The 109525-nt window shown below is 49.5% G+C and overlaps 6 protein-coding genes and 1 long non-coding RNA gene across 15 annotated transcripts; 4 read left to right on the forward strand and 3 right to left on the reverse strand.

Annotated features, from left to right (window-relative positions):
* Positions 1-8232: 8232 nt before the first annotated feature.
* On the reverse strand, positions 8233-8597 carry LOC129471986 (large ribosomal subunit protein uL18-like). Its single transcript, XM_055261217.2, has one exon. It carries the CDS (start codon positions 8535-8537, stop codon positions 8244-8246), a length of 294 nt encoding a protein of 97 aa, XP_055117192.1. The 5' UTR covers positions 8538-8597; the 3' UTR covers positions 8233-8243.
* Positions 8598-9187: 590 nt separating this feature from the next.
* Positions 9188-20404, forward strand: KDF1 (keratinocyte differentiation factor 1). 3 transcript variants are annotated; one of them, XM_063631510.1, is made up of 5 exons: positions 9196-9293; positions 16078-16179; positions 17559-18629; positions 19215-19289; positions 19819-20404. In XM_063631510.1, the coding sequence occupies exons 3-5, from the start codon at positions 17591-17593 to the stop codon at positions 19899-19901; spliced, it is 1197 nt and encodes a 398-aa protein (XP_063487580.1). In that variant the 5' UTR covers positions 9196-9293; positions 16078-16179; positions 17559-17590; the 3' UTR covers positions 19902-20404. The 3 variants fall into 3 exon arrangements, with proteins under 3 accessions (XP_055117172.1, XP_063487580.1, XP_063487579.1); XM_055261197.2 differs by lacking the exon at positions 16078-16179 and having other exon boundaries at positions 9188-9293; XM_063631509.1 differs by lacking the exon at positions 16078-16179 and having other exon boundaries at positions 9196-9352.
* Positions 20405-23546: 3142 nt separating this feature from the next.
* Positions 23547-72844, reverse strand: NUDC (nuclear distribution C, dynein complex regulator). Of its 5 annotated transcripts, none has more exons than XM_055261209.2 (10): positions 72265-72844; positions 61119-61225; positions 47007-47084; positions 28578-28781; positions 28420-28485; positions 27511-27630; positions 27222-27416; positions 24474-24557; positions 24261-24379; positions 23547-23814 (listed from the first exon to the last, which is right to left on the reverse strand). In XM_055261209.2, the coding sequence occupies exons 3-10, from the start codon at positions 47016-47018 to the stop codon at positions 23763-23765; spliced, it is 852 nt and encodes a 283-aa protein (XP_055117184.1). In that variant the 5' UTR covers positions 47019-47084; positions 61119-61225; positions 72265-72844; the 3' UTR covers positions 23547-23762. The 5 variants fall into 5 exon arrangements, with proteins under 5 accessions (XP_055117184.1, XP_063487590.1, XP_063487591.1 ...); XM_063631520.1 differs by having other exon boundaries at positions 72624-72814; XM_063631521.1 differs by lacking the exon at positions 72265-72844 and adding an exon at positions 64482-64632.
* On the forward strand, positions 57772-60865 carry NR0B2 (nuclear receptor subfamily 0 group B member 2). Its single transcript, XM_055261213.2, has 2 exons — positions 57772-58340; positions 60268-60865. Exons 1-2 carry the CDS (start codon positions 57809-57811, stop codon positions 60507-60509), a joined length of 774 nt encoding a protein of 257 aa, XP_055117188.1. The 5' UTR covers positions 57772-57808; the 3' UTR covers positions 60510-60865.
* An 11-nt stretch (positions 72845-72855) lies between the features above and the next one.
* On the forward strand, positions 72856-82710 carry GPATCH3 (G-patch domain containing 3). Its single transcript, XM_055261187.2, has 7 exons — positions 72856-73353; positions 75640-76064; positions 78950-79124; positions 79923-79982; positions 80575-80696; positions 80828-80955; positions 81973-82710. Exons 1-7 carry the CDS (start codon positions 72903-72905, stop codon positions 82187-82189), a joined length of 1578 nt encoding a protein of 525 aa, XP_055117162.1. The 5' UTR covers positions 72856-72902; the 3' UTR covers positions 82190-82710.
* On the forward strand, positions 82246-105306 carry GPN2 (GPN-loop GTPase 2). Of its 2 annotated transcripts, none has more exons than XM_055261211.2 (5): positions 82246-83517; positions 84080-84236; positions 87382-87542; positions 89204-89334; positions 93764-94132. In XM_055261211.2, the coding sequence occupies exons 1-5, from the start codon at positions 83107-83109 to the stop codon at positions 93834-93836; spliced, it is 933 nt and encodes a 310-aa protein (XP_055117186.1). In that variant the 5' UTR covers positions 82246-83106; the 3' UTR covers positions 93837-94132. The 2 variants fall into 2 exon arrangements, with proteins under 2 accessions (XP_055117186.1, XP_055117185.1); XM_055261210.2 differs by lacking the exon at positions 93764-94132 and adding an exon at positions 105127-105306 and having other exon boundaries at positions 82717-83517; positions 89204-89369.
* LOC134735614 (uncharacterized) lies at positions 84753-107031 on the reverse strand. Of its 2 annotated transcripts, none has more exons than XR_010118888.1 (4): positions 106423-107031; positions 104964-105400; positions 98652-98818; positions 84753-84901 (listed from the first exon to the last, which is right to left on the reverse strand). It is a non-coding gene; the product is annotated as an uncharacterized lncRNA (long non-coding RNA). The 2 variants fall into 2 exon arrangements; XR_010118887.1 differs by having other exon boundaries at positions 84764-84901; positions 98310-98818.
* Between the last annotated feature and the right edge of the window lie 2494 nt (positions 107032-109525).

Consider the following 109525-nt stretch of genomic DNA (forward strand, 5'->3'; position numbering starts at 1 on the left):
GGTGCGATCTCGGCTCACCGCAACCTCCACCTCCCAGGTTCAAGCGATTCTCCTGCCTCAGCCTCCCGAGTAGCTGGGATTACAGGCATGAGCCACCATGCCCAGCTAATTTTGTATTTGTAGTAGAGATGGGGTTTCTCCATGTTGGTTAGGCTGGTCTCAAACTCGTGACCTCAGGTGATCCGCCCACCTCGGCCTCCCAAAGTGCTAGGATTATAGGCATGAGCCACCGCGCCCGGCCTCCAAGGGCCCAGTGTCTGGGGGGCCCAGAGGAGCCACTGCAAAGAGCTCAAGCTCTGAACCAGAATGAACTTGGGCTCAGCTCTAGCCTCTGCCACTTACTAGCTTGTGGGCAAGTGGTTGAAATCTCTGAGCCTCTGTTTTCTTAGCTGTGAAACGGGAGTTTGAGATCCATTCACTGAGTTATTGTGAGGGTTTTTTTTTTGGCTCGGGGGACAGGTTTTGCTTTGTCACCCAGGCTGGAGTGCAATGGCATGATCACTGCTCACTGCAACCTTGACGTCCCAGGCTCAAGTGATCCTCCTGCCTCAGCCTCCTGAGTACCTGGGACCACGGGCATGCATCACCATGGTCCCAGCTAATTTTTTTTTTTGGCAGAGACAAGGTCTTGCTGTTTCCCAGCCTGGTCTGAACTCCTGAGTTCAAGTGATCCTCCTGTCTTGGCCACCCAAAGTGCTGGGATTGCAGGTGTGAGCCACCCTGCTGGCCTTATTATGGGGATTAAATGGATTAAGGCACATAATAAACCTAACACGTTATAGGCAGTCATGGTCAATACCAGTAATTTACTCGGCTTATTCTCAGAGGCAGTGGTCTTGCCTCTGAGAGTCCCAGCCCCAGAATGGCGGGGCAGGGAGCCAGAGGGTGGGGTGTGGAGGTGAGGAAAGGGGTTAATATAAAATAGCTAACATCTGTTTAGTACTTACCATGTGCTGGTCTCCGTTGTAATCACCACATGAAGCTATCACCCACACTTTACAGATGGGGTGTCTGAGGCACAGAGGAGTTCGATAACTTGGCCAAAGGAACACACAGCAGGTACGTGTATGAGCTGGGCCACGAGTTCAGATCCTGTGGCTCCAGAACTCACACTCTAAACCACTGTGTTATCTTACCTCATGTTAAACCCACTTTTGGGGCCGGGCGCGGTGGCTCACGCTTGTAATCCCAGCACTTTGGGAGGTCGAGGTGGGCGGATCACGAGGTCAGCAGATCGAGACCACGGTGAAACCCTGTCTCTACTAAAAATGCAAAAAAAAAAAATTAGCCGTGTGTGGTGGCGGGCACCTGTAGTCTCAGCTACTCGGAGAGGCTGAGGCAGGAGAATGGCGGGAACCCGGGAGGCGGAGCTTGCAGTGAGCCGAGATTGTGCCACTGCACTCCAGCCTGGGAGACAGAGCAAGACTCTGTCTCAAAAAAAAACAAAAAAAAAAAACCATTTTTGGATGAGAAATGCTGAGGTCCAGGCCAGGCGTGGTGGCTCACACCTATAATCCCAGCACTTTAGGAGGCCGAGGTGGGCGGATCACCTGAGGTCAGGAATTTGAGACCAGCCCGGTCACATGGTGAAACCCCGTCTCTACTAAAAATACAAAAATTAGATGCACGTGGTGGCCTGTGCCTGTAATCCCAGCTACTCCAGAGGCTGAGGCAGGAGAATCGCTTGAACCCAGGAGGCAGAGGTTGCAGTGAGCCAAGATCGCACCATTGCACTCCAGCCTGGGCAACAGAGCGAGACTCCGTTTCAAAAAAAAAAAAAAAAGGAAATGCTGAGGTCCAAAGAGGCTAAGTTCACACCGCAGCTGAGCATCTAGTTTTCCAAGTCAGAACCTGTGACCCTGAAGTTCTGGCAATTTCCACTGTTGTGTGCTGTCCCCTAGTGCCCTTATGGGAGAAGCACACCAGAGGCAAGCAGCAGATACCCAGGGAAGGAAGGGAAGCAGGCCCACTGAAGCTGGCTCCACACACCACTGCCCACATTCCCCTGACCCACGGCTCCTCCGCAGCCCCAGCGCCGTACGTGTTGCAGCTCCTAAACAGCACTCCGAAATGGCATCCATGGATACAATGGTGATATGTCTGGGCTATCTTACAGATCCTCAAATTCAACAGGTCTAACACTACGTTTGCATTCTCACACCCCAGACTTGTCCTCCCCAGTCATCTCCATCCAGTAACACAGCCAGAAGCCCAGCCCTCATCCTTGATACCTCCCTCCCCCCACCAAGCTGTCACCACCAGCCCAGGAGCCTAAATGGTGGCTGAGGAGGGTGATCAGAAAAGTAAAAATTGAACAGAGTGGGGCAACCATGGGGAAAGCAGGGGATTGGGACAATGGACCCAGGTCAAGGCCAAAAGGAAAAACTGAGCTCAAGAGGCTGATGACAGAGGCAGTTGTCCACTCTACTTAGAAAGAAACCCAGGCACGCTGGGTGCGGTGGCTCACGCCTGTAATCCCAGCACTTTGGGAGGCCGAGGCGGGCGGATCACGAGGTCAGGAGATCGAGACCATCCTGGCTAACACGATGAAACCCCGTTTCTACTAAAAATACAAAAAATTAGCCAAGCGTGGCAACACACGCCTGTAGTCCCAGCTACTAGGGAGGCTGAGGTAGGAGAATCACTTGAACTTGGGAGGCAGAGGTTGCAGTGAGCCAAGATCACGCCACTCCACTCTAGCCTGGGAGACAGAGCGAGACTCCGTCTCAAAAAAAGAGAAACCCAGACACAGCTGTAAGGGCTTGGAGGAGGGCACAGTAAGGAACACTGTATAGGGAGTGAGAAAGACGGGGTTCCCACCCAGCTTTACTACTCATTAGAAGCGTGGCCTTGAGCAAATGGTCTAACCTTGATGGCCTCAGTTTCCCCACTTGTAAAAATGAATATGACGATGCTGACCTCATAGGGCTGTAATAAGGATCAAATAAAAAATGTGTTTGTTTTGTAAAGTGTAAAGGAAAGTGCACAGGAGAGGCAGGTTGTGACCTGGAAAACTCACCCCAGTAGACCTCTCTCTCCTTTGCAGGCTGAATGATGGACCTGTAAGGTACTCTGTTTTGCTTCAAAGAGTGTCATTTTTTGTGTGTGTTTGTTTGTTTTGTAGGGAGGGGGTTTGTTTTGTTATTTTTTGTTTATTTATTTTTATTTACTTATTTATTTTGAGACAGATTTTCGCTCTTGTCGTCCAGGTTGGAGTGCAGTGGCGCAATCTCAGCCCACTGCAACCTCCGCCACCTGGGTTCAAGCGATTCTCCTGCCTCAGCCTCCCAAGTAGCTGGGATTACAGGCATGAGCCACCACGCCTGGCTAATTTTTTTGTATTTTTACCAGAGACAGGGTTTCACCATGTCAGTCAGGCTGGTCTTGAACTCCCGGCCTCAGGTGATCCACCCACCTTGGCCTCCCAAAGTGTTGGGATTACAGGGTGAGCCACTGCGCCTGGCTTGTTTTGTTATTTATTTATTTTAAAAAATTTATTTATTTACTTAAATTGACTAATAAAAATTTATTTACTTAAATTGATTAACAAAATTATTACTATTTTATTATTGTTTGGTTTTTAATTGTGGGAAAATACTTCTACATAAAATCTGCCATTTAAACTATTTTAAAGTATAAATTCAGTGGCATTAATTACATTCACAGTGTTGTGCAACCATCACAACTATCTATTTCCAAAACTTTTTTTTTTATCACTCCAAACAGAGACTCTGTACCCATTAAGCAGTAACTCCCAATTCCCCTTTCTCTCCAGCCCCTGATAACGGCTAACCTTTCTGTCTCTATTAATTTGACTATTCTAGATATTTCATGTAAGTGAGAATCATACAATATTTGTCATTTGTGTCTGGCTTATTTCACTTAGCATAATGTCTTCAAGGTTCATCCCTGTTGTTGCATGTGTCAGAACTTCATTGTTTTCATGACTGAATAATATTCCCTTGTAAGTATATATCACATTTTGTTTATCCATTCATCTGTTGGGTTGTTTCTACCTTTTGGCTATTGTGAATAATGCTGCAATGAACACTGGCATACAAGTATCTGTTTTAAGCCCTGTTTTGATTATTTTGTGTATGTATCTAGAGTTTCATTGATTTTTTTTGGTTTTATTTTTTGAGACAGAGTTTTGCTCTTGTCACCTAGGCTGGAGTGCAATGGCGTGTTCTCGGCTCATTGCAACCTCCACCTGCCAGGTTCAAGCATTTCTCCTGCCTCAGCCTACTGAGTAGCTGTGATTACAGGCGCCTGCCACCACGCCCGGCTAATTTTTGTATTTTTATTATTATTATTATTTTTTTTTTTTTTTTTTGAGACGGAGTCTCGCTCTGTCACCCAGGCTGGAGTGCAGTGGCACAATCTCGGCTCACTGCAAGCTCCGCCTCCCAGGTTCACGCCATTCTCCTGCCTCAGCCTCTCTGAGTAGCTGGGACTACAGGTGCCCACCACCACGCCCAGCTAATTTTTTTGTGTTTTTAGTAGAGACAGGGTTTCACTGTAGTCTTGATCTCCTGACCTCGTGATCCACCCACCTTGGCCTCCCAAAGTGCTGCTAATTTTTGTATGTTTAGTAGAGACAGGGTTTCACCATGTTGGCCGGGCTGGTCTCGAACTCCTGATCTCAGGTGATCTGCCAGCCTCGGCCTTCCAAAGTGCTAGGATTACAGGCGCCCACTACGACGCCTGGCTAATTTTGTATTTTCAGTAGAGACGGGGTTTCACCATGTTGGCCAGGCTGGTCTCAAACTTCTGATCTCAAGTGATCCACCTGCCTTGGCCTCCCAAATTGCTGGGATTACAGGCATGAGCCGCTGTGCCTGGCCCAAGAGTGTCATTGACTTTTGACAGAGTTTTTGAATATGCACTGTGTCAATGGGAAGGACCCTTGGCAACAGGGCCCAGTATCTTCGAGTGAAGGAGGGAGACGAGCAGAGAAAGGGGAGGTTTCAGTGTGGCTATAATTAGAATAACAGCTACCTTGTGCCTATTGCAAAACTCTTCACAAGACACTCACCAGAAAGCGTAGCCAGAGGTTCAGAGATCATATTTATTCATTTCCTTCCTTTCTTTCTTCCTTCCTTCCTTTCTTCCTTCCTTCCTTCCTTCCTTCCTTCCTTCCTTCCTTCCTTCCTTCCTTCCTTTTCTTCCTTTATTCTTTCTAGGCAAGGAAAGTAGCTCTGAGCTGCTTCAGTCATCATATTCTTATTAATCTACAGCATTTTAGGTACCACAGAATTAGAATTTTGTAGAGCAGTTCTGCACTTCTACAACTAAAGTTCTGGAAAAAGCAAAACTATGGAAACAGAAGAAAGATCAGTGGTTGTTAAGGGCTGGAGTCAAGGGGAGGAACTGACCACAGAGGGGTTCAGGGGAATTTCTGGGGGGTGATGGAACTGATCTATATCTTGATTGCTGTGGCGGTTGTGCCACTGTATGCATTTTTCAAAACTCACAGAACTGTACACTAAAAAGGGTGAATTTTACTATAGGTAAATTATATCTTAATTAAAAAAAGAATGAATAAATAAATGGTGAGAAAACTAAATAATACTTAATACTCCCAGCTACTCGGGAGGCTGAGGTGGAAGGATTCCTTGAACCCAGGAGGCGGAGGCTACTATGAGCCAAGATCACATCGCCGCACTTCAGCCTGGGTGACAAAGTGAGACCCTGTCTCAAACAACAGCAACAACAACAACAACAACAAAAACTAAATAAGAACCTAGGCTGGGCGCAGTGGCTCACGCCTGTAATCCCAGCACTTTGGGAGGTCGACATGGGTGGATCATTGAGGTCAAGAGATTGAGACCATCCTGGCCAACATGGTGAAACCCTGTCTCTACTAAAAATACAAAAATTAGCTGGGCATGGTGGTGCACACCTGCAGTCCCAGCTACTTGGGAGGCTGAGGCAGAACTGCTTGAACCCGGGAGGCAGAGGTTGCAGTGAGCCGAGATCATGCCACTGCACTCCAGCCTGGTGATAAAGCGAGACTCCATCTCAAAAAAATAAAATAAAATAAAATAAAATAAGACCCTAGACTCTCATGTGTTTGCATATCTTGAGAACTTTGCAAGTGACACTAACTCTAATTATTTAGCATTAGAGCATAAACTTCTATTTTTTCAATCATTCATTATAAAATGAAAGCCCCTGAATCCATTATTCAACACAAAAACCAGAACCTTGCTAAAAATTAGTCTACCTATGGGATTCTCTCCCACAGGTAGATTTAATAGGAGGATCCCTGCATCCTCCCCCAGGAAATTTTGTGTGTGTGTGTGTGTGTGTGCACGTGCGTGTGTGTTCCAGGCTGGAGGGCAGGGCAGTGGTGTTAATATGGCTCACTGCAGCCTTGACCTCCTGGGCTCAAGCAATCCTCCTGCCACAGCCTCCCAAGTAGCTGGGACCACAGATGGATGCCCAGCCTTTTTTTTTTTTTTTTTTTTCTGTAGAGACAGGTCTTTCTATGTTGCCCAGGCTGGTCTTGAAGTCCTGGGCTCAACCAAACCTCCCAAATCCTTGGCTTCCCAAAGTGCTGGGATTATAGGCATGAGCCACCATGCCTAGCCCCCCAGGTATTCATTATTCTGAACTTTGTGTTTCTCATTCCCTTGCTCTTTTCTTTCTTTTCTTTTTTAAGATAGGGTCTTGCTATGTTGCCCAGGCTGCTCTCGAACTCCTTGGCTCAAGAGATTCTCTTGCCTCAGCCTCCCAAATAGCTGGGATTACAGGCCCAGGCCATTGCACCCAACCCCTTGCTCTTTTCTTAGTCTTTTTTCACATAAAAATTAGGCTGAAGCACTTGAATTTGCCATTACTTTTAGATCAAAATGGGTCAAATAACAGTAAATTCATATGGTTCAACCAAATATGCTTAGATGTAGTAGTTCTAGTTATTTTTGAATCATATATAAAGGATGTCATTCCATATGTAGTCTTCTGAGATTTGCCTTTTTTCAATTCAATATTATATTACCATGATCCAGCCATGTTGCTATTTTTCATTCATTTTCTACTGCTCTATAATTAATTCCTTTGCATGAATATCCCACATTTCTCTCTCCTGTCAGTAGCATTTCCGTGTTTTCGGTTTGGGGCTACCACAAACAATGTTTTAACTAACATTCTTGTATACATTCTCTCCTGGTGCATTGTACAAGAGCTTATTGTGGCTGTACCATAGGAATGGACTTGCTAGGTTTAGAGTACACAGATGTTCAACTGCACAAGATGTGACTGTGAAGTGAGGATGTGACTCATTCTCTCAGCTCCAAATAAGAATACAATGTGCACTTTCCTCAGGAGGGAATGTGGACAAGACGTGGTGGGAGGCGCTGGGGTGGAGGGTCTCTCGTGGAAATTGAACACCTATGCCTAATGCATCCCAGTGATATCTTCCTGTTGCATCCATGATCTCTTTTAATCCTCCCAGTTGAAGAGAGGTACTACTGTCTCCAGAGATTAGGTTTAGAGAAGGAAAGTGCCTTGCCAAAAGTCAGTTTGTGCCAACTGCCTGAGCAAACAATGTCCCCTCTCTAAGCTTCAGTTTCCTCTTACTGTAAAATGGATATAATACCTGACCCACTTCACAGATTAACGGCTTGGGCATGCATGGCTCCTGGAGATGCTCCCTAAAAGTCACTTGTTTGTTTATTTACTTGAGACAGAGTCTCGCTCTGTCGCCCAGGCTGGAGTGCAATGGCGTGATCTCGGCTCACTGCAACCTCTGCCTCCCGGGTTCAAGCCATTCTCCTGCCTCAGGCTCCCAAGTAGCTGGGATTACAGGCACCCGCCACCACGCCCGGCTAATTTTTTGTATTTTTAGTAGAGACTGGGTTTCACTATGTTGGCCAAGTTGGTCTTGAACTCCTGACCTCAGGTGATCTGCCTGCCTCGGCCTCCCAAAGTGCTGGGATTACAGGCATGAGCCACCACGCCCGGCCAAGTCACTTGTTTATTAATGCTATTGTTAAGTTATTGAGTTGCTATTAATATTAAGGGGAACAGCAACCCAGGATAGTCTGAGCCTTGCCTTCTTGACATTCAGTGGTGTTGCCTCTTGCAGAGACCTTTTTTGGATGTAGTGACCATGGCCCATTTTGGCCACCACTTCTGATCCTGGATGTATCTTTTTCTTTTTCTTTTTTTTTTTTTTTTTTTGCTGTTCATAAGTTTATTGTCGTCTATATCTGAAAAATCATCATAGAAAATTGTTTGGTTTAGCTCTCAGCAGCCCGCTCCTGAGCGCTGAGGAAGCTTGCCTTCTTTTGAGCTACCCGATCCTTCTTCTGAGCAAGGGACTTTTTGGGACGGTTCCACCTCTGCTTTTTAACTTCTTTCTTGGGCTTCCTTTCATAGACCGGATTCTCTCGTATAGCAGCATGAGCTTTCTTACACATTTCTTCCACGTCTGGAGTTACGCTGTTCTTTATGTATTGAGAGAACTGTTTCTTGTAAGCATCTTCATCTTCTTCCATTAAGTAGCGCATGTAATCTGCAACATTCTGGCCCATGATGTGCTTCCAGTGTACTTCTGCATTAAATTCCTTGCTTTCAGAATCCTAACCAGGGAATCGTTTTATCTTTCAGAGCTGCATATCCTAGCCCCCTCCTCTACTCTACTCCGGGCCCCAGAGCTGAGGTTCCTGTCTTTACCTGCAGATTTCTCTGAACAAAAGAAAAGGTAAACTGATCAGCGGCCCAGGCTCCCAGTTCTGCCTCAGGGCAAAGGGAGAAATTGGGGCCCGGGGCCTCATTCAGTGGAAAATATTTGTTGAGCACCTAGTATTTGCCAGGACCTGTGCTGAGCACCAGGAACACAGGGCAACAAGACCAAACCCTGTAAAGGTAGGAGGCTAAAGGAGGAGACAGAAGACAAGAAAACGACAGTGTGCGGAGTACAGGGACTGTTCTAACCAACAGAAAAACAGACTTAGGGTCAGGGAAAGCTTCCCAGAAGAGAGCTTCCCTTTGAGTTGGAGCTTTATGGCCGGGCAGGAGCTCCCCAGGTGCTCAGAGACTGACAGGACCACCAGCCTGTTGAACAGAAGAAGAGACTGAGCCCCAGCGCCTCTCGACCCCTCCCCGCCACACCTCACCTACCCGGACTAGGCCGAAACGGCCGAGCACCCGAGCGGGGACGCGCAGCTCCACAGATCCCAGAGGCGGGGCCTCGGTCCAGGTGCGCGGCGGCGCTTCGCGGAGGCAGGAAGTGTGTCCCTAGCGGCGGCCCGTGCAGCGCTCCCGCGAGACGCTCACCTGCGCCCCAGGTGAGTGGCGAGGGGGCGGGGGAGGGGCTGAGCCGGAGGCGGCCCACCTGGCGGGACAGGTAAGCCCCGCGCGGGCCCAAGGGGGCGCAAACCAAGGCGGCGCCGGTGTCGGGAGCCCCCCGAGGCTGAGCCCGGACAGGAGAGGGTCCTGGGCCCTGTTCCTCGGGGGCCACCCTCCTACTTCCGGGGTGCGCGGGCCGGGCTGGGGAGCGGCCTGAGCGGGCGCCCGGGCTGGGCGCGCAGAATGGGGTGAGGGGCCGCGTTCGCCCTCAGGGCTGCACTGGCTGGGTGTGGGGGCCGCACTCACCGGGGGACAGCGTCGGGATGGGACAAACGGTGGTGCTCACCCCGAGGAACAGCGTCGGGACGGGAGGAAGGCTGGGTCCGCCCGCGGGGTAGGGCCCTTGCAGCTGAAGAGGGTAGTGCTCGCCCCAAGGGCAGAGTTGGTGTAGGGGCTGTGGTAGCCCGGGGGACAGTGCCAGGGTCTGGTTCTTCCTTGTCCCCAGGACTAGGTGCCCGCGGATATGGGACTCTCGGGCTGCACTTCTGGGGCAGGGGGCCGAGGGTGCACTGAGCCGACGGCTGTTTCTCGAGCAGGACTGGGGTGGTCCTCCCCGGCCGGGTGTCCGAGGCTTGGCACTGAGCTAGGGGCAGAGGCTGGTGTGGCCGGGTCTGTCCTGGGGCCCATGGGAGGAGGGGACGGTACATAGACCCTTGAGTGTGTGTGTGTGTTCGCGGGACTAAGGGGAAAGAGGGAAGCATCAACGAGAAATCCAGGGAGAGCGGGCCGGGACCGTCTGACCCCCGGGAAGATCCTTGCGGTGCCTTAGATCGCCCAGTGACCTAGCCCCTCCCATGTGCAAGGCCACTGCGGGAAGCCCCCTGCACTCAATATTTCATTTAAATCTCACGGGACTGGCGGGGCATGAAGATACTAGTCTCTCCTTATTTAAAGATGAGGAAAGTGAGGTTAAGAATCTTGCCTCAAGCCACAATAGGGACAGGGAGCCTCCCCTCACTAAACCAAGTGACCAGGTTCCTAGGATTGGGCAGGGTGGTGGTGGGGCGGTGGCAGCAGCAGGGTCGGGGAGATACAGCCTGGAAGAAACTGCCTGAGTTTGACTTCAGGAGGGTTCAATGGCTGGAGGGAAGTGGGGAACTGAGGCAGGCATTGTCCTTATCCCAGGTCTTCTCTTCTCATCCCACCACCGCTGGAGATGTGTGGCACACACAAAGTACGCAGGCTCCAGAGCCTGGCGGGCCACAGTGCAAATCCTCCCCCAGCCCTCTCTTGCTAGGTGCCTCTGGGCCAGTCATTTCACCTTTCTGAGCTTCAGATTCCTGATCTGTGAAATGGAGATATACTCCTTATTTACAGAGCAATTGTGAGAGTCAAATAAGGTGAAAGTCCTCTGGCCCATTCACTGCTGTTTTCTCAGCATTTAGCACAACGCTGGGCACCTCGTTGGTGCTCAATAAATACCTGTTGGATTAATTTAATCAATAATAGCGAGTCCTAAAGCTTTGGAGGTTGGGGAGAAGACAATAGCCATTCCATCCTCAGGAGCCCCACGTACTTCCGAGCTCAGCATGGTTAACTGTAGATTTGTTCACTCTCCTGAAGGCTTGAGCCTGGAAGACAGGGCTCTCTCTGGGCACACGCTGTTCCATGGAGCTGGCAGCTTTGACTGCCTCTTTTCTCCCAAGTAATAGACGGGATGGGGTAGTGGATAAGAGTCTGGGGCCAGGCCAGTTGTGTACAGATAGATGTATGGCTTTGGACAACTTATTTAACCTGTCTGTGCTTTAGTTTAATAATACAGGTAATAATATTACAAAGAGGGTTGTGAAAATTAATTGGTTATTATGTCTGAAGTACTTAGAACAGTGTAAGCCATCAATAATCAACTCTCATGGAGTGTAAACTCCTGAGGTTGAGGGATTTTGTCTGTTTTATCACTTATCCATAGAATTTAGAACAGCTGGGCCGGGCGCAGTGGCTCACGCCTATAATCCCAGTACTTTGGGAGGCCGAGGCAGATGGATCACGAGGTCAGGAGATCAGACCGTCCTGACTAACACGGTGAAACCCCGTCTCTACTAAAAATACAAAAAATTAGCCAGGCGTGGTGGCGGGCACCTGTAGTCCCAGCCACTCAGGAGGCTGAGGCAGGAGAATTGCTTGCGCCCAGGAGGCAGAGGTTGCAGTGAGCCAAGACCGCGCCACTCCACTCCACTCCAGCCTGGGCAACAGAGCGAGACTCCATCTCAAAAAAAAAAAAAAGAACTTAGAACAGCTGGCCAGGCGCGGTGGCTTATGCCTGTAATCTCAGCACTTTGGGAGGCTGAGGCAGGTGGATCACTTGAGGTCAGGAGTTCGAGACCAGCCTGGCCAACATGGTGAAACCCCATCTCTATTAAAAATACAAAAAAAATACCTGGGTATGGTGGCATGCACCTGTAATTCCAGCTACTCGGGAGGCTGAGGCATGAGAATTGCCTCCACCTGGGAGGCAGAGGTTGCAGTGAGCCAAGATCGTGCCATGCACTCCAGCGTTGGTGACAGAGTAAGACTGTCTCAAAAAATAATAATAATAATAATAATAAATCCAGCATGTGGCACACAGTGGGCCCTCAGTAAATATCTGTTAATTGCGTGAATGTGTGAATCCATACCCCACATTTCTCAAACTAAAACAAAAATTTTTAACCACTTGCCTCGGATTGCAAGGGAATTTAAAATCACCTGTTATAATTTTAGTTGGGATACCTTTGCAGATGGGGTTTCACTGCCCCCTCACCTCCTATCCCCCATCCATACTCTGGTCAACCTAGAGCCTAAGTCTTTTTTTCTTTGTACCCAATGGTCCTGGTTCTACCCTGAGGCAACCGGAAATCTGTCAGTCCCCTGAGGCACCTAGTGTACCAAACCCTGTTCCAGACCCTGAGGCAGAAAAAAATTACACACAGTCCCTGCACTTCAGGGTCATGGTCCTTGGGGACATAGACTTATCCTCAAACAATCAGTAGAAGGCTGACCCAGCTGACAGCCCAGCAGAAGGCCATGGGGAGAGGGCCTCCCAGCTGACTAGTGGTTCCAGAGGGTCCCTGGAGAAGGAGTGCTGAGTAGGGCCAGGAGAGTAGGTTGAAGAGTTGTAGGAACGGTATCCTAGGCCAGGCACAGAGGCTCATGCCTGTAATCCCAGCACTTTGGGAGGCCAGGGCAGGAGATCACTTGACGCCAGGAGTTCAAGACCAGCCTGAGCAACATAGCAAGATCCCATCTCTACCAAAAAACAAAACAAAACAAAAAACTAGTGGGGCAGGGTGGTATGCATCTATAGTCCTATCTACTCAAGTGGCTGAGGCAGGAGGATCACTTGAGCCCAGTTGTTTGAGGCTTCATTGAGCTATGGTTGCACCACTGCACTCCAATCTGGGTGACAGAGGGAGACCTTATCTCTAAAATTAAATAAAATAAATAAAAGAACTCTATCCTTCACATCCCCATTCACCATGGGTAACATTCCCTCTTTCCCTTTCTCTATACACACATAACTTCTGTTCTTTTGTGTTTGAACCATTTGAGATTAGGTTGCAGATAATACCTGCCCCTTTATCCCCAAGTGCTTCAGTGTATGTTTCCTAAGAATAGAACATTATCTTATATAACCACAGTAATCAAATTCAGAAAATGTAACATTGATATAATACTATCAAATAACATATTTCACCAGTTATTCACATTATCCAATTTCCAATTTTTTCCTCCCAATCCAGGATCCTTTCTAGGATCACACTGCATTTAGTTGTCATGTTTCTCAACTTGGGCTTGTATTTTATTTCCTCATTATTACATTCAGGTTATGTATTTTTGACAAGAATACTTCGTGAGTTGTATCCTCCTTAGTACATAGTATCAGGAGGAACTTGATGTCAGTTCATCCTGTTATGGTGATATTATCTTTGATCATTTGATTAAAGTGGTGTCTGCCGTGTTCCTCTAAACATTTTAAAGTTTTTACTTGCTATAGCAAGTAAGAGGGAATGGAGGTGGCCAGGATGGGGACTGTGAGAGTATTTGGGTGAGAGATAATGATGGCCCTCTTTAGGGAGGTGGCATTAATTTTCCCAAGTGCCAAATCTGGGGTTAGATTAGGGCCAGAACTGGAACTAAAACACAGATATCCCGATGCCCAGTTCCACGTTCCTCATATACCCCCAGTTTAAGACCCCAGTGCCATTAATTCAGGAATAAAAGGATAAGGGATCAGTGTCTCAGAAAATCCAAGCTAAGGATAGTTACTGCCTGGCAAACCCCTACATGAGATCAAGGACCTTCCCAAATACACTACTGCATAATCTTCCTTGACTCTCTCAGGCAGAGTTATTTACTCCCATGATGCTTCATATATCCTACATGCTCCATCTTACAAACTTTGTTTGTTTGTTTGAGATGGAGTCTCACTCTGTTGCATAGGCTGGAGTGCAGTGGTGCGATCTGGGCTCACTGCAACCTCCGCCTCCCAAGTTCAAGCGATTCTCCTGCCTCAGCCTCCTGAGTAGCTGGGATTACAGGCACGCTTCACCACACCCAGCTAATTTGTATTTTTAGTAGAGACAGGGTTTCACCATGTTGGTCAGGCTGGTCTCGAAATCCTGACCTCGTGATCCACCCGCCTCAGCCTCCCAAAGTGCTGGGATTACCGGCATGAGCCACTGTGCCCAGCCCTCATCTTACAAACTTTTAAGCATCTGTTTTCCCTACAAAACCATATGTGAATCATCAAGAGCGGGATCTGTAGTTCATTCACCTTTGGTTCTTCGGTACCCAGCACAGGGTCAGCCTCAGTGTTTATGAAGTAGAGGAAGTCTTAGCTCTGAGCTTCCTAGCAACCAGGTCAGAATGGGAAAGAAGACATATTTTGTGGCTCAGCTTTTTTATCTAATCAAAAGACACCAACAGTGCTTGGTGTTAAATGTTGCTAGCAGGGCAAATGTGAGTAAGACTGAAATATTGACAGGGGACCTCTTAAATTCCCATATCTGATTTGAAGGACCAAGGGAGGGAAAAAGGTGTTAATGATCAGGTTCCATAGCAAGTCTTATGGAAAGGCATTTGTTGAGCAACCACAGAGGCTCTCAACAAGAGAAACTTACCAACAGCAGGGAGAAGCTGGGGGAGACCACATTACAGAAAGTGAGATCCAGGAGATCTTTCTGTAAAATAGCTATAAGAGTTACCATATTAGGCTGGGTGCGGTGGCTCATGCCTGTAATCCCAGCAGTTTGGGAGGTTGAGGTGGGCAGATCACCTGAGGTCAGGAGTTCGAGATCAGCCTGGCCAACATGGCAAAACCCCATCTCTACTAAAAATGCAAAAATTAGCTGGGCGTGGTGGCGTACACCTGTAATCCCAGCTACTCCGAGGCTGAGGCAGGAGAATCACTTGAACCTAGGAGGCAGAGGTTGCAGTGAGCCAAGAATGTGCCATTGCACTCCAGCCTGGGTGACAGAACGAGACTCTATCTCAAAAAAAAAAAAAAGGTACCTTATTAATCTTTTTTTTTTTTTTTTGAGACAGAGTCTTGCCACTCTGTCACCCAGGCTGGAGTGCAATGGCGCCATCTCGGCTCACTGCAACTTCTGCCTCCTGAGTTCAAGCAATTCTCCTGCCTCAGCCTCCTCAGTAACTGGGATTACACGTGTCCACCACCATACCTAGCTAATTTTTGTGTTTTTAGTAGAGATGGGATTTCACCATGTTGGCCATGCTGGTCTAGAACTCCTGACCTCAAATCATCCGCCCACCTAGGTCTCCCAAAGTGCTGGGATTACAGGCATGAGCCACTGCGCCTGGCCTAACCTTTTTTTAAAGAAACCACATTTGGCTGGGTGCGGTGGCTCACGCCTGTAATCTCAGCACTTTGGGAGGCTGAGGCAGGCAGATCGCCTGAGGGCGAGAGTTCAGGACCAGCCTGACCATGGAGAAACCCCGTCTCTATTAGCCAGGCGTGGTGGTGCTTACTTGTAATCCCAGCCACTTGGGAGGCTGAGGCAGGAGAATCGCTTGAACCCGGGAGGCGGAGGTTGCAGTGAGCCGAGATTGTGACATTGCACTCCAGCCTGGGCAACGAGCAAAACTCTGTCTCAAAAAAAAAAAAAAAAAAAAACAAAAAGCAAAAAGCAGAGACCACATTTAAGGGCCGGGTGTGGTGGCTCACAACTGTAATCCCAGCACTTTGGGAGGCTGAAGTGGGTAGATCACCTGAGGTCAGGAGTTTGAGACCAGCCTGGCCAACATGGCGAAATCCTGTCTCTACTAAAAATACAAAAATTAGCTGGGCATGGTGGCACGTGCCTGTAATCCCAGCTACTTGGGAGGCTGAGGCAAGAGAATCGCTTGAACCCAGGAGGCAGAGGTTGCAGTGAGCCGAGATGGTACCACTGCACTCCAGCCTCAGTGACAGTGAGACTCCGTTTCAAAAAAAAAATAAAAAACAAAACATATTTAAGCATCATTCCCATATTTAAGCATCATTCCTGTGGCATTAAATACATTCACATTGTTGTACAACTATTGCCACCATCCATCTCCAGACCTTTTTCATCTTCCCCAGCTGAAACTCCCTACTCATTCAACACTAACTCCCCAGTCCCCTCTGCCCCCAGCACCAGGCAACTACCATTCTACTTTGTGTCTCTATGAATTTGACTATTCTAGAGATGTCATATGAGTGGAATCTTACAATATTTGTCTTTATTTTTTTTTTTTTTGAGACAGGGTCTGGCTTTGTTGCCGAGGCTGGAGTGCAATGGCATGATCTCAGCTCACTGCAACCTCCACCTCCGAGGCTCAAGTGGTCCTCCCACCTCAGTCCCCCAGGTAACTAGGACTACAGGTGTGCACCACCACACCTGGCTAATTTTTGTATTTTCAGTAGGGATGGGCTTTCACCATGTTGGCCAGGCTGGTCTTGAACTCCTGTGCTCAAGTGATCCACCCATCTTGGCCTCCCAAATTGCTGGGATTACAGGCATGAGCCACCGCACCCGGGCTATCTGTCCTTTTGTGTCTGGCTTATTTCACTTAGCATAAGTTCTTTAAGGTTCATCCATGTTGCAGCATGTATAAGAATTTCCTTTCCTTTGTAAGGCTGAATAATATTCCATTGTATATATATACCACATTTTGTTTAGTCATTCATCCATTGGTAGACACTGGGATTGTTTCCACCTTTTGGCTATTGTGAATAATGCTGCTGTGAACATTGTCTAAACATCTGAGTCCCTGCTCTCAATTAGATTGGGTATGTACCCAGAAGTGGAATTGCTGGGTCATGTGGTAATTCGATGTTTAATTTTTGGAGGAACCACCATACTGTTTTCTATAGCAGCTGCACCATTTTACATTCCCACCAGAAATGCACAAGAGTTCCAGTTTTCCCACATTATTGCCAACACTCATTATTTTCTGGGGGAAGGGAGATTATTTTTAAACACAGATTGAGAGATTGAGTATCCCTAATCCAAAAATCCAAAACACTCCAAAATCTGAAAGTTGAGCACCAGCATGATACTTAAAGGAAATGCTCATTGGAGCATTTCAGATTTTTGAATGAGGAATGCTTAACAGGTAAGTATAATGTATACAATCCAGAATCCAAAACATTTCTGGACCCAAGCATTTCAGATAAGATGTTCAACCTTTTTTTCTTTTCTTTTTTCTTTTTTTTTTCTGAGACACAGTCTTGCCCTGTTGCCCAGGCTGGAGTGCAATGGCGTGATCTCGGCTCGCTGCAACCTCTGCCACCCGCGTTCAAGCGATTCTCCTGCCTCAGCCTCCCAAGTAGCTGGGATTACAGGCGCCCACTACTACACCTGGCTAACTTTTTTTTGTATTTTTAGTAGAGACGGAGTTTCACTATGTTAGTCAGGTTGGTCTTGAGCTCCTGACCTCAGGTGATCTGCCTGCCTCGGCCTCCCAAAGTGCTGGGATTACAGGCGTGAGCCACTGCGCCCCACCAGTGTTCAACCTTTCATAGCCATCCCAATAGGTCTAAGTCACAGGGAATTTTGAAATCTGGGTTAGACCACAGAGACTTTGTGGACGGAGGGCCACGAGAGATGAGGGTTTTTGAGCATACTTGGGTCCGTCCACATCCCAGGCCTCTCAGAAACTAGAAGTGTGAAGCTGCTCAAGTCAGCCCAGGAGTTTGTTCCTCACCTCTGATCCTGACTCCTTCCTGGCCTCTCCCCCCGCAGGTGCCTGGCTGCTGCAAACCATGCAATGAGCCATGCCCCGCCCTGGACACCCCCGCCCAGCATCTGGGCCTCCACGCTTGGGACCCTGGGAGCGGCCAACAGAGCTATGTCTGGAGACATATGATAAACCACCTCAGCCCCCACCAAGCCGCCGCACCCGTAGACCAGACCCCAAGGACCCTGGCCACCATGGGCCAGAGAGCATTACCTTCATCTCTGGCTCTGCTGAGGCGGCCCCTGAGTCCCCGACTTGCTGCCTGCTCTGGCGACCCTGGGTATGGGAGTGGTGCCGGGCTGCCTTCTGCTTCCGCCGCTGCCGGGATTGCCTCCAGCGCTGTGGAGCCTGTGTGCGGGGATGCAGCCCCTGCCTGTCTACCGAGGACTCCACTGAGGGGGCTGCCGAAGCCAACTGGGCCAAGGAGCACAATGGAGTGCCCCCCAGCCCTGATCGTGCACCCCCCAGCCGGCGGGATGGCCAGCGGCTCAAGTCAACCATGGGCAGCAGCTTCAGCTACCCCGACGTTAAGCTCAAAGGCATCCCTGTGTATCCCTACCCGAGGGCCACCTCCCCAGCCCCTGATGCGGACTCCTGCTGCAAGGAGCCGCTGGCTGATCCCCCACCCATGCGACACAGCCTGCCCAGCACCCTTGCCAGTAGTCCTCGTGGCTCCGAGGAGTACTACTCTTTCCATGAGTCGGACCTGGACCTGCCCGAGATGGGCAGTGGCTCCATGTCGAGCCGAGAGATTGATGTGCTCATCTTCAAGAAGCTGACAGAGCTGTTCAGCGTACACCAGATCGATGAGCTGGCCAAGTGCACATCAGACACTGTGTTCCTGGAGAAGACCAGTAAGATCTCCGACCTTATCAGCAGCATCACGCAGGACTACCACCTGGATGAGCAGGATGCTGAGGGCCGCCTGGTACGCGGCATCATTCGCATTAGTACCCGAAAAAGCCGTGCTCGCCCACAGACCTCAGAGGGTCGTTCAACTCGGGCTGCTGCCCCGACCGCTGCTGCCCCTGACAGTGGCCATGAGACCATGGTGGGCTCAGGTCTCAGCCAGGATGGTAGGTGGGGGCCCCATGGAGCTGAGGGGCAGAGTAGGGGAGGCTCTGGCCAGGGGAGGGTTGGAATGGGGTCTTTAGCCACTGTGGGTCTACCCCTCAGCCAGTCCCTGCCCTTCCTCCTCCTTTCTGTCAACTCTTGCATCCCCTCTCCCCAGCTCCCACTCTGGCCCTTCCCGGTGAGGTCCGAGCAAGGCTGAGAGGAGCATGCAGACCCTGGGAAAGCTCTCTGGCCATCGCTGCTGTTCCCAGAAAGGACAACGTTCCCTCTGCATTCAACAAATTTACCCAAAAGGCTCCTCTCCCCTGCTGTCTCCTGCCAGAGTAGCTTCTAGGCCTGGTCTGGTTAACGGGACCTAGGGACCCACATGAACGTGGGCCTCTGACCTGTTCTGGGCTAACCAAAACTCCCACTCATCCATCACTCTGCTCATGCACACGTTGTCTATGTGTCTGTCTTCAAGCATTATTTTTCTAGCCCTGCCCAGGAATGAGTGGCTCCTCCCTCATCGGGCTGGGAACAGGAGTAGGAAATAGGGTTGAAAGAAGGTGCTAATGACCACTGCCTGCCTCACCTTCCCTCCCTAGAGCTGACAGTGCAGATCTCCCAGGAGACGACTGCAGATGCCATCGCCCGGAAGCTGAGGCCTTATGGAGCTCCAGGTGTGGTCTTGACCTAACGAGGGGTGTGGAGGGTGGGGGACTACCCTAGGGGCCCCTCACCTGCTCCTCTCCCAGCTTTCTCTTGGGGTGATGAGGATGACATCAAAAAGGGACGGGGACCTAAGCAGCCACAGACCCGTCTCCATCTAGCAAGCTGGCTTAAAGTGGGTGCAAGTGCCCAGAACAGGCAAGCTGAAAGTGATCAGACCCCAACCTTCAAGCCCAGATGACTAGGAAAGTAGTGGGTGGTGGCCATCCAGCATGGTGCTGGAAAGACACCCGTGTGCTTCTGTTGTGGTCTTCTTGCCCTTGACAACAACCCCCTGGGAGTGGGGTCATTATCCTTTTACAGAAAGGGAGGCTAGGGCTCAGAGAGGTCAATAAACTGAGTGGGTCATCCAGCCAGGATCAGACTGACCCAGGCTCAAGTCCCACTCTGCTCCTTCTCAGCAGGCTTCTCCCTGGTCGTGGGATCTGGATGAGCTCCTTCCCCTGAGCCTGTTTCCTCCTCTCCTCTCCTTCCCACCAGGGTACCCAGCCAGCCATGACTCATCCTTCCAGGGCACCGACACAGACTCGTCGGGGGCACCCTTGCTCCAGGTGTACTGCTAACCCCTGCCAGGCCCAGCTGCCACACCCTTTCTGGGAGAAGCACAGCCTACAGAATGAAGAGGGGGACCAGGAACCCCTGTGGGAGAGGCTGGGCCTTAGACCTGAAGCAGTGCCCACTCTGGCTCCTCCTGCCTTGGCTGACTGGGTTCCTGGACCATGTGCATTTCACTGGGCCATGGGGTCTACATCTCCTTGCATCCCCAGCTGGTCCGATCCCTGCCTGGGCCTCTTCCTTCCTGCTCACGGTCTTCAGGTGGCCTGATCATGGAAAGTAAGGACTTAGGAATTACCTTCTGGGAGTGAACCCTGACTCCATCCCCCTATTGCCACCCTAACCAATCATGCAAACTTCTCCCTCCCTGGAGTAATTCAACAGTTAAAAGAAGCTTATCTTAAATGTATTGGGGGGTGGGCAGGGCCCACTCTATGTTATGTTAAGCAGTTGGTTCTGGTTCTTGGCTGATATTCTGTATGTTAACATGACCATAGTTTGTAAGGACAAAGGTAATTGCTATCTGCCTGCTTATCTTGGCTGTCCTTTCCCATCTGCCTCACTTAACTGCTGCCCAGAGCAGGAGACAGGATATAGGTGTCCAGCCTGGCTTAGTGCCCTGCAGTTGAAGTAGGAAGGATAAAATGGGAGTAATCCTGCCCCCATTTCAGGTTCACTGTGAGTTCCAGGAGATAAAGAAGCAAGCACAGAGTCTGCGCCTGAGAAAGGTTGGATAAATAGTTTCTGACAGTTTGAGAGGTTCTTCTAGGGAGGCCTGTCTGAACTGCCTCTGCTCTCCCAGTCCACTGCCTGCAGGCTGGCCTGCTTCTGCCCAGCCCACAGTTTCCCCAAAGCCCTGATCATTTGTTGGCCCTACCCAGCCTTGGACCTGCTGCTCCCCTTCCCCTCTCTGTGGTAGTAACAGAGCACTGTGGTTTTCTTTCTTTTTTTTGAGATGGAGTTTTTGCTCTTGTTGCCCAGGCTGCTGGAGTGCAATGGCGCAATCTTGGCTCACCGCAACTTCCGCCTCTCGGGTTCAAGCGATTCTCCTAACTTAGCCTCCCGAGCAGCTGGGATTACAGGCATGCGCCACCACGCACAGCTAATTTTGTATTCTTTAGTAGAGACACGGTTTCTCCATATTGGTCAGGCTGGTCTTGAACTCCTGACCTCAGGTGATCCACCCGCCTCAGCCTCCCAAAGTGCTGGGATTACAGGTGTGAGCCACCGCGCCTGTCCAGCACTGTGGTTTTCACCAGTATCTTCTTGGCCTCTCCAATAACCTCGGAGAAAGGACATTATTCTTTCACAGAGAGGAAACCTGGGGCTTACAGTGAGGTCAAGGCACTTAGTGGGACACGCAGTTACTAACTGTGGCTCTGGCCTTGCTGGGGCAGATGCAGAATCCCTTCATTAGGTAGCAGAGCCCAGATGAGTTAGAAGGATCCACTTGGCTGCTCCTCACACACAGGCTTATCTACTGGTCCTCTTTCAGCAGAGAGGCCGGGGCAGGCCCACCAGCCCATTCTTAATTAACAAACAAGCTAGAAAGTGTTGAGGATCCCCCCACTCCAGCTCCCATTTGACCTGCCGTGCCCACCGCCCTTTTTATTGCTCCAAAAGGCACCCTTTGGAAAGTAACTACTAGACAAATTGTACTTGTTTGTCCAGTTTCCTAAGGGAAACAGGATGATCTCTCAGGGCTACGAACATGGGGTTCAGTTCTAACTCCAGGCTCTGCTGTCGCATCCAGGTCAAGGCCTCCGAAAGATTAAAATGACCACGGGGCAGAACAGGAGTACAGAGTGTGAGAGTGACACCACAAACCCTCCACTCTAGCCTCAGCCCTACAGCACCATTTTCCAAACCTAGCCTTTTAAACCACTATTTGCATTCCCAGAAAAAAAAAAGGTTTAGCAAGTTTGGAAAACAGACAAAGCTATGTACCGCATAGCCTCTCTGAAATCTTTAACAAGCTATTCTGAATTTTTTTTTCTCAAGACAGTCGCGCTATATTGCCCAGGCTGGAGTGCAGTGGTACAATCTTAGCTCGCCACAACCTCAGTCTCCCAGGTTCAAGTGATTCGCCTGCCTCAGCCTCCCAAGTAGCTGTGATTACAGGCAAGTGCCACCACACCCAGCTAACTTTTTCTTTTTTTTGGAGACGGAGTCTCGCTCTGTTGCACAGGCTGGAGTGCAGTGGCGTGATCTTGGCTCACTGCAAGCTCCACCTCCCGGGCTTGCGCCATTCTCCTGCCTCAGCCTCCCAAGTAGCTGGGACTATAGGCGCCCGCCACCATGCCCAGTTAATTTTTTGTATTTTTAGTAGAGACGGGGTTTCACCGTGTTAGCCAGGATGGTCCGATCTCCTGACCTCATGATCTACCCACCTTGGCCTCCCAAAGTGCTGGGATTACAGGCGTGGGCCACCACACCTGGCCAACACCCAGCTAACTTTTTATATTTTTGGCAGAGATGGGGTTTCTCCATGTTGGCCAGGCTGGTTTCGAACTCCTGACGTCAAGTGATCTGCCCGCCTCGGCCTCCCAAAGTGCTGGGATTACAGGCGTGAGCTACTGTGCCCAGCTATTCTCCAATTCTAAAAAAGACATCTATATTCCAGAAATTTAGGAGCCAAAGGACTAAGCACTCACAGCAAGTCAACCTGGACATTCTTGCTATAATCTCTGTGGCCCAAGCATTCTGACCTCCACCCTCTAGCCAAAGTGGGGCAGGGGTCAGCTCTGTGGGCTGGATCTGAGCAAAGGGGAGCACCTCTTTAGCCCTGGGAGCTGGCTTTGAGAAGGCCTAGTATCTGCGGAGGTCCAGGTCAGAGATACAAACAATGGGTCCTCACTGGACTTTACTCTGTCCTCCTGGTAAGGTCCCTGTACCACACACACCAGATCTGAGGCCTGGGCTGTCCTGGTACCCCTCCCCTGAGCCAGGCAGTGTCACTTTGGCCCTTGCTGCTCTTCTGCCTTGGGACACAATGGTTTCTAGTTTGAAGAATACTTGATTCATGGCTAGAGGGCAGACCCGCTGCAGTGGGAAGTAGAAGTCAGATCAACAAGTCCAGCGGTCTTAAAACTCTGCTAGGTCATGCGCCCCTTTGAGAATCTGACATGTGTTCTGGTCTCTGTAGCCAGAAAAACTCAACCTTTGCTCAGAAACATACATAGACTAAAAGCCTTGTTTTATTTATTTTTTTGAGATGGAGTCTCTGTCACCCAGGCTGGAGTGCGGTGGTGCAATCTCGGCTCACTGCAACCGCCGCCTCCCGGGTTCAAGCGATTCTCCTGCCTCAGCCTCCCGAGTAGCTGGGATTACAGGTGTGCACCATCACACCCGGCTAATTTTTGTATTTTTAGTAGAGACTGGGTTTCTCCATGTTGGCCAAGCTGGTCTCAAACTCCTGATGTCAGGTGATCTGCCCCTCTCAGCCTCCCAAAGTGCTGGGATTACAGGCATGAACCACCACACCCGGCCAAGCCTTGTTTAAGTAATGAGAAACTGAGGCCCAGAGAGGGGCAAGGATTTGCCCTAGGTCACATGGCAGAATCCGGGCTAGAAGCCAAACTCCCAGTTCCCAGCAGCAGCCGTAAGACGCCCGTGCCCCAGAGAAAGGCCAGAGGCAAGAGAGGACACAGAAGGAGCTGGGCAAATCGTTTTAATGTGTAACAGTAGGCCAATTGGGGAGGACAAGGTCCCAAGCCCCAGCCTTTCTTCTGATGCCCTGGGACCTGTGTGCCTGGGCCAGTCCCATGCCTGCCCCAAGCCCTGAGGCCCACAAGTCCCAGAGAAGAGTGGGAAAGAAAGGTGGGTGGTTGCAGCTCAGCCCCAAGAGTTCAGGGAGGAAAAAACAGGGGCTAGTTGAATTTAGCCTTGGAAAAATCCATCTCTGGATGCTGATCCATAAACCTGGAGAAAGGGAAGCAAGAAGATGAAACAGCTCATCCTTCTCTTCTAAAGCTGTCCCTTCTCCCAGCACCCCCGTGTCAAGTCTAATCTCTTTAGACCTCAGCAACACCAAGCCAGGCTGGGCAGGAGCAGAGCCCAGGGTATCTGAGACCCATTTGAGTCCAGAGGCTGGAGGCTGAGGCACCAACACTGGCACTGTTTTCCTGTAGGTGGCAATGACCGCCTGTTACCCCTTCCCTCCTATCATGTGCCATGAGCCGGCCTTGCCCTCAAGATGACCTCAGCAAGTGACAAGAGTAGGCAAGCCAAAGCCATAAAGCCATAAACATGGCTGGAAAGGGGGCAGGGCAGCTCCTGAGGCAGCTCAGTGATCCACTCACTGCTGTCACCGAAATCTAAGCCCCCAGGCAGCCACTGTCCCCCAACCCTGTCTCTGAATTGCTCACTTCTTCAGAATCTCCTGTTTCTTCTGTTCATCTGAAGTTGGCAGCCCCATGGACTTCTGTCTCTGGTCATACATCATCTTTTCCACCATGCTGCGAGTCTCACTGTCCAGGTCTGACAGCTGAGGGCAGGCAGTGACAGGAATTGGTGAAGCTCTGGAAACACCGAGGCCCCTCACCTTCCTGCTGAAGCTCCCCCAGCCAGCCAGGGCTCACCTTGGAATTCTCAGGGTTAATCTTCTTGGTGTTGATCTCAGGGTCACTGGACACCAAGCGGCTCCACCACTCCATCTTATTGATCTGTGAAGAGAACAACCAGAGGGTGGGAGGTGGCCTGCTCTGTGCACCAGGAATCACCCCTTAACCCTTTCACAACCAAACTCTCTCCTATCCACATCCTGCACCTGAGACCCTTGCAGGCCTATACTGGGTCCAGAGGTACAAGACTCTGCCCTTCCTGCAGCTAGGGGAGACACAGAGGCAAAGAGTTACAAATCAGTGTGATAAGGGAAAGAAGAAAGCAGAAAGGGAGATATTCATCCAGGGTGGAGGGAGAGAAGTTTGAAAGTGACACTCGGGCTAAGCCTTAAGACACAAAGCAGTATTACAGATTTAAAATGGGAAGAAAGGCCGGGCGCGGTGGCTCACGCTTGTAATCCCAGCACTTTGGGAGGCCGAGGCGGGTGGATCACAAGGTCAGGAGATCGAGACCACGGTGAAACCCCGTCTCTACTAAAAATACAAAAAATTAGCCGGGCGTGGTGGCGGGCACCTGTAGTCCCAGCTACTCGGAGAGGCTGAGGCAGGAGAATGGCGTGAACCTGGGAGGCGGAGCTTGCAGTGAGCCTGGGCAACAGAGCGAGACTCCGTCTCAAAAATAAAAAATAAAATAAGATAAAATAATAAGATTAAAATAAAATAAAATAGATAAAATGGGAAGAAAATATATATATATATATATATATATTTTTTTTTTTTTTGCGGTAGAGTCTTGCTCTTCTTGTCCAGGCTAGAGTGCTGTAGCACCATCTCGGCTCACTGCAACCTCTGCCTCCCGGGTTCAAGCAATTCTCTGGCCTCAGCCTCCCGAGTAACTGGGATTATAGGCATGCACCACCACACCCAGCTAACTTTTGTATTTTTAGTAGAGATGGGGCTTCACCATATTGGTCCAGGCTGGTCTCAAACTCCTGACCTCAGGTGATCTGCCTGCCTCAGTCTCCCAAAGTGTTGGGATTACAGGCGTGAGCCACCGTGTGCAGTGGTGCAGTCTCAGCTCACTGCAACCTCCTCCTCCTGGGTTCAAGTGATTCTCCTGCCTCAGACTCCCAAGTAGCTGGGATTATAGGTGCCCACCGTCATGCCCAGCTAATTTTTTTGTGTTTTTAATAGAGATGGGGTTTGCCATCTTGGCCAGGCTGGTCTCAAACTCCTGACCTCGTGATCTGCCCACCTCAGCCTCCCAAAGCGCTAGGATTATAGGCATGAGCTACCATGCCCAGCCAGAAAAAGTTTTTAAGCAGGGAAGTGCCAGGCGCAATGGCTCCTACCTGTAATCCCAACACTTTGGGAAGCCAACGCAGGAAGATCCCTTGAGCCCAGGAGTTTCAGACCAGCCTGAGCAACATGAGACCCTGTCTTTACAAAAAACATTTAAAAATTAGCCAGGTAGGGTGGCGCTCACAGTTACTCAGGAAGCTGAGGTGGGAGGGTCATTTGAGCCCGGAAGGTCAAGGCTGCAGTAAGCCGTGATTGCACCACTACATTCCAGCCTGGGTGAGAACAAGACCCTGTCTCAAAAAATAAAAAATAAATTTAAAAGGCAGGGAAAGGGCCGGGCATGGTGGCTCACACCTGTAATCCCAGCACTTTGGGAGGCTGAGGTGGGTGGATCACAAGGTCAGGAGATCGAGACCATCCTGGTTAACACGGTGAACCCTGTCTCTACTAAAAAATACCAAAAAAAAAAAAAAAAAAAAAAAAAAAAATACAGGCATGGTGGCGGGCGCCTGTAGTCCCAGCTACTCTGGAGGCTGAAGCAGGAGAATGGCGTGAACCCAGCAGGCAGAGCTTGCAGTGAGCCGAGATCACGCCACTGCACTCCAGCCTGGGCGACAAAGCAAGTGCAGAGGCATGGAGGGGTGAGTGAGGGCAGCCAGTGCCAGTCGGGCAAGTTGAGACAGGGTCTTATGTGCCCTGGGAAGTTCTCCTCAGACCCTTGGCCTTTTTCACACCACCTTTTTTTACTGATCTCTGTGTCCCACCTCTCTGTAAAGGCAGTGAGGTTGAGAATGAAGGCTTCCTGAGGGCACAGATTTTCCTGTTTTGTTCACTATTCTCTTTCCAGCACTTAGAACAAGAGCAGTACCAGGCACAGAGTAGGTGTTCAAGTATTTGATGAATTGAATGCATGTACAAACCTAGTGAAAAAGAAGTGGCTTTAGAACCTAAGACTTCCAATTCTGACTCCACCCCTTCCCAGAGGTAGGAGCTTGGGTAAATCAACGAGCTCTTCTCCTGACTCAAGCCTGTAATCTCAGCACTCTGGGAGGCCGAGGTGTTGAAGATGACTTGAGGCCAGGAGTTCAAGACCAGCCTGGGAAATATAGTGAGACCCGCCCCCCCCATCTCTACAAAAAAAATTAATAACAAAAAGTAGCCGAGCGTGGTGGTGTACACCTGTAGTCTTAGCTACTCAAGAGGATGAGGTGAGAGAATTGCTTGGGCCCAAGAGTTCAAGGCTGCAGTGAGCTAAGAAGGTGTTACTGCACTCCAGCCTGGGCAACAGAGTGAGACCTTGTCTTTAAGAAAATAAAATAGGGACAGATCTACTTTAAAGAGTGTTGTCATGGGGATTAAGATAATCCCACAATGCCCCCAGCATGGCTCCTGAGTAAAATAAGCACACATCCTCCCTTCTCCTTCCATCAACACCCCAGGCTAGAAGGGCTGGGCCTCACATACCTTCTCCAGATGCACAGTCACCACCTTGCCGTCCTCAATGAGCCACGAGCTCTCCTCCACCTTCACTTCGTTGTAGAGCTCCCCATCGATGATCGCTGGCTGCCCCTTGAGCCCTACCCGGAGGTGCCGCCGCTGGATGTCCACCACCACGTCCTTCCCTTTCAGCCGGAAGTTCACACGGAAAGGGACCGCCAGCTGCATAGGGCAGAGGCAGTCAGAAGAGGCCACTAAGTGCTGCTGGTACCCCAGGCTGGCTCCCTAAGCTTCACCTCTGGCCCCTGACACTCACGTCCAGCTCCGACAGGGTCTGGGTCCAGCGGTAATTGGGCAGGTCTGCCCCGTTGCCTAGGTTGGGCTTCAGTTTTCCTTTGTCCTTCTCATCTTCTTCCTCCTCATCTTCCTCAGTCTCCTGCTTACAATCAGGGACACTCAGCTACTTACTTGACAGACAAGACACAGACTGAACCCTCACTGGGCACACAGCCACAAAAGAAAACAGACCTGGTCCCTGCCCACTCCACAGAGGGGCAGACCCCCAAGCCTTGGTCCACTGGGAACCAGGTAAAACTTGGTTCTGATCTCAGTCTAAGAGGAGCTCAGACTATTACACCATGTAACAAAGGATATGGCTGGGCCCACAGAAGCCAGCCAACCTCAGATGGGACCTGTGATAGGCACTGCCCTCTCTGGCTATTGGGTTTTCTTGCCATAAATGGGTTAAGGCCAGTCGGTTTTTATTTTATTTTTTTGGGCCGGAGTCTTTCTCTGTCGCCCAGGGTGGAGTGCGGTGGCGCGATCTCGGCTCATGGCAACCTCCGCCTCCCGGGTTCAAGCAATTCTCTGCCTCAGCCTCCCGAGTAGCTGGGATTACGGGCGCCCGCCACCATGCCTGGCTAATTTTTGTATTTTTAGTAGAGATAGGGTTTCACCATCCTGACCTCATGATTTACCCACCTCGGCCTCCCAAAGTGCTGGGATTACAGGTGTGAGCCACCGCGCCTGGCAGGTTTTTATTTTTTTAACCTGGATCCTTTGGTTCAATGTCTCTGAGTGTGATCTTAAAGTATGGGGAAGATTCCCAAAGCCAGGAGGGGAGGGGATAGGATAAGGAAGGGTATTTCAGAGAAAGCAGTAGGCAGGAGATTTCCTGTAAGTTCCAAGCTCCTGGCTCATCCCAAGTCCCTGCAGTCCATCTCACCTGCTTCCCTGGGGAGTCAGGGCTGCCATTCTTGAGCTGGGCCTCATGATTCTCTGCATCCTTTTTCTGGGGCAAAGAGCACAGCAGTTGGCAACAGGACCCCACTGCTCAGTGCCAGTGGGGATCTGAGGGGTGGAGAAGGGAAGCCCACCCTTCACCTGGTCAATCTCCAGCTGCAGCCTCTCTGCCTCTTCATCAGTTAGCTCCTTGATCTGGGGCCCTGAAGTCTCTGACTTGGCTTCCTTGGCCAGTCTGGCCGCCCGCTCCGCCTTCTCCTGCCGCTCGGCCTCCTGCCGGGCTCTCTTCTCCCGCCGGGTCTTCTGTGCCAGCTGATTGTGGTGGCTGAAAGTCTGTGTGATAAGCTGGAGAGGGAAGAAAGGCCATGAGGCATCAGAGCAGGGGACAGTGTCCCATAGCCTGGAGTCCAGCCCCACTCTCTACCTGCTGGGTGCAAGGGCAAAGCACTGCACCCAGAAACTCGGTTTCCTCATCTGCAAAATGAGGAAAATACATCTATCTCATAGGGTTGTAATGACAATACCTGCAAAGCACCTGTCTCAATAAACTGGCTGTTTTAAAAAGTGATGCTTGGCTGGGTGCGGTGGCTCACACCTGTAATCTCCCAGCACTTTGGGAGGCTGAGGAGGGCGGATCACGAGTTCAAGACCATCCTGGCCTAGCTGGGCGAGGTGGCTCAAGCCTGTAATCCCAGCACTTCGGGAGGCTGAGGCGGGCGGATCACGAGGTCAGGAGATCGAGACCATCCTGGCTAACACGGTGAAACCCCGTCTCTACTAAAAACACAAAAAATTAGCCGGGCGTGTTGGCGGGCGCCTGTATTCCCAGCTACTCGGGAGGCTGAGGCAGGAGAATGGCATGAACCCAGGAGGTGGAGGTTGCAGTGAGGCGAGATTGCGCCACTGCACTCCAGCCTGGGGGACAGAGAAAGACTCCGTCTCAAAAAAAAAAAAAAAAAAGACCATCCTGGCCAACATGGTGAAACCCTGTCTCTACCAAAAACACACACACAAAAAAAAGCTGGGCGTGGTGGCGGGGGCCTGTAATCAGCTACTCGAGAAGCTGAGGTGGGAGAATCGCTTGAACCTGGGAGGTTGCAGTGAGCAGAGATCGTGCACTCCAGCCTGGTGACAGAGCAAGACTCCATCTCAAAAATAATAATAATAATAATAATAATAATAATAATAATAATAATAATAATAAATAAAGGAAGTGGAGACTAGTCTGGCCAACATGGTGAAACCCCGTCTCTACTAACAATACAAAAAAATTAGCCAGGCGCGGTGGCGTGCACCTGTAATCCCAGCTACCCAGGAGGCTGAGGCAGGGGAATTGCTTGAACCAGGGAGGTGGAGGTTGCAGTGAGCTGAGTGAGATCAGGCCACTGCACTCCAGCATGGGCGACAAAGCGAGACTGTCTCAAGAAAAAAAAACAAAACAAAAAAAGTGGCGCTGTTAAAAGTAAAAACTCAAGCCTCAGTCCCTCACAGGCCTTTCCTGAGTTCTCAGACCCACACTGACCTGCTCCTCTGACTAATCACTCTTACTCTTAGTGCATCCTGTCTCCAAGACCACAGTCCAGCTATGCAAGACTTGACACCACACCCAAAAAGGCCACGTTAGCAGAAAGCCAGGGAGCTTTCTTTCTTTTTTTTTTTGAGATGGAGTTTCACTCTTGTTGCCCAGGCTGGAGTGCAGTGGCGTGATCTTGGCTCACTGCAACCTCCGTCTCCCGGGTTCAAGTGATTCTCCTGCCTTAGCTTCCCGAGTAGCTGGGATTATAGGCATGTGCCACCGCGCCTGGCTAATTTTGTACTTTTAGTAGGGATGGGGTTTCTCCATGTTGGTCAGGCTGGTCTCCAACTCTCGACCTCCGGTGATCCGCCTGCCTCAGCTTCCCAAAGTGCTGGGATTATAGGTGTGAGCCACCGCGCCAGGTCAAAGCCAGGGAGCTTTCTTTTTTTTTTTTTTTTCTTTTTTTTTATTAATTTTTTTGCATACAAAAACAATAAACATTTTCTAAAAATACATACAAACAAAAAGATGCATATCAAACATATTAGGAAGGTTGCACATGGGAAGTCGGGGAATAGAAATGGGGGGTGGGAGTTAAAATAAATGAGAGAGGGACTTTATATGGATCAGTGATAATAACTCAATCCTCTATTTGACAAAGAAGAGGGAGAAGGAAGAGGAAGAAAAAGAAAGTGGGATAAAGGATCAGAAAGGGAGGAAAATAGAAAAAATTAGAGTATGACTCCAGGGTAGACCTGTTTTGTTGTCACTGAGTTGGTTGGTTGGTTTGTCTGTTGTATTCTTCATGTTTCGCCAAGTTGGCCAGACTGGTCTCGAACTCCTAGCCCGAAGTGATCAACCCGCCTCACCCCCCAGAGTGCCGGGACCACAGGCGTGAGCCACCACGTCCAGCCCCCACATTGCTTCTGGCCTCCGTGGTAGACCTCCCAGACGGAGCGGCCAGGCAGAGGAGCTCCTCACTTCTACCCAGACACGGGGCGGCCGGGCAGAGGAGCTCCTCACTTCCCAGACGGGGCGGCCAGGCAGAGACGCTCCTCACTTCTTCCCAGACGATAGGTGGCCAGGCAGAGGCGCTCCTCACTTCCCAGACGATGGGTGGCCGGGCAGAGACGCTCCTCACTTCCCAGATGATGGGTGGCCGGGCAGAGGCGCTCCTCACCTCCCAGACGATGGGTGGCCGGGCAGAGGCACTCCTCACTTCCCAGATGGGGCGGCCGGGCAGAGGCGCTCCTCACCTCCCAGACGATGGGTGGCCGGGCAGAGGCGCTCCTCACCTCCCAGACGATGGGTGGCCGGGCAGAGGCGCTCCTCACCTCCCAGACGATGGGTGGCCGGGCAGAGGCGCTCCTCACCTCCCAGACGAGGCGGCCGGGCAGAGGTGCTCCTCACTTCCTCCCGGACGGGGTGGCCGGGCAGAGGCGCTCCTCACCTCCCAGACGATGGGAGGCCGGGCAGAGGCGCTCCTCACTTCTTCCCGGACGGGGCGCCCGGGCAGAGGCGCTCCTCATTTCTTCCCGGACGGGGCGGCCGGGCAGAGGCGCTCCTCACTTCCCAGACGGGGCGGCCGGGCAGAGGCGCTCCTCACTTCTTCCCGGACGGGGCGGCCGGGCAGAGGCGCTCCTCACTTCTTCCCGGACGGGGTGGCCGGGCAGAGGCGCTCCTCACCTCCCAGACGATGGGAGGCCGGGCAGAGGCGCTCCTCACTTCTTCCCGGACGGGGCGCCCGGGCAGAGGCGCTCCTCACTTCTTCCCAGACGGGGCGGCCGGGCAGAGGCGCTCCTCACTTCTTCCCGGACGGGGTGGCCGGGCAGAGGCGCTCCTCACCTCCCAGACGATGGGAGGCCGGGCAGAGGCGCTCCTCACTTCTTCCCGGACGGGGCGCCCGGGCAGAGGCGCTCCTCACTTCTTCCCAGACGGGGCGGCCGGGCAGAGGCGCTCCTCACTTCTTCCCGGACGGGGTGGCCGGGCAGAGGCGCTCCTCACCTCGCCAGGGAGCTTTCTTGAAGGAAGAGCCTGTTCACCCTCTCTCCAGCCAGCAAACTATCAACTTCAAATCCTTTTTCTCCACTACACCTTCCCAGGAGGTTTCCACTCTAGGATGTGCTAGCCAGCCTCCCTGCTACCCAAGGGCAACCCTCCACCCATACTATTGCCACCTGTCATTATTTGACTCCTGGCCTTAGACAAGTGAACAACTTTGACTCTTTCTTTCTTTTTTTTTTTTTTCTTAATTATATTTTAGGTTTTAGGGTACATGTGCACAATGTGCAGGTTTGTTACATATGTATCCATGTGCCATGTTGATTTCCTGCACCCATTAACTCATCATTTAGCATTAGGTATATCTCCTAATGCTGTCCCTCCCCCCTCCCCCAACTTTGACTCTTTCTAAGCCTCAGTTTCCTTATCCATCATGAGGATTGAGTATGACAGCACAAATCAAGAGCCTAGTGAGGTCCACATCACAGGGTTCCCCTGACCTGGAGCATCAGCATCACCTGGAACCTCTTAGAAACGCTAAATCTTAAGCCCCACTCCAGATCTACTGGATCAGAAATTCTGGGGTATGGCCAGGCAATTCGTATTTTTAACAAGCCCTCCTGGCCAATTTCCATGCATACTTCAAAGTCACACCTAGATTTGAGTTCCTGGTCTACTCTTACCTGTGTGACCCTGAGGTCATGAATCTGTGCCTCTATCTCGTTATTATTATTTTTGAGGCAGGGTCTCACTCATCCAGGCTGGAATGCATTCCACCTCCCTGGGCTAAGGTGATCCTCCCACTTCAGCCTCCCCAGCGGCTGGGACTATAGGTACATGCCACCATGCCTGGCTAATTTTTGTATTTTTTGTAGAGGCAAGGTTTTGCCATGTTGCCCAGGCTGGTCTCAAACTCCTGGGTCAAGTGATCCACCTGCCTCATCTTCCCAAAGTGCTGGGATTACAAGTGTGAGCCATTATGCCTGGTCTATGTTATTATTTCTAAAAGCAGTCTTGGCCAGGTGTGGTGGCTCATGCCTGTAATCCCAGCACTTTGGGAGGCCGAGGCAGGCAGATCACCTGAGGTCAGGAGTTCTTGACCACCCTGGCCAACATGGTAAAACTCTGTCTCTACTAAAAATCCAAAAACGAGCCCGGTGTGGTGGCACACGCCAGTAGTCCCAGCTACCTGGGAGGTTGAGGTGGGAGAATCACTTGAACCCGGGAGGCAGAGGTTGCAGTGAGCAGAGATCCGCCACCAGCCTGGGCAACAGAGCGAGACCCTGTCTGAAAATAAATAAAAGCAGTCTTGGCATGTGTTGTTCTTTGCCTAGAACGTCTCATCCCCATTCTCAGGTCACCTGGCAAACCAATTCATCCTCCATGACCAGTCAAGTGTCAAAGTTTCACCTCTGGCCAGGAACATACCCTTAGGACACTCAACTCAATGCCAACCCATACACAGTGTGCATGTGCACACACGCACATACCCCTAGAGGCCTTGCAGGGCACTCGCCATGTGATCAGTGGTCAATAAACCCTCTTTCAAGCATCTCTAAGGCAGAACTGCAGGGAAAGCTCTGCAGGGGCTCAAGGTCACAGAAGTCACCCACGGGCCCCCAGACCTGGGGTTCTGCTAAATGCCCTGTGGATTCTCACCCATTTGACGCCAAATTCTCCTGCTATGCCCAAACCCCCTGTCCCATGCCACACCACAGTAGCTCCACACTCTACAAGGTTAAAGAACACCAAATGTACCCCCTAAGCCACGAATTAAACTGGTAGGGGAGGCCATTCTGCTGTCAGTAAAACAATAGGTCATAATTACGCCAGCAGAGGCTGTTCCATCACAGGGCCTTGGTCCCAAGTCCCTAATCAGAGAGACCTTGAACTAAAGGCATTTGCCAACCAGTGGCCAAAGGGAGGTGGGAGCAGGGCCCTCCCCTCTCCCAGCTCCACTGAATCATGTCACATCCCATTTGTACTGTTCCTTCCTAGCTCCTGGAGGTTAAGCAAGGGCAGGGCTAAACCACCGGGCAGAGTCAAGGCCAATCACAGCAGCCTCTGACCCATCCTCCCATCAGCTTGACCTAGGTCCAGCCTCAGACAGATAACCCCAGGGGTGTGGAAGCCTACCCAGAGGCTGTCATAGACTCAAGCTTCAGTCACTGGACACATCTTTGGGAACCACAGCCAACCAGGGTGGGGAGGGCTGGGCCTGCTCTAAATCCAGGCCTGTTGCTCTCCCCCAGAAGAGGCCCAGGACAGTACAGGAATGTGCCACCATGCCAGCCTTCTCAAATACTTTTCAGAAGGCAAAAGAATTTTATGAAATAGCTATTATTCAAATGCTAATCCAGGTCAGGCATGGGGGCTCCCATCTGTAATCCCAGCACTTTGGGAAGCAGAGGCAGACAGATCACTTGAGCCCAGGAGTTTGAAACTAGCCTGGGCAACATAGGAAGACCCTGTCTCTATAAAAAATACAAAAATTAGCTGAGTGTAATGGTACGTGCCTGTAGTTCCAGCTACTCGAGAGACTGAGGTAGGGGAATTACTTGAGCCTGGGAGGTCAAGACTCCAGTGAGCCATGATCACATCACTGCACTCCAGCCTGGGTGACAGAGCAAGACTCTGTCTCAAAAAAATAAACAAATAAATATAAATAAAAATAAATAAATAAAATGCTAGCACACTGGGGAACTACATCTGTGCAAATAAATTTAAGTTTACCAGGTACAGTGGCTCATACCGGTAATCCCAGCACTTTGGAAAGGCCGAGGCAGGCAGATCGCTTGAGCTCAGGAGTTTAAGACCAGCCTGGGCAACATGGTAAGACCCCGTCTATACCGAAAATACGAAAATATTAGCCGGACACGGTGGCATATGCCTGCAGTCCCAGCTACTCGGGAGGCTAAGATGGAAGGACTGCTTGAGCCTGGGGGCCGGAGGTTGCTGTGAACTGAAGGTTACAGTGAGCCGAGATTGCGCCGATGCACTACAACCTGCGTGAGAGTGAGAACCTGTCTCAAAACAAAAACCCCCTAAACAATGGGGTTTGGGGCCGGGCGCGGTGGCTCACGCTTGTAATCCCAGCACTTTGGGAGGCCGAGGCGGGCGGATCACGAGGTCAGGAGATCGAGACCACGGTGAAACCCCATCTCTACTAAAAATACAAAAAAATTAGCCGGGCGTGGTGGCGGGCGCCTGTAGTCCCAGCTACTCGGAGAGGCTGAGGCAGGAGAATGGCGTGAACCCAGGAGGTGGAGCTTGCAGTGAGCCGAGATTGCGCCACTGCACTCCAGCCTGGGCGACAGAGCGAGACTCCATCTCAAAAAAAAAAAAAACAATGGGGTTTGGAGTTTCTAGGGTGGTGAACACATCAAGGTGACGGGAGGGTGGCACACCCAGAGAGGGTATGGAGGCTCCAGGCCGCACCCCCATACCTAGCCCTACACAGCTATTTGGCTGTTCCTGAGTTATGTCTTTTACAATAAACCAGTAACAGTAAATAAAGCACTTTCCTGAGTTCTGAATCATTCTAGCAAATTATGAAACCTGAAAAGGTGGTCATGGCAAACCCCAGTTTACAGCTGGTTGGTCAGAAGTAGATGAGGCAACTTGGAACTTGTGACTGGTGTGTCAAGTGGGTGCCGTCATGGGACTGAGTCTTTAACCTGTGGAGTCTGCAGTAATTCTGGGTAGTTACGGTCAGAATTCAATTGAATTGTAGGATACCCAGTTGGTGTCCAGAGAACTGGAGAACTGGTCGTCGAGTGGTGGAAAAACCCCACACATTTGGTGTCAGAACGGCTGTGAGTAAAAACCATTCTTAGGATGCAATACGCAAAATCCAGATTGTGGGAAACTTTGCCAGGACAAACAACCATTTATTCAAAAAACAAATTGCAAGGAAAAAAGAGGTCTCTTGTGTTTTATTTTTTAAATCTTAAATTTTTTTTTTGTAGGCCAGGCAGGGTGACTCACACCTGCAATCCCAAAGCTTCGGGAGGCCAAGGCGGGTGGATCACCTGAGGTCAGGATTTAGACCACTGGAGTTCAAGACCAGCCTGGCCAACATGGTGAAACCCTGCCTCTACTAAAATTACAAAAATTAGGCCGGGCTCGGTGGCTCACGCCTGTAATCCCAGCACTTTGGAAGGCCGAGGCAGGCGGATCACCTGAGGTTAGGAGTTCAAAACCAGCCTGACCAACATGGAGAAACCCCGTCTCTACTAAAAATACAAAAATTAGCCAAGCGTGGTGGTGCATGCCTATAATCCCAGCTACCTGGGAAGCTGAGGCAGGAGAATCGCTTGAACCCAGGAGGCAGAGGTTGTGGCGAGCCGAGATCAGGCCATTGTACTCCAGCCTGGGCAACAACAGCGACACTCCGTCTCAAAAAAAAAAGAAAAACAAAAAAACCAAAAAAAAATTAGCCGGGCATGGTGGTGGATGCCTGTAATGCCAGCTACTTGGGAGGCTGAGTAAGGAGAACTGCTTGAACTCAGGAGGCGGAGGCTGCAGTGAGCCAAGATCATGCCACTGTAATCCCAGCTACTTGGGAGGCTGAGGCAGGAGAACTGCCTGAACTCAGGAGGCGGAGGCTGCAGTGAGCCAAGATCATGCCACTGTACTACCGCCTCAGCACCAGAGACTCCAAGTTAAAAAAAAAACAAACATTTTTTTTGGTAGAGATGGAGTCTCACTGTATTACCCAGGCTGGTCTTCAACTCCTGGGCTCAAGTGATCCTACCACCTCAGCCTCCCAAAGTGCTGTGATTACAGGCCTGAGCCACTGTGCCTGATCCTTAATTTTTTGTTTTTGTCTTTGTTTGAGGTCTCTTAGTCTACAGGTTTCTATCACCCAGTATAATGTGTGAACCTTATTTGAATTAGGAATCAATCGTAATCAAATAACCCAATAAAAAAGACAAATGTCGCCAGGCGCAGTGGCTCACGCCTGTAATCCCAGCACTTTGGGAGGCCGAGGCGGGCGGATCACAAGGTCAGGAGATCGAGACCATCCTGGCTAACACGGTGAAACCCCGTCTCTACTAAAAATACAAAAAATTAGCCGGGCGAGGTGGCAGGCGCCTGTAGTCCCAGCTACAAGGGAGGCTGAGGCAGGAGAATGGCGTGAACCCCGGGGGGCGGAGCCTGCAGTGAGCCGAGATCGCGCCACTGCACTCCAGCCTGGGTGAAAGAGCGAGACTCCGTCTCAAAAAAAAAAAAAAAAAGACAAATGTCTTGACTAGATGATATATGATATCATCTAGTTCTGTGTCCCCACCCAAATCTCATCTTGAATTGAATCCCATAATCCCCACGTCATGGGAAGGACCTGGTGGGGGGTAATTTGAATCATGGGGGTGGCTACCCCCATGCTGCTTTCTTGATAGTGAGTTATCATGAGAGCTGATGATTTTACAAGGGGCTTTTCTTCCCCCTTTGCCTGGCACTTCTCCTTCCTGCCACCTTGTGAAGGTGGTGCCTGCTTCCCCTTCACCTTCCATCCTGACTGTAAGTTTCCCAAGGCTTCCTCAGCCATGCAGAACTATGAGTCAATTAAACCTCTTTCCTGGCCAGGTGTGGTGCTCACGCCTGTAATCCCAACACTTTGGGAGGCCAAGGCGGGGTGGAACACCGAAGTCAGGAGTTCGAGACGAGCTTGGCCAACATAGTGAAACCCTGTCTCTACTAAAAATACAAAAATTAGCCAGGCGTGGTGGCAGGCACCTGTAATCCCAGCTACTTGGGAGGCTGAGGCAGGAGAATCGCTTGAACCCAGGAGGCACAGATTGCAGTGAGCTGAGATCGCCCCACTACACTCCAGCCTGGGTGACAGCGCAAGACTGTCTCAAAAGAAAAAAAACCAAAAAACAAAAACAAAAAAACCTCTGTCCTGGCCGGGCGCAGTGGCTCATGCCTGTAATCCCAGCACTTTGGGAGGCCGAGGCGAGTGGATCACGAGGCCAGGAGATCAAGACCATCCTGGCTAACACGGTGAAACCCCGTCTTTACTTAAAACACAAAAAATTAGCCGAGCATGGTGGGGAGCACCTGTAGTCCCAGCTACTTGAGGCTGAGGCAGGAGAATGGCGTGAACCCAGGAGGCGGAGCTTGTAGTGAGCCCAGATCGCGCCACTGCACTCCAGCCTGGGCGACAGAGTGAGACTCCATCTCAAAAAAAAAAAAAAAAACCTCTGTCCTTTATAAATTACCCAATCTTGGGTATTTCTTCACAGAAGCATGAGAACAAAGTAATACCTTGTCACAGATGAGCTTTGGACTTGGACTTATGGGTTAACGCAGAAATGAATTAAGACTTTGTGGGGCTGTTGGAAGCGCATGATTATGTTTTGAAATGTGAGGACATGAGATTTGGGGGGGATGGGGACCAGGGACAGAATGATACCGTTTGGCTCTGTTTCTCCACCCAAATATCACCTTGAATTGTAATTCCCACATGTCAAAGGCAGTACCAGGTGGAGGTAATTGAATCACTGGGGTGGTTTCCCCCATGCTGTTCTCATGATACGAGTGAGTTCTCACAAGATCTATGGTTTTATCAGCACCTGGCATTTCCTCTGCTGGCACTCATTCTCTCTCCTGCCAATCTGTGAAGAAATGCCTTCTTCCATGGTTTTAAGTTCCCTGAGGCCTCCCCAGTCATGCACAACTCTGAGTCAATTAAATCTCTTTTCTTTTTTGCGACAGAGTCTTGCTCTCTCAACAGTCTGGAGTGCCATGGCGCAATCTCGACTCACTGCAACCTCTGCCTCCCGGGTTTAAGCGATTCTCTTGCCTCAGTCTCCTAAGTAGCTGGGAATACAGGCACACGCCACCACATCCAGCTAATTTTTGTATTTTTAGTAGAGCTGGGGTTTCACCATGTTGGCCAGGATGTTCTTGATCTCCTGACCTCATGATCCGCCCACCTTGGCCACCCAAAGTGCTGGGATTACAGGCGTGAGCCACCGTGCCCAGCCGTAAACCTCTTTTCTTTATAAATTACCCAGTCTAGGGTATTTCTTCATAGCAGCATGAGAACAGACTAATACAGAACCCTCATGTACTATTAGTGGTAGTGTCAAATGGTGCATCTGCTATGGAAAAGATCATGGCATTTCCTCAAAAAACTAAAAACTGGCTGGGTGCAGTGGCTCACACCTGTAATCCCAGCACTTTGGGAGGTTGAGGCAGGAGGATCATGTGGTCAGGAGTTCAAGACAGTTCTGACTGACATGGTGAAACCTCATCTCTACTAAAAATACAATAATTAGCCGGGCATGGTTGTGCACACCTGTAATCCCAGCTACTCAGGAGGCTGAGGCAGGAGAATTGCTTGAACCGGGGAGGCAGAGGTTGCAGTGAGCCGAGGTCACACCACTATACTCCAGCCTGGGCAACAGAGCGAGACTCTGTCTCAAAAAAAAAAAGAAAAAGAAAAATTAGCTGGGCATGATGGCACTGGAGTCCAAGCTACTTAAGAGGCTGAAGTGGGAGGATCACCTGAGCCTTGGGGAGGTCAAGGTAAGTAGTGATCATGCCACTGCACTCCAGTGGGTGACACAGTGAGACTCTGTCTCAGAAAAAATAAATAAATAAAATAAAAATTAAAAATTAAAAAAAAATTAAGAAAAGAAAAAGGGCCAAGCGTGGTGGCTCACACCTATAATCTCAACATTTTGGGAGGCCAACATGGGCGGATCACAAGGTCAAGAGTTGGAGACCAGCCTGGCCAATGTTAGTGAAACCCTGTCTCTACTAAAAATACAAAAATTAGCCAGGCATGGTGGTGGGCACCTGTAGTCCCAGCTACTTGGGAGGCTGAGGCAGGAGAAATCTTTTTTTTTGAGACGGAGTCTCGTTCTGTCGCCAGGCTGGAGTGCAGCGGCGATCTTGGCTCACTGCAACCTCCGACTCCTGGGTTTAAGCGATTCTCCTCCCTCAGCCTCCCGAGTAGCTGGGATTATAGGCGCGTGCCACCACGCCCGGTTAATTTTTGTACTTTTAGTAGAGACAGGGTTTCACCGCGTTGGCCAGGATAGTCTCAATCTCCTAACCTCGTGATCTGCCCATCTCGGCCTCCCAAAGTGCTGGGATTACAGGCGCGAGCCACTGCACCCGACGGGCACGAGAAATCTCTTGAACCCAGGAGGCACAGGTTGCAATGAGCCGAGATGGTGCCACTGCACTCTAACCTGGGCGAAAAAGCGAGACTCTAACTCAAAAAAAAAAAAAAAAAAAAAACACAAAAAAACAGGCCAGGCGTAGTGGTTCATGCCTGTAATCCCAGCACTTTGGGAGGCTGAGGCAGGCAGATCAACTGAGGTCAGGAGTTGGAGATCAGCCTGGCCAACATGGTAAAACCCCATCTCTACTAAAAATACAAAAATTAGCCAGGCGTGGTGGCACACACCTGTAATCCCAGCTACTCGGGAGGCTGAAGTGGGAGAACTGCTGGAACCTGGGAGGCAGAGTTTGCAGTGAGCCGAGATGGCGCCACTGCACTCCAGGCTGGGCAACAGAGCGAGACTCCATCTCAAACAAACAAACATACAAACAAAAAAACCAAAACAAAGGTTAAGAGGGTAAATTTTATGATGTGCTTTTTACCACACTGTTTTTTTCTGAGACAGAGTCTTGCTCTGTGGCCCAGGCTGGAGTGTAATGGCATGATCTCGGCTCACTGCAACCTCTGTCTCCAAGGTTCAAGCAATTCTCCCACCTCAGCTTCTCGAGTAGCTGGGATTACAGACCCCCGCCACCATGCCCAGCTAATTTTTGTATTTTTAGTAGAGATGAGGTTTCACCATTTGGCCAGGCTGGTCTCAAACTCTTGAGCTCAGGTGATCTGCCCACCTCGGCCTTTCAAAGTGCTGGGATTACAGGTGTGAGCCACCGTGCCCAGCTCACTTTTTTTTTTTTTTTGAGACAGGGTCTAGCTCTGCTGCCCAGGATGGATTACAGTGCTGTTTATCATGGTTCACTGCAGCCTCAAACTCCTGGGCTCCAGAGATCCTCCCACCTTGGTCTGCACAGTAGCTGGGACTACAGGCTTGTGCCACCACTTTTGGCTATGATTTTCTATTTTTTGTACAGATACGCTCTATGTTGGACCAGACTAGTCTTGAACACCTGGCCTCAAGTGATCCCCCCACCTCAGCCCATATTTTTTTAAAAAACAAAAGAGCTGGGTACAATGGTGGCCTCAAAGGTGGGTAGGTCGCTTGAGATCAGAAATTCGAGACCTGCTTGGGCAAGATGGTGAAACCCCCACTCTACAAAAAATACAAAAATTAGCTGGGTGTGGTGGGGCACGCCTATACTCCCAGCTACTCAGGAGGCTGAGGTGAGAGGATCACCTGAGCCTAGTGGTCATGGCTGCAGTCAATCATGATCGCACTACTGGACACCATCCAAGCTGGGCAGCAGAGCGAGACCCCGTCTCAAAACAAAACAAAACAAAACACAATAGTAAGAGAGCATTGAGGGAAATCAGAACCCTGACTGGATGTGGATCTCTGGTAATATTTAAAGAATTAGTAAGCTTTTTTGGAGAAGGTAATACCATTAGTTATTACTTTTTGTTGTTGTTGTTTTTGAGACAGAGTTTCACTCTTGTTGCCCAGGGTAGAGTGCAGTGGTGCGATCTCGACTCACTGCAACCTCCGCCTCCTGGGTTCAAGTGATTCTCCTGCCTCAGCCTCCTGAGTAGCTGGGATTACAGGCGCCTACCAACGCCCCCAGCTAATTTTTAGTAGGGACAGGGTTTCACCATATTGGCCAGGCTGGTCTCTAACTCCTGACCTCAGGTGATCCACCCGCCTCAGCTTCCCAAAGTGCTGGGATTACAGGCATGAGCCACTGTGCCCAGCCCTACAGTTATGTTGTTAAACAGTAACTTTTCTTTTAGATAGTCACATCATATTTACTCACCAAAAAATATGCCTTCAATTATATGTAAGTGGAATGCAACAGGGCAGTCCCACCGTACCCACGAAGATTCATTCCAGGACCACTCCCCAACACTAATTTCCGAGCATGCTCAAGTCCCTTATATAAAATGACATTTTATTTGCATATAACCCACATGCATCCTCCTGTATAATCTCAATCATCTCTAGATTACCTAATATCTAATACAATGTAAGTGCTATGGATGTAAGTAATTAGATTGTATTTTTTTAATTTGTTTTTTGTTTTGTTCAGATGGGGTCTTGCTATGTTGCCCAGGCTGATCTCAAATTCCTGGGCTCAAGCCATCCTCCCATCTCAGCCACCCAAGTAGCTGGGATTACAGGTGTGCGTCACCACGTCGGGCTTAATTCATATTATTTTTTATTATTGTACTGTCATTTAAAAAAATTTTTTTTCCAAATATTTTCCATCAGTGGTTGGTTAAGCTCATGGATGCAGAGCCCACGGATACAAAGGATCAACTGTATTTGTCCTTCTGTGACCAGCTTATTTCATATAACATGATGTCCTCCAAGGTACATACATTTAGCAATGGACAGGATTTCTTTCCCTTTTAAGGCAGAATAACATCCCAGAGTATGTCTATACCACATTCTGTTTATCCATTCACCTGCTGATGGAGCCTCTGGTTCCTTACACCTTTTGGCTATTATGAATAAGGCTGCTATGAACATGGGTGTGCAAATAAATCCTCCTTCTAATTCTTTTGGGTATACACCCACAAGCATGACTGCTGGAACATACGATAGTTCTTTTCTTTAATTTTTTGAGAAACCGCCATAACGTTTTCCACAGCAGATGCACCATTTGACATTCCCACCAACAGTGTACATGGGTTCCAGTTTCTCCCTATCTTTGTCAACGCTTGTTATTTTGTTTTTTCTTTTAACAGATGCCATCCTAACAGATGTGAAATAGTATCTCATTGTGGGTTTTGTTTTGGAAACAAAGTCCTGCTCTGTCACCCAGACTGGAGTGTAGTGACACAATCACGGCTCACTGCAGCCTCAACCTCCCAGGCTCAAGCAATCCTCCTACCTCAGCCTCCTGAGTGATTGGGACTAGAAGTGTGTGCCACAAGTCCTGGCTAATTTTTATTTATGAGTTCCTAAATATGAAATTCACAATTAAATGTTATTTTTCCTCTGCACTGCAGATTTTCTCATAATCTAGTGTTCTTCAATTGACTTAAATGTCTTTTACCATTTACAAATTTTCAGCATCTGAAAAGGGAAACAGCTATCTCTTCTTTTATAGCTTCCAGTTTTCTAATGTTGAAAAGTCTCCCCCACATAAGACTATAGTTTCCTAGCTTTCCTTACAGGATTTTTCTTATCTGTATTTTTATAGAGTATGACAGATGGCAAGTTTTTTTTTTTTAACCAAAAAAAATCCATGTAGCAGCATGACTTATTAAATCATGCTTTGCCTAATGAACTGAATTACCACAGTAGACACATTAAATCCTCATAAATGCTAGACTTTATTTCAGGATTCTCTATTCTGCTTCACTGGTCCATTTTTCTCTTCTTCTATCAATACCATATTGATTAGATCACTATGGCTGTATTCAAGTCTACAATTCGTAGCCCCAAAAGCTATAAAAACTAAAAGTGCTTTTGTATTTTTTTGTAAGTTTGCGGCATGAGGTATTTACAGCCTTCATTTCTTCCACTTGGTATGTATATTGATATATATTTCTCTGCAGAAATATTAATGTGTTTTGTTGCAGGATGCAGCTCCTGGCCTGGGATTAGATTATTGTATGTAATGCACATTATATGCACTGTATTGCCTTCCTGAAATCCAAATAATTTTAAAGACCAAAACACATGTGGCCCCAAGGGATTCTGAAGTGGATTGTGGTCTTTTGCCTTTTTTTAAGTCCTCGTAACATCCTTGTAAGGTAAGGACTACTCCCTCTTACAGTTAAGAAAATTAGGAGCTGGGCGCGGTGGCTCATGTCTGTAATCCCAGCACTTTGAGGGGCCGAGGCGGACAGATCACGAGCTCAGGAGTTCAAGACCAACCTGACCAACATGGTGAAATGCCAGCTCTACTAAAAATACGAAAATTAGCCAGGTATGGTAGTGGGTGCCTATAATCCCAGCTACTCAGGAGGCTGAGGCAGGAGAATCGCTTGAACCTGGGAGGCGGGGATTGCAGTGAGCTGAGATCGCTCCACTGCCCTCCTGCCTAGGTCATAGAGCAAGACTCCCCGTCTCAAAAAAAAAAAAAAAAAAAGAAAAAGAAAAATTAGGTAGTCCCAGTACTTTGGGAGGCTAAGGCGGCTGAATCGCGCCACTGTGCTCCAGCTGGGACAACAGAGCAAGACCCTGCCCCCCCCGCCCCACACACACACAAAGGGTTCATCTCTCTCCCTTCTTACAGCTATTCATCCTTCATATCTGAAGCATCACTTCCTCACAAAGTCTTCTCTGAGCCCCCAACCTAGGTTAGTTTTATGTTTCCAGGGCTTCTGCCCCAACACCCACTACTTTTTCACTGCTTGTTTTTTTTTTGTTTTTGGCTACACTTTGAGATCCATGAACACAAAGAACAAATCTGTATTCACCTCTGCAATCCCAAAGGGTTTGATATAGCACCTAACGTAATCCAAAGTGTTAAGTGTTCAACAAACATTCATTGAAAAAAGTAGGCCGGGTGCAGTGGCTCACGCCTGTAATCCCAGCACTTTGGGAGGCCGAGGCTGTGGGATCACCTGAGGTCAGGAGTTTGAGAACAGCCTAACCAACATGGTAAAACCCATCTCTACTGAAAATACAAAGTTAGCCAGGCATGGTGGTGCACGCCTGTAATCCTGCCTACTTGGGAGGCTGAGGCAGGAGAATCACTTAAAACCTGGGAGGCAGAAGTTGCAGTGGGCTGAGATCGCGCCATTGCACTCCAGCCTGGGCAACAGGCATGAAACTCCGTGTCAAAAAAAAAAAAAGGAAAAAAAATAAACGACTAGTCCCAAAAGCTATAAAAACTAAAAGTGCTTTTGTATTTTTTTGTAAGTTTGCGACATGAGGTTTTACAGATAGTCTGGCCCACAGAAAAGCCAGAGGTGTTAGTGACAATACAGAAAGGATATCTGAGCTAGAGGGGGTCTACTTTCTCCCATTTTACAGATGGAAAGATGGAAAGAACCACAGCATTGCTGGGAACTCGACTAGGTGACATAGCTAGACCAAGAACCTGGGACTCCTACTCTTAGGTAATGTGTCTATGACAGAGTGGCCTCAGACCTTCAGGACACATTAAAGAGTTTACCAACTTGTTAGAATCCTGAAGCCACAGAAAACAGTTTGCAAAGAACGTCTCCTTCTTATTATGTCTCTTATTTATGTCTATTATAAAGATAATGGTGCTGGGCATGGTGGCTCACGCCTGTAATCCCAGCTACTCAGGAGGCTGAGCACAATAATTGCTTGAACCCAAGAGGCAGACATTGCAGTGAGCCAAGATCGCACCATTGCACTCCAGCCTGGATGACAAGAGCAGGACTCCGTCTCAAAAAAAAAAAAAAAAAAAAAAAAAAAGGCTGGGTGCGGTGGCTCACACCTGTAATCCCAGCACTTTGGGGGGCCGAGGTGGGCGGATCACCTGAGGTCGGGAGTTCAAGACCAGCCTGGCCAACATGATGAAACCCCATCTCTACTAAAAATACAAATATTATCCAGGCGTGGTGGTGCATGCCTGTAATCCCAGCTACTTGGGAGGCTGAGGCAGGAGAATTGCTTGAACTCGGAAGGCGGAGGTTGTGGTGAGCCGAGATCATGCCATTGCACTGCAGCCTGGGCAAGAGTGAAACTCTGTCTCAAAAAAAAAAAATCCTCATGATATAACAATTTTCAAAAGTATAATTACAACCTTAAGGAATCAGAAAGAAGTTCAAGGTCTCAGAATCAATACTACAAAACAGAAATCCTTAAACTCTGAGTCACAGCATCTGGGAAGACATACCTGAGTATTTCTAAATTTATTTCTAAGCATCAGTTTCTAATATTTGTCCAGTCTCATCTCCTAGGTAATTAGTTAAAACCTCCTCAGGCCAGGTGCAGTGGCTCACACCTGTACTCCCAGCGCTTTAGAAAGCCGAGGTGGGTGGATCACTTGAGGTCAGGGGTTCAAGACCAGCCTGGCCAACATGGTGAAACCTCATCTCTACTAAAAATACAAAAATTAGCCGGGCATGGTGGCACCTGCCTGTAATCCCAGCTACTTGGGAGGCTGAGGCACAAGAGTCACTTAAACCCAGGAGGCAGAGGTTGCAGTGAGCCGAGATTATGCCACTGCACTCCAGCCTGCGTGACAGAATGAGACTCCATTTCAAAAAATAAAATAAAATAAAATAAATAAAAGTAAAAATAAAACCTCCTGGCTGGGCACGGTGGCTTATACCTGTAATCCCAGCACTTTGGGAAGCTGAGGCAGGTGGATCATGAGGTCAAGCATTCGAGACCAGCCTGGCCAATATGGTGAAACCTAGTCTCTATCAAAATACAAAAATTAGCCAGGTGTGGTGGCGGACGCCTGCAATCCCACCTACTCGGGAGGCTGAGGCAGGAGAATTGCTTGAACCCAGGAGGCGAAAGTTACAGTGAGCCGACATTGCACCACTGCGCTCCAGCCTGGGTGACAGAGCAAGACTCTGTCCCAGAAAATAAATAAATAAATAAAACCTCCTCATTGGAAAGGAACTGAGAGGCACTGTGTCGGGGCAGAAGACAGGTTTACAACAGACTGGTTTCAACTCTGGTTCTCCCACAGCTCAGCTCAAGACTTTGGATAAGGTGCAAAACTCTCTTAAGCCAGTTTCCTCAGTGGGGATAGTTAACAGCTGCCCCTCTTGTAGAACTGCAAAAATCATGGGAAATAAGGAAGATAGAGCGCTGAGCAAGGAGTGCAGCTTGAAGAAATGACAGCTTCCTTCCCTTCCCCAATTCCTCACCTTTGGCATTTCGCTTCTGCTGAGTTACTGTTATGCCAAAGGAAGGACAGGTGAGCTTTTCTTCTGAAGAGACAGAGCCGCCCAAAGGACAGTGGTTTCCAACACTTACCTTCTCTGCCATCCCTTCTTCTCCTCCAATGAAAAAGTCTGTTTTGCGTCGAAGGAAGCTGAAGAAGGTGTTCACAAGCTGAAAGAGGGGGAGAAGATTAAAGGTGTAGAGCTGCATTTGCGAGCCCTTCAACTGCACACAAGTCAACTTCTTTTGTCTAGGAGGGAACTTGGGACTTGACTATTTTTCCTCTGAGCCTCCCAACTGAGGAGACATCTCCCCAGCAGGTTCTCTTAGTCACTTCCACCATGAAGCAGATTTCTCATATCCTGTGTGTGCGTGTGCGCCTTTCACTTTCCTTGTGATGCTAGAAGAAGCCTAAGCGTATGGAACACTCCTCTGCATCCAGGGCATGAAAAGCCTGGGCCCAGCTTTCCTCTCCAGAAGTAAAAATCCCATCAAGACACTGACTCACACCTATAATCCCAGTACTTCAGGAGGCTCAGGTGGGCGGATCACTTGAGGTCAGGAGTTCAAGACCAGCCTGGCCAACATGGTGAAACCCCGTCTCTACTAAAAACATAAAAATTAGCCAGATTACAGGTGGTGGGCACCTGTAATCCCAGCTACTTGGGAGGCTGAGGCAGGAGAATCGCTTGAACCCGGGAAGCAGAGGTTGCAGTGAGCCAAGATCGTGCCACCACACTCCAGCCTGGGTGACAGAGTGAGACTCTGTCTAAACAAAAAAAAGACACTGGCTAAGTTACTGGGTCAAAGCAAGAAGGAGGAGAGCAAATGAAGCCACTTCAAAGGGTGATAAGATGGATTAACTCTGGCTGGACTACAAGTGTAGCCAACGGTTTGAGCATCAGATGGACATATATTACCTTTTGACTTTGCAGAAGTTTCTTAACTCTGTACAACAGGAATAAGATGCAGTACCTATTTCTAGGGACCTGATGAGGATCATGAGGTCATGGAGGTGAGGCCTTTAGCAATGTATGGCACAGAGCAAGAGACCCACTGGCAGAGGGTAAACACCTTACAAATAGGAACCATGAACCATGGCTTAGTCTGTCTGCCACCTGCAATGCTGGGCACCAGACATGGCTAAAGGTACATGCTCAGTAAAATTCTTGCTGAATGAAACAATCTAGTGGTGACCTAAGGTCAGCACACACCAGCCCTTTATTTGCCCAAGGATGGGTCTAAATCTGATTAAATCTGATGCTAGAACGTATCTCAATGGTTTTCATTCTTGCTTCTAGACACTTTTTCAATTTGCTCAAAAATGAACTCGCTCCCAAATCTAGTTTTGTGTCAACAGTTTAGAGGAATGGAGACAGGAAGGCTTTTCACACTTGCAAATGAGAAACACTCTCCCTACCACAAAGGGCTTAGAAGTCCTTGGTCACCAGACACCTAGGTTATATAGGAATAGAAAGTCCAATGGAAACCTACCTCCAGTAAGACATAATCAGCCATGGACTCTGGGAAGCACACTGACCTGTCTAAGTGAGGACCGTGTTGCCTGATCTAGGCAAATCCCTGCCACTTCTCTGGCTCTGAGAATGAGAGTTCTGATCCTGACAGACTTTTCTACCTCCAACTTTGTGTTTGTTCCAAAAAAACCAACTCCAGGATCTGTAACAGTTGGCCCTTATTGTTGAGTGTGGGACACACATCAATTACACGACAAATACTTGTTGAATGAAGAGGCCTTATTACTGAGAACTTACGGTTCTTCACTACTCTCCGGAAACCGGTATTCGCAGCTGTCTCACAGACAGGGAAACTCAGGCTTGGAGAGATGTAAAGGTTTCAAGTTGGTAGGTGGTGGAAACTAATCGTGAACACAGGCCTCCTATTCCCCCATTCAAGGCCTAACAAGACCACGTGCTAACATAACCCCGCGCCCCTAACACACACATTCCACGGCTCGCCGCAAGCCTTGGTGGATCCAAATCACGATATTTGGGACGGTTCTTACTAAGGGATGCTCCTCGGAAGCCGCCATCAAAATGGAAACGGAGGTGGGGGCATATGTGAAACTAAAGGGGGATCCAAAGCTCAGGACGCGATAATTTGCTACTACTGAGGGGCGCCGGGGGCCCGGGACTGATGCGAACCGGGTGAGACCCGCTGGCAGGTGGCCAGGCCGGAAGCTGGGCGCGGTGAGAATGTGGGGGCATCCCAGAAGCCCGCGAGCCGCTGGGGTGGGTCTCAGCCCTCGAAGGCAGAGAAAAGCGGAAGGAGCGTGGCCAGGGCCGCCGGATGGGCCGACGCCGCGCGGGCCGTTACCTCCTGCACGCCGCCCTCGTGCTGCTGAGCCATGGCCAGCAACATGCCGTCGAATCGCTCCTCCTCCTGCTCTCCGCCCATCGCGCCGGCTCCGATCCACGTCCCGAGCTCTGCACTCTACTCCCGCGCTCTCTACGCTCCTTCGGGTCGCGCCGGGCCCAACGACTCTAGTCGTCCGCCTTCCGCAGCGGAGCCGGAAACACGCACGCGCGCGGCCGCCCAGGCCCGCCTCCTCCTCCTCTCTTCCCGCCTTCCTCCCGGTTTGCGGCCATTGACCGTGCGGCAAGCAATCCACTTCGCCGACCATTGGTCGACATTCTGAGCCAATCAACAAGCGCGTCCAGGAAGCGGTGGGCGGAACCATGGGCCCGAGAGTTTGGCATGAGTTGCTATGGTCACCCGATGCCGTGGAGACTTCTAGAAAGCCCTGGACTCAAATCTGGCAGGGTTGGAAGTTAAAAATGGACAAATTTTGCTCCTCTCCCTTGCTAGTGACCCCCCAGCTTGCAGAACAGTGAAGCTGAGAGTAGCCTTACTCATCTCTTCCAATCCTAGAAGGGACTTACACAGGATAGCCTCCTCCTCATCGACCTCATTACGTACTTGACTAGGGCCAGCTTCATGGGAGTACAAATTGCAGTCGCACAGCACCCAGGCTTAGAAAGGCTCCACGCTTGATTTCATGCTCTTCTGTTGTAGTCTTGAAATTCTTAATAATTTTGGAATAAGGAGCCCCACATTTTCATTTTGCACTGGGCCCAGGAATTTACGACAGGTGCTGAAATTGACCTTCACTTCTGTTAATGCGGGGACAGGACCCAGCCATCCAAGCTAATCCTTCCACTTGTGCAATGAATCTCATCATCTTAGCCTTTTCAGGAACTCTAACCCTGTTAATTATCCCTTTTTTAGCTTCTGCATCACAAATATCTTCTTCCCTTCAATTTACAAACACGCTTTAATGTCATTTTGTTTCTTTTAGAGATGGGGTTCTCGCATTGTCACCCAAGCTGGAGTGCAGTGGCGCCATCATGGCTTACAGCAGCCTTGAACTCCTGGACTCAAGCCATCCTCCCCCACTTCAGCCTCCAGAGTAGCTGGGACTACAGGCTCACACCACCACGCACTGATTTTCTTTTTTTTTTTTTTTTGGTAGAGGTGGAGGATGGAGTCTGTGTTGCCCAGGCTAAGTCTCAAACTCCTGGTCTCAAGCACTCCTCCTGCCTCAGCCTCTCAAAGTTCTGCGATTACAGGTGTAAGCCACCATGCCCAGCCCTGTTTTTTATATTATTATTCCATGACCCCACTTTCTTCTGCTGCTACCTCTCCAATTTTCAGCTCTCATTTGCAGCAAACTTGTTTGCTTGTTTTTCTACTCCCTCACCTTCCATCTCTCTACAGTTTATTCTAGTCTATCTTCTTTTTTTTTTTTTTTTAGACGAAGTCTAGATCTGTCGCCCAGGCTGGAGTGCAGTGACTCGATCTCAGCTCACTGCAACCTCTGCCTCCCAGGTTCAAGTGATTCTCAGCCTCCCAAGTACCTGGGATTACAGGCAACACCACGCCTAACTAATTTTTTTTTTGTATTTTTAGTAGAGGGGTTTTCACCATGTTGGCCAGGCTGGTTTCAAACTCCTGACCTCAAGTGATCCACCTGCCTCGGCCTCGCAACGCGCTAGGATTACAGGCATGGGCCACTGCACCCGGCCTATTCTAGTCTATTCTTTAAAGGCTCTGATATGGTTACAGTGCTACATATTGCCAAAGCCAATGAACCACTATTATCTTAACTTCTCAGGTGCATTTGACACAGTTGACGCCTTCTTCTTTCCTTTTTTCCTTTAGGTTTCTCTTGTGGTTGGAATTGCGTGTTCCCCACTTTAGACTAGAGACTTCTCCCTTTAGATTAGAGATTCTGCGGCCGGGCGCGGTGGCTCACGCCTGTAATCCCAGCACTTTGGGAGGCTGAGGCGGGCGGATCACGAGGTCAGGAGATCGAGACCATCCTGGCTAACACAGTGAAACCCCATCTCTACTAAAAATACAAAAAATTAGCCAGGCGAGGTGGCGGGCGCCTGTAGTCCCAGCTACTCTGGAAGCTGAGGCAGGAGAATGGCGTGAACCCCGGGGGGCGGAGCCTGCAGTGAGCCGAGATCGCGCCACTGCACTCCAGCCTGGGCGACAGCGAGACTGTCTCAAAAAAAAAAGATTAGAGATTCCTGGAGTTGATCTGTGTCTTCTCCCTCAGACTGAGGGCTCTTGTGGGCAGGGCCTTGCACTTGCACGGGCCCATCCTAGGCACTGGGAGCAACCCCAGCAATGTCTTCATAGCGTCAAATACATATATATATATTTTTCTTTTAACTTGCAAAAGCAAAATTCTAAAATTGCAATTGGTTAAGATTATTATTTCTTCCCACTCTATCCCACTTTCCCTTGAATCAGGTGATATCAGAGATGCCACGAGGATTTGGTGATCCAGCTAAGGCAAAGTTGAGTTGGAAATACATTTAGTTTGGATTGATTTGGTGGGATAGAGTTGGGTGGCTGGCAGTCAGTTTTGTGTATAGTTAAGTCATTGTGAGCTGTCCTGGTGTGTGGAAAGGGCTTCCAGGAATATTCCTACCATTCGCTGTACCTCATGACCCTTGCTGTACAGGATCAGAGGTCTTATCCCAATATAAATGATTCCCAAGACACCTGGAAGTATGTCAGCAGTGAAAGAGAAACAAGTTTATGTGCAGAACAAGAAGCAAATCCAGGCCGGCTGCGGTGGCTCATGCCTGTAATCCCAACACTTAGCAAAACATAGCAACACAGCAAAACCCTTCTCTACAAAACAATTTAAAAATTAGCGGAGTTAAACGATGAGTTGATAGGTGCGGCACACTAACATGGCACATGTGTACATATGTAACAAACCTGCATATTGTGCACATGTACCCTAGAACTTAAAGTATAAAAAAAAAAATTAGCGGGGCATGGCAGCGGGAGCCTGTAATCCCAGCTACTCAGGAGGCTGAGGTGGGAGAATCACTTGAGCCTGGGAGGTCAAGGCTGCAGTGAGCTGTGATCACGCCACTGCACTCCAGCCTGGGTGACAAAGCCAGACCCTGTCTCAAACAAACAAACACACACAAAAAAAAGTAGCTGGATGTGGTATTTCATGCCTGTAATCCCAGCACTTTAGGAGGCCGAGGCAAGTGGATCACTTGAGGCCCAGAGTTCAAGAGCAGCCCGGCCAACATGGTGAAACCCCGTCTCTACTAAAAATACAAAGATTAGTTGGGCGTGGTGGTGTGCACCTGTAATGCCAGCTACACGAGAGGCTGAGGTAGAAGAATTATTTAGGCCGGGTGCAGTGGCTCACGCCTGTAATCTTATCACATTGGGAGGCTGAGGCAGGTGGATCACCTGAGGTCGGGAGTTCGAGACCAGCCTGCCTAACATGGTGAAACCCCATCTCTACTAAAAATACAGAAACTTAGCCAGGCATAGTGGTGGGAACCTGTAATCCCAGCTACTTGGGAGGCCGAGGCAGGAGCATCTCTTGAATCTGGGAGGTGGAGGTTGTAGCGAGCCGAGATTGTGCCATTGCATGCCAGCCTGGGCAAAAAGAGCAAAACTCCATCTCGAAAAAAAAAAAAGCTGGGTACGGTGGCTCATGCCTGTAATCTCAGCACTTTGGGAGGCCGAGGCGGGCAGATCATGAGGTCAGGAGTTTGAGACCAGCCTGGCCAAAATGGTGAAACCCCCATCTCTACTAAAAAATACAAAAAATCAGCTAGGCGTGGTGGCAGGCGCCTGTAGTCCCAGCTACTCAGGAGGCTGAGGCAGGAGAATTGCTTGAACCCGGGAGGCGGAGGTTGCAGTGAGCCGAGATTGGGCCTCTGGACTCCAGCCTGGGTGACAGTGAGACTCCATCTCAAAAAAAAAAAAAAAAGAATCACTTGAACCCTGAGGCAGAGGTTGCAGTGAGTCAAGATCACTCCACTGCACTCCAGCCTGGGGGACAGAGCATGACCCTGTCTCAAAAAAAAAAAAAAAAAAGGCCGGGCGCAGTGGCTCACACTTGTAATCCCAGCACTTTGGGAGGCCGAGGCGGGCGGATCACGAGGTCAGGAGATCGAGACCACGGTGAAACCCCGTCTCTACTAAAAATACAAAAAAAAAAAAATTAGCCGGGCGTGGTGGCGGGCGCCTGTAGTCCCAGCTACTCGGAGAGGCTGAGGCAGGAGAATGGCGTGAACCCGGGAGGCGGAGCTTGCAGTGAGCCGAGATTGCGCCACTGCACTCCAGCCTGGGCGACAGAGACTCCGTCTCAAAAAAAAAAAAAAAAAAAAAAAAATATATATATATATATATATATAAATCAAGAATAATGGACACCAGATTTCTCAGTGTGAAAGACAGGAAGTATAAATATACAAGGGGCAAAAACTAGAATGAACTCCATGATATGAGCTTGGAATTGGAGATGGTAGTCTGAATTCATGTTGTTTAGTATGTATAATTATAGAAATAAATATAATTGTAAATGTGTGTGTGTGTGTGTGCGTGTGTGTGTGTGCATGTGTGTACACATTCATTAGCTCTAGGAAGGACTGGGAGTAGTGACCCTCATAACAGTGAACAGTTCTGGTTTCTTCTTCTTCTTTTTTTTTTTTTTTTTTTTTTGAGACGCAGTCTCACCCTTGTCGCCTGGGCTGGAGTGCAGTGGTGGGATCTTGGCTCACTGCAACTTCCGCTTCCCGGGTTCGGGAGATTCTCCTTCCTCAGCCTCCCGAGTAGCTGGGATTACAGGTATACACCACCATGTCTGGCTAATTTTTGTATTTTTAGTAGAGATGGTTTTGCCATGTTGGCCAGGCCGGTCTCAAATTCCTGGCCTCAAGTGATCCGGCCGCCTCAGCTTCCCAAAGTGCTGGGATTGCAGGCATGAGCCACCATGCCCAGATGGTTTCTTTTATTTATTTTTATTTATTATTAGTATTTTTAGAAAGAGTCTCACTGTGTCTCACCCAGTCTAGGCTGCAGTGGCATGATCTCGGCTCACTGAAACCTCTGCCTCCTGGGTTCAAGCGATTCTCCTACCTCAGCCTCCCGAAAAGCTGGGACTACAGGCGTGCACCACCATACCTGGCTGATTTTTGTATTTTTAGTAGAGACGGAGTTTTGCCATGTTGGCCAGGCTGGTCTCGAACTCCTGACCTCAGGTGATCCATCCGCCTCGGCCTCCCAAAGTGCTGGGATTACAGGTGTGAACCCCCACATCCAGCCCTATTATTGTTATTATTATTATTTTGAGACAAGGTCTCACTCTGTTGCCCAGTCTGGAGTGCAGTGGCACGATCTTGGCTCACTGCAACCTCTGCCTCCCGGGTTCAAGCTATCCTCCTGCTTCAGCCTCTCTAGTAGCTGGGACTACAGGTGCATGCCACCACGCCTGACCCATTTTTGTATTTTTAGAAGAGACAGGATTTCACCATGTTGGCCAGGCTGGTCACGAACTCCTGACTTCACGTGATCTGCCTGCCATGGTCTCCCAAAGCGCTGGGGATTACAGGCGTGAGCCACTGCGCCTGGCCCAATTTTTATTTATTTATCTATTTTTAGTCAGGGTCTCACTCTGTTGCCCAGGCTAGAGTGCAGGGGCATGATCACAGCTCACTGCAGCCTTGCCCTCCTGGATTCAAGTGATCCTCCCACCTTAGTATTTCGAGTAGCTGGAACTATAGGTGTGCACTACCTACCTGGCTAATTTTTGTATTTTTTTGTAGAGATGGGATTTCACCATGTTTCCCAAGCTGGTCTTGAGCTCCTGGGCTCAAGCAGCTCACCCACTGTAGCCCCCAAAGTGTTTAGATTACAGGTGTGAGCCACCGTGCCCGGCCATTTCTTGGTTTTTTAGTATTATTCTAGTGCCTACTTCATGCTTTCTAAATATTATTTTCCACTAAAAGATTGAATCAGAGCTCTTTGGAGTATTGGTTGATTCCAGGGGCTGGAAAAGTTGGTATCTTGCTATACCAGAAAGCAAGTGTTCCAGCAATTACGGAAGCAGGCCAAAATGACACGGACACCAGCTTGAAAGGGTTCCCACTGACCACATTGATCAAATAAATATAAATATTCAGGGTTTGGGGGGAGGTTTTATGTGTGGGGGGGGTTGTTTTGTTTTGTTTTGTTTTTTTTAGACAGAGTCTTGCTCTGTCTAGAGCAAGGCAGGAGGGCAGTAACACAGTCATAACTCACTGCAGCCTTGAAGTCCTGGGCTCAAACCATCCTCTTGCCTCAGCCTCTCAAGTAGTTGGGACTACAGATATGCCCCACCACACTGGCTAATTTTTTTTTTGGTAGAGATGAGGTCTCACTATGTTGACCAGGCTGATCTTGAACTCCTGAAGCCTCAAGTGATCCTCCCACCTCAACTTCCCAAAGTGCTGTGATTACAGGCGTGAGCCACCATACCTGGGTGTGTATTCTCTTCTTAAAGAGGGTCCTCTAAATCGTAACCTTCAGGCCCCATAAAACCAATATCCACCTCCAGACATTCTTGTCACCATTTTAAAAATGAGGAAACTGAGGCACAGAAAGAGAAAGTGATTTGCCCAAGGTCACTCAGCTAAGTGAAGAAGCAGGATTTGAACCCAGCCAGTCTGACTCCAGAGTCTGCTTCAAGGGGACACTGTGAGGATTCAGTGAGATTTAAAGACACGAAGGGAACTTTATAAATTTAAGGATTAAGATTAATAATCAAATGAAAGAGGTGTGCCTGTTTGTCCACTGGTGCTCAGCTCCACAGAGGAAAGGGGCAGAAAAATCCTCCTCCCGTATGCCAGAAACCACTTGGAACTTAACAACCAGGACCTCATTTTGCCCCCATGGCAGCCCTACAGGCAGGCATTATTGTCCCAGTGAGGCTCATTGAGGTTCGAGGATCAACCCAAGTCACACAACCGAAAAGTGATGGATTCTGGAGCAGATACCAGGGCTGGTGATGCCAGAGCCTCTCTCTCCCCATCCAGGGCACCAGGCTGCCCAACAGCATGCAGCAGAAGGCTTGCCACGCTGGACTGGCCAAGGTCCAGGAACATGACACAACCAAGGGCCTCTCCACCTTCTCTCATCCCCTGTGCTCCACCATCTGAGAAAGATGCCCGGGACAGAGGAGCCACGTGGCAGCAGAGCAACATTTCTGCCCAGATCACAAGTGGGCAACGTCTGCAAAGTAGGCAGCAGCAAGGTGGGGGCAGCTAGCCACAAGCTCTGAGAATCTCAGGCTCTGGCTGCACAATTGGGCCAGTGGGTCCAAGGAAACAAACAAGGACTTTGGAGTCAGGCAAGATCTGGGCTTTGTCTTCCTGGTGGGATGACCTTGGGCAAGTCACTTTAACTTTTTTAGTCTCATAAAGTAAGAATCTAGCCTTAGGAGGAGGCTGCCAATATTAGAGTGGGAAGTGCCTGACACATAATAGGTGCTTAGAGAATGGCAACCATATGTATATGTATATGTACATATACATATTTTTTGAGACCGGGTCTTGCTCTGTTGCCCAGGCTGGAGAGCAGTGGCATGATCTCAGCTCACTGTAACTTCTGCCTCCCAGTTTCGAGTGATTCTTTTGCCTCAGCCTCTAGAGTAGCTGGGACTACAGGCACACGCCACCATGCCCAGCTAATTTTTGTATTTTTAGTAGAGGTGGGATTTAGCTATGTTGGCCAGGCTGGTCTTGAACTCCTGACCTCAAATGATCCCCCTTCCTCAGCCTCCCAAAGTGCCAGGATTACAGGCATGAGCCACCGTGCCCGGCCGGCAACTATCTTTTATTATAATTCTGTGAGTTCTTCTCAGCAGACCTGGCCTTTCAGGAGTGGTAGGAATCAGGCTGGGGATAAGGATTCTGAAGGACCTTATTCCTGCAGGGGGCCCAGAACTGGAATCAGAGGAAGGAGGCCTCCTAGACTGGACAGCGGGCAAAGTCCTCCCAGCCCCCCAGGGTCCTGGCTCCCTTCCCTGTAGCCTGCTCCTGGCTGACAGCAGAAGCAGGGCCCCAAGGTTAGGCAAACAAGCTAGTGATAAGGCACTTCCAGGTCGGACCTTGCATTCAAGGCCCACCCAGCTCCGGGGCTAGCTTCCTGGCTTAGCAAAAGCCCTAGTCTTCTGTGCACACAAGAGCGGGCACCAATGGGGACACCTGCTGATTGTGCACCTGGGGCCTTGGTGCCCTGGTACAGCCTGAGTTAATGACCTTGTTTATCCACTTGAGTCATCCGATAAGGGGCAGCTGAGTGAGCGGCAGGTGGCCCTGTGCCCTGCACCGGCCACTTCATTGACTGAGGTGATATCAGCGCCACGTGGGGTTCCCAATGCCCCCTCCCCCACCACTTCCCCACCATTCCTGCCAGGGGCAATGTCTGTGTTTTTTTCAATGAACATGACTTCTGGAGTCAAGGTTGTTGGGCCATTCCCTCCCCCTTCCACTCACTGGGAATATAAACAGCACCCACAGCACAGAACAGACGGCCAGAGAGCTGGAAGTAAGAGCAGAGCCCTAACCATGAGCACCAGCCAACCAGGGGCCTGCCCATGCCAGGGAGCTGCAAGCCACCCCGCCATTCTCTACACACTTCTGAGCTCCAGCCTCAGGGCTGTCCCCCGACCCCGTAGCCGCTGCCTATGTAGGCAGCACCGGCCCGTCCAGCTATGTGCACCTCATCGCACCTGCCGGGAGGCCTTGGATGTTCTGGCCAAGACAGTGGCCTTCCTCAGGAACCTGCCATCCTTCTGGCAGCTGCCTCCCCAGGACCAGCGGCGGCTGCTGCAGGGTTGCTGGGGCCCCCTCTTCCTGCTTGGGTTGGCCCAAGATGCTGTGACCTTTGAGGTGGCTGAGGCCCCGGTGCCCAGCATACTCAAGAAGATTCTGCTGGAGGAGCCCAGCAGCAGTGGAGGCAGTGGCCAGCTGCCGGACAGACCCCAGCCCTCCCTAGCTGCGGTGCAGTGGCTTCAATGCTGTCTGGAGTCCTTCTGGGGCCTGGAGCTTAGCCCCAAGGAATATGCCTGCCTGAAAGGGACCATCCTCTTCAACCCCGGTGAGCTCCCAGACACTCCTGGGTGGGGGGCAAGGCTGAAGCAGGGGCCAGCCAGGGAAGGTAGCTTCTAAGGGTTTGATATCTGTCTCATTGGGTCCTCATTTTCTTTTTATTTTTCTTTTTTTTTTTTTTTGAGACGGAGTCTTGCTCTGTCGCCCAGGCTGGAGTGCAGTGGCGTGATCTTGGCTCACTGCAAGCCCCGCCTCCCAGGTTCATGCCATTCTCCTGCCTCAGCCTCCGGAGTAGCTGGGACTACAGGCGCCTGCCACCGTGCCCGGCTAATTTTTTGTATTTTTAGTAGAGACAGGGTTTCACTGTGGTCTCGATCTCCTGACCTTGTGATCCACCCGCCTCGGCCTCCCAAAGTGCTGGGATTACAGGCGTGAGCCACCGCGCCCGGCCTTCTTTTTATTTTTCTGAGACAGAGTCTCACTCTGTCACCCAGTCCGGAGTGCAGTGGTGCAATCTTAGCTCACTGCAACCTCTGCCTCTTGGGTTCAAGCAATTTTCTCTGCCTCAGCCTCCTGAGTAGCTGGGATTACAGGTGCCCACCACCACTCCCGGCTAATTTTTGTACTTTTTAGTAGAGACGGGGTTTTGCCATGTTGGTCAAGCTGGTCTTGAACTCCTGACCCCTCAGGTGATCCACCCACCTTGGCCTCCCAAAGTGCTGGGATTACAGGCGTGAGCCACCGTGCTTGGCCGGTTCCTCATTTTCATCAAATAGCCATCTCACAAAGAGGCACAGAGAAGCTAAGTGACTAGCTAAAGGTAACACAGCCAGGTAGGGACAGACCAGGATGGCAACTCAGGTCTATTCACTCCAGAGACTGGCCCTTGCCACTCTGCCTGAGAAATTTGCTCTGACCTTTGCAGAAGGCTGTGGGGAGGTGGGGTGGGCAGACACAGCTGTGTCTCAGTCACGTCTTCAAAGGAAGGCTGCATGGTGAAGCTCTAGAGCTAAAACTCCTCTGTGGGTTCAGAAAGATCATATAGAAGAGATGACTGAAAGGGGTGTAGGGAGGACAGGAAAGGAGTCTTTATGGAATTCGGCCAGGAGAGCGGCAGATGGAGACAGTGCTGTTTGTAATCTGGAGAGCATCTGAGATGAGAGTTCCCCGGGAGTCCCTTGTGGCACGCATAAATCGTAGTAATTAATTGTAATAGTAGTAGCCAATACTCATATCACACTTACATATGTTAGGCCCTATTCTAAGGGTTTTACATATACTAGTTCATTTAAATCTCATAAAAGCCTGGGAGACAGGTCCTATTAATAGTATTATCCCCGTTTTACAGATAAAGAAACTGAAGCCCAGAGATTAAGTGACTTGCCCAAGGTCACCCAGCTAATAAGTGACAGTGCTGGGATTCATACCCAGGAAGCCTAATTCTTTTTTTTTTTTTTTTTTTTTTTGAGACGGAGTCTGGCTCTGTCGCCCAGGCTGGAGTGCAGTGGAGCAATCTCGGCTCACTGCAAGCTCCGCCTCCCGGGTTCACGCCATTCTCCTGCCTCAGCCTCTCCGAGTAGCTGGGACTACAGGCGCCCGCCAACACGCCCGGCTAATTTTTTGTATTTTTTTAGTAGAGACGGGGTTTCACCGTGTCAGCCAGGATGGTCTCGATCTCCTGACCTCGTGATCCGCCCGCCTCGGCCTCCCAAAGTGCTGGGATTACAGGCTTGAGCCACCGCGCCCGGCTGGAAGCCTAATTCTTAACCATTACTCCACACTGCCTCTTCATAAATGGATGGATGAATACATTGAAAATTGATAAATAAATTACCTCCTCCGTAGTAGTGGGACCTCAAAGGCCAAGCAAAGGAGGCAGAGGGATGTCTCTGATGACCCAGATCTTGGGCCAGTCTCATCCTTTGGTGGCTGGGAGTAGGGTGCTCACCAGCCCTCTTCTTCCCCTCTGCCCACAGATGTGCCAGGCCTCCAAGCCGCCTCCCACATTGGGCACCTGCAGCAGGAGGCTCACTGGGCGCTGTGTGAAGTCCTGGAACCCTGGTGCCCAGCAGCCCAAGGCCGCCTGGCCCGTGTCCTCCTCACGGCCTCCACCCTCAAGTCCATTCCAACCAGCCTGCTTGGGGACCTCTTCTTTCGCCCTATCATTGGAGATGTTGACATCGCTGGCCTTCTTGGGGACATGCTTTTGCTCAGGTGACCTGTTCCAGCCCAGGCAGAGATCAGGTGGGAAGAGGCTGGCAGTGCTGATTCAGCCTGGCAATCCCCAGAGGTGACCCAATGCTCCTGGAGGGGGCAAGGCTGTATAGACAGCACTTGGCTCCTTAGGAACAGCCCTTCACTCAGCCACACCCCACACTGGACTTCCTTGGTTTGGACACAGTGCTCCAGCTGCCTGGCAGGCTTTTGGTGGTCCCCACAGCCTCTGGGCCAAGACTCCTGTCCCTTCTTGGGATGGGAATGAAAGCTTAGGCTGCTCATTGGACCAGAAGTCCTACCGACTTTATACAGAACTGAATTAAGTTATTGATTTTTGTAATAAAAGGTATGAAACACTTGGAGCCTGATACTGTCATTTGTGCATATGGAAGGGACTGTCTCACCTCCAGGGCCCACCCTGCTCCTATCAGAGGTAGCCCAAGGGAAAAAATCCACAGGGTTGCTGGAGCTAATTTTCCAGGGAACAGTATCAGTTCACAATCCCATCACCTCATTGTCTTTATCCTCAGGGGAAGGAGGTTGCTCTCCCATTCCCAAACCCTTCACTAACCGCTCCCCTGGCTGCTACCCACTTCAGGAGCCCTCTTACCACAGTGAAAGCCAATCACAGCCAATCAGGAAGCAGCCCACTCCCGAATTGAAACAGACAAGGTCACTGCCATTTCTGCCGTTTGAGATCATTCACTTCCCCCATTCCTGCAGATGACAAAAGAGAGTGGTCCATTATTTTCCCAAAGGGAAGGGACAAGGGTACCCAGGGCTGGCCTGGCAACTGCTTGAAGGCCAAGGCAGACCAAGGTTTAGCTGGACCACCAGGATTTGACTACATCAGTTGTTTAAGTCTGAAACCCTTCCATGACGCTGGGTTCACAGCCACCGCCCTGAGGCCGCCCCAGTTTCCTTCCCTGCCCCTCTGCCCCAGCCCCTCTCCTGGGATTCTCCTCCCAGACATTCCCACTTTCTAGCAACTAAAGAGGCAACTCTTGGCATAGCCATGGCCTCCCTGACTGCTCCATTCAGAATATGACTTGTGTCTATTCTGATTGGTCGATATCTGTGCCTCACTGTTTGTTAAATATTTTGACTCAGTCGCCATGGGTCAGGGTGAGTGACCTGAAGGTTGGGCAGGAAGGAGTGATAACAACACACATGCCTATAGGATTTTCCGGCCTCCCCCTTTCACCCGCAGTAAGTCCTGCCCTGACCAGTTCCCACCCCCTTCACCATAACAGTTTGGATTCTTCTCACAGAGGCGAAGTTAATGATTGCTCAACAAGAGGCCATTCACTTGGGGATAACAGTCTAGGCATCATCATTCAGGCCTTTCTCTAAGACCCCCAGGTTAGGACTATAGCTGATTGGCCTCGTACCCATTATGGTGACCCAGTGCCCGCAGCAAGGGGAACCCTGTCCCTTACCCAGCCTCTCACTCACAAGTCAGACACCAGACAGAGACAAAAACACAGCTGAGATCTCACACAAATACAAACAACACAACTTGGACACCCCCCCAACACACACATACTAAGATGTACAACTCAGGCACACCTACACGGACCCATAAAACAGACTCTCCAACCACCCACTTATAGCCCAGAAAAGCACTGCCCAGATACAGTCACTCAGCAATGTACTGCAGACCCCCACACAGTCACACAGCAGAAGCACGCACACTTGCACCTGAGGGTGGGGCACACAGTGTGGAGACACCCCCATGCCAGAGTGTGTTCATCTTCCCTGCGTCATAGTAAAGGGAAAAGCGGCCCCTAAGTAGGCAGACCTGTGTCTGTGCATCTTCAGGATCCTCTTGGAGTCTGTGAGCCCAGGCCAAACTGCTCGACTTGGCATTTGGGACCCCAACTAACCATTCAGCCTCTTTCCCCATGGTGACTTCAATGTCCATCCTCCTCTCAGCTCAACAACTGTCCCCACCGGGACCTAATCAAACCCCCAATAAAGGCATCCTTCAGGGCCCAGAACAAGCCCTGTATCCCCCCACCTCCCACCAGATGTCCCAAACTCAGACCTCAGGCCCCCAGGTCTCTCTCTGATCTGCCCTCCCCATCCCTCTGGCACATACCACCCCGTGTAACCTTGTAGACGCATGAAACCACTCTTTCAAGAGCAGAAGCCCTGTTTCCCACATAGGACCCAAATCCAGAAGATTCAGGGATTTAGGGTCATTCTACATCTTTTATGCCCTACCAGTTTCTGCCTCTATTAGTTAATTGCCACATCTCTCTGAATCCTCAAGCTGGGTCTTCCCACCTCTTACCCTTCCCCTTCTCCGGCCCTGAACAACCATTAGGAAGCATTCCTCTCCATGCTCCACCCTAGGCTTTTTCCCTCAACTTATTTAATTTTTTCCATCATCCACACAGCTTCCCTTATTAACTCTACCTTGCCAGGCACCACTGATGGCTCATGCCTGTAATTCCAGCACTTTGGGAGGCTGAGGTGATAGGATTGCTTGAGCCCAAGAGTTCAAGATCAGCCTGGGCAACGTAGTGAGACTTCTGTCTCTACAAAAAATTATAAAATTAGCTAGGGGCCGGGCGCGGTGGCTCACACCTGTAATCCCAGCACTTTTGGAGGCCAAGCCAGGCGGATCACCTGAGGTTAGGAGTTCAAGACCAGCCTGGCCAACATGGTGAAACCCTGTCTCTACTAAAAATGCAAAAATTAGCCGGGCATGGCAGCACTCGCCTGTAATCCCAGCTACTTGGGAGGCTGAGACAGGAGAATCGGTTGAACCCAGGAGGCGGAGGTTGCAGTGAGCCAAGATCGTACCACTGCACTCCAGCCTGGGCGAGAGTGAGACTCTGTCTCAAAAAAATTTAAAAAATAAGGTCGGGCGGATCACGAGGTCGGAGTTCAAGACCAGCCTGGCCAAGATGGTGAAACCCCGTTTCTACTAAAACTACAAAAATTAGCCAGGTGCGGTGGCTCCCAGCTACTCGGGAGGCTGAGGCAGGAAAATTGCTTGAACCCAGGTGGCAGAAGTTGCAGTGAATCGAGATTGCACCACTGCACTCCAGGCTGGGCAACAAAGTGAGACTCCATCTCAAAAAAATAAATAACTAAAAGTAAAATAAAATAAAATAAAGTAAGCTAGGTATGGTGGCTCATGCCTGTAGTCCCAGCCACTCGAGAGGCTGAAATGGGAGGATCACCTGAGCTGGGAGTTGGAGGCTGCAGTGAGCATGGTAGCATGACTGCACTCCAGCCTGGATGACAGAGCAAGACCCTGTCTCAAAACAAATAAAAAAACAACAAGAAGTCGCTACCTTGATCCTTTTCAAATGTCTTCCCTACCAATCCACATGGTTGGGGAGCTACACTTCTGTTTCTCGTCTGCACTTCTTGAGTCATTCCCCGTGCCCTACTTCCTTGCCTTGAGCAAGGAACATAAAGACAAATATGGCAAAACTAAGGAGAGAATTATGGCACAATGTGGTAAGAGGAATCGTGCTTTCTCCATGAGACTGTAGGCTTTCCAAAAGTGGGGAAGTATGTCTCCATGATCAGCATCCTGGATTGGGATCTGTGTCTCATTGCCAGTGAGGGAAGAGGAGGAAACAGGCTCAGATGGTGTATGTAACTTAAGGTCTGGGCTGATCACCGTCTGTGCTGAGACTTTTTTTTTTTAGATAGAGTTTCGCTCTTGTTGCCCAGGCTGGAGTGCAATGGCGCGATCTCGGCTCACTGCAACCTCCTCCCGAGTTCAAGCGATTCCCCTCTGCCTCAGCCTCCCGAGTAGCTGGGGTTACAGGCGCCCACCACCATGCCTGGCTAATTTTTGTATTTTTAGTAGAGACAGGGTTTCACCATGTTGGCCAGGATAGTCTCAAACTCCTGACCTCAGGTGATCCACCCACCTTGGCCCCCCAAAGTGCTGGGATTACAGGCGTGAGCCACCGCACCTGGCCTGTGCTGAGACTTGTACTCAAACCTGTGTAGTTCTGGAGGGTTCTTGTCAGCAGCACAAGCTGGAGTGAGTCATTGCCAGGATCAAGCGGTCTGGAACCAGCTCAGCCACTGTTGACTGACCATCTACCTCTCAGCCACGATTCCTGTCCTCAGGCCCAGCCAGGGATGACTCACTGGAAAGCAGGAGAGTGGCTGTGGCTCTGGGTCAGCCTAGAGTACCATTTTATTGCCGTCATTATCTCTATCTTCATTAGCCAAATCCTTGACTGCCTATTAAGTAGTCAGACAGCTGATGCATGCTGTGCCCCGCACTAACCCCACCCTGTCCTTGGGGCATTCAAATATCCTAGAACCCATGATGCTAGCAAAAAGCCAACACCCACTATCCAGCCATTAACTCATTCTATCACTCAATATCTCTCAACCTCCACTTGTACCAACCCCTGTGCTAGATGCTGGGTAGGGGGCACAGAATAAATAAGATACATTTCTTACTCTCATGAAACATCTTGTTTGTGGCAGAGGAAGACACATAAGTAATTGTAATGCAGAGTGATCTGAGCTGTGATAGGGGTACATACAACAGGCAACAGGAGAGATTAAATCTGCCTGAAGGTGGGAAAAATGCTTCACCCAAGTGGTGACTGGTTTGAGCTAAAGAGAAGGAAAAGGGTTTTGCTAGGCAACCCAAGGGATGGGCATTCCAAACAGATATATGCAAAGGCACAGAGATGTCAGAGAGCAAGAGGTGCTTAGTTAACTGCAAGTGATGTGTGGGGCCCAGGGTAGCAGGAAATGGGCCTGGAGAGATGACAGGGACCACCTCACAGAACAAGACAGCAGAGAAAAGAAATCTCAGTGAAACTGATGGAGGCGACAATGCTAAGATCTCAGGGGAGTCAGAGTTAACAAAGGAGACCTCCTCTTCCTGGCAGGGTATGGCCAGAAAACCCCAGGCTGTAGCTGCTCACTGTCGGTAGCTACTAAACTATAACCACATAACATTTATTGAGAACTGTGCTCTAAACACATTTCCTGGATTATGGTATTTCATTCTCACAACTCTGTGCTGGAAGTAGTATCATTATCTCCAACCGCTTTATCTTTCTTTTTGAGACACAGTCTCACTCTGTTGCCCAGGGTGGAGTTCTGTGGTGCGATCTCGGCTCACTGCAACCTCCTGGGTTCAAGCAGTTCTCATGCCTCAGCCTCCCGAGTAGCTGGGATTACAGGCATGCGCCACCACACCCAGCTAATGCTTTTTGTATTTTTTTTTTTTTATTGAGACAGAGTCTCACTCTGTTGCCCAGGGTGGAGTTCAGTGGAGCAATCTCAGCTCACCGCAACCTCCACCTCCCAGATTCAAATGATTCTCCTGTCTAACCTCCCAAGTAGCTGGGATTACAGGCATGCGCCACCACGCCCTGCTAATTGTGTATTTTTAATAGAGACGGGGTTTCTACATTTGGTCAGGCTGGTCTCAAGCTCCCAACCTCAGGTGATCCGCCCATCTCGCCCTCCCAAAGTGCTGGGATTACAGGCGTGAGCCACTGTGCCAGGCCTTTTATGTATTTTTTAGTAAAGACAGGGTTTCACCATGTTAGCCAGGCTGGTCTCAAAGTCCTGACCTCAGGTGATCCACATGCCTCCGCCTCCCAAAGTGTTGAGATAAGAGGCATGAGCCACTACGCCCAGCCTCCATCCATTTCACAGACAAAGAAACTCAAGAAGTGAAGGACATGCCAATGTGCCAAACTGGTATCTTGATCATTTTGCGTTGAAAATCTTGGAGAAATTGTAGTTTCAGAAAGGGCAAGCTGACCTGCCTCTTCCTGCATGCAGCAAGCCATCAAGATTCCTCTGTGAGGGATACCCTCCCTATACCAGGGCAAAAAATTACCCCTGATTACCAGAGACTGGGAACTCAGGGCTGCAACGGATCTGAATAAATATACTTTTCAAAGTAACCCTTATCTTCCACTAGTTTTACACTAAATATCTCATCACTCACCTAGAAATTTACTGCCCCTAGCCGGATGTCGCTTGTCCTGTGACTTCTCAAATTTATTGTTGTCTAAAAAGTATAAAAGCATCTTGTGGCCGGGCTCACACCTGTAATCCCAGCACTTTGGGAGGCTGAGGCGGGAGGATCACCTGAGGTCCGGAGTTTGAGACCAGCCTGGCCAGCATAGTGAAACCCTGTCTCTACAAAAAATACAAAAATTAGCCAGGCTTGTTGGCAGGTTCCTGTAATCCCAGCTACTCAGAAAGCTGAGGCAGGAGAACCGCCTGAACCCAGGAGGTGGAGGTTGCAGTGAGCCGAGATCGCGACATTGCACTCCAGCCTAGGCAACAGAGTGAGACTCCGTCTCAAAAAAAAAAAAAAGAAGCATCTTGTTTTGACCACTTTTTCAGACTTCACTCTCTTGTGAAGATCCCCACGTACATGTAAAACTAATAAAATATTATATAATGTTAAAATATTACATAATAATAGGCCAGGCTCATGGCCGGGCGCGGTGGCTCACGCCTGTAATCCCAGCACTTTGGGAGGCCGAGGAGGGCGGATCACGAGGTCAGGAGATCGAGACCATCCTGGCTAACACGGTGAAACCCCGTCTCTATTAAAAATACAAAAAATTAGCTGGGCGTGGTGGTGGGCACCTGTAGTCCCAGCTACTCGGGACGCTGAGGCAGGAGAATGGCGTGAACCTGGGAGGCGGAGCTTGCAGTGAGCCGAGATTGCACCACTGCACTCCAGGCTGGGCGACAGAGCAAGACTCCGTCTCAAAAAAAAAAAAAAAAATAAAATAATAATAATAATAATAATAGGCCAGGCTCAGTCGCTCACGTCTGTAATCCCAGCACTTTGGGAGGCCGAGGTAGGCGGATCATCTAAGGGTCAAGAGTTCGAGATCAGCCTGGCCAACATGGTGAAACCCCATCTCTACTAAAAATACAAAAATTAGCCGGGTGTGGTGGCGCATGCCTGTAATCCCAGCTACTCAGGAGACCGATGCAGGAGAATCACTCGAACCCAGGAGGCGGAGGTTGCAGTGAGCCAAGATCTGCCTAGGTGACAGAGCAAGACTCTGTCTCAGAAAAAAAAATTATATAATAATAATGTATGATTTTCTCCTGTTAATTTACCATGTGTGAATTTAGTTTCTATATCCAGCAGAAGAATTCCCATAAGAGCTAAGGGGGGTTGGAAGTGATCTCTCACTCTCCTGCAGAAGTACAGAGAGGTTAAGTAAAGTGCTCGAGGTTACACAGTTAATAAGTGACAGAATCAGGATTTGAGCTTAGATGATCTGTCTTCAGGGCCCATGCTCTTAAACACTATACTTGTGTCTTTAAAAGTCAGGGGTGAGCCAGGTGCAGTGTTTCAAGTCTGTTATCCCAGCTACTGGGGAGGCTGAGGCAGGGGGATGGCTTGAGGCCAGCAGTTCAAGGCTGCAGTGAGCTATGATTGTGCCAATGGACTCTAGCCTAGGTGACAGACTGAGACACTATCTCTAAAACATATGTGTGTAATAATGAGGTGGGTGGATCACTTGAGGCCAGGAGTTCAAGATCAGCCTGGTCAACATGATGAAACCCCGTCTCTACTAAAAATACAAAAATTAGCTGGGCGTGGTGCTTGCCTGTAGTCCCAGCTACTTAAGATAGGAGGCTGAGGCAGGAGAATGGCCTGAACCCAGCAGGCAGAGGTTGCAGTGAGCCGAGATTGCATCACTGCATGCACTCCAGCCTGGGTGACCAAAAAAAAAAAAGTATGTAATAAAATAAAAAATAAATAAAATCCAGATATGATGTGGGTTTAAACCTAGATATAATGGTCCTATCTACAATTTCTCACTCATTAGAAAATTTTTTTATTTTTAATTTTAATTTTATTTTTTATTTCTTTTTTCTTTTTTTTTTTTTTTTTTTTTTGAGACGGAGTCTCGCTCTGTCACCCAGGCTGGAGTGCAGTGGCACAATCTCGGCTCACTGCAAGCTCCGCCTCCCGGGTTCAAGCCATTCTCCTGCCTCAGCCTCCCGAGTACCTGGGACTACAGGCGCCCACCACCACACCCGGCTAATTTTTTGTATTTTAAGTAGAGACGGGGTTTCACTGTGTTAGCCAGGATGGTCTCGATCTCCTGACCTCGTGATCCGCCTGCCTCAGCCTCCCAAAGTGCTGGGATTACAGGCGTGAGCCACCGCGCCCGGCCTTTTTATTTATTTTTTCATTATTTATTTATTTTTTTTTTTTGAGACAGAGTCTTGCTTTGTCACCCAGGCTGGAGTGCAGTGGCGTGATCTCGGCTCACTGCAAGCTTCGCCTCCTGGGTTCATGCCATTCTCCTGCCTCAGCCTCCCAAGTAGCTGGGACTACAGGTGCCCACCACCATAGCCAGATAATTTTTTTGTATTTTTAGTAGAGATGGGGTTTCCCCGTGTTAGCCAGGATGGTCTCGATCTCCTGACTTTGTGATCTGCCCACCTCGGCCTCCCAAAGTGCTGGGATTACAGGCGTGAGCCACCGTGCCCGGCTTATTTTTTATTTTTATTATTTTTTGTAGAGACAGGGTCTCACTATGTTGCCCAGGCTGGTCTCCAACTCCTGGCCTCAAGCGATCCTTCTGCCTCGGCCTCTCAAAGCAATGGGATTATAAGCGTGAGCCACCATGCCTGGCCATGTTTTTCAATTTTTAAAATTCATCATATAGCTGTATATTTGCTATCACAAGGTAACTATTGCTTTCTGAAATGAGTTATTTTCACTTCTAATATTTTTACATTTTAAATATTGAGTAAAACAAAATAATATTCATAGATATGTGTAAAGTATAAAGAATAACGGAATGAACTCTATTATTGTTTCACAGGTCATTATTACCTAATGGTAATAATGAAGTCCCTTTCTAAATCTATCATTTCCCTCCAAAGGTAACAACTACCCTGGATTTTATGTTAATCATTTATTTGCTTTTCTTTCTGATTTTAAAGCATATTTATTTATATAGCCCTCAGAATATTTTTTAGTCTGCATTTTTGGAACTTTGCATAAATAAAACAATTCTGTGTTTTCTGACTAGGTTTGCCTGAGATTATTAGTACAAAAAGCCAGCTTTTTGCACTTAAAAAGACTGTAGCTATGAATATTTATATATACTGTGAAATAAAAAACAAATCCAGACTTGGTAAGGAGAGATTTTACTATAATTTTTTTTTTTTTGAGACGGAGTCTCGCTCTGTCGCCCGGGCTGGAGTGCAGTGGCGCAATCTCGGCTCACTGCAAGCTCCGCCTCCCGGGTTCACGCCATTCTCCTGCCTCAGCCTCCGAGTAGCTGGGACTACAGGCGCCCGCCACCGCGCCCGGCTAATTTTTTGTATTTTTTAGTAGAGACGGGGTTTCACCGCGGTCTCGATCTCCTGACCTCGTGATCCACCCGCCTCGGCCTCCCAAAGTGCTGGGATTACAAGCGTGAGCCACCGCGCCCGGCCTTTTTTTTTTTTGAGACAGAGTCTCCCTCTGTTGCCCAGGATGGAGTGTGCAGTGGTGTGATCTCAGCTCACTGCAACCTCCGCCTCCTGGGTTCAAGCGATTCTCGTGCCTCAGCTTCCCTGAGGAGCTGGGATTACAGGCGCATACCACCACGCGTGGCTAATTTTTGTATTTTTAGTAGAGACGGGGTTTTACTCTGTTGGCCAGGCTGGTCTCCAACTCGGGACCTCAAGTGATCCGCCCACCTCAGCCTCCCAAAGTGCTGGGATTACAGGCATTAGCCACTGCACCCAGCCATTATAATTTTTTGTTTGTTTGTTTTTTTGAGACAGATTCTCATTTTGCTGCCCAGATGGGAGTGCAAGGCACAATCATGGTTCACTGTAACCTTGCTCTCTTGGGCTCAAATGATCCTCCCACCTCAACCTCCCGACGTGCTAAGATTACAGGTGTGAGTTACCACACCCTGCCAGGAGAGATTTTATTTGAAAGGATTATTGCAAGGGAAGAAAGGAACTATTGCAATAGGGGGAGGAAGAATATTGCAGCAGGGAGGACCCTCTGACCATAATATCTGCAAGTGACTCAAGGGTGAGGCAAAAAGGGTTCTTCTCTCATAGAGAGGAGTAAACAGGGCAGAACTGGGTGGGAGGAAGTGGGATGATCAGGAGTGGCATGATGGGACAGTAGATCAGATAATGCTTTACCCTGAAGCCAGCCTATTCTCAAGAGAGGCTGTTAAGGAGGAGATGTGCACTGGCTCAAGCTGAGGGTAAGCCAAAGTTCAGGAAGTTGAGGGAAGGAGAGAAGTTTTAACCAAAGTTTGCTCCAGCTGATCAGTGGGGACAAGAAGTTCCTCAAAGCTTTCATGAGGAGATTTGGAATTTGGAGTCTGTGTCTGGTTTTGTCATTGGTGAACCAGAGGGGCATACACCAGTCTTATCTAACTCACTTGCGGAAGGATGTTTTTTTGCAGTATGCCGTGTTCCAGAACACAAAACGGTGGGAAGGCGCCGGGCGCGGTGGCTCACGCCTGTAATCCCAGCACTTTGGGAGGCCGAGGCGGGCGGATCACGAGGTCAGGAGATCGAGACCATCCTGGCTAACACGGTGAAACCCCGTCTCTACTAAAAATACAAAAAATTGGCCGGGCGAGGTGGCAGGCGCCTGTAGTCCCAGCTACCCGGGAGGCTGAGGCAGGAGAATGGCGTGAACCCCGGGGGGCGGAGCCTGCAGTGAGCCGAGATCGCGCCACTGCACTCCAGCCTGGGTGAAAGAGCGAGACTCCGTCTCAAAAAAAAAAAAAAAAAAAAAACGGTGGGAAGGCATTTCTTAAGCTTTAGTTTTCCAGGATCACAGGGCTTGGGTAAAAGTCAACATTATCAATAAGTCTTCTGATAAACATGTGCAGTCATTTTTTTTGTTGTTGTTTAGACAAGGGTCTTGCCAACTTGGCCAGGCTGGTCTCAAACTCCTAAGATCAAGGGATCCTCCTACACCAGCTTGCCAAAGTGTTGGGATTACAGGCGTGAGCCACTGCGCTCGGCCCTTTATTTTTTGTTTTTGTTTGAGGTCTCTCAATCTACAGGTTCCTCCTATCACCCAGTATAATGTGTAAACTTTGTCTGAATTATGAATCAATGAATCAATAGTAATCAAATAACCAATTAAAAAACGGACAAAGAGGGCCGGGCGCGGTGGCTTACATCTGTAATCCCAGCACTTTGGAAGGCCAAGGCGGGTGGATCACCTGAGGTGAGGAGTTCGAGACCAGGCTGACCAATATGGTGAAACCCCGTCTCTACTAAAAATACAAAAATTAGCCAGGCGTGGTGGCATGCACCTGTAGTCCCAGCTACTCGGGAGGCTGAGACAGGAGAATTGCTTGAACCCGGGAGGCGGAGGTTGCAGTGAGCCAAGATCCCACCATTGCACTCCAGCCTGGATGACAGAGCGAGACTCCATCTCAAAAAAAAAAAAAAAAAAAAAAGACAAAAAGGCGGGGCACCGTGGCTCACGCCTGTAATCCTAACACTTTGGGAGGCTGAGGCCAGTGGATCACTTGAGCCCTGGAGTTCAATACCAGCCTGGGCAATGTAGTGAGACCCCATCTCTACAAATAGTTTAAAAAATTAGCAAGGCATAGTGGGTTGCATCTGTGGTCCCGGCACTCCAGCCTGGGCGACAGAGCGCGACCCCAACTCAAAAATAAACAAAATATTACCTACAAGTGCTGAGTCAAATGACGTGTAGCTTTGCTTTTACTAGATAACGCCGATTGTTTTCCAAAGTGGTTGTATCAACTTACATTTCCACCAGCAGTGTATGAGAGCTCCAGTTCCACCATGTTGCCATCGACTCGAAGGTTTTAAAGTTTGCCAACGTAGTGGATGCAAAGTGGGTCTCGCTGCATTTCCTTTATTATTGAGTTGCGTATCTTTTCTTTAACGTAAGCCTCTAGCAACTCATAGCACTTTCATTGTAAATTGGACCTGCGTGTTTCCTCTTTTGTGAAGCATCTGCGGCCCATTTTTCTACTGGGTTATCTTTTTCTTACCGATTTGTGGGAGTTCGTCAACACATTTTGGAAAAATAAATGGAAGAACGACTAACGGTTCAGAACTGAGGAAGGCTGAGATTAGGTGTGCAAGATCCACAACTAAATACCTCAAAAATGACCCCTCCCGCAGGCTTCTTATTTGGTCCTCATGAGAGCTTTATGAAAAAACTCTATGACCCCATTTTCCAGGTGAGTTTTTCCATCATCGCCGGCTTCCCTCTGTGGAAAAGGAACACAGAAGACTTCGGATCTTCCAGTTCCAGGTTCCACAACCCCAACCCCAACGTACTAGTTAGAATTTTCACAATCTCGTAACGCAGGCGCTGGAGCGTCGCTCGCGGTGTTCTCGCGAGACTTGGTTCCAGACGATCATGTGATAATCCAAGATGGCGGTGCCCGGCGGGGCGGAGGAGGAGGCAACAGTTTACCTGGTAGTGAGCGGTATCCCCTCCGTGTTGCGCTCGGCCCACTTACGGAGCTACTTTAGCCAGTTCCGAGAAGAGCGCGGCGGTGGCTTCCTCTGTTTCCACTACCGGCATCGGCCTGAGCGGGCCCCTGGGCAGGCCGCTCCTGACTCTGCCCTAACTCCTGCCGTCCCAGCCGCTGAGGGCCAGCTTCTCTCTCAGACTTCGGCCACCGATGTCCGGCCTCTCTCCACTCGATACTCTACTCCGATCCAGACCGGCACCTGCTGCTGCGTCATCTCGGTAAGGGGGTTGGCTCAAGCTCAGAGGCTTCTTCGTATGTACTCGGGCCGCCGGTGGCTGGATTCTCACGGGACTTGGCTACCGGGTCGCTGTCTCATCCGCAGACTTCGGCTACCTACGGAGGCATCAGGTAAGAGTGAGAAAGTTAACAGACTGGGCCTACGGGCCTGGAACAGAGGCACCTTTTCAGAGGAGTGGTGAGGACAAGTCAGGCCTCTGGTCAGGACTCTGTGAGTTTAGGTTATATTCTAGACAGAGCTTCAGGCTCAACTTGCAGGGAGTTAGTTCAATACATGGAGAAAAATAAACCGGAGAGGCTTATTCGGAAGATCCTTCATTTTGTTAGGTCCCTTTTGAGACCCTTTCTGTATCCAAGGGATTGATTTTGCAGTAACACAGAAGGAAGAAAGGAAATCCAGTCTCTAACCCTCTTACTGTCTTTCTCTCTTGCTGTCTCTGTGCTTCCTTGCTTCCTACCCAGTCCTTTCAGTCAGATAGAAATGAAGAGACAATCTTTTCTCTGGACAGCTCCCACTTTCATGGGAAATCAGTTTGATGGGGAAACAGGACAGTGCAGAGCCCTCTAGTTCACACATTCAACAAATGCTTATATTGCTAGACCTAGTATGACTAACTGGGTATGCAGAGAACAGTTGGACATAGTGTGTGCTCAGAATCCACAAAGGAAGACATTTGGAAAAAGGTAATTGCCACAGAGATGTCATTCTAATTGTTAGCATTCGCTGAGCACTCTGTATTTAGTAGACACTGTTCTAAGCCTTTTGTTTTCTTACCCCTCACAACAGTCCTACGAGATAGGAACTATTGTTTCTCCCATTTCATAGGTGAAGAAACTGAGGGAAGCCGAAGTTATGTGACTTGCCTGAGGTTACAGAGTTAGCGTCAGAGCTACAACAAACCTAGGCATCTGTTCCAGAGCCTATACTGTTTATCACCAAGTGCTGTGAGATGACAGAGAAGGGAGAAACTAACTTCCTAGACGGATCATGAAATGTGGCTTTCCATCTGGGTCTTGAAAAATAAATAGGAGTTAATAGGAGAGAATGGTGTTTCTGGGTTTCAGGGTAAATGGCATTTGCAAAGACACATGCCGTGAAAAACTTTCAGGGCATGTTAAATTGTTCATTGTGGGCCGGGTTGCAGTGGCTGCCTGTAATCCCAGCACTTTGGGAGGCACAGGTGGGCGGATCTCTTGAGCTCAGGAGTTCAATATCAGCCTGGGCAACATGGTGAAACCCCGTCTCTACCAAAAATACAAATTAGCCGGTTGTGGTGGCGCGTGCCTGTAGTCCCACCTGCTTGCGAGGTTGAGGTGGGGAGATCACTTGAGCGCAGGAGGTGGAGGTTGCAATGAGTCAAGATCGCGCCACTGTACTCCAGCCTGGGTGACAGAACGAGACCCCATCTCAAACAAAAAAAAAAAAAAAGAAGAAGAAGAAGAAGAAAAAGAAATTAGGAGAAAAATTGTTTGGTGTGGCTGGAACACATGGTATGAAGACATGCAAGAGGTGGGAATTGGTGACAGTTGAGAATCAAAAGGTCATCAGGTGGGTGGATATCACTTGAGGCCAGGACCAGCCTGGACAACGTGGTGGCGTAACCCTGTCTGTATTAGAAATACAAAAATTAGCCAGGCATGGTGGCACATGCCTGTAATCCCAGCTACTCGGGAAGCTGAAGTATGAGAATCACTTGAACCCGGGAGGCGGAGGTTGCAGTGAGCTGAGATCGCATCACTGCATACGCCAGTCTGGGTGACAGAGTGAGAATCTCTCTCAAAAAAAAAAAAAAGAAAGAAAAAAAAGTTCATTAAGAGCCAGAGCCGGAAGAAATTTGTATGCCCAGCCAAGGTGATGAGAAATGACATGAAACTACTAGGTAGTTCTGTAGTTCCACTTGGGGAGAGATGAAAAGACCTGGAGAAGTTTGAGAGGGAGGAACAGCATGAGGCTAATGGATTTATTTTATTATTTATTTATTTTTGAGACAGGGTACTCTGTTGCCCGAGATGGAGTGCAGTGATGCAATCTTGGCTCACTACAGCCTCACCTCCCAGGCTCAAGCAATCCTCCTGCCTCAGCCTCCCAAGGAGCTGGGATCACAGGGTGCACCCCCACTCCCAGCTAATTTTTTTATGTTTTGTAGAGATAAGGGTCTCACCATTTTGCCCAGGCTGGTCTTGAACTCCTGAGCTCAAGCAATCCTCCCGCCTCAGCCTCCCAAAGTGCTGGGATCACAAGCGTGAGCCACTGTGTCGGACTAGATTTATTTATTTTTATTTTGCCTAAGTCTGTTTACTAGGGAAAGGCTAACAGATTTAAACATTGGCCAATTTCTGGCTCAAGTGTTGCTGGAGGCTTCTGGGTTTCAAGATCTATTCTCCCTCCTTCCCAAGGTCTGGGCTCCTTTCCCTTCAAGACCCGGAAGGAACTGCAGAGTCGGAAGGCTGAGAATGAAGCCTTCACCCTGGCTGACCTGAAGCAACTGCCGGAGCTGAACCCACCAGTGCTGATGCCCAATGGGAATGTGGGGACTCCCCTGCGGGTCTTTTTGGAGTTGATCCGGGCCTGCCGCCTACCCCCTCGGATCATCACCCAGCTGCAGCTCCAGTTCCCCAAGACAGGTTCCTCCCGGCGCTACGGCAATGTGCCTTTTGAGTATGAGGACTCAGAGACTGTGGAGCAGGAAGAGCTTGTGTATACAGCAGAGGGTGAGGAAATACCCCAAGGAACCTACCTGGCAGATATACCAGCCAGCCCCTGTGGAGAGCCTGAGGAAGAAGTGGGGAAGGAAGAGGAAGAAGAGTCTCACTCAGATGACGTGAGTACAGTGTGCTACCCTGTCCTTGCTGGCAGCTGAAAGAGGCCGAAGGCATTAATAATACCACTCTTCAATTGTCTATTACAAGGGTTCTTAACCTGGGGTCCTCAGGAGGGTTCCAAGGAGTCCAAGAAGGAATGTAAAACTACATTTGCATGTGTGTTTCTGTATTTCTCTAGGGAGATGGTCCAGAGCTTTTACCAGAAGATTCATAAGTGGGTCTTATTTTTCATTCCCTTGGAAGGGATATATAAGGATGGTTCCTTTTTTTTTTTGAGACGGAGTCTTGCTCTGTCGTCCAGGCTGGAGTGCAGTGGCGCAATCTCGGCTCACTGCAAGCTCCGCCTCCCGGGGTTCACGCCATTCTCTTGCCTTAGCCTCCTGAGTAGCTGGGACTACAGGCGGCCACCACCATGCCCGGCTAATTTTTTGTATTTTTAGTAGAGACGGGGTCTCACTGTGTTAGCCAGGATGGTCTCAATTTCCTGACCTCGTGATCTGCCTGCCTCAGCCTCCCAAAGTGCTGGGATTATAGGCGTGAGCCACTGCGCCCGGCCAGGATGGCTCCTCTTTATTCATTTTTTTCTTTTTTTTTTTGAGACAGAGTCTCACTGTGTCACCCAGGCTGGAGTGAAGTGGTGCGATCTCGGCTCACTGCAACCTCCACCTCCTGGGTTTAAGTGATTCTCTTGCCTCAGCCTCCCGAGTAAGCTGGGACTACAGGCATGTGCCACCACGCCCGGCTAATTTTTTTTGTGTGTGTGTATTTTTAGTAGAGACAGGGTTTCACCATGTTAACCAGGATAGTCTCGATCTCCTGACCTCGTGACCCGCCTGCCTCGGCCTGCCAAAGTGCTGGGATTACAGGCATGACCCACTGCGCCAGGCCTATTTTTTCTTTTTTAAAAATTATTTCCAGCTGGGCACAGAATCGCTTGAACCCGGGAGGCGGAGGTTGCAGTGAGCTGAGAAAAAAAAAAAAATTTCCACGTGAAAGACCAGATAAGGAGAATTCATTTTCATAGATGAAAATGTGCTGACCAAGACATGTGCAGTGACTTGTCTAAGATCATCTCAGGAAATAGAGGTAGAGCTGGGATGTGAACCCAGTTCTTGCTTCTTCTCTAACCTGTGCGTGCTGTCATAATGTGGCTGAGCAGTCATCTCTATTTTCTGACCCAGAGTCAGCAGTAGCCTCCACTCTCAACTTCATTAGTGACGTAGACATTTCTTTGGTTCTTTTCTCCAAACTTGGTTGCACATCCATAAAATCAAGTAAGGTGTGATTTGTTGGGAAAACTTTTTAAAAAATGTGTACTCCAGGTAAAAAGTAATTGACCCATGTTTCAAAGCTTCCAGCCAGCTGGGAGCGGTGGCTCACACCTGTAATCCCAGCACTTTGGGAGGCCAAGATGGGTGGATCATTTGAGGTCAGGAGTTCAAGACCAGCCTGGCCAACATGGTGAAACCCCGCCTTTACTAAAAATACAAAAAGTAGCCAGGCGTGGGGCCTGTAGTCCTAGCTACTGGGAGGCTGAGGCAGGAGAATCGCTTGAATCCAGAGGTGGAGGTTGCAGTGAGCTGAGATCGCACCACTGCACTCCAGCCTGGGCGATAGAGGGAGAGACTCTGTCTCAAAAAAAAAAAAAAGCTCCCAGCCAAGATTGCTAAGACATCTGGACCACATCCTTAGTGTGGTACCATCCTGACTTCCCCTCCCCTCCCCTCTTCTCTCCCCTTCCTTCCTTCCTTTCCTTTTTTTTTTTTTTAAGCAGTATCTGATTCTATTGCCCTGGCTGGAATGCAATAGTGCAATCTCAGTTCACTGCAACCTCCAACTCCCTGGGCTCAAGCCATCCTCTCACCTCAGCTTCGCCAGTAGCTAAGACTACACTCACACACCACCACACTTGGCCAATTTTTAAATTTTTTGTAGAGATAGGGTTTTGACTTGTTGCCTAGACTGGTCTCGAACCTCAGAGCTCAAGGGATCCTCCCACCTTGGCCTCCCAAAGTGCTGGGATAACAGGCATGAGCCACTGCGTCTGGCCCCATCCTGACTTTTCTTCAGCACTTGAAGGCCTGCAGGGTTTCAAGCTAGGAGTCATTCTATCATTCCCCAAGTCCCGTCAAGCCAAGGGCTAGTGTAGGATTCCGAAGGCATTCTAAGACCCATTTCCTGCCCTCAAAGAGCCTAAGATCTCCCTGAAGAGCAAGAACCAGCATCTGGAGATGCTACACCTGGATGTGGCCACCCGGGTTCGCATTGCTGGCTCTGCTGCTCCCTCAGTGTACTCTTTTGGACAAATAACTTTTTACTCCCCTGAACCTAGGTTTTGTCATCTGTAGAATTGGAATAATGGTACTTATCTCACAGGGTTGTTGCAATGATTAAAGGAGCTAAGCTATGGGAAGGGCCTGACACACCAGAGACAATAAGTGTTCTTTTCCATTCTTTCTTTGTGATATCACATAAAAAGGCCTAACCAGTGTGTATTGATTAGCATTGAGAGTTCAGAGACTGGTGCGAGAGCTGTGGGCCTAATTGTGGGGGGCTTCATGTAGGCTGTATGACTTGAGGGATGAGGAGGATTTAATCAAGTGGAGAAGAGACGGGCGTGGGAGAGGAAAGTGGGTATTTCAGGCAGGGAATGACATGGCCAAACGTGCAGAGGTGAGTTAGGCTTGTGGGGACAGGAGCAAACTGTTGAGAATTATCAGGGGCTGGAGACGTGTTGGTCAGGGGCCAAATATGTGCTGCTTCTTGGAGAAATCCGAAGGGATGGGGCTGAGGGTAGCCACACATGCCTCCTGTGCCCTGAGCTTCCCTTCCTCTGGGCATGAGGTCAGGAAGCTCAGGCAAATCACCTCTCCCTGCCTTTTAGGACGATGACCGGGGTGAGGAATGGGAACGGCATGAAGCGCTGCATGAGGATGTGACCAGGCAGGAGCGGACCGCTGAGCAGCTCTTTGAGGAGGAGACTGAGCTCAAGTGGGAGAAGGGTGGCTCTGGCCTGGTGTTTTACACTGATGCCCAGTTCTGGCAGGAGGAAGAAGGAGGTAATGCTGGTACCCAGGCAAAGGCAGGGGTGACCCCTGCTGCATTCTCTTGCGGTTCCCTGTTTCACACAGTAGATTCCCTAGTGGTGAGCCCAAACAAAAGGCTAGGGAACAGGCTGACCTTTCTTGTATACGAGAGTCCAATCATCCTTTTTAAGAGTGGGGATCAGTGAGATGGAGAGAAAATGCCCCCCCCCCCACCCCCTGCAAATTCTGAATAACCCTCCCAGAGGAAGGATCTTAAAATACAAACAAGCTGGGTGCAGTGGCTCATGCCTGTAGTCCAAACTACTCAAGAGACTGAGGCAGGAGGATCACTTGAGCCCAGGAGTTCAAGGTTGCAGTGAACTATGATCCCACCACTTCCCTCCAGCCTGGGGGACAGAGTGAGACCTTCTCTAAAACAAACAAATGCCCTGCTGGGTGCGGTGGCTCATGCCTGTAATCCCAGCACTTTGGGAGGCTGAGGCGGGCAGATCACGAGGTCAAGAGATCGAGACTGTCCTGGCCAACATGGTGAAACCTCGTCTCTACGAAAAATACAAAAATTAGCCAGGTATGGTGGTGCACACCTGTAGTCCCAGCTACTTGGGAGGCTGAGGCAGGAGAATCACTTGAACCCGGGAGGCAGAGGTTGGAGTGAGCCAAAGTCACGCCACTGCACTCCAGCCTGGGGACAGAACGAGACTCTGTCTCAAAAAACAAAAAAACAAAAATGCCAAAAAAACCCTAGGTTTAACTCTTAATAGAACTGAGAGTCCTTAATGCACTCTGTTGGATCCTTTTCTATCCCTACAGATTTTGATGAACAGACAGCCGATGACTGGGATGTGGACATGAGTGTGTACTATGACAGAGGTACTGGGCAAGCAGTGGCAATACTGGGAGGTGAAACAGGTGCCCTGGCCTTGCAGTGACACTTTACCAGAGCTAGCAAAGGCTGAGACGGGACTGTTCCCTTGGGGTAGCCCACTGAGAGGGTTCCTCTTAAAACATCTTTGGTTGTGTACATTAAGTGCTAGTTTTGGACAGAGCCTTCCTCCTTTCTTGGAGGAGGAGGGGGGATAGATAGCCCACAGGGGCTCTGGTCTGATGGTCAGGCCCTGGTAGGGTGGGCTGGTCGGGAGCTCAGGCTCTAGTAAGGGTTTAGATTTTAGAAGAGGAAATGACCTGGGTGGGAGAAATAGCCAAGTGGGGGAGGGGAGAAGACCTGGGTTCTAATCCTCTCTCTCTCATTTATTGGCTCTGTTACTTTTCTGCACCACAATCTTCAAATCTGTATGATTGAGGAGAGCCATGGTTCCTACTTTTGGGGAGCTCCCAGTCTAAAGAGAGAGATACAGAACACTATTAAAATGAATAAGTCAGTCTTATGAGGGGGTCCTAGAAACCTGATTCTTCCCCCTTCTTTGAGAGGGACACTTCCATAAACTGAGCTCTGTTTCCTCAGATGGTGGAGACAAGGATGCCCGAGACTCTGTCCAAATGCGTCTGGAACAGAGACTCCGAGATGGGCAGGAAGATGGCTCTGTGATCGAACGCCAGGTGGGCACATTTGAGCGCCACACCAAGGTGAGTGAGCACGGTGCCCACCCCATGGACCCCTCTCTTTTCCTTCTCTACTTTAATTCCTTCTCCCATCCCCATTCTCCCTGCTCCCAGCAGGAGCCCCATTTCTTGAGTCTTGTCCCTTCACTCTGCAGGGCATTGGGCGGAAGGTGATGGAGCGGCAGGGCTGGGCTGAGGGCCAGGGCCTGGGCAGCAGGTGCTCAGGGGTGCCTGAGGCCCTGGATGGTGATGGCCAACACCCCAGATGCAAGCGTGGATTGGGGTAAGTGTGACTGAGGGACTTCCCTGGGGACCCAAGCCTTTCAGCTATGCCCTGGTTTCCCTCTTCCCACTGGTTTTGTCATGGCTGCTGGGTACTCGTGCGGGATGAAATTCAAAACAGTTAAGAGGAAAAAGTGGATCTGGGCCAGGCACGGTGGCTCAAGCCTGTAATCCTAGTACTTTGGGAGGCCGAAGTGGTAGGATTCCTTGAGCCCAGTTTGAAACCAGCCTGGGCAACATATGAGACTGTCTCTGTTAGAATAATAAAAAGTTCGGGTGTGGTAGCTCACGCCTGTAATCCCAACACTTTGGGAGGCCCAGGTGGGCAGATCATTTGAGGTCAGGAGTTGGAGACCAGCCTGGCCAACATGGTGAAACCCTCGTCTCTACTAAAAATACAAAAATTAGCTGGGCGCGGTGGCTCACGCCTGTAATCCCAGCACTTTGGGAGGCTGAGGCGGGTGGATCACGAGGTCAGGAGTTTGAGACCAGCCTGATCAAGATGGTGAAACCCTGTGTCTACTAAAAATACAAAAAATTACCTGGGCACGGTAGTGGGTGCCTGTAATCCCAGCTACTCAGGAGGCTGAGGCAGGAGAATCGCTTGAACCCAGGAGGTGGAGGTTGCAGTGAGCCACGATCATGCCATTACAGTCCAGCCTGGGTGACATAGTGAGACCCTATCTCAAAAATAAATAAATAAGTAAATCTGACTTTTTTTTTTTTAAAGACTAAGCCCTAAGGCTTAACAAGATCATTCATACCCTTTGTTGGAGGAGTTTGGACTTGATGGTTACTATTAGGAAGTCTGTAGTTGACAGAATGAAAATTTTATATGAGGCCCCTTCTTGCTGGCTCTGTCAATTGATAGATAAGAGGGCTGGAGAGCAAAGACCCAGCTTTAAAGCCTCTGTCTTTGGACAAACCAGATATGTAGTAACTACTTCCCCGTCCTCTCCCAACCCCTTTAACTGGAGTTTGAGAGCAGCCTTCTCACTGAGAGCCCGTTTTTGTCCAGGTACCATGGAGAGAAGCTACAGCCATTTGGGCAACTGAAGAGGCCCCGTAGAAATGGCTTGGGGCTCATCTCCACCATCTATGATGAGCCTCTACCCCAGGACCAGACGGAGTCACTGCTCCGCCGCCAGCCACCCACCAGCATGAAGTTTCGGACAGACATGGCCTTTGTGAGGGGTTCCAGTTGTGCTTCAGACAGCCCCTCATTGCCTGATTGACCGGGTTGGGGGCTTCCTTTCATTGCTACATGATGAGAACCCTCTGCCCCGGCCTCATCTACCACTGAAGCAGAAAGGAGTCTGGGAGCAGCAGCCTTGGTGGCTGGTTCAGGATGCTTTGCTCCGAGCCTGCCTGCCCGGCGGTTCTCTACCTCAGGGGCATTTTTACAAAAAGCCCCCTCCCGTCACCTCCCCTTGGATATTAGGGGTAACGACCGCTTGTCGTTGGTCTCTAACCCTAGTCTCTGGGCTTGCCCTTTGCCTCCTGCAGAACCTTAAAAAGCTGGGTGGAGTGAGGCTATCAGCACAGCCTTCCTTGGGGACTCTGAAGGTGTCCCCACGAAGGCCAGAAAAGGGGAAGGGGACCTGGGCGAGGAGAGGATTTGTGGTGCTTGGAAGAGCCGGCCTTGGGCGGGCCCTCCACCGCCTCTACCCTCACTGGGTGGGACTGCAGCGGAGAGTCCGCGGGAGGTGGCTTGGGTGTGCGACGTCACGGAAGAATAAAGACGTTTACTACTGGAGCTCCCTTACTTTTCTAATTCGAGTCTGAAGGAAGGTTAGGGAAATTCCCAGAGCGATTTTCCCGCAAAGACCCCACATTCGACCCACTCCCTGAGAGAGAAATGCGGCTGCGCCGCCCGCCCCTCGGCGTCTAGCTACGTCCCCGCCGTGGGGGCGGGACTTCCTCTCCTTGGCTCTCCGTTTCCGACGCCCTCCGGAAGTCGAGTTAGTCTAGTTAGTACAGGCCCGTCAGCTCCTCTTGCGCGACGCGGTCCCAGCTGTTGCGCCTGAGGCGAGTGACGCCGGCCGCCGACGAGGTATACGTACTGGGTCCCTCGCCCTCAAGTTTCGTCTCCGGCACGGCTGCCCGCCCCGTTTTCCCTGTGAGTTGACTTGCTCCGGGCTGCGGACCGCCCATGGCAGGGGCCGCTCCGACCACGGCCTTTGGGCAGGCGGTGATCGGCCCGCCGGGCTCAGGGAAGACCACGTACTGCCTGGGCATGAGTGAGTTCCTGCGCGCGGTGGGCCGGCGCGTGGCCGTGGTGAACCTGGACCCGGCCAACGAGGGGCTGCCGTACGAGTGTGCCGTGGACGTGGGCGAGCTGGTGGGGCTGGGCGACGTGATGGACGCGCTGCGCCTGGGGCCCAACGGCGGCCTGCTCTACTGCATGGAGTACCTGGAAGCCAACCTGGACTGGCTGCGTGCCAAGCTCGACCCCCTCCGCGGCCACTACTTCCTCTTCGACTGCCCAGGCCAGGTGGAGCTCTGCACGCATCACGGCGCCCTGCGCAGCATCTTCTCCCAAATGGCGCAGTGGGACCTCAGGGTGCGTCTCAGGTCGGGGAGGCCCATTTTGCGGATGGAGGAACTGAGACAGGGAGGACAGACGCCACGCCCCCATGTCACACAGGGAGGTAGGGGCTGAGTCGCTTTGGAGTAAAACAGGCATGAGTTCAAAATCTGGCTCTGCTACTGACTGGCTGTGTGGTGTTGATAAGTCAGTTCATCACTCTGAACCTCAGTTTCCTCACGTGTAAAATGGATGTGTTAGTAGCCAACTTGGCGATTTTGGAAGTATGGAAGGGGTTAATGTCGAAAGTGGCATGGAAATTCTTGTAAATTGGTGGGCAAAAGTAAATGAAAGAGTGGAGTCAGATGCCATGGGATTTAAACCTCTTATCCACTGGGAGGCTCAGTGCAAAACATCTTGTAAGAAAAAAAAAAAGACTCCTATTTCCTGGGAGAAGGAAACCAGGGTGGTTATTAGAAAGAAACAGAGGCAGGAGACTAATGGGGAAAGCTTCCCCTCTGTCCTCAAGCCCTCATTCTCATGAGGGAATGCTGATCCCTGTTTCTCCAAGCCACTCACCCTGTCTCTTCCCTCCCAGCTGACTGCCGTCCACCTCGTGGATTCTCACTACTGCACAGACCCTGCCAAGTTCATTTCAGTACTGTGTACCTCCCTGGCCACCATGCTGCACGTGGAACTGCCCCACATCAACCTCCTTTCCAAGATGGACCTCATTGAGCATTATGGGAAGCTGGGTAAGAGCTCCTGTTCCAGGCGAAGAGCAGGGCAGCAGCTGGGCTAGAATGAAGCAGACATCTCAGCTGAATGTAGCTGCCTCTGGTGCCTTGCATGGTCTGGTGATAGTAGCCACAGGCAGGTTCTAACTCCTGCCCATTTATTTTGTGCCACTCTGTGCTAGATACTGTTGTAGATTTTGGAGACGAGAGAGCTACAGATGGTGTTAGGTGTTACAAAGAAATTAAAGTGATACGACAGTGAATATTTGGGAGTCAGGTGAGTGAGCTTTGGAGTAAAACAGGCATGAGTTTAAATTCTGGCTCTGCCACTGAATCATCTTGTGATCTGGGTAAGTCAATTCATCTCTCTGGACCTCAGTTTCTCACTTCTGCTCTGAGGCAGTGGCATCTGAGCTGAGACGAATGGTGAGAAGGAGCCAGCCAAGGGAGGACTGTTCTGTGCAGAGGCACTAGTAGGGATAAAGGCCTTGTCTTAGTTTGTGCTGCCATCACAAAAATACCACAGACCAGATGGCTTAGCCAATAAATATTTATTTCTCACAGTTCTGGAGGCTGGTAAGTCCAAGATCAAGACACAAGCAGATCTGGTGTCTGGTGAGAGTCTGCTTCCTGGCTCCTAGAAAGCCGCCTTCTGTCCTCACAGAAGGAGGCTATATTCTCACCTGGCAGAGAGACAGAGAAGGGGTGGGAGGCCAGGGACAAAATAGGGAAGATTGAGGTAGAAGCAGGCTGGTATGAGGCAGGGGAGTTGGCTAGAGTCCCGGTGGCTAGCTTTTTTTTCTTGATAAATTAGTACTCTCGGCCAGGCGTGGTGGCTCGCGCCTGTAATCCCAGCACTTTGGGAGGCCGAGGTGGGCGGATCACCTGAGGTCAGGAGTTCGAGACCAGCTTGACCAACATGGAGAAACCACATCTCTACTAAAAATAAAACATTAGCCAGGCATGGTGGCACATGCCTGTAATCCCAGCTACTCGGGAGGCTGAGGCAGGAGAATTGCTTGAACCCGGGAGGCGGAGGTTGTAGTGAGCCGAGATCTCACCATTGCACTGGAGCCTGGGCAATAAGAGTGAAACTCCGTCTCAAAAAAAAAAAAAAAAAAAATTAGGCCAGGCGCAGTGGCTCATGCCTGTAATCCCAGCACTTTGGGAGGCCGAGGCGGGCGGATCACGAGGTCAGGAGATTGAGAACATCCTGGCTAACACGGTGAAACCCCGTCTCTACTAAAAGTACAAAAAATTAGCTGGGCGTGGTGGTGGGCATCCGTAGTCCCAGCTACTCAGGAGGCTGAGGCAAGAGAATGGCATGAACCCAGGAGGGGGAGCTTGCAGTGAGCCAAGATCGTGCCACTACACTCCAGCCTGGGCAACAGAGCAAGACTCTTGTCTCAAAAAAAAAAAAAAAAAATTAGTACTCTGCTGAACTGGGGACATTGTTCCCTAAATAGCATCTCTAGCCACAAAGGAACCTAGAGAAGACAGATAAAGTGACCAGCACATGAGCAATAGGGAGGTTGTTGGGAAAGGGAGGTGTTGGGACCTTGTCCAGGGAGGCCAGCTAGCTTCTAGTCTGGACATAGAGTGATGTAGAGTCCTCAGCTCACTTTAGGATAGAGCTGCCAAGGAGCCCAGATACTTAAGTTTTCTGGGCAGAAACAGGCCACTAGGGGGAAGTCCAACTTACTTCTTTTAGTGAGAAATGATTTATAAAACTGAATCAGGGACCTCAGCATCATCTAGTCCTTATTTTACATTAAGAAATAACTGGCTCAGAAAAGGAAAGTGATTTACCCAGGAGGCTACCCTGCTAGAATATAGCATTTATTCAGTTTAACCATTTACAGAGTCTTTGCAGTGTATATGCCAGGTCCTGAGGGTATGACCTGACTAGGAGCTCCGTGAGGTGAGGACGACCATGCACAGTTCTTGGTACATACTTGATGTCATTATTTGCAACTTTTTTTTTTTGAGACAGAGTTTCACTCTTGTTGCCCAGGCTGGAGTGCAATGGTGCAATCTCGGCTCACTGCATCCTCCGCCTCCCGGATTCAAGCGGTTCTCCTGCCTCAGCCTCCCGAGTAGCTGGGATTACAGGCATGTGCCACCATGTCTGGCTAATTTTGTATTTTTTTTTTTCTTTTTTTTGAGATGGAGTCTTGCTGTGTCGCCCAGGCTGGAGTGCAGTGGTGTGATCTTGGCTCACTGCAAGCTTCGCCTCCCGGGTTCATGCCATTCTCCTGCCTCAGCCTCCTGAGTAGCTGGGACTACAGGCGCCCGCCACCACGCCCAGCTAATTTTTTGTATTTTTAGTAGAGACAAGGTTTCATCATGTTAGCCAGGCTGGTCTCGATCTCCTGACCTCGTGATCCACCCGCCTCGGCCTCCCAAAGTGCTGGGATTACAGGCTTGAGCCACTGCGCCCGGCCTAATTTTGTTTTTTTTTTTTTTTTTGAGATGGAGTCTCTGTCACTCTGTCGCCCAGGCTGGAGTGCAGTGGCACAATCTCAGCTCACTGCAAGCTCCGCCTCCCGGGTTCACGCCATTCTCCTGCCTCAGCCTCCCAAGTAGCTGGGACTACAGGTGCCCGCCACCACGCCTGGCTAATTTTTTGTATTTTTAGTAGAGACAGGGTTTCACTGTGTTAGCCAGGATGGTCTCGATTTCCTGACCTTGTGATCCGCCCGCCTCTGCCTCCCAAAGTGCTGGGATCACAGGCATGAGCCACCGTGCCTGGCCTAATTTTGTATTTTTAGTAGAGATGGAGTTTCACCATGTTGGCTGGTCTTGAACTCCTGACCTCAGGTAATCACCCACCTCGGCTCCCCAAAGTGCTGGGATTACAGGCATGAGCCACCGTGCCCAGCCTGTTTGCAATTATTGATCAAGCACTTCTCTGTACCAGACACTGGGGTTTATAGCATTTAATCTTCATAACAGTTCTATGAATTAGGTACCTGCCTATATAGCTAGTAAGTAGCAGAGCCAGCAGGTGAAACCAAATGCTTTTTTTCTTAGTAACTTCATTCTACTGTGTCAAGAAATATTTGAGTGCATGAGTGCACAAAGGAAAAAAAGAAAAACGAACCTCGCCCTCAGGTCTTTAGCCTGATACTAGTTGCTCCTGAACACGGGTTTCTCTCTTTAGCCTTCAACCTGGACTACTACACAGAGGTTCTGGACCTCTCCTACCTGCTTGACCACCTGGCTTCTGACCCTTTCTTCCGCCACTACCGCCAGCTCAATGAGAAGCTAGTGCAGCTCATCGAAGACTATAGCCTGGTCTCCTTTATCCCTCTGAACATCCAGGTACTAGGGGCTAAGACAGGACTCTGACAGTACATGGGATTCACCAAGCCAAAAGCCTAGGAAGCTTTGAGGGCTTAAAGAATGGTCTTTGCCGGCTGGGTGCGGTGGCTCACGCCTGTAATCCCAGCACTTTGGGAGGCCAAGGCGGGCGGATCACGAGGTCAGGAGATTGAGACCACGGTGAATCCCCATCTCTACTAAAAATACAAAAAATTAGCCAGGTGTGGTAGCGGGTGCCTGTAGTCCCAGCTACTCAGGAGGCTGAGGCAAGAGAATGGTGTGAACCCATGAGGCAGAGCTTGCAGTGAGCCGAGACCGTGCCACTGCTCTCCAGCCTGGGTGACAGAGCAAGACTCCATCTCAAAAAAAAAAAAAAAAAAAAAAAAAGAATGGTCTTTGCCCTGGGTTGACTATCACTGAGAGTAACCTTAGTTTCAGGACCAGGGGCTGCTGTAGGGGCAGAATTCCAGTAAAGAGAGTGGACCAAACTTTTGCCCTGTCTATTCTGTGTTGCTGGATCCTCTCTTCACATGTTCTGTCCTCAGTGTGAAAATGGGTGAGTTCTGAAAGTCATCAGCAAGAAAGTTCACCAGGACCAGGGACAAGTCTCTTAAGCCCATTCAACTGGGCAACTGTCTGTTGACTTTGCCCAACCCCTGTGTCTCTCGCCTTTACCCTGCAGAGATAACTTGGGAGACACAGGTGCATGTTAGATTCCTTTCTGCAGTGGGTGGACTTGAGCTAACTTGTCTCCTCCCTTCTAATGCCACACTTTTCTGATATGAGGAGATGAACTCTATAATATCAGTCATAACAATTACCTCTTATTTATGGCTTTCTGTGCTGGGCACTGTGCTAAGGACTACACATATATAATTTTGCTTTGTCCTTTCCACCATGTGATATATAGACTGTTCTTATCACTGTATGTGGATGAGGAAACAATTATAGTTTTGTTTTGTTTTGTTTTTTGTGACGGAGTCTCACTCTGTCACCCAGGCTGGAGTGCAGTGCGTGATCTTGGCTCACTGCAACCTCTGCCTCCTGGGTTCAACCGATTCTCCTGCCTCAGCCTACAAGTAACCGGGATTACAGACATCCGTCACCATGCCCAGCTAATTTTTGTATTTTTAGTAGAGACGGAGTTTCACCATGTTGGCCAGGCTGGTCTCGAACTCCTGACCTCAAGTGATCTACCTGCCTTGGCCTCCCAAAGTGCTGGGCTTTACAGGCGTGAACCACCGCGCCTGGCCCAGTTATAGATTTAAAACATGCATATTTATTGGATGTCTACTTAGGAGAAGTACTGTGCCAGGCACTGGGAATACTGCAACGGATGACCTGGCCCTAAGGGGTGCTTAGTTGAGTAGGGGAGGCAGGTGAGTTAATAGGCGTTTATTACATGGCAGGGATACCATGTACAATAGGTGTAAACCCAGGGGACTGTGGATGTGCATAGGGGAGCTTATCTGTTCTAATCTGAGTGAGTTGGTGGTCAGGAAACATGAGATTTATCCAGCCTTTGGGGACATGTAGAACTACTCCAGGCCAAGAAAGCTACATGTACAGTGGCAAGATGGAGGAAGGTGTATTTAGAGATTGCAAGCAGTTTTACATACTTCTGTTTCACTCACAGAACTGTTTCTCTCCTCCCTGCTCAGGACAAGGAGAGCATCCAGCGAGTCCTGCAGGCTGTGGATAAAGCCAATGGATACTGTTTTGGAGCCCAAGAGCAGCGAAGCCTGGAGGCCATGATGTCTGCCGCAATGGGGGCCGACTTCCATTTTTCTTCGTATCCTTGCCAACTTCCTGGCCATAGCAGAGAGGGTGAGACATGGGACTCAGGAATGGCCACAGGAGGTGCAGTCATCAACCTTGTGAATGACCAATTTCTTTTTTTTTTTTTTTTTTTTTTTTTTGAGACGGAGTCTCGCTCTGTCGCCCAGGCTGGAGTGCAGTGGCACAATCTCAGCTCACTGCAAGCTCCGCCTCCCGGGTTCACGCCATTCTCCTGCCTCAGCCTCCCGAGTAGCTGGGACTACAGGCACCCACCACCATGCCCGGCTAATTTTTTGTATTTTTAGTAGAGACGGGGTTTCACCATGTTGGCCAGGATGGTCTTGATCTCCTGACCTCGTGATCCGCCCAATTTCTTTTTTCTTTTTTTTTTTTGAAAGAGAGTTTCGCTCTTGTTGCCCAGGCTGGATTGCACAATGGCGCAATCTTGGCTCACTATAACCTCTGCCTCCCATATTCAATCAATTATCCTGCCTCAGCCTCCCAAGTAGCTGGGATTACAGGTGTGCGCCACTGTGTCCAGCTAATTTTTGTACTTTTAGTAGAGACGGGGTTTCACCATGTTGGCCAGGCTGGTCTGGAACTCTTGACCTCAGGTGATCCACCTGCCTCAGCCTCCCAAAGTGCTGGGATTACAGGCATGAGCCACTGCGCCCGGCCGTGGATGACTGATTTCATATTGATCAGTTGGGCTTCCTGATGACTGTCTCTCATGTGCAAAGGTGGTCCCTTGGCTTCAGAGTTGGTTGTACTGAGGACAAGGGAGGATATTGATCAATAGGAGTAACAAATACAGAGGCCCAGAAATGAGAGGGCATTAGTCATTCGGGAGAGATGCAGGAGTCCAGTTGCCTGGTGTGTCGCATGTGAAGAGGAAAGGGCGTGGCAGGGGTACAGGCAGGGCTGCTGAGGGAGGGGCCTGAGTGCCCTACTAAGGAATGTGTACTTCGGTTCATGGGTGGCAGTGGGAACCAGTATTTAAGCAGTACTGTTGAACAGGGTGTGACATGATCAGATGTACATTTTAGAAAAGCCCCTGCAATTGTGGAAAATGCATTTAAGGGATGTGATTGGGGGCAAAAGAGTTTCACAGTCTTGCTAGGTGAGAAGGGTTGAAAGATTTGTAGTGAGAATAGAAAGAAAGGTGTGGAATGGAAAAATACTAAGGAGATAGACTGTAAGAGTCAGTGACTGAATGGGGTAGATGGAGCTGGAGCAGAATTTAGCTTCCCAGATCTCTGGCTTAGACAGTGGGTGGGTGGTTGTACTAATCACTGAGGCAGGAAAAGGAGGAGGGAGGAGGTTTGTCACATGGATGAAAGGGACAAGAGCTGGCAGATGTGCTGTGTTCAGGGGTCCATGGGACATCTAGAGCTGTCCAAGAGGCAGCCAGACTTTGGTGCTTGGTTAGTGACTAGTGAGGCTGGAGCCAAGGTCATGGGTAGGTGTCCATCAGGTCACAGGCCATGCGTGAAGCAGGACAGGAAAGTCCAGGCCCTCTAGGCTGATGCTCTCACAGATTCAGCATCTGTGCAGCATGCTGGAGACAAGGGGGACTCAGAGTCTTAGGGTATAGAGGAAAATAATTCCAGCCAGCACTTACTGATCTTTCTCGAGCCATATGTGGGAAACAAAGCTCATGGGTTGGGGGTTGGAGGAATGACTTATAAATGATGGCAGCAGAGTGTGCGGTCCCTGATGAAGGTACTAAGGAGCTGCGTCACACCTGCAGTTAATGTAGGCCAATTGGACTGCGTGTGCTCAGCAAAAGGGGGGAGGAGCAATTTTTGTTTTTAAATTTAAGATGGACTTTCGCTCTTGTTGCCCAGGCTGGAGTGCAATTTCGCAGTCTCGGCTCACTGCAGTCTCCACCTCCAGGGTTCAAGTGATTCTCCTCCCTCAGCCTCCTGAGTAGCTGGGATTACAGGCATGCGCCACCACACCTAGCCCTTTTTTTTTTTTTTTTTTTTTTGAGATGGACTGTCGATCTTGTTGCCCCGGCTGGAGTGCAAAGGTGCAATCTCAGCTCACTGCAGCCTCCATCTCCCATGTTCAAGCAATTCTCCTGCCTCAGCCTCCCGAGTAAGTGGGATAATAGGCGCCCACCACCACGCTCAGCTAATTTTTTGTATTTTTAGTAGAGATGGCATTTTACCATGTTGGCCAGGCTGGTTTCGAGCTCCTGAACTCAGGTGATCCACCCGCCTTGGCCTCCCAAAGTGCTGGGATTATAGGCGTGAGCCACTGCGCCTGGCCTGCAATTTTTATGTTTATTTCTTAGAGGCAGGGTCTTGCTCCTTTGCCCAGGCTGGAGTGCAGTGATGCGATCATAGCTCACTGTGACCTTGAACTCCTGGGCTCGTTACCCTCCTACCTTAGCCTCCCAAAGTGCTGGGATCACAGGCATGAGCCATCGTTCCCAGCTGGGAGGGGCAGTTTATGTTTATTTTTTGAGACAGAGTCTCACTCTGTGGCCCAGGCTGGAGTGCAGTGGCACAGTCACAGCTCACTGCAGCCTTGACCTCCCTGGGCTCAAGAGATCCTCCCACCTTAGCCTCCTGAATAGCTAGGACTATGGGCATGTGCCACTGTGGCCAGCTAATTTTTGTAGAGATGGGGTTTCACCATGCAGCCTAGGCTGGGAGGAGCAATTTAAATAATGTAGTATTTTGTACACCGTACAGATGGTTCCCAACTTACGATGGTTCCACTTTATGATGGTGTGAAAGCTGTATGCATTCAGTAGAAATCATACTTTGGGTACCTATCAATCATTTCACTTTTAGTACAGTATTCAATAAATTACATGAGATATTCAATACTTTATTGTAAAATAGGCTTTGTGTTAGATAATTTTGCCCAAATGCAGGCTAACGTAAGTGTTCTAAGAATATTTAAGGTAGGCGAGACTAAGCTATGATGTGTGGTAGGTTATGTGTGTTAAATGCATTTTCGACTTAAGATATTTTTGATTTAGGATGGGTTTATCAGTATGTAACCCCATCATAAGTCAAGGAGCATCTGTACGTTACTTTATGTATTTGTATATATAAAGGATTCTATTCACAAACCATGTATGCTGCATGTAACAAATAATTTGAGGAATTTTCAAGAGTATTTTTAACCATAAACATTTGTGCTGATTTTAGATTCTGCCCTGACCCTAAGCCCCTTAAGATTCAGCAGCTCTCTGTAAGAGAGTAGGGACTGATACAAATAAGGGAGTGGTCAGCTTTGCTGAAGGGTAGGTGAGTAAGGAAAGCTTTATGGAGGCATGGCACGTAAGTTGCATCATTTCAAGGTGAGAGTTAGCCAGTCTAATGAAGAAGAAAAGGGAATTCAAGTTAAAGAGAACAGTATATGCAAAGGCATAGGAGTTCAAAGTTGAGACAGGTTTCGAGGGTTGCAAATAAGATGGCATGGGCCAAGTGTAATGGCTTCATGCCTGTAATTCCAACACTTTGGGAGTTAAAAGGTGGGAGGATTGCTCAAGGCCAGGAGTTTGAGACCATACTGGGCAACATAGTGAGACCCCATCTCTCTCTCTCTTTTTTTTTTTTTTTTTTTTTTAAAGTATAAACATTTATTTTTGGCCAGGCGTGGTGGCTTATGCCTGTAATCCCAGCACTTCGGGAGGCCGAGGCGGGCAGATCATGAGGTCAGGAGATCGAGACCATCTCTGTCAACATGGTGAAACCCCGTCTCTACTAAAAATAGAAAAATTAGCTGGGTGTGGTGGCATGTGCCCGTAGTCCCAGCTACTCTGGAGGCTGAGGCAGGAGAATTGCTTGAACCAGGGAGTTGGAGGTTGTGGTGAGCCGAGATCGTGCCACTGCACTCCAGCTTGGTGACAGAGTGAGACTCTGTCTCAAAAAAAGAAAAAGAAAGGTCTGTAACTCGAACATCATTTGGTGGGCTAAGTACTTTACTTGCAGGATCATTTAATCCTCATTTCAACCCCTTTTATAATTGAAGCAACAGGCCCAAGGTCCCTCTCCCGGGATGGTTTTGCTGGGTGTAGAATCTCAGTTTCTTACTTTGGAGCATTTGGTAGTACAACAGCCATGGTGTCCTAACATAGCCAACCTAGCCATGGCTAACCTCCATCTCGTCAGACCCCAGACCCAGACATCATCAGGATTTGAACTCCCTTGGTCTGGCTCCAGAGCATGTGCCATAACGCAAAATTGTAAGGTTAGCACTCTCCAGTCCTTTGATCTGCAGCAGTGTGTGGAAGAGGCAGATAGAGGAGCATTTGAGTCTGGAGGTTTTTGGAGGCTTCTCATACCTGATTGGTCCCTATAATTATGAGGAAGAGAGGGATGGACATGGTTGGAGTGTAGGCATCAGTGGAAGTCAGATCCTGCCCAGACCAGCTCCCCATCCTCTGCCTATGCTATCAGCCTTGACGCACCCTTCCTCAGCACACTGGGCATCCAGGAGAAGTACCTGGCACCCTCGAACCAGTCAGTGGAGCAGGAAGCCATGCAGCTGTAGCAACAAGGTGGACCCTGGAAAGCAGGATGCATAACCGAGCACTGGGGAAAGTGGAGGCTCCTGATGCAGGCTGCAGACCCCAGAGCAAGTCCTCCCAGCCAGAGCTGGCGGGCTGGCAAGGGGATATTCAGCTCTGCAAAGGACTTCTGGCCAAAAAGCCAGACGTGGCGCCAAGCAGAACAGCCCCCATACTGTCAGTGGTGTCCGTGAGCTCTGGGACCTGCCACCGGAAAGTCGAGCACTGGTCCTAGTCAGGCTGTGATGGAATGTGCTACAATACAAGAGTTTGTTTTCTACTTTTTGTGACTTCCAAACTTTTCTTCAGTCTTCTGGGCCCAGGGGTTTGGGGAAGAATGAGGGAGTGTCACCTTGCCTTGGAAATCAGTATTTCCCCAAAGCATGTAATTCACATTCAGTCACATAGGATTTACATTCAGTCTCTAGTCATGTGTTTTTATTAATTTTCAGTTTCTGGTTCTGAGGTTCGTTTTTTAAAAGATGAGGTTTCGCTGTATGGCCCAGGCTGGACTCAAACTCCTGGGCTCAAGCGATCTTCCCGCCTCAGATGCCTGAGTAACTGGGACTACAGGTGTGAGCCACCATGTCCCACAATTTTCAGTTTTAACAGAGCCTCAAGCTTCAGCTTTCACAGGCAGCACTTCCTAGCTAGACCCTAATTAATGTTTTATATTCATTGTATTTGTTTTATGGTTTTATTCTATTGTTGACAAGTGTTAACTAGTTTTCAATTTACAGTAGTGGTTAAAAGTTTACTTCAAGGCCGGGCGCGGTGGCTCATGCCTGTAATCCCAGCACTTTGGGAGGCCGAGGCAGGCAGATCCCAAGGTCAAGAGATCGAGACCATCCTGGCCAACATGGTGAAACCCCATCTCTACCAAAAAAATTTTTAAATTAGCTGGGCATGGTGGCGTATGCCTGTAGTTCCAGCTACTTGGGAGGCTGAGGCAGGAGAATCGTTTGAACCCAGGAGTTAGAGGTTACGGTGAGCTGAGATTGCGCCACTGCACTCCAGCCTGGGGACAGAGCGAGACTTTGTCTCAAAAAAAAAGGTGTACTTCAAAAATGAAGTACAAGGCTGGGCGTGTTGACTCATGCCTGTAAGCCCAGTGCTTTGGTAGGCTGAGGTGGGCGGATCACCTGAGGTCAGGAGTTCGAGACCAGCCTGGCCAACATGGTGAAACCCCTCTCTAGTAAAAACATAAAAATTAGCTGGGCATGGTGTTGCACGCCTATAATCCCAGCTATTGGGGAGGCTGAGGCAGAAGAATTGCTTGAACCCGGGAGGCGGAGGTTGCAGTGAGCCAAGATTGTGCCACTACATTCCAACTTGGGCGACAGAGCGAGACTCTGTCTCAAAAAATAATAATAAAAGTTGTGTAAAGAAAAATATTAATTATATAATATGGCAGTTCCTATGAGAGTGTGGCAAAAATTAAGAGGGCCTGAAGTTTTTTCTTTGCTCTTGCAACTGGCTGGATGCAGTTCATATATTTTTCAACCAGTAGGTGGCACCCCAGCCTAATTTTTTGCAGTTGTAACCTGGTGGCAGACGGGGCAGGACTGATGGTCTGGGCAAGACTGTTATGCCAAGTTTTCTTTGCATATATTTGGACTTCTTTTTTTTTTTGGAGACAAAGTCCTTGTCGCCCAGGCTGGAGTCGAGTGGCGCAATCTCGGCTCACTGCAACCTCCACCTCCCAGGTTCAAGCAATTCTCTACTTCAGCCTCCCGAGTAGCTGGGATTACAGGCGCCCACCACATGCCTGGCTAATTTTTGTATTTTTAGTAGAGACGGCATTTCACCATGTTGTTCAGGCTGGTCTTGAACTACTGACCTCATGATTTACCCGCCTTGGCCTCCCAAAGTGCTGGGATTACAGGCGTGAGCCACTGCACCCGGCCACATTTGGACTTTTTAACACATATGAAGTGCTTGGTATTGTAGAGTGTTTCCACACACATAATCCTCATTAGAGATAGACAAGATGGGGAGAATTAATAAGCCATTAGCCATGTTACAGTGAGGAAGCAGAAAGATGAGAAGTTTGAACTTTGGTCAGCCTGGCTCTCTCATAACCCATTTTGCTGACTAAATTGTGAGTATCCCTCCTTTGGTATATTTATTGGTGAGAAGTCAGAGCCCTTGTCCCACAGGTTTTGCAGCCAATCAATCAAGAGAAAGAAATTAGGCACCTGTAAAGTATTACTGAATCATAGACAGTTCACCAGTGGTTTGGGCAGTTGGCAAATTCACTTAGGGACATCTCTTCTGAAACAGCATTGAAATAGGACTGACTGCTTTGCTTTCTGGTTGTGGCAGCCAGAGCCAAAGGCAGACGAATGAGGGGCTATGAGGAGGCTACTGTGGCTGGAACAGTATGAAAGCAACCTCAGCTCCCACGCCTGGCTGTAAAGGGGATAATAACTGGGTGCTGCTTCCCAGCCTCTTTCATCTGAGAAGTTCAAAGCACCTCACCCCTATTAACACCCCACAGAGTAGGTAGGAAGAACCAATAGAGCAAGCCAGGAAAACTGAGGCTGTGAGGCACAGCCTGGGGCTAGCTGTGAACCACCTGTGGGACCTAGAGCCCAGGAATCCTGACGCCCAGACTACTGGACAAATCCTTTATCAGGGCGTTAGGTGGGTGAAAGCAGTACCAACGGCTGTGGTCGTGGGTTTTGATGCCCATCACAGAGGCCCCAGCTCTCACCAAAACAAACCAAATGGGGGCTGGAAGGCATCCTTTACAACTTTATGGCCTCGTATGCAAGCACCTTCAGCATTCTCTGCTGCCATGGAGTGGAGATGGGTGGGAATAATCCAAGGCCTTTATTTTCAGGCCATGGTTTGACAGTAAGGGTATTTTCTTCCCCAATAAATGTAGCTTCTGTCTACCTTCCACTGGCAGCAAAATGATTTTCTGTTGTCTGCATATACTGAGGGGATCTGCACAGTGCAGAAAGGAAGGTGTCTGAGATCCAAGTGAGGCCTGTTCAGTGGGAAATGTCTAGGGTAGAAGAAAGACCATCCTCCATTATGGCTGGCATGTGGCAGTCATCCTTAAGATTATTTTAAAATTTCCTAATAAATATAGGAAAGTAAAAAACTTAGAAAAGGCCAAGCACGGTGGCTCACGCCTATAATCCCAGCACTTTGGGAGGCCAAGGCAGGCAGATCACCTGAGGTTAGGAGTGTAAGACCAGCCTGACTAACATGGCAAAAACCCGTCTCTGCTAAAAATACAAAAACATGAGCAGGGCATGGTGGCATGCGCCTGTAATTCCAGCTACTCGGGAGACTGAGGCAGGAGAATAGCTTGAACCCGGGAGGCAGAAGTTTCAGTGAGCGGAGATCGCGCCATTGCACTCCAGCCTGGGTAACAAGATGAGAAGTCCATCTCAGAAAAAAAAAAAACGAAAAGAGAAAATGAGTCACCCAGAATCCCATAACAGAAACTTTCTATGGGGTCATCTGTTTAAAAGAAAAATAAATTCTATATTCAAATGTATATTTTGTGTATTCTCTTTTTTTCTCATCTCTGTAAACACCTGGAGATATTTTATGTATTCTTTCAGTCTTATTTTTATACCTAGGGGTGGATATTGCATTTATATAAGTGGGATATTTTATAATTGTGTTGTATCCTGCCTTTTTCAGTTAACACCATTCCATGTAATAAAAAATAGATACAATTCCTGTAATTCTGGCACTCTGGGAGGCTGAAGTGGGAGGATCACTTGAGCCAGGAGGTGGAGGCTGCAGTGAACTATGATCGTGCCACTGCACTCTGGCATGGGCAACAGAGTGAGACCCCGTCTCAAACAATCAAGTAAATAACCTTTTTAATGTCACTATGGTAATAGTCCATGGTTTGGCTATAACACTGTTTACCTATCCATACTCCTGTGCTTAGCCTACTATACATACTACCAGCCTACAAGTCATCACCAGCTTTTACTTTTGTAAATAGTGTGATTAATATCCTCGTACCCAAGTCATCGTCTGAGTCTCTGATGTTTAACTTGTGAGGTAGTCCTGGAAATGAAATAACTGACATATTCCAGGTTCTGGATTCATGTTGCCAAAATGCTTTCCAAAAAATGTGCCACTTTACATCTCACTGATAGCGTCTGAAATTGCTCTTCTCATCTCCAGACCTCCCTTGACAATTCTCTACAACTTCGGGAGGGAGGAAGCCCTCTCTGAGTGTCTTAGAAGGGACCTTCCTGGTCATCCCTACTAACCACTGACATTAGGTTATGTGCATTTCTTGGCTCTGAATTGGGAACCTCAACAATTAGAAGACAGTGTAGAATTGGAAGAACTTAGCAGGGACCACAGGTAATTGGAAAGGTTTCCAGCCTGACAAAGAGGCTTAGGCATGAGGGTGAGGCCCTAAAGCCCACAGAGCTGAAGCACATCCAGTCTGCCTGGATTAGCAAAATGCTCACCTGCTGGTGGCTGAGAATATAGGAAATATGGTCCCATTAGGATCTGTGGGAAAGAGAAAGGGAAGGCCGATTTGAGGAATTCCCTGTCCCTTTCTCAAGAATCCTAAGTGGGGAGGGGAGTGGTTTCAGACCCACCCAAGCACTATTAAGGCCCTCGCCAATTTTGAAAGCAGTGAAGAGGCCCAATTATCCCGGAATCCTAGGGGGAAACTCTAGCAAAACACTAGTCCCCTCCTCTCTCTTTTCTGCTCTTGTCTCTGGCTTTTGAGCCTTTACATACCCAGCCTGATCTGGGCCATTCACTCTTTTCTTGTCCCATTTAGAAGGAGTTGCAGCACATACCTCCATGGCATCAGGCCTGCCAAAGATGGGGAAACCTGTGCGCGTCATTTCGAGCCCAGTGTGACCTTTTCCAGCCAGGGAGCTAACTCCAGGCAGCCCCAGAAGCCCAGGTGTCCAGATGGGCCAAGACGGGCTGTGACGAGATGGGGTGGGGATTTAGGGGCCAACTGAGGTGGAAAAAAGACAGTAAAAAAAGACAGTATTGGTAAATTGCTCTGGATGAGAACGCACAGTGAGGTTTGTTTTTTCCTCCTCATTCTAAAACTCTGAAGCAGTTGTGGAGGAGGGACATGAGAGGCCCCTTCACAGCCATGCCAAATAAACATGAATTTTTTTTCTTTTTTGAGACAGGATCTTGCATTGTTGCCCAAGCTCACTGCAACCTCCACCTTCCAGGCTCAAGCCATCTCCCACCTCAGCCTACTGTGTAGCTGGGACTATAGGCCTGTGCCACCATGCATGACTAATTTTTGTATTTTTTGTAGAGATGAGGTTTCACCATCTTGCCCAGGCTGGTCTCGAACTTCTGAGCTCAAGCTATCCTCCTGCCTCAGCCTCCCAGAGTGCTGGGATTATAGGCATGAGCACCTGGCCAAATGTGAAGTCTAATGCAGTGTGCTTGCCATGTCAATGTAGCTTCCAGGAATGTCCCCTAGTGCCTCCCTTTGCACTGAATTGTCACCTCCAAGTTCTTCCTATATTTAATCCTGGAGCCTCCACATTGCTTTGTGGAATCACAGAAACAGCAAAGGGAGACTGGGACATGGGTTAAGATTTCCCTCAACTCATAAATCATATAATCTCAGTAATCTCAGAAGTCACATAGTTTCTTCTTTTTAATAGAGACGGTGTCTCGCTATGTTGCTCAGGCTGGTCTCCAATTCTTGGGCTCCAGGATTTCTGCCTGCCTCAGCCTCCCAAAGTGCTGGGATTACAGGCGTGAGCCACCTCGCCTGGTCACATAATCTTTTTTGAGATGAAAGTTTCACATAATTTTTTTTTGAGCTAAAAGTTATTCCTCTCTACAGTCAGACAAGGAAATCTCAGATTAGCTTTACTCTAGAGGAGAAAAGGGAGAGAATGTCTCCCTGCCTTCCTTCTTTCAACAAATATTTCTTTAATACCATAATATGTATTCAATGCTGTATCTAGCCCCACTGATTTGAAGACTTGATGCTTTTCAGAGTCCTGGATTTTTTTTTTTTTTTTAGGCCAAGTTGTGCTGTGTCACCCAGGCTAGAGTGCTATGATGCTATCTATCTCAGCTCACTGCAACCTCTGCCTCCCGGATTCAAGCAATTCTCTGCCTCAGCCTCTCTAGTAGCTGGGATTACAGGCACCTGCCACCACACCTGGCAAATATTTTTAGTAGAGACCAGGTTTCACCATCTTGGCCAGGTTGTTCTTGAACTGACCTCGTGATCCACCTGCCTCGGCCTCCCAAAGTGCTGGGATTACAGGCGTGAGCCACTGTGCCCAGCCTAGAGTCCTGGATTTTACTCTTTTATTTCTTTTTTTTTTTTTTTTTTCCGAGACGGAGTCTTGCTCTGTTGCCCAGGCGGGAGTAGTGCAGTGGCGAGATCTCGGCTCACTGCAAGCTCCACCTCCTGGGTTCAAGCCATTCTCCTGCCTCAGCCTCCCGAGTAGCTGAGACTACAGGCGCCTGCCACCACACCCAGCTAATTTTTTTGTATTTTTAGTAGAGACGGGGTTTCACCATGTTGGCCAGGATGGTCTCGATCTCCTGACCTCGTGATCTGCCCGCCTCGGCCTCCAAAAGTGTTGGGATTACAGGCGTGAGACACCGCGCCCGGCCCTTACTCTTTTATTTCTAGACAAAGGGTTAAATTTCCCAGAGAGCTGTAAAGAGAAGATTGGGTAGAGATGAGAGATGAATCAGCCTCTGACACCCCCAGGGTGACATACCTGTCTGCTGCCACCACAGACATTCCTGGCTCCTGACTCAGTGGGTAGGTGGGACTAAGGGGATTCTGAGAGGAGGGGACATTCTTTGTAGAAACCTGCCTTTTCCAGTCCCCACACAGCAGGGATGAGGTGGACCCTGTGAACAGGGTGAAGAATTTAAAGGAAGTAAGAGTGGAATCAGGTTAAGAGAAACTAAACTTGGTGAATGAGCCTGGAAATTGGTCCAGTTCACAGTCTTTTCTCATTTAAGACAATTATTTTCTGCCAGAGACTAGGGTGGAATTAGATTGAGAGGAGAGCAAGGCAGCTTTCTTTTCATTTTAATTTTATTTATTTTTTGGAGACAGAGTCTTGCTCTGTTGCCCAGGCTGGAGTACAGTGGTGCAATCTCAGCTCACTGCAACCTCTGCCTTCTGGTTCAAGAGATTCTCCTGCCTCAGCTTCCCAAGTAGCTGGCACTACAGGTGCATGCCACCATGCCTGGCTAATTTTTGTATTTTTAGTAGAGATGGGATTTCACCATGTTGGCCACGCTGGTCTTGAACTCCTAACCTCAAGTGATCTGCCCGCCTCAGCCTCCCAAAGTGCTGGGATTACAGGTGTGAGCCACCACACCCAGCCAGAAGAACGCTTTCTTGAATCTTAGAAAGTCTAAGATAGGAGCAGGGCACCATAACATAATGTAGTTAGTTTGGGCCTTTTTGTTTGTTTTGTTTTGTTGAGACAGAGTCTTGCTCTTATTGCCCAGGCGGGAGTGCAATGGTGCAATCTCGGCTCACTGCAACCTCTGCCTCTCGGGTTCAAGTGATTCTCCTGCCTCAGCCTCCTGAGTAGCTGGGATTACAGGCGCCCACCATCACACTCAGCTAATTTTTTGTATTATTATTTTTTTTACACGGAGTTTTGCTCTCATTGCCCAGACTGGAGCACAATGGCACAATCTCAGCTCACTGCAACCTCCACCTCCCGGGTTCAGGTGATTCTCCTGCCTCAGCCTCCCAAGTAGCTGGGATTGCAGGTGTGAGACAATGCGCCCGGCCGCCATTTTTTGAATTTTTTAGTAAAGATGGGTTTTCACCATGTTGGCCAGGCTGGTCTCGAACTCCTGACTTCAGGTGATCCACACACCTCAGCCTCCCAAAGTGTTGGGATTACAGGCGTGAGCCACAGCACCTGGCCAAATGTAGATATTTTTTAACTGGTGAAACTCTAATATGCAAAACTGACATATGTGTGGCTGTTTTGGCCAAAGTATACGGAAACGGGAAACTGACCACTCGGCTCCTGCCCCATGGCAGCTTCTGGGAAACCACCTGAACACAGTTTGAAAACAGCTATTGTAGTTTAAAAATCATGGGACTGGCTGGGCACGGTCTCATGCCTGTAATCCCAGCACTTTGGGAGGCCGAGGCAGGCAGATCACCTGACGTCAGGAGTTCGAGACCAGCCTGATCAATATGGTGAAACCCCGTCTCTACGAAAAAAAAAAAAAAATTAGCTGGTTGTGGTGTCACGCACCTGTAATCCCAGCTACTCGGGAGGCTGAGACAGGAGAATCACTTAAACCCAGGAGGCAGAGGTTGCAGTGAGCCGAGATGGCACCACTGAACTCCAGCCTGGGCAACAGAGCGAGACTCCATCTGAAAAAAAAAAAAGAGAAAAAAAAAATCATGGGACTTGTGCTGGGCATGGTGGCTCACACCTGTAATGCTAGCACTTTGGGAGTCCAAGGTAGGCGAGTTGCCTGAGCTCAGGAGTTCGAGACCAGCCTGGGCAACACGGTGAAACCCCATCTCTACTAAAATACAAAAAATTAGCCGGGCGTGATGGTATGTGCTTGTAGTCTCAGCTACTCGGGAGGCTGAGGTGAGAGAATTGCTTGAACCCAGGAGGCAGAGGTTGCAGTGAGCCGAGATCGTGTCACTGCACTTCAGCCTGGGTGACAGAGCAAGACTCTTGTCTCCAAAAAAAAAAAAAAAAGAAAATCATGGGGCTCGGAGTCAGACCCTGTTCCACTCCCCAGCACCAGCACACGAGTAGTTGTATAACCTTGGTTATTAGGTTATTTAGCTGCTCTGAGCTTCAGTCTTTTTATTTGCAAAACAAAGGTAATAACGTATTACTGTGAGGATTAAGGTATGAAACTGCCTGACACACACTTATTATGCCTGCTGCTGCTGCTACTATACTCTATTCTCTAGGAAGAAGCAGAAATGGGACACTGCTGGTCAGAAGAGCAAGCTTTGATGTAAGCCTCTGGACATCTGGACGTGTGTGTGTGTGTGTGTGTGTGTGTGTGTGTGTGTGTGTGTGTGTGTGACAGAGAGAGAGAGAGAGAGACAGAGATACGGAGGCAGGGAAGAGTACCTTGCTTTTTCTGGAAGTAGCCACAGTGGCCTTGGCCTTGCTGGGGTGCCTGGCTGGTTGTGAGAAGGCAATCTTGGCCTCCATCACCTACTCCTGTGGATTCCAAGAGCCGTTTGGAAGTAACTATGCATAACAGAGGGAAGATTAGATCTCTTCACTAGGTAATTTTAGGTTGCAGATTTTCTCCATACCATTCAAATTCTTGGGAGGAGAAGATATTTGCAAGCGCTGGGCCTCCATTTTCTGGGGGATAATCTGGCAATATAGAAAAGATAAGGCTGAGGTCCCTTGAATCTGTGTGAGCTCAATCTCTGGACAGCCCTTCCTCATCCCAGGACCAGTTGTATTTCCATTTCCATCATGATTTGGAACTAATCCTGGTTACCAGGCATTTGGAAGTGTAGTTTTAAATCAAGTTCTGGCCAGGTACAGTGGCTCACACCTGTAATCCCAACACTTTATGAGGCTGAGGCTGGAGAATCACCTGAGGCCATGAGTTCAAGACCAACCTGGACAACATAGCGAGACCCTGTCTCTACAGTAATTTTTTTTTTTTTTTTTAGACGGAGTCTCGCTCTGTCACCAAGGCTGGAGTGTAGTGGCTGCATTCACAGCTCACTGCAAGCTCTGCCTCCCGGGTTCCCGCCATTCTCCTGCCTCAGCCTCCTGAGTAGCTGGGACTATAGGCTCCCGCCACCACGCCCAGCTAATTTTTTGTATTTTTAGTAGAGATGGTGTTTCACTGTGTTAGCCAGGATGGTCTTGATCTCCTGACCTCGTGATCTGCCCACCTCGGCCTCCCAAAGTGCTGGGATTACAGGCGTGAGCCACCGCACCTGGCCCAAAAAAAATTTTTAGAAAGGCACGGCTGGGCACGGTGGCTCACACCTGTAATCCCAGCATTTTGAGAGGCCAAGGCGGGCAGATCACCTGAGGTTGGGAGTTTGAGACCAGTCTGACCAACATGGAGAAACTCCATCTCTACTAAAAATACAAAATTAGCTGGGCATGGTGGCGCACACCTGTAATCCTAGCTACTTGGGAGGCTGAGGCAGGAGAATTGCTTGAACCCGGGAGGCAGAGGTTGTGGTGAGCTGAGATCATGCCATTGCACTCCAGCCTGGGCAACAAGAGCAAAACTCCATCTCAAAAAACAAACAAAACAAAAAATTAGCCAGGCACGCCGGGCGCGGTGGCTCACGCTTGTAATCCCAGCACTTTGGGAGGCCGAGGCGGGCGGATCACGAGGTCAGGAGATCGAGACCACGGTGAAACCCTGTCTCTACTAAAAATACAAAAAATTAGCCGGGCGTGGTGGCGGGCGCCTGTAGTCCCAGCTACTCAGAGAGGCTGAGGCAGGAGAATGGCGTGAACCCGGGAGGCGGAGCTTGCAGTGAGCCGAGATTGCGCCACTGCACTCCAGCCTGGGCCACAGAGCGAGACTCCGTCTCAAAAAAAAAAAAAAAAAAAAAAAAATTAGCCAGGCACAATGGCACACATCTATAGTCCTAGCTACTCAGAAACCTGAGGCCAGAGGATTGCTTGAGCACAGTTCAAGGCTGCAGCGAGCTATCATTATGCCACTGCACTCCAGCTTGGTAACAGAGCGAGACCCTGTCTCAAAAATAAAAATAAAAAATATATCCAAGTTTTGAGCACTTTCCAGTATACAAAACCCTGCAGGAGTCACTGTGGGAAGAAAGGAGGAATAATGGGACAAAGATGCCATTATCCAGTTGCTCTCTGAGGAGATGAGAAATCCAGGATAGCTGCAAACCCAGAGGTAGGATCAAGTAGATATGAAATCAGAACTGAACACATGTACCTACATACATGGAAAGGGTTGGTAAAACAGCATATCCAAAGCTCTGTACATGTGTTAATGGGAGTGGCTAACCTAGTTGTGACCTGGAGATGGGCTTTGAAATTTCGAAAAGGTTAAAAGAATATGGTCAAGTAGAGGGGACAATGGGAAGGGGAGGTCATCAAGAAATTTCCAGTGGAACTTGGCATTCTTACCTGCTTTTTCTTCTGGGACTTTTTTTTTTTTTCTTTTAAATTGAGACAGAGTCTTGCTCAGTTGCCCAGGCTGGAGTGCAGTGGCATGATCTCGGCTCACTGTTGTTAGGTAACAAGTACCCTAATGGCGCTGGTTCCGGGTTCTTCTTCCTCCCCAACACAGGCCCGCCAAAAGGAGCCAATCAGAGGTCACACCTTCCCGCCTCAGCCTAGACCCAGCCCCTCAGCCAACCAGCGACCCCCACATAACGTCCCTAGGCATAAAAGACGGAGGCTGCAGAGCCCTCGCTCTCTTTCTTCTTCTGCTTCGGATCTCCAATAAAGATCTCTTGACTGCAACCGGTGTGGCGTGGTCTGAGTCTGAGCCCACAGAGTCACCCTTTCATTGGTGCTGTGCCTCCGTTTCCATCTCAGTACAGCAGTCCTGGCTCTTACTTCTACAGGAAGGAATCCAACTGTTAAACGCCTCTAATATCTCTCCCTCCAACTGCTTCCTATGTGCCAGCCTTAATAAACCGCCGCTTATTGCTGTTCCTGTCGCCCTCCCAAACACTACCAATACTTCTGATCATTCACCACCCCCCAACACCCCCTTAACATCCGGTGTTCCCCTCTTCAATACGTCCCAGGCCGTTACCTGCTACACAGACTCCCCTGAATCCTTTTCCTTCTGCAATACCTCCACCTCCTACCCTAACTCTTCCGCCCCCAATGGATACTTCTTCTGGTGTAACCACACTCTTACAAAACAATCAATTCCTCCATCAATACCACCTGCTTCCCCGTCACACTCCTGCCACAACTTACCCTCCTCTCCCTTTCCGAAGGGACCATCGCCTTCAACCTTAACCACCCTCCCATAAATCAGGCCCCAAGAAGAAGACGGGCTGTCTTTATACCTGCCATGCTTGGCCTCTCCCTTCAACCTCCCTTCTAGGCTCCGCTCTAGGGGCCACCTCCCTCGGATACGGAGTCTCGCAGGTTAATGAATTAAAGATACACCTAGAATCCACTATCGAACAAACTGCGCAGTCACTAGCCGCCCTGCAACGACAAATCACCTCTTTAGCCGGAGTAGTCCTCCAAAACCGCAGAGCCCTAGACCTCCTGACAGCTGAAAAAGGAGGCACATGCATTTTCCTCCAAGAAAGCTGTTGTTACTTTATTAATGAGTCCCAGGTTGTCGAGACTAACATAAAAAATCTTAATGACATAAGACAAAAACTCCTCGAAACGAATACAGGCTTCTCACTTTGGGATACTCTAAAAATGCCTCTTTTAGCTTGGGTCCTAGCATTTCTCGGACCCCTCCTAGGAATAGCGGCCTTTTGTACTCTCCTCCCCTGCCTAATAAAGTTCATGCAACAACGAATCTCCTCCTTATCTAACCAGACTTTTAACCAGCTTCCCATCAGGCACTACCAACTCCTAGCAACCGAAGAAGACGACCAGGACTCACCTATCCATGGCCTCCACCTCCAGGACCTGTAATTTCTTAGATTTCCTCCAGGCCCTCCAAGAAGATACGTGGCTCATAGCAGATCCTTCCCTGCCATACGGATGGCTCGCGTCCAAAGATGACCTCTACTTACAAGGCACATCTTTAGACTTCACACCCCGGGAAGTGTTCGCCTTCAGCGCCGTCTTCTTTAGCCTCCTGCTGTTGCTCTGCCCCTACAGTCCTCCAATATCCCTTCCCCACGATGCCCCCGTTCAGCAGGAAGTAGCCAGACGAACAGCGACGCCCACTTCCCCACTTCTTAAAAAACAAAAAAGGGAGGAATGTTAGGTAACAAGAGCACCCTAATGGCGCTGGTTCCGGGTTCTTCTTCCTCCCCAACACAGGCCCGCCAAAAGGAGCCAATCAGAGGTCACGCCTTCCTGCCTCAGCCTAGACCCAGCCCCTCAGCCAACCAGCGACCCCCACGTAACGTCCCTAGGCATAAAAGACGGAGGCTGCAGAGCCCTCGCTCTCTTTCTTCTTCCGCTTCGGCTCTCCCTCGGATTCCTCCAATAAAGATCTCTTGACTGCAACCGGTGTGGCATGGTCTGAGTCTGAGCCCACAGAGTCACCCTTTCAACTGTAAGCTCCGCCTCCCGGGTTCACGCCATTCTTCTGTCTCAGCCTCCCAACTAGCTGGGACTACAGGCGCCCGTCACCACGCCCGGCTAATTGTTTTTGTATTTTTAGTAGAGACGGGGTTTCACCATGTTAGCCAGGTCTCGATCTCCTGACCTCGTGATCCACACACCTTGGCCTCCCAAAGTGCAGGGATTACAGGCATGAGCCACCGCACCCAGCCCTGGGACAGATTTTCAAATTAAGATATAATTCATGTACCACAAAGTTCACCTTTTTTTTTTTTTTTTTTTTTTTTTTTTTTTTTGAGATGGAGTCTTTCTCTGTCCCCCAGGCTGGAGTGCGGTGGCGCGATCTCGGCTCACCGCAACCTCCACCTCCTGGGTTCACGCCATTCTCTTGCCTCAGCCTCCCGAGTAGCTGGGACCACAGGCGCCCGCCAACACGCCCGGCTAATTTTTTTGTATTTTTTTAGTAGAGACGGGGTTTCACTGTGTTAGCCAGGATGGTCTCGATCTCCTGACCTCATGATCCACCCGCCTCGGCCTCCCAAAGTGCTGGGATTACAGGCTTGAGCCACTGTGCCCGGCCAAAGTTCACCTTTTTAACGTGTAAAATTCAGTGGTTTTTAGTATATTCACAAAGTTGTGCAACTATTTATTTAAATCTAGAACATTTCATTACCCCAAAAGAAACTCTGGGCTGGGTGCAGTGGCTCACGCCTGTAATCCCAACCCTTTGGGAGAATGAGGCCGGGGGATCATGAGGTCAAGAGATCGAGAGCAGCCTGGCCAACATAGTAAAACCCTGTCTCTACTAAAAAATACAAAAATTAGCTGGGCATGGTGGCACGCACCTGTAATCCCAGATACTTGGGAGGCTGAGGCAGGAGAATCTCTTGAACCCAGGAGGCAGAGGTTGCGGTGAGCTGAGATGGCACCACTGCATTCCAGCCTGGCGACAGAGTGAGATTATCTCAAAGAAAAGAAAAAAAAAAAAAAGGAAAAGAAAAAGAAACTGTACCCATTAGCAGTGGGTCTGAATTTTTTTTTTTTTTTTTTTTTTTTTTTAGTCAGAGTCTCACTCTGTCGCCCAGGCTGGAGTGCAGTGGCGTAATATCGGCTCACTGCAACCTCTGCCTCCCAGGCTCAAGCGATTCTCCTGCCTCAGCCTCCCAAGTAGCTGTAGCTGGGATTACAGATGCCCACCACCATGCCCAGCTAATTTTGTATTTTTAGTAGAGATGGGGTTTCACCACGTTGGTCAGGCTGGTCTCGAACTCCTGACCTCAGGTGATCCACCTGCCTTGGCTTCCCAAAGTGCTGGGGTTACAGGTGTGAGCCACCGCACCCACCTTTTTTTTTTTTTTTTTGAGATGGAGTCTCGCTCTGTTGCCCAGGCTAGAGTGCAGGGGTGGGATCTCCACTCACTGCAAGCTCTGCCCCCCAGGGTTCACGCCATTCTCCTGCCTCAGCCTCCCGAGTGGCTGGGACTACAGGCGCCCGCCACCACGCCTGGCTAATTTTTTTGTATTTTTAGTAGAGACGGGGTTTCACAGTGTTTGCCAGGATGGTCTTGATCTCCTGACCTCGTGATCAGCCCACCTTGGCCTCCCAAAGTGTTGGGATTACAGGCGTGAGCCACCACCCCCGGCCTTTTTTTTTTTTTTTTTTTTTGAGAGAGAGTCTCGCTCTGTCACCCAGGCTGGAGTGGCAATGGCGCAATCTTGGCTCACTGCAACCTCTGCCTCCCACATTCAAGCGATTCTCCCGCCTCAGCCTCCCAAGTAGCTGGGACTACAGGCGCATGCCGCCACGCCTGGCTAATTTTTGTACTTTTAGTAGAGACGGGGTTTCGCCATGTTGGCCAAGATGGTCTCGAACTTCAGGCCTCAAGAGATCTGCCTGCCTCGCCCTCAAAGTGCTGAGATTACAGGCATGAGCCACTGTGCCTGGCCTTGAAATTGTTCAAATATCGCCAGGCGCGGTCGCTCACGCCTGTAATCCCAGCACTTTGGGAGGCCGAGGCGGGTGGATCACAAGGTCAGGAGATTGAGACCACGGTGAAACGCCGTCTCTACTAAAAATACAAAAAAAAAAAAAAAAAAAAAAAAATTAGCCGGGCGCGGTGGCGGGCGCCTGTAGTCCCAGCTACTCCGGAGGCTGAGGCAGGAGAATGGCATGAACCTGGGAGGCGGAGCTTGCAGTGAGCCAAGATCGTGCCACTGCACTCCAGCCTGGGCGACAGAGCGAGACTCCGTCTCAAAAAAAAAAAAAAAAAAAAAAAAAAATTGTTCAAATATCAAATCTAGGCCAGGAAAAGTTGGCAAGAAATGTTCACCAAGAGATTAAAAAAAAAGTCACAGACAAAAAGGTTTGGGATCCTTGTGGTCAGAACCTGGTGCCTAATATGTACAACTATTATGTACTCATAAAAACTAAACATTAAAAAATGAAAAGAGCCTGGACACGGTGGCTCACGC

The sequence above is a fragment of the Symphalangus syndactylus genome, chromosome 22, assembly GCF_028878055.3.
Source record: "Symphalangus syndactylus isolate Jambi chromosome 22, NHGRI_mSymSyn1-v2.1_pri, whole genome shotgun sequence".
Classification (NCBI taxonomy): domain Eukaryota; kingdom Metazoa; phylum Chordata; class Mammalia; order Primates; family Hylobatidae; genus Symphalangus; species Symphalangus syndactylus.

What these genes read in the sequence shown, in the direction of transcription:
- LOC129471986 (XM_055261217.2), bottom strand. Translation starts at nt 8,537, where the DNA reads ATGGGCCAGAATGTTGCAGATTACATGCGCTACTTAATGGAAGAAGAT.
- KDF1 (XM_055261197.2), top strand. Translation starts at nt 17,591, where the DNA reads ATGCCCCGCCCTGGACACCCCCGCCCAGCATCTGGGCCTCCACGCTTG. An exon ending in CTCAGGTCTCAGCCAGGATG is followed by an intron (nt 18,630 to 19,214) that starts GTAGGTGGGGGC and finishes TTCCCTCCCTAG; the next exon opens with AGCTGACAGTGCAGATCTCC. An exon ending in GAGGCCTTATGGAGCTCCAG is followed by an intron (nt 19,290 to 19,818) that starts GTGTGGTCTTGA and finishes CCTTCCCACCAG; the next exon opens with GGTACCCAGCCAGCCATGAC.
- NUDC (XM_055261207.2), bottom strand. Translation starts at nt 49,328, where the DNA reads ATGGGCGGAGAGCAGGAGGAGGAGCGATTCGACGGCATGTTGCTGGCC. An exon ending in ACGAGGGCGGCGTGCAGGAG is followed by an intron (nt 47,085 to 49,247) that starts GTAACGGCCCGC and finishes CCCCTCTTTCAG; the next exon opens with CTTGTGAACACCTTCTTCAG. An exon ending in CTGACTCCCCAGGGAAGCAG is followed by an intron (nt 27,631 to 28,419) that starts GTGAGATGGACT and finishes GATTGTAAGCAG; the next exon opens with GAGACTGAGGAAGATGAGGA.
- NR0B2 (XM_055261213.2), top strand. Translation starts at nt 57,809, where the DNA reads ATGAGCACCAGCCAACCAGGGGCCTGCCCATGCCAGGGAGCTGCAAGC. An exon ending in GACCATCCTCTTCAACCCCG is followed by an intron (nt 58,341 to 60,267) that starts GTGAGCTCCCAG and finishes CTCTGCCCACAG; the next exon opens with ATGTGCCAGGCCTCCAAGCC.
- GPATCH3 (XM_055261187.2), top strand. Translation starts at nt 72,903, where the DNA reads ATGGCGGTGCCCGGCGGGGCGGAGGAGGAGGCAACAGTTTACCTGGTA. An exon ending in GAGTGTGTACTATGACAGAG is followed by an intron (nt 79,983 to 80,574) that starts GTACTGGGCAAG and finishes CTGTTTCCTCAG; the next exon opens with ATGGTGGAGACAAGGATGCC. An exon ending in AGATGCAAGCGTGGATTGGG is followed by an intron (nt 80,956 to 81,972) that starts GTAAGTGTGACT and finishes GTTTTTGTCCAG; the next exon opens with GTACCATGGAGAGAAGCTAC.
- GPN2 (XM_055261210.2), top strand. Translation starts at nt 83,107, where the DNA reads ATGGCAGGGGCCGCTCCGACCACGGCCTTTGGGCAGGCGGTGATCGGC. An exon ending in TGGCGCAGTGGGACCTCAGG is followed by an intron (nt 83,518 to 84,079) that starts GTGCGTCTCAGG and finishes CTTCCCTCCCAG; the next exon opens with CTGACTGCCGTCCACCTCGT. An exon ending in TTATCCCTCTGAACATCCAG is followed by an intron (nt 87,543 to 89,203) that starts GTACTAGGGGCT and finishes CTCCCTGCTCAG; the next exon opens with GACAAGGAGAGCATCCAGCG.